Genomic DNA, 139,620 nt, shown 5'->3' with positions numbered 1-139,620 from the left:
ATGACAACACTAGGATCATATTCTTTCTGTCATGAAGGCAATGTAAACTCCTTGCCGCTTCACGCTTCTTTCCTAATCTGTAGGGAAAGGATACAGCCTAATGCTCTGTCTCAGAGATACCCCACACGCAACTGTCACTTGGTAACCATCAGAGTATCTTTTGGCTCATGTCTGGAGATGGAAGGTGGGTTTGGAAAGCACCTACAAGGTTTTGAGCTCCATTCCACAGTCACTGGCTGCTGTCAAGATGGTTTTTGTCTTCTGTTATCATCACTCCTTCAGTGGACAGTTGAAGCTGTCCACTCTTTCACTGAAAATGAACACCTATTAAATGGGACTGTTACTAATTATTCCTCTTGCAGGCACTGCAGCATTCATGACTGCAAATGCTTAACACCAGCTGTACTTTCAGCAAACCCTCTGAATGAGTGGCACTTAAATGTTATCCCTAGTGTAACTTGGCTGACTTGGCTGGGCTGTAGTTGCTCTTCTCACAAACGCTGATTCTATCTGCACAAGTACAACAAAACCCAGAAAGCGTTCACGTTTCTAACAAATACATTTGTTATGTGATTTTTCTCACCAGGTCCTCAGATGCCCGTGCTTGTGCTCTTCGGAAAAGCTCGAGGTCATACTCACTCGTCAAGTTTTCAAGCAGAGGTTCCCTAGTATTGCCATAGGTTTGTCTGTGCTCCTAGAACAATAAAATAATAGGAGGTTTTGCTGCCATGGTGCTGCTAAACTGTTGGATTTTGCAGCTTTTTTAGCTGAGAATGCTGCAGGATGACTGGGAAAGCCAAACTCCTGTTTAGTGGTCTCATTCCAGACAGGAGGGAATGAAAGAATAAAGTCATTGCTTTTACCATGTATTTTTCTTTTTGTTCCTTGCTTAGCCCCGAGTTCCTCTTCTTCCTGAGCTCAGCTACTTTCTCTTTGTAACGCAGCTGTCTCTCTGTTGGTGCCTGAAAGAAAGCAGAGGTGGAAACCTTCACTAGGTTTCATCCACTTTAAAGTTTTCTTTACCTTCCCGCCCTATAGGACCTCTGTCCTGGCTTTCATTTTATGATGTTTGCTGCCTCTGAACCAAATCCCGTGCTAATAAGAGGGCACTGCAGGTACAACATCAGCATGTAAAATAGGAAATTTTTCTTTATACCACAGCTTGCCTTTGCCAGTGTACCTCAGTCCCACAAGACAGGGTGCACTCCTTATGTGCTGCTTAATCATAGGGAAAAGCTCAAGCTGACTCATTAAGTCATCTTGACTCAAGTCCAAGATGCAGGAACTGAAAAATTTAATTCCCCTGGTTTTATTCTTTTCTGTTTAGTCAGAGCAAAATTGTAGTTTACAGTGCTGCAGGAATTCTCTTGTCCTACATATTAAAGCACGCAGAAAAGGTCATCCTGAGAACAGCTCCAGCCTCCTTTGTAAATACTACTGGCCAATGCCACCTCTCTGCTCTTGCTAGGTGCTCCAGTCTCACGTTTGAGGAATACAATGAATTGCCCTTGCTGAAACAAATCGGAGATGACTAATGGGCGTGCCAGGACTCACTGCAACAGCTTATCTGAAGTGAAGAAGGAAGATCAAGTTAAAATCATTGCTGCTGGAAATGACAAGCTGAAGTTTTCCCACTGAAAACTGAGCAGCCACTCTATTAAGTGCAGATTGCCTACCTGGTGTCTGGTGGCGTGCCTGTTGTTGTCATCCTGCCGATGGGCCAGCATTCTCTCCTCAATCTGTTTATCCCGACTCTGGGCTCGCACCTGGAAGCCAAAACTCATGCTGCAGCAAAGTACTATCAAAGGCTTCATCTTTTCCTTCTCTTGTTTTGGTGAGTTTTCTGAACTGTAATTCACAGATGATTTGACGCACAAATGCTACTGTCTTACAGCTAAAGACATCAGCTGAAATATGTTAACTCTATCTTCTGTTCATAAATGATAGGTCTTGGCATTTTGTTCAAAAAAATTGGTAAGGAAGATAAAACAAAAAGACTTATTTACCTTGCACTCATCTGCTGAGAGATTATGATATAGTGGGCATCCTGATATGGAGAAGTGTCGCTCATGTTTTCCAGTTAGGTGTCCTGCAGAGGATCAGAAAAAAACACCACCTTTTAAAAAATATGATCATAAAGATGTTTAAAAAGCACTCAAGATGGGCAGATCCCTCATATGACCTTCTCAAGGAGCATGCTCAGTTTACCAGTGTGACAGAAGGAGCACGCTTCGTGGTTCATGGCAGAAGCTTTAAGAACAAAGAAGGAAAACCTTTTCCACACTAACTCAAAAGCTGCAGTCCATGCAAGCAGCCACACATATCTGAGGTCTGCAAAAATTTGTTTCTGAAAACCTGCTTCTGGCAGAGACTGGCACCCTACCTGCAAGACTCTGCATTCTCCTCCCACACCTGTGCCCATACTCCTAACTTGTTCTTCACCCTAGCATCCCCCAAACACTCCTAGCCAGAAAACACCTCCAGAAAGAATATACCTACAAATATGCTTCATATCCCTTCTTTGTACCTACTTCTCAGTAATATTCCTGATCATAATTAAGTGCATATTGTTAGGATGCATAAACTCAGCTGAGTGGGACTTTGAATATCACAGCAGGAAGGCAAAACCCAACAGATTAATCCTGGAGCTGAAATTACCTAAAGAGTTACAACCAGGAGTGGGACATTTCATGTTGAAATTGTAGCTTTCATGGAAGCGGCGGCGCTTAGGGCGGTGAGACAGGTCACTTCCAGAATCCTTCATGGACATGTCCTTGGCAATGCTCTCATCATGGGATACATTTGGACTGGAGATATCAATATCAGACTCTGAGGAAGGGGCATTCCCGGTGGGGGTACGAGGTGGAGACTCATCGTGATCCGCTGCATTTTTAGTGTCTAAATAAGGATCAAGATGTTACAAATTTGTCTGAAATAAAGCTTTCAAAAAAAATATGTAAAGCAACTCCGGACAGCTGTCTCAAACGCTCTGTCCTCAGGATATTATACTGTGCCCTCAGAGAATGGAGTCACACACTCTTTCCAACAGCATTTTGCAAACTTTCAACGCCTCACTGCACCCTATGTACCTCTGTCAGAAAAGTCAACCACTTGCTCAGTCTCTGACCCAGATGAGCGAGTCTGCCGGAGTGGGTATTTCTTTGGAGTCACAGGAGTAGGCTGCTGTTGGCTGCGGGTTACCCTCCTTGTAGAATAGACAGGCTCTTCTGCTCCAAACGATGGTGGATTACGAACTGGGCTGGAATCTAATTCCATAGAAACACCATAATTACACCCACAATAAGCACTGTAAGTCAAAAGAGTCACCTCGCACGTGCTCTGAAGTCTGTAATACCAACATCTGATAGCTGGTATCAACATAGAGTTCTGTCCTACCGCTCATGGCTGCACATCATCACAAAGACATGCTCCATTCTTCTGAGCTTAAATCTTTTGACACTTTTACCAACACTCAGGAATCTGGAATTAGATCAGCTTTCTATGGACTTAACTAGTAATTACAAACCAGCTTCCATTTGGAAAGCTAAAGAACCATTAGTTCTGATAGTTAGGTTATCAGTGTTTAGATAACCCTTGGGAATAGCAAGATTGCTTCTGGTGTGGAGCTATATTTGGAGCCCTGTGTGTCGTTTTGTGATCCTATGCTGCTCATAGACTATAAAACAATTATTTTGCATTAAAATAATGCTTTCATAATCCTAAAATCTCACAGACATCCCATACACACCCAACCACGTTTCCTCTTGTTTTTAAGACCTAATCACCAGATGATCATGTACATATATTTCTTACTTGCAATATAATTTTTTGCAAAACAAGATTCTTTATCAAAACGTATACATCAAGCAATGGAAAGAAGTTACTGTCATTTCCTCCCCTTGATGCCAGATGGCAGCTTATTAACAAACAGCCAAGAATGACTGCACTTACACTAAAAATGAGGAGGCGGACACATTCAATGTTTCCTCTTACAATACTGATGCCAAAGCATACAAAATAACTGGCAATATGTTGATTACATTTATTGCAGAGTAGGGTCAGCACCAGCAAGTCATGAAAATACATCTTCCCTTGTAGTACAGAAAACCCCAAAAACCAGAAAACCAACTTTCACCTCTAAACACCCTCTCTCTAGCTTGGCTCCAGTACCAATAGAACTGTCTAGACGGAAAGTAAATTTTTAGAGTTCTCAGAAAAATCAGGCAAAGCTGGCAGCAGAATCATGGTGTTTTGATTCCTACTTTCTTTAACAAATAGATGTTTTTACTTTTTGAACTGAGGATACTTGAGTTCTGACTTCCACCACCAGTGTAATCTTTAGACTATATTAACTCATTTGTGCAATATGCACATATAAAGACTGCTTTTTGCTGTGCTTCATTAATAGCAAATGAAAAACGTTAAATATTTTTATTTAGGTATAAACTCCACTCATTTAAGTTCTAAAGGTCAGGAATATGGAGTACATTGAGCCTGTTTTGCTTAAGAGGCTGCTTTTCTTTCCTTTGTTTAAGAAAATAAAGCATTTACCTTGAGAGCTTTGACTGAGTCTGGCTGAGGAACGGGTCACACGGGCAGATCGTCGTGATGTGCCATCACTTTCAGAGCTGTCTGTATGCTCAGGATCAGTCGAAAAATCAGAGTCTTCTGTTCCATCTGAGCTACTGCCTGCGTTCCTCTGTGACACCACAGACCCAGACATTAGCAAAGGAGCATTTAAACTTGCATATTTTATTTATACTATTAAAACCCCCCACTATTTTATACTAGATAGATAAATTCAAGCTGACACAATGACACATGCAAGCTAATAAATGTCAAGTGTATTTACTCTGGAGAAGATATTTTAGCTCAATAAATATGCAGTGTCAGACAGTGCCTTCTATAATAACAAGTTTCTGCAAACTGATCCACTAAGGAAGATAACTGTAGCACTGGATTTTATTTAAAGCAAAAGGTAAATCAAGTTTAGGGCTAGTTTGGACAATGCTATGAACTGACCGTTCTCGGATCACCCTGCCAAGCCAACAACACTCCTGCACTACCTGCCTGTTCACAACAGCAGAGCACCAGGCACCGCGGGAGCAGCTGGTGGAGCAAACAGATGGGCTCCAGCAACGGCCACACTGGCTCATCACCACTCAGCAACGCAGGGCAGAGAAAAGCAGGGCACTCAGCAAAGAGGCTGCGCTAGAACAGGCCGCGAATGCAGCCGCGTTCACCTTGTCCTGGCCCACCAGCGCGGCCCCCTGCACCACGCAGCGGCCTGCCCTGAGGGAAGCAGGCCCCGGGAGCTGGCGGGCAGCCACCAGGCCTCTCAAGATCCCTCCCCCGCACGACAGCCCTGACCCGACAGCCGGAGTGTGGAGGCGCCCACAGGTGTCGGCCAGAGCGGCCGGAGCCATGGGGCGCGGGCGGAGGCACCCCGCGGCCGCCGGCCCCGAGGGGAAGGCGCCGAGGCCGGCGCGCGCCTGAGGGGAGGGGCTGGGGCTCTGCCGAGGCCCCGCGCGCACGGGTGGCGCGAGGGCGGCCCCCGCGCCGCTTTGTTTTGCACCCAGCGGAGACTCGCCGGTCCCGACCAATCACAGCGTGCATGGGAGGAGCCGAAAGGGAGAACCCGCCAATGATAGCTTAAGACAGCAACAAAGCGCGGCCGCCGAGCGTGACTGACGGCAGCCGCCAGCCTATCACTGCAAGCTTCCCGCCTAGTGAAACATCAACCGGGGAGGGGAGGGGAGGGGAGGGGTGGGGGGGGTGGGCGGAGTGGGATGGGGGAAGGGAGAGGGGGAGAAGCAAAGCACGCGCGGGGAGGATACCGTTGGGGGCGTAGATCGGCAGCCCCGGAAGCCAATCAGCGGCCAGCCAGGAAAGGCAGTCCGACCAATACGTGAACAGCTCTCCAACTGCCTGCCCAGTCGGGAAAACCAAGAGGCGGGCCGAGCTGCAGGCGCGGGGGAGGGGAAACGGTAACCGTTGGGGGCGATGAGTGACGAGCAAGATGGCCAATTAGCGCCCAGCATGCCCGTGTGGCAGCCACTCAGGAAGCGAGCGAGGCGGGCGCAGTGGGCTGAAGGCCGCTATTTTCCCCCCGGTTTTGTGCCCATGAGAGGTAGCGGAGGGGGTGGAAAACGGGGGAGAGCTACGGCCTGAGCTTCGCCAGTCCCCTGCCCGGTGCCTCCCCAGTCCCTCAGCCACGCTCACCTTCCTGCGCGGCATCCTGGGCGGGGGCAGTGAGGTTGGTTGGTCCCCGGCGCCCCCGGCCCGCGAAGCGGCAGTCGCCGCCGTGTTAGCGCTGGCGGGCTCCGTGGTGACAGCCGTGTCTCCCGTCTTGCGGCACCTCTGCTCCGGCGGCGCCAGCCTGCTGCCGCCAGTCCCAGTTCCCTGCTCGGTCCCTCACACTTCCGCCGGGACACGGCCCACACCCCCCGTCACGTGACCCCGAGCCAGTCCCATGCCAGCGGGGGCTGCCATCTTGGATTCTGACGAGTGTCCCGGCGGTGCCGCCGCTGACAGTGAAGCTACCGGCGGCCATCTTGGGTTCGGGCTGAGGGCTTTTAGCGGGGGCTGGGGCGGCGGCGGCCATCTTGGGTTTCGGCGCGAAGTCAGCGGGCTCCCGGGGACCGGAGCGGCTGTGTTCCCCAGGGAGCCATGTTGGGTTCGGGCAGCCTGAGCCCTCCCGCTGGGGCCATTTTGGGGCCGGGCAGAGGCGCGCCGCCGGGTCCATGGAGTGATTGGGTGGAGGAAGGCGGTGAGTCCCCGTTGCTCTTGAGGCGGAGGCGGGGAGCGCCGCGCCTCCGGCTCCCGGCCCCCCTTCTGCTAAGGGGGGTGCTGCCGCCTGCTCTGTGCGCGGCCAGCTGGAGGGAGAGGCCGTTCCCGAGCCCTGGCGCCGCGCTGGGGCGGGCCGCCGCGGGGGCCTAGCAGGCCTGGGCGGGCCTCGCAGGGCTGCGCTGCAGCGGGCTCCTGGTCGGAGAGGCTGTTGTCGTTAGTTCATTTTTCCGCTCTCAAAATATCGTCGCGGGGCGTGTGTGTTTTGGGTGAAGCTTTTCCTGTGTATTTCTGTCACGGGCGAATATCAGCTGGTCGTGTCTCTTCCCTGAGCTGCTGAGGCGGCTCTGGCTGGCCGGGGCAGTGCGGGCCGGGGGCTGCCGGGTGTGGTACCCCCCCGGGGTCTGCCGTGCCCCCCTCCCTCCAGCCACCCACCCCCGGGGGTCTTCCCTGCCCCCCTCCCCCGAGTCTGATATGACCTGCCCGGTAGCTGGTTAAACATCATATATCAAAACGTTAATGTGATAAAGCAGTCTATGAGCACCAGTGTATTGCTTTATAAAAAGATCTGAGGAGATCAAACACAATGATTTCTTTTCAAACTACTGTTATCTTTAGGGATTATTACATTCTCAGGGCCTGATCCTATAATCCTCATGAGTGTATGTCATCCTTAGTCATACAAGTAATACCACTTTTCTTATTCCAAATTGTTATTGCTTCTAGGTGTATCCAATCTCCTGTGAAATATTGAAAGGCAAACGTTCTGAAGAAGTTGAGATGAAATACCTCTGTTTTTGCCAAAGCACAGAGGAATGGGAAGCAGTGTGTGTGGTATGTGAAGTGGGAGTGTATGCATTGGTTGCAAATAAGTGTATGTTTGATCTAAAAATAGTACATATTAAGCCCATGAAAACTATGGATGCATGATCAAGTCAGTAAGTTTCGTTATTTCAGTGAGCCAATTTGGAAACCTACTGAAAGGCAGCTGCAGGAGAAAACAATGCTGCACAAATGCATGAGTTTTTCCTACTTCATAAGAAAAAGAAAAGTCTGCCTGGAATTTTGTAGAATTTCAAATTGCAGTTAAGCCCAAATGTATTGCTAGGCTAACGAATGTTATGCTCTCAAGTTATTAGCATAACATGAAATGTTTAACTTAAGATAAATCTGGGATGAACTAAAGCATCGCCTCAAATGGCAAGAAGAATGGGAACAAAGAAAAGTAGTGCAGTATTCCCTAATGGAAAGAAAAGGGAGGAGTTAGTCCAAACACTTTGTAGTTGCTCATCTCCCATGTATTTTCCGTGAGACAAAGCTCAGTCCTCACAAGAGTGAATGATTCTAATGCTGCAAACTGATGAAGGGCTTTAATGGAAACATGGGACAGTTACGAGCAATAAAAAAGATTTCAAAGAGCTTGTAGATTGCAACTTCATCTTGTATTTTTTCTTGCATTAAATGGAATCTGCTTGTGGTAGAAAAATGACAATTAGCTTCAAGATGGGTTGTAACAACACGTTCGGGCCTTGAAAATGTCTGAATTCAAGTGCAGATTTGCTTGAATAAAAAAGACTAAAGAATACAGGAACTGTGAAAAGTTACGCACTTACTACATCCCATTGAAATAGTTGCCTGTTGGTGGTAGGTAAAGGATTCTCTATCAAAAACTCCGTGTTATGAGAGCTATAGTGCTTAATTGTATCAGGTAAAGAGAGTATTAATTAGAGATTCTAGGTGTTACTGAAGCTTATGTCTGAAATAGGTTGTTAATGTTGATGCATGTTAGCAGCACTTACCACCACCAACAGGATGTTGGTAGGAAACCAGAGCAAACAGAAGTGGGTGGTGTTTAATAACTTTCCTAGAGGTGGCAGAACTTGAACAGAAGCCAGGAATCCAGTTCCCCGTGCAGTTTTATAGTCTTCTGATAATTAAAACGGTAATGTGAAGTGTAATTCATCTGTTCAGTTTGAACACTGAATTGATGTAATTCTAGAGTATCCATTGTGTGTGGAGGAAGGGGGCAATGACAAGGGAAGATGGGCTTGTATTTGCTAAAACTGTCTCATGCTCTCATATAAGAGCAAAAACCAGATCATGTTATGACCACAGCACAGGTTGCAAGAACTTTTCTGTATGTGTGTATATACCACTAGAACAGACTGCAAGGATTTAACTTGCTGCTGCTACGCTGCAGTTCAAAATCCAGCCCAATCTTAGACTTATAGCAGAAATAAAAACCTGTTTTTTCATTAACTTGTACAGTCCTTCACATACAGCCCTTGGCCATGGCCAGTGCTTGGTACTGAAGAAGCTCCAGCCCTGGTGTTCATTGGAGCTGAAACTGCAGCTCTGTTCTAGGGAAAAACACAAAAGGGAGGTGAAAGTGGAGGCCTGCGTATGCTGGCAGGTGCTTTCCGTATTGGCATCGCCACTAGATGTCAGTGCATGAAACAGCTGTTTCAACCTGAGCAAGCTCCCGAAATTGAGAATTGGCGTGGAAAGAGAGGGAGTGATTTCTTCAGGGTGCAAAACTGGTGTAGGATCTCCACTGGGTTAAGCTCTCTTTAATAAGTTTCTTAAGACAGACTTGCAGTTTAACTCTTGTCAGTATTTTCTAAGTAGGAAATGAGGAATTTCCTGATACTACATTAGAAGAAAGTTTAGCAAATGCCCGATGACTTGAAATGTCACGTTAAATCACACAACAGTGATGTTTGTTTTTGAAATCCTCGGTTATTTAATATATATATATAGGTTGCAGATTGCCACTGATGTCAGCAGAGTTAGCTGCCTGAAATCTCTTGGCCCTGAAGATCTCACTAAATCTATTGAAATCTCTCTAGGCCTTTAGCCTCACTAAATGTCTTTGGAGCCTGGGCTTAGGTACATTCACTGTTGTATTAAAAAAAAAAAAAGTATCTCTTGCTGAATCTTAGAAAATACAGGCAATTAAAAGGGAATTTTCATTAAATCCAATCTCCATAAACAGGTGCAAGCATCAGTAGGTTGAAATTAGGTTTAAAACTATAATCTGCCTTGGTTCCCACTAGTTCTGGAGACAGTGGTATTAAGTGAGCTGCCTGCAGGATCTGTAATATAGCTATCACTTATATTAGTGATAATATAAAGTGGGCTTGCTTATGTAGGAATTGTGTTGAAGCAGAAAAAATGCTTGTAAAGTACTTCAAAGCATTCAATTTAATTACTTTGTGTGTTACTTGGTATAATGCATTCCTACAGAGTTGCTTTACCTACTTAAGTGTGTTTTAAAGCAAGTGAGAGAAATGCTATGTAATGAAAATATACCGTAAAAATATCTGAAGTACTATACTTGAATAAATCTTATTTGCTTTTAGGTGTCTTCTCAGTCCGTATCATCTCAGTCTAGTCTTGGGGACTAGAGTTACAGAAAGACTAGGATAATGATAAAGTGGTGCAAATATCCAGGGCACTGTTACACTGATAGGAAGATCCAGGACTGCTGCTGCTCTTACTTTCATACTTTCAGAAGGTGAGTAGAGGTGGCTTCCCTCTTGGGTTTGGGTTCCAGCTATATATTTTAAAATGTTTGAGTTTTAGATGTTGTAAGTCTGGGCAACAGAGCTGCATCAGAGAACTTCTTGACTTCTAACCCAATTTGATGTGTCTTAAAGACCTTTTTGGGAGTGGGTCGCCATCTGTCACAAGGGCACTTTTACTATAGAATAACTGAGGGCTAGCTGCTGTTTGCTGCCTGTATTTTTGGACTGGGCCTGAGCAACCTGATCTGCATCAGCCTGGCTTTGAGCAGGGGTTGGAGCCTAAATTATTCTGTCACTAGCTGAGAAGCTTGAACTTGGTTCTTGATAAAGTATAGTCAGCCATGTGTAAACTGGTTAAGTGTGGGTATGTATATACAAATTGTAGAAGGTACAAGGCACAGAATGTGATGTGGTAGAAAATCTGCTGTGGAACTTGGTCTAACAACAAGCTTGGCCCTAGGTATTTTTGCATCTTTACTTCTGTTTACAGCTGAAGATGCCAGCTCTCTAGTGGGCTTTGGTATGCTTCAGAAACAAACTCAACAGTAACGAATGTACTCAACTGAGACAATCATAGTGTTGAAGCAGGTATAGCCTGTGGGATTTATTAGCAGATTGGCATAGTATTTTTTACTTTTGCATTAAAAAAAATAATATTCATCAGCTGTTGCATATCAGGAGGCCTTCAGTTTGAAAAGGATTTGTTTGCATACAGTTCAGCAGGCAGGTTGGGTGTGGTGGTGTCTGTTTTGGTTTTTTGTTTTTTAAAGCCTGAAGCTGGTTTAGATCTGAATGGATGCTGACTTGTATAAATAGTCACAGACACCCCTGTATGGAGAACTGTGGCCATGTACTATGCATTGATCTGAAGGTCTTGCAGAACACATCTAGCTGTAGATGGACAAGGGTGTTTCAGTAAACTTGAACGGAATCCATGCTCGCGCTCTTTCCCTGGGGCTCTGGCACACAGACATCTGAGCGGAGCCTGTGTTTTCTGGCATTGGGAACAAGGTCAGTCCCATTTGGCCTACATTTTTTTTTTTTAAATTGTAATGGAAAAAAGACCTAGTCTGACTTTTGCTGAAAGCAGAAGTTTTTCACTTAGTTACAGCTGAATATAGCCACACTTCCTGGTTCCCTCCCCTCCTCCCTCCCTCCCTTGGGTCTCATAGTATAATCTAATTATTAAATAGTTGCAATAAAAAAGTACATTTTGCCCTGGTAGAACTAAAGCCTATTGATAGACCAGATATTTTTATGCCATCCCTGTGCTGTTCCTGCTAAAATGGCTTATTTTTTGGGTTCTCTTGTCTGCTTTTGGATTTGTGATCTGCTCCTTTAATACATTCCTTCCAGTCTAGGCAGTGCTCTCCAACTGCCTGGCAGTGATCTTAATGCCTTGCCTCCTAATCAATCAAGTCCACTGTATACTTCCTTGAAGGAAAACTCTGTTCATGTTGTTTAGCCCAATGACACAGACTTTTGCAGGTTTAAGAAACATTTGTCACAAAAGGTGACACTGACGTGGGAAGTGAAGGTGAAACTTTATCCTGTTTGGCATTTCTGAGCCCATCCTCTGGGCAGTTCTTTTTCATAAAACTGACTGTGGTGCTGTGGGCAACTAGCCATAGACTTTGTAGCTTAGTTTCCAGCTGGCATTGGATATCTTGATTGGGGATATAAAAAACAAGTTATATGTGAGTATAGTAGGGACAGAATTTGTCTTTGCTTGCTCCACTAATTAAAGAGTGGTCCCTAATCATCATAGTCTGTGCCCCAGGTAATTGCCTGCAGTAGTGGAGATAGAGGGATGATTTAGGATGTGCCTGCTATTTAGATTCAAAGTGAAAATAGGAAGCAGGTAACAAACCAAGTGGCACCCCAGACTAAAGGGTGGAGTATACTTGGAGGCTCAGCCAAAGGTCAAGAAAGTAAGCAGTCTTAAGATAAGGAGCAAGAGAAAATTGTACTAAGACAGGGTGGAAGTAAAAACCAGAGCTAGGCAAAATGATTTTGATCAGCCTACTACCAGTTTGGTACACTGAATGACACCATTGCTGGGATGGTCTGGCTTACTCTGATATCAGACGTGCATCAATTTGGCAGCTTCTCTGTTTAGGCAGGTTTATCTTTCTATTAGTTTCTTAGGATACTGATTAGCTCTGTGCTTTAACACTGAAGGAGCCAAAACAGAGTGCAAACTGACAATCCAGAACGGATGGAGAATGGGAGGATATATCTGGAGGAAGCATATCGCAACGTGGAAGCAGTAGCTTTTACACCAGTTTGTAACATGTGATATGATCACTGTCCTGTATAGCTCTAATTAGGAAAAAACATATTGTCCTGAAGAAAATTTTCAGATAAGTAAAGATTGGGGTGAGTAATGTTATTGCTTTCTGGGGTCTTGTGTCCTGTTAGAAGTGCACTGCTGCAAAATGGCTGTTCCTAGGATAAGGTTTATGTGCCAGCTGGAACTGCTGATTTCCTTTGAAACTCCTGTTTTTGTAATTATTCATGGCAAAGAAAAAAGTTTCTTCCCATATGAACTTCTGGCTTGCTGAGCTCTGAGGTGAGCCAAGTAGGTTATTTTCTTCAGTGTCTGCATTTTTTCCTAATTACATTGTGCCAGTTGTTACCACAGCTTTATTTACCATTGCTACCAAATTTGTAAGTTCCATGTACTGGAAAAGTTCAGCAGCGCTTCTTGGGGATCATGTCTTGGAACTGCCTTGTATCTATGAGGGAATAACATTCTTGTGCCAAATACAGCCCTTTATGTAAACTTTTTTCTGTATCACACTTTTAACAGTTTCTAATCTAATTTGGTTTCAGGAAATGGAAGGGTACAGCTGTGTGACTGGGCTGCCACGCTTTGCCAGACAGTAGCTGATTGGTGAACTAGAGCTCTAATTGCTGACGCTCTTCTGTGCAAACAGGCAAAGCTGTGGTTTCTCAGTCCTGAAATGTAAAGCTTCCTTTAAGGCACATTGTCCTAAGCATGCTGTTATTCCTTAATGGGAAATGTTTTACACCTGATGCAGGCTGGTTTATTCTGGGAAATCTTACAAGGTGACTAGATGCTGGCTAACTCCTGAAGCCAAGTGGTTAGGCCTGGGAGGAGAAACGAGATCATCTCTTAGGATGTGGGATGTGCCAGCACAGATCACAAGTCCTTGTGTCCCCTAGATGTGTTATGTCTTCTTGCAGGCAACTTTTGTGTGTCACTTTGAACAGTCAAGTGCCAGCTTCTGTGTAAATGCACAGCCTGGCACAAAGCAGGGGATAGCCCTGAACACCATCAGCACTAATGGTGGTATAAAATAAAATGGGAGATCATGTACCCAACCTTCTGCAAGTGTATGATGAAAAGATCCCAAAGCAGGTAATAAACTTCATCCCTGTTGCATCTGTTTTCCAGCAGGAGAAGCTACAGGGTCACAGCAGTGAGGTGATCAGATGGCTTTTATAGTGGGTAGAAGGAACCCAGGCAGCCGTGGAGGATGTTGCAGCAGCAGGTATGAGATACACTCTGTTATAGCTGTAGTTTTGAGTCCCTTGCCTGTTTGGTACTTGATTGACTTGCTCTCCTTGGTCTGCTTGTATTAATTTGCATGCTCTATTACCATGTTGGCAGTGCTGGACATCAGTGATTACTTTCAAGTGTACTCTTTCTTTCTGTTATATTGATGATTCATACTATTAGGAGCCTTTCCATGACTTGGTTAAAATGATCCATTTCATAATGTCTCCTTACTCTTAGCAGGGTTTGTGCTGTGTTCCCAAAACTCCCACTGTTTGCACTGCAAGCATGACCAGACTGTGAAATAGCTTGGCTGGTCTGGTGAATAATCTGTTAGTCTCTTTTAATAAACTGCAGTTTTATTTATCTTGCTGCTCTTTAGAGCTTTTCATCTCAAAACATTTGAGTGCAGAAACTGTCCAGTAGTGAAGTGCAGCCATCTCTCCTGGGGATAAGAGTGGGAGGCAGACAGGCAGGCATTTTACTCCACAGTTCAGAGTGAGAGGAATTTTGTTCAAGGACAATGAGGGAAAGCTTAGCTTGTATGCTGAATGACCCTTTGATCTTCCACGTTCATGCTCAGCTGATCAGGACTTTAAATCTAAGCTCTGTCTCCCTCCTACCCATAGCAAACAGCCAGAAATATAATCGCATTTGGGACTTGAGCGCTGGACCAGAATGACAAGACTGCAGTGGCAACTCTTCAGCCTGACATGTTTCCTATTTCCTGTCACTTCATCAAGTGACATAAAGCTAAAGAACGGTGGGCAGCAGTTCTGGGATGTGTAGTAGGGGGTACTCGGAGGAGTCTCATGGGGAAGGGAAGGCCTGGCCTGTTACACAGAGATACTCTTCTGCATGCTGCTGGTAAATACTGAGGAACTGGACAGTGCTATTAAGTGTTAAAAGGTGACTTTCTGGAACACGTTGAATAGGTCTGTCCATAGCCATGAGATGCATTTGATAATTCTGAAGCTTTGTGGTGTTTGCTAATGAAGCTTTGTGGTGTTTGCTAATCGTAATGAAATGGCTGGCTTTCTGAGGCTCTGAAAACTGAGAATAGTTAACTGGTGGTGTGGTAGGTCAGGTCTCCTTCTGTGCAAGGAGAGAAGGCTACAGAAGCTGCTGTGGCAGAGGCAATGGAAACAAGCAGGCAGAGTATGATAAGAAGTTGGATCCTTGACCTGCAGCCCTCAAGCAGTTGTAAAAGATTGTGTTACTTCTGCTACTATGCAGCACAGAATTAGGAACCTTAATTACGGGGAGATGACCGCATTGCGTAGGCTGGAGTATAGCCTGTGGGAATGTAGGAACTTTAATTTTATAACACTTACTCTGTGGTGTGTGTCTTTGGGGAAGGATACAGAAAGTCCCATTTTTGTTGCAAATAAACTTGGCTGGCTGATAATGTGCAACTCATCTGAGCTAGAATGGCTGTAGCCCATTTGATAGGGAACAGCTGGTGCTTTCTTGCCTCTTCCTACATATTAAAGCAAAATGTGGGGTTTTTTAAGCCTTGAGCGAAGCCTTTGGTGAAAACAAAACTTGGGCTTGAGATAGAGTGGCACTTAGCCTAGTTGTGCCAAACCACTTTGTGGCTTGTTTGGTTTTTTTTATTCAGTATTCCTTGCTGCATTTGTAGCATGAGATACGGTGGGAACTATCAAAGGCACAGCTGTGTGACCTCCTTTATGCTAAAACAGAACAGCACAGAGGAGTGAGCATTTTTAATTTGTCCAGCTGTGGGTATTGGGTTCAAATTGCAGTGCCTTAAAAAGACAGTGTGGCAGAGAAACTGAAAGGTGAATTTGAATTTCTAGGTTGGAAGGACTGACTGAAGGGTTGCTAGAAAAGTCGAGCTACCAGTCTGTCAGTGGAAGAAGAATATGTTCAAAACTCCTCTATGTAGCATTTCGAACTATTTTTCATTGCAATTTTATATTCTTCTGAACAGCTGCACGTTGGTAGTTCCCTCTCTGTTCCTATACATTTGATTTTCTATTTCTTTGCTAATAGTTACTACGGACCTTGGGAAAGAAATATTTTTAGGAAGAGTGTCTTTGACTTGAAGAAATGTCTGTATACAGAGTAGGCAGCAAGGTTTCAAAGATCAGCTAGGTGTAGTTTTACCTTGTTGCTGCAGCGGGAGCTGGGATAGGAAGAACTGTTAGGAGAACACCACTTGTTTGTTGAGTTTCAAACTTAATTTTAGGTTGTAAGATTGAGCAAACTGAGAAATACTTGATCTGTCTTCTGAGGAATGCTGTTAACTCTCAGAAATGCTCCCTGACACTGCTGCTGTTCTGGAATGTTCCCCTACCTTAGGACAGGCCTGAGCAGAGGTCATTGTGCCTCCCTGTGTGACTGACCTTATCAGAGATTGTGCAGCACTTTTTGCTAGAAGAGATAGGGATGATTAGTTTGATGGGTGGCATTTTGGTTTTTTACTAAGATCTAATAACCAAAGCTGTGGTTTCTGTTGCATCTTTGCTTCCATCAGGAGGTACGTTCTGTCACTGCAGTATCGTAATATATGCCACCTCTTACCCACCCCACCCCCTGGTTTTTCTAGAAGCAAGAAGATGGCACTGTCTAGTTTACCATCTGTTGCCTGATTACATGCAAACAGAAACAGCCGGCCTTGTGAGTGGAGAGATACAGGAAGAGGATGGGGAGTGCTGCTTTGCTGTGATAGCCACTGGGGAGACCAACGGTCTGCTGCAGTCACAGCCTCTCCTCTCCAGAGAGGTTGGCACGAAGCCTGGGCTACTTTGCTACCTCATGCCTTTCCCCCCTGTTCTTAGCTAGCTGTGCCATGGCTTCCCAGGCTCCTGGGTTAGCTAGATCAGCCCCACCTTTTCCACTTGGACAGGTGCTTCCTTTCTCTAAACCCACATAACTGCATCCATCTGGAGGTAGAATGTAGGCCTGGACCCCTAGCAGGTAGAGTCTGCTTGTAGGTTTAGTAGAGGTATGGTGAACGGAAAGGGTGAAACATAATGACCTTGATTTGAGGACTAGTTAGACTAAAAACATGTTTTAGGGAACTAGAACAAGGGAAAAAAAGCATGTTGTGATACCTTGTCAAGAAATCAGATAACACTATGTAATTATAAGGTTTAAATAGAAGACAGGACCAGAAATGATACTTGAGGAACAGAAAAGAACCCCCAACCTCAACATTTTGATTTGTCTTTTTCCAGCTGCTTTTTTTTTTTTTTTACAAAAAACCCTCTTAATTCAGCCAGAGTGGGGTTGCAGTGAGATCGCTTGAATTTCAGATGGCGGAGGGGTACACACAATTGGAAGTTCACCCCGCAGTAAAACTTGTATTAGAATTTTCCACAGCAGGTTTTTTTAGTTGAAAGGCAAACGCCCGCTGCGATGTTCACTGTGCTCAGCGCAGAGCTCAGGAAAATGGCAGGGGGGAAACCCCATCCAGCTGATGAAAGCCTCCGCTCCCTTGGAGCGGCGGGAGGGCCGTGGGTGGGGGGCCGGGAGCTTAGTGCTAGAAGCCTGCACTATGATCTTGACTATGTTTAAGCTTTCTGCTTCTTCCTGCATTTCTCCTTCTCCGCTGCACGCAGCGTAGCCCCCGCCGCCCTGGGACCTGCAGCGGCCCGGGGCCGCGCCTCCCTCCCAAGGTGAAAGAGAAACCAGGCCCGCCCACGTGACCCGCCAGAGGCAGAGGGCGAACGCTCTGATTAGCCTTCGCGGGGAAGGGGCGGGGCGTTGGAAGAGGCTTAGGATTGGCTCCTCCGTGGTAGGGCGGGCTTTACACCGCTGTCCCCTGTTCCGATTGGTCCTGCCGCCGCCGTTTGCAGGGGGAGAGGGCAGGGCGTGAGTATCTCTTCCCTGTTTGATTGGCTCTGGCGGAGGGTTGACGCCTATTAAAGGTGACTGCATTTCTGATTGGCTGCTGTTACAGCTCGTGCATGGGAGGAGCTTGCAGGGAGCGCTCATTGGCTTTGGTTGGAGGGGGCGGGTCGGTTGGCTACGGACAGCCAGTGATCGCTGGCTTCCGCCCGCCGGCGCCGCCCCCGCAGCGTTGATAAGAGTTGCTGGCGGCGGACTGGCGTCAGTGCTGCGGGAGGGCGGGCGGGATGGCAGGTGCGCCCTACTGCCGCGGCGGAGTGGGGGGGCTCCAGCCGCTCCGCGCCACCGTCCCCTTCCAGCTCCAGCAGCGCCGCGGAGACGGGGGCCGGGCAGGTAACGGTGGGTGGAAGCGGGCACCTCCCGTGCGCAGGCGGGGCGGCGGGGAAGCCTAGTGTCCCCGGCCCGGGGTGGGGCTCTGAAGCGGTACCGAGAGCCGCTCCGCCGGTTCTCAGCGGCACCTCCCGGGCGCGCGCAGCGGCTAGTCCCTGTGCGAACCGCTCTGCAGCGCGCCCCCGCGGGGGAGCGCCTCTGTGCCCCGGGCCCCGGCAGCTGAGACGAAGCCGTGCTCGGCCCTTGCAGGAGGGGGTTCCGGGGCTGTGCGCGCCAGCACCTCCCGTCCGGCATTGGTGAATGCCGCCGTGTGCTGGGGAAGGTCCTGATCGGTGCTGCGTGGGTGGAAGTGAAAAAACCGAGCGAACCGCGGACAGGGGAAAAGAAACCGGGGCGGGCGGGGGGGGTGGGGCGCGACACAAGGCAGAAGAGACAGTGAGCGAAGGGGAGTGGCGGGCCGCGTCCCCGAACAGCCGAGGTGGCTCGGGCGCTCCCGCGGGCTGCGGTCGCACACGGAGGGGCAGCTCTGACCCCGGCCCCAGCGTCGGTGCAGGCAGGACGTGCCGCTGCTTGCGGGCTGCCGGGGCAGGGATCTGCCTGTTCGGAGGTGGTTTCGCAAAAAACTCGAGTCCTGTATTTTATGCATCTGATCTGGCTTGATAAAGAAGTAATAATTTGATTTGTGCTGATGGCAATTTGTCCCTAATTGCACCACTGAGATTTTTTCTGACCGCTTCAGGAATGCTTATTTAAATACAACTTTCTGGAGACATAGTAACTGTCTTTGGCTTTTCTTTATGTACGTATTACTTTTGGCTGTTCACGGGACTGCTTTTGAATGTTGGGCTCTTGGCCGTTCACTATCTCAAGAAGCGTTAAAATAGCAGTGAAACACTTTTTGGGTTAGGTTTGAATTAAACGGACTTCTGGAACAGAGAGAAATATTTGTCAAGCTTTGGGCCAGCTGATCCTCGTGGCATCTGTTCAAAGCGCTGGTCTCTTGGTTAATACAGGAGCGATTTAATCGGCTTTGCAGAGGACAGTGCTGCAGCCCATCCTATAGTGAGAATCAGTGTCCTTTCCTGAAGTCTCCTGCGTTTCACTGCTTGAGACTTAACGGTCATTCCTGCCACTGGCAGGGTTGGTATTGATCAGAGAAGCTATTAAAAAGCTTTTTTGCTTAATTTACACGTGAAACAAGTTAATGGAATAAATTCTTCGGAGTGCTAGTCTTGCCTTCCCTCTCAGTGGTATGCTGAAATTGAGGTGAAGTCGCTGTTAATAGGGCAATTACTCAGTAGCTTCAGCTGTTAGTAAGAAAATAAAGCAAATCTGAAAGAAGGGAGAGCTAGGCTGCCTGTGATCTCTTAGTTCTGTTAGGGCTCTGTACTGTACCTGCTCCAAAGTGTGGTGAATACCATGCAGCTTTCTGAGGGCAAAACGGCTGGAGCTCCATTGACATGAACCAGGATTGCTGGCCTTCATTTCTTCCTGGCTCTGTAGCTCACTGTACCGGCTTTAGGAGCTTGAGTTTTTCCTCTTGATCATAGTCATTTCATCTACACAGTTTTGGAAGTTTGAAATTTTCATTGCTTTCTGCCTCCTTGCTCTTTGTATGCTTCAGTTTGCTGCCTGCATGTGTGGGAGCTGTAGCAGTAAACTGGCAGGGTTTAACCAAAAGCTGATACCCTGGTGATTCATAATCTAACACTTTTGCTCCTACCTTTTTGGGGCTCAGCGTGGAAATCTGCTGCTTTGTCAAATCTTCCTCATTTGACTCTGCAGACTTACTGAATCACTCGAGCTGCATGGTGGTTAGCTGCTGCGGATCTCTGTGGTTCTTGCTGGAAGAAGAGGTGTGGAGTGATCTGGGGTCTGATCCTGCAGCTGCTCAGATAATAGAGGGATCCCATTGAGATGAGGAGCAGCTGCTGAGTCTTTCAAAGGGCTTCTGTTAAAAGGAAGAGCTAGAGCTGTGGGATGCCAGGAAGGAGGTCTAAGAATATTTTAAAAGGACTTGCTATTTAGAAATCCAGGATGTTGGGAGTTGTAGTGATGGATCTGATCTATGTCATTGGGGTCAGTGTGTTGTTTTTTTTAAATTGCTTATCTCTTCAGTGATGTGGCTTTTGGTGGTGAAGCAGGTAGTGTATTAGTGTGTGATCCTCTTCAGGTGCAGGCTGGACCCATCCTTGTTGCATCTGTTTCTGCCAGCTTAGGTGGCTCAGAGGGGTCTACTGGGGTTAGTCAGAGCTCTGCAGGTGCTGTGATACTGGCAAGGTTATGTGTTGTCTGGGGTGGAGTGAGCTCTGTAGAGACTTTGAAGTTTAAATCTGTTAACGGCAATGCTTGTGCTGTTTGTGGCCTCAGTTGTTTCCTCCAAAGCCCACACAGAACCATGTGCTGGTGGGAGAGTTTCAACGTTTGCATCCAGCCTTCCTGAGACCTGTGCCTTCACACTTGTGAATGCACTGCCCAGTAACCCCAGTTAATTTTCTTAAGCAAGACACTGAGAAGTCTTTGTCTTCTCCCTTGCCCCCCCCCCCCCTCCAGTATGACACTAGTGAAAAAAAAAGGATTATTTAAATTGCAGCCCAAATTTTAATTTGCGGACCCATTGGTGAACATAGAATTTCGTGAATGTGAGCAGGTAAGAAGTTGTAGTCATCTAAATTGGTTCATGCACAGAGTGGGAGAAGATGGAATATAGTGGAAAAGCAAAATCATGTCACACATTGCTAGTCAAGCAGACTCCTTCAGTGCATTCCTTATGTAAATGCGTAGGGATAAGATGGGATGGATAGCTGATCCGGGAGTTACCTTACCAACTGCTTTTCTGAATGGTGTTGGAGTAGATTTCTTGGGAGGTGAAAGGGTGTACCTGTGTACCAGTGACAGTGTGGTGTAAGAGGATCAGCAGTGAGGTGCAGAGATGCAAGTCCTCACCTGTAGACCTAAATGCTTGATTTGGGGGTTTCATGAATGGCTTTGACAAAGCCTCTGTCTTGCACTTCATGTATTTCCCACCAACTCTCTGTGAAACCAAAGCTTTAATCATAGCCTCTCTTCACCAGATTTCAATAAATTCACAAGTTTTCCCACCACCACCCCTACAACCCCAGAATTATGTGGTGCCTTTTAGCTTTTCAGGAAGTTACTGTTGGCTGAGCTGACTCATCTAGATGGGATTTTGTTGCTTGCCTGCTGAACTTGCCTGTTTTTGAGATGTCCAGTTGTTTTTGCTCTGTGGATCCTGCTAGAGAGACTGAGTGGACTGCCAAATATCTTCATTTGGTGTCTGAATTAAACCCGTGCCTGGTGCATATTACAGAGGCAGATGAGTGGGACACTATTCATTGGCATTACTGAGTGTATGTTTAGCGAAATGAAAGCGTTTCTTTAGGAATAAAAATATCTGTTTACCACTTGAAAGTGCTGTGGGATTGCTGCCTCCATGGGAGTGATGCAGCAGAGCTGTTACCAGTAGCATCCTCTGCTTCCTCCCTTTGCTACAGGCATCATGTAAGGAGTGTGGGGTCTCCTCCCCTCCTCAGTCTTTTTAGCTGAATATCTTAAGTGCTTCAGGCCTCACTGTGTTCACTTTAGCAGTTGGTATCTGATGGAGTGTTGTGTCCTGGGGGATGGGGTATAAAGGCTTTCCTTGCTGAAACTGTCCAGATGTTTGTGGTGTCTGCTCTTGAGTTTTCTTTCATGCTGTTTAACACCTGTAGTTTTCCAGGGGGTGCTTAAGCAAGTGAACAAAGGACACAGATTCATAATGTTTATATCCTGCACCCAACTCAAAAGTGAAGGAGCTCATCTTAGAGAAGCAGTATCTCAGAAGTAGCAGCTCAGTTGGTATTGACTCTTCAAGCAGGAATGTAGAGTACTGTCACAGGAAAATTGTGCTGCTGCACTGTGCAAATAGCTGCTTTGACAGGCTTTGCATTTCCAGATTTTGGGATTCATCACTATTAAGTAATTCTGCCTTTGTCTCTGGAGTTTTGCTGTTGGTAAGCAGGCTCATGGAATTAAAGGGTTAAGCACAGGTAAGGGGGAAAAAGTACTCATGTAGGGACTGGTTGAGGGATGGGGAAATCTTGACGATGTCCTGCTGCAGCACTAGCCAGGAAGAATCCTGCCTCTGTCCTATGGAATCAAATCAGTCTTTGTGCAGAACACAGCTGAATACAATACATGGCTCAGGTTTGGAGGTGAAGTATTGCAGGTGGCTTTGTTTAATGTAGAACAAGTTTCCTGCACAGTAATTGGAGCCCACTCATGGTATTGCAGTCCTTAGCTGATACAGATCATACTTTCAGTCTAAACTTGCTGCTCCCAGTTTGTTAGCCTCTGGATACGGGTGTGGGAAAGGGGAAACAAAGGACACATCTATAACTAATCTTGACTGGTGTTGACATTCAGTGGGTGAAACAAGTTTTTCTCTGCTTTAAAATGCTGGAGATGACATTTAAAACCAAATTTGCAGGGGGAAGGGATAGGACTATGCAGTCAGTTTGATCTGTCCCTTCTAAAGCAGAATGCTCCAGAGGAACTAGGAAGCTCTCAGGTCATTTACCCTGGATGGATTTTTATTTGTGAACCTTTCTTTCAGCTGGGGCTTATCTAGCACAATTGCATGGGCTGTAGCAAAGTTTTCAACATTTGTTGGGTGAGTAGAGAACTGGAGGAACCTGGATACCTATTTGTGCAGAGAAGTGGTTCTGTTCCAGGTGTGGTAATCATTTTTACTGTCAGACTACATGGTGCAAAAGAAAAAACAAGTAGTTGGCCTGACCCTGTGAGAGAAATAATGTCGAGCACCAAAGTGCAATGAGTTCTCTTTATGCAAAAACTCGGATGTTGAAATGCTGCATAAATGGCAGCATTGACTACACTGAGCTGATCTTGGCACTTCCTTCACTGCTCCTGCAGTTTTAAGATGACAATGCTGATTTGGTGGGATACACAGTTGTAAGAAAGATCTCCAGGAAAGACCCATAACATTCCCTCTTGGTGTTTATATTAATCAGGCCTTTTTGCATTAAAAATTAAGCTTGTGCTGCCATTCAAACCACCTGATAATGCAGGGTTGACTGTACAGGAAATGAGGAAAATTTCAAAGAAAGTTGTGTGGTTAGCCTATCCTTTGAAAATAATGGGAGGTAATTGTTACCATGCTTGTCTGGAACCTGCTGCATGACTCTGGGCAAGCTGCTTCTCTTCCCAGTGCCTCAGTTTCTTATAGCTTGTGTGCCATCCGTTCAGGAACAGGAATTACAGAGTTCATACAGTTCCTGGCATGCTTGAGCCTGAGGCTACTGTGTACAACAGCTGTATGTGTAATGCTGTTGTGCTTATGCTGTTTAGGCTAGCTGTGATGCTGAGCTAATACTGGCTTTGGTGTCCTGCTTCCCAGTTAGAAAAGGCATGGGAGGGTCATTGGAAGGTGTATCAGATGTGATTTACTTTTCTTTTTTCCTTGCTGAAAAGTTGCTTCAGTAGCTTCATGTTGGGCCCTCCAGGCAGATGGCTTAACTGCAGCTAGCCATAGAGATGACTGTGAGTAGGGAGGAGGGCTTGTTATAATGTGTTGATGTGATTTATGTTGTCATGCATACAAAGGACAGGAAACCTTCTTTTTCCCTTGTTTTCTACCTTGTCTATAACAGTAGAAATGTCAAAGACGTCTTACTTTGTTTTCATTTTACTTTATTTTGTCTCTACTGGAAGATTTCCAAGGGCTTGAGAATCAAAGGTTTCTCATCCTCGGATTGAGGGCCCTGCCCCTTGCAGTGATCTTGATTTCTAGATGCTTATCAGGAGTTGATTTAAATAGAGTTAACAAAAAAGGTTAAAAGCCCAAACCCACAGCTCTGTCTTCATTGCTTGGGTTTCACTCTTCTGATATGGATGACACGGATCATTCAGGTAGCTCCTTAGTCATCTGTATTCTCCAGGATCAGAGTGAATAAGTCCTAAAGGACTAACGTTTGAACAAGTTTTTGCTTGCTCCTAAACCACTCTTTATGAGGCTGCCTGCCTATCTGTCTTCTTGTAGCTCTTACTTAAATTTCAAGAGTGTAAAGCCGGTCCAGAGGCACTCCCAGCGAGATGGGCTCGCTTGAAGATCCCACCAAAGTAGTTCCTTGCATCTGGCTAGATTTAGTAAAATGTGCACTTCAACCAAAGACTTTGAGGATGTTGAAATTTTTCAGGTTGTTTTATCATTTGCAAAACAAACTTTGTAAAAATTAAGTTAAAGATGAAGAGTTCCGCTCTTCTCCTCCATCAACTGGGTGTTCGTTCAGCTTCAGGCCTTGAGCTGTGTTGGAGGGACTCACTGTTTAACAGTGTCTGTGTCCAAAAAAAAAAAAAGACAGGTTGAACTGCTAGTGTCCCCTGTTAATTTCCTTCAATGATATCTGCAGATGCTGTGTCCTTTGGGCAGCTCTCTCCAGCTGTACTCTCTTAACGCAGCTTGTAACCAGGGGAGTGATTTACAAAGCTTGGAATTTCTTCCCTTGTGCTCCCGGGCCAGTTGTGAAGCCCCGGAGGCCGGTTCAGTGAAGCCTGCAGGGCAAGTCATTGCTGGGTTGTATCAGATGGGAATCCAGCTCCCCAGCCTGGTGCAGGATCCTCTTTGCCCCTGGGTTTTTTGTTTTCTGATGCACCCAGCTCGGTGGGTTGCTCTTTTCTGTGCGGGCCAAGCACTGAAGCAGAGAAAGATTCTCGTGGGTTTCTTAGAGGGCTGTGCTTTGGGAACAGCAGGTACTTTCTTGGGTGTCTTGGGCTGTGTGTACAGTTTGAGCAAGAGTCATGAGGGGCAGTGTGGTTTAACCACAGCTTCTGCCTCGCAGCGGAAGGTGCAATGGATTTCAGTGCTCTGAGGGTTTTGCATTTCTGCATTAATGTTTACTGAAATGAGCAAAGAGGTATGAAATCCCATCCTGGCATGGGTGTGAATTTCCCTTCAGTTATAAATCTTCTCTAAAAGCAAAAAGATTATAATTTCAAAATATTGGGGGGGAGGGGCAGGGGGTGGGGAAGAGATATATAGAATACTTCCTTTGCAGAGACTTGAGGTGAAAAGAGTTGGTCCAGAAATTACTGCTGTGGACGTGTTAACTCTTCAGGAGCAGCTGAGGGTTGTGTGTATCATTATCTCTTAATCTGCCCATAAATTCCAGCGTCCTTCTCCTCTGAAGCCCCTTAGCGTTCACATTGTTCTTTTTTTTCCTACCCATACATACAAATTGTGTTTGGTTTTCTTCTTTTTCTATTGTATTCTTCTTCCCCATCACATTGCTACTGCACACAACTTTCCTTTCTTGCTTTTGGGATAAAGTGAGATTTTTCTTTTCGTGGTATGCAGAGTGTGTCCGGCCTTCAGAGGCTGCTTGTGGTCATCCTGCCGCTGCCTGTCTTGTACTGGAGATCTTCTGTGCGTCCCTGCTTGGCTTCATTTTTTGTGGGGTTTCTGTGGAGGTGCCTTGCTTGTCTTTTGGTACCTTGAGTAAGCACGTTCTGGCAGGCTTCTCTGGATTTCCTACTCTGTCTTTGGTTAAAGCTTGAGATCTTCCCCATGTCTCTTCCACTTTAAAAGGTCTGTCCGTAGCTGTCTTTGTGGGGAAGAGATTCTTTTTGTCTCCAGTTTCTGTGAACTTTCATCCCAGCCCCTCTCCAGCTCTTTGATTTTTGCCTTCATTCCTGTCTTGGTAGCTAGCTCTGACCGTGCCGTGAATTCCTGTAAAATGTTTCTATTTTCTGGCACGTTTGCAGATTTCTGTAGTGTATGAAGCACAGGATTTCAAATTTCACAACAAACAAGTAAAACCGCCTGTTCACCTTCTTTTAGGCTTTCTGGGATTCGCAGAGCAAAAGAATTTATTCCTTGCATAATCCTGCATTGCTTTCAGATTGTGGGGTAGATAAAGCACTCCTGGAGAAGACCTTATGCAGAAGCAGCACATGAGGAAGTACCCAGGCTGACTGCAATGGTTGCAAACGTGGTTTCTTGAATCTTCACGTTTCTTCTGAATGAAGAGAGAGTGCAGTAAAGGCACAATGCTGGGAAAAGGCAGTTCTTTCCCTGTAAGGGTTTTTAGTCTTTGCTATGTTAAAGATTGGGACTGTTCCAAAATCACTGATTCTGTCTCATTTCTTTAATGCAGCAGTCAGGACATGTGGTTTCCTTTACCTGGTCCACCTGGAAAAAAAACAATTAAATAAAAACTGAGGATATATTTCTGAAGTTTGCTCGCTGCTGAGAAATTTTTGACCTATTTGCAACAACCTGTCAGGTAACTTGATTCAACATGATGAAACTGCAGAGAAAATGAAATGAGATTTAAATCGTTATGATGTTGAAGCTTTAGTTTTGTTCTTTATTTCACTAATGCTTCTGCTGTTTGTCACTGCACTGGAAATGTCCAGTTAAAGTAGTTTTGGTCCTCAGAGGAGGTAAGTTGCCTGATCAAATGCTATCTTGCAGAGTGAGGTCAGATGAAGTGCAGTTCCCTGAATGCTTATAGATCACTGTTCTTAACATCCTCTGGAAGTCCTGTATATGTCTCTTGTCCAGTTACATTTTAAAACAAGAAGAACAGAAGGATAAACACTGGATTTCTTGCTGTGTACCAGCCTTACCTCCTGCTCTGTGTCCCTTCTGCTTGTGCTACCTGAACTGTGTCCGAGTAACTGTTGTGCATAAAATTGGTTTATATAGAGATCTTGCAGCTAGATTGTCTAGGATGATGTTAAAGATCAAGGACGCAGAGCTGGGGTGCAGCTGGGGACACTGGTACATATCCAGCAGCCTGGTTTGGTGTGTGTATTTTGTCTGAAAGAGGTGGTTCTGTGTCACAGGGTCCTGCTGTGTCTTGAAATGCTCATGGGAAATTCATTGCAGGCATTTCTGTTATCTTGCTGCCCCCTCAGATCAGGAGCATCATCTGAATAAGATGATGTGTTGTAAAGAGCATTACAAGATTTAGATGGGGGAAGCAGATACAGAGCTTAAATAGTTAGGATTAATTCCTGTTACAGTGGGGTGGAAGATACTTGCATAACTTAGTGACAGAGTTTCTTAGGCTTCATCTCAGCTAAAACTCTCCCTGAGAAATTCTGTCTTGAAAGCCTATAACTCTTGCTTGAGCCAGTAAACTGAAAACTGCATCCAAAACCATTAGACAGACCTTGATACTAAAAAATGCAGGGAAAGCTTCCCTGCATGGCAAAACCTGAGAGAGCCCCTTGTTGCACAGTTAACATGAAAGCTGATTATATTTAAATATGGACTGTTACTTTATACTTCATCACCTTAAGACAGGCCTTTGCAGGGACGTCCTCTAAAAATGTCAGGGTCTGAACAGCATGTCCTTAAATTCTTCTGATACTAAAGGGTCAGTTTCTCCAGGGTGAAATCTGGAGAGAGAAGGAAGAAAATTTTACAACTCTAAAGTAGTAATTGGAACTTTATTTTTGCCTGCCATTGTGTTTTGATTCAGCCATAAGTATTCTGCATTGAAAATTGACCCTGGAAATTTTTAAAAGTTTACTGAAGACTTTTATTTTCTCTTTTTAGATGCAGAGGTTGGCTGGCTGAGGGAGACTCTTTAGGAAGCTCTGAGCTGACTGATGTCGATGCAGTTGGGAAAGCTAGGGACACTGCAAATCTAGAACTCCACTACTGAAAACTTTCTACTTCTAAATGCATGCATTGCAGCAGTCTCTAACTTGTGGCTGTGTGAGAGCTTCGTGCAGCAGTTGGAGGCAGCCAAATGGCTCCTGCAGATATGGTGACAGTTCTGTTATCTGCAGCAGTGTTACTGTCGCATGAAAAGTAAAAGCACCACAACCTGACACTTCTCAGCTGTGGAGCTGGCTCGGACCAGCTCCAGTGCTTGTGGCCAGGTGGCAGCTGCACAGGCTGGGTGCGGAGGGATGATAATAGCACGGAGCTGTAAACAGGACGCTCCACCCTGCCTCAGCGCCTCTCACGCACCCTCCTCCTTGTGCCTGAAACAACGGGCCATGCACACAGCTTCTGCTCTGTAAGGAGGGGCAGCCTGCCTCCAGCAGCACCCTGCCCTGCATCTCGCAGCTGCCTGCTGCCCTGCTGGTTCCTGCTGCTGTTTAAAGCAAACTGAATTGTTCAGCATCAGAGTTGTACTTCATGAAAAGCAGTGACTGTTCTTGCTGTTCATGCATTAATAGCTTTAGATGTTTGTCAGCTGCTGTGCGCAGTCGGTGCAGTTGTGACCATAGGAGGCCTCCTCTGCCCTCGGTTGTGCCTGTTCTCGAAGTCCTTCCAAGCTGGCTTTGACTCTGCTGAAGGTTTGGAGCACAAGAGTGGCTCTGGTCACTCTGGATGCGGTAGTTATGTCAAAGGGGTCCTCTGGGAGAGCTTGGTGGGGGGTGTGTGCTGTCAAAACAGCACGGGAGAGAGGCTACCCTGTTGCAACATCATTTGGTTCTTCTGCCAGCAGCCTCGTTTGGCAGAGCAGCATGAGAGGAGGAGACAGCTGAAGCCATACGTAATGGAGATGCAAGTAACGTAGCCTCTGTGGGGAAATGAGTACTGAAGAGGAAGCTGCGAGTACTGATGAGTTTCTAAATTAGTGTAGCTGTCTCACTGTTAAGTGTTGGGAGCAGGGAGTGTGCCTAGAAACGCCAGCTGGACCCAGCACAATAAGTCTTTAATCCACTGTGGACCTTATGAGGTGGCTGTTGTGCAAGGACTAATGCTTCTCTTGCCCTCCCACACGGCTTTTTGTTCCTACCCTTTTCTTGCCTAGAACTCTAGTTCACTGCTCAAATGGTGGTTTAGCTGATAAAAAGATGTATGTAACAGGCCATGTCCCTGGAACAGTCTGAGCCGCAGCACCTTTGTATACAGAGGTATTTGGCAAACGCAACAAAGTGCTTAATGGTTCTAATGCTGGTTTTAGTGTGGTTAACTCGCTACCTGCCTGCTATACCCTCGTTTTGGGGAGGAAGGAGAGAATGTCTGTACACAAGGCACCTGGAGCAGAGAGCTATGCATGGCCTTAATATCTTGCCAGGAGGCCACAGGGCTGGTGCTAATGTGCGTGGTAATTTGCATGTCTAATAAAAATGAAATGCAAACAAACTTCCCTGCTGGCTTGAGCTCTCCTCTTTCTTGCTACCTTTTTGGTTCTGGTGATAACACCTTTTTTCCAGCTGCAAGGGTGACAACAGGGCTGCAGAAGAGGGCAACTGTGCTGTCTGCCCATGGGCCATGTGTTGATCATCTCGAGTTTGGAGCTGGCCTGGATGCGATGAAGGAGATGGGAGGATGCTGCAAAGCGCGCGCTGTGTGTCTCGCTGTAGCCTGCCGATCTGTGCGCTTGGCTCTCCGTCCTCTCTGCTGTTGGCTTGCAATGGGATTGCACTGGTGTGCTGACACACAATCTCAAGCTAGTTATATTTAAAAACCTCTGCGACTAGTATTTCTAGCTACCGTTACAAAAGTAATGTCTGAACAAGGTAATGTGGTCATCTCCTGGAAGCTGGGCAGACCCAGAGCTTCTGAATTTGAGCTTGGGCACTGCCAGCGCTGGGTTATGACAGGGAATGGGTTGTGCATCTTCCTTTCTGGTCTTGCTGATTGAAGGCACACACTAATGCCCCAAGTAGTTTTGCTGGAGGATCCAGAACTTTGCAGATGTTCTCTTGGCCTCCTTGAAACTGGAAGCGAGCAAAATAGCATGCTTCCTTGGGGGAAACTGAGGCATGCGGGGTCTTGGGTCTTACCACAGCTAAGAGCATTGGGCACTCCAGCTAGTAAGAAATGTGGCCTTATAGACCGTGTTGAGGTGGGTTTTTTCTACAGTGTTCATGCTAAAGCAACATGAACACACAGAGGATTTCACTTGGTTGTGTGGGAGCTACCTCAACTTTGACTGGAATGTCTAATCAATGATTTGAAGCAGTCACTTAAGGACTGCAATAAAAACCTCTGCTTTTTTTCTAGGAGCAATCTCTTGGTGATAAGCAAAATAAATGGACTTCTCCGGGCTGTATGTGCTAGTTCCCTTCTTGTGATCTCTGTAATGGACGTGGGCTTGTTAATTATGATAGCCGTTGCTGAATCTTGGCTTTGGAATAACTGCCTTTTCTTTTCCCTCTTGTCTAGCTAGCGTTCCCTGTGCTGCTGCTGTGGAGAAGACCTGCCGTCCTCGGCAGCCCCGTGTGCGGCGCACCTCTTCATTAGACACCATCGTGGGCTCGTACCTATTGGGTCAGTGGCCGAGGGACACTGAAGGAGCTTCCACTTTGTGCATGAGTGACAAAGCTACCCAGGTATAACATCCTGCAGACTGCCTGTGAAGCCCCTGGGCCAGGAGAGGGTTGCAGAACTGAAATGAGCTGTGTAAATGGGGGGTGAATAGGGAAGGCATTAAACTTCCATCTGTCCAGCTGCAACTTTCTAGGAAGGCTTTTCTTCCCCTTTTGCTTCTCAACTTTGATGGTTTCCACTTCAGCGCAGAGTTAGAATTTCCTTGGCCTTGCTTGGAGGCAGATGGCCTCTGGCTTTCTTATCCAGTACTGGCTTAATGCTGATTTTTTTTTTATTTTTTTTTTTTCTGGCTTGCAGTCCTGGGCCAAGTTCTTATGTAACACTCGCAGGCTGCGTGCCACATGCTGGTGAGAAGTCAAGGGTGCTCCCATGGAAGGGCTCACTAGCACGAATGGTGCAGCGCTCTACTGTAGAATGGAAAAGCTCCAGACCTCGAGGAACTCTTAGCAATCTGTAAATATTACTGTATGGCAGCAAATAGGGCTTGCCTATCTGCAGAGGTAAAAGTATTTAGGATAAGAGCATCTGTTTGCTTAACAGGTTGGTTTAGCACATTCAGTCTCTGTTAACTTGCTGTTTGATCTTTGCTATTCAGCAATTTATTACTGGGCTGTTTGCAGGAAATTCTCAATTGGATTCCAGCTTCCGTTGTCCTCTTCCAAAGTATTCTTGCCTGATTCTGTTTCAGTTCTAGTGGCCAGGAGTGCTGCTGAGGGCAGAAGATGTGCTGGAAAGGAAGGGAAAGAATTTATCTAAGTTTATGTGTGTCAGGGAAGCACACTCTTCCTTTCTGTCTCCATCAGCAATGGTTGGAACACTTAACCCCAGTGTTTTGGGGCTAATTAGTTTTTCTTGCATGTAGCCCTCTTGGAGAAAGGGTTGGAGAACAGGGGCACCTCCTTCTTCCCAGAATGGAAGATACCAGGATTAATTGGACTCTGCTGAGCATGGAGATCAGTGTGGAGCTGATCTCTGCAGTGAATAGGCGAGGTGTGTCCTTGCAGTCTTTCATCGATTACCTTCAAGTGTCTTGCAAATGCTAATTTTCACTGCTGTGCTTGTTTCATAGGCCTGTTGCAAGGCATCTCCACCATTTCACACACAACTGTGTCAAGTGATTTGTCTGTTGAAAGCTGGGAATAAAGTCCTTGGTTTTAGACTGCCATGTGTATTAACAACATGTTCTCATCGTAACCTCCAGGACTTTGCTGCTCCTTCCATGTTTTCAGGCTTAATAGTTACCAAATTAAGGACTTTCTCTGCTAGCCAGTACATGTTTAGTTCCCTCCTTATTCAGCTACTAATCAGCTGTTCCGCAGAGCTCTGTAGATTTGCTATCATAAGGTGGTTAAGTGAGAGATACAACTGCAGGTGCTCAGCGTGGGGGTGAGGATGGCAGCACTATACATGATTGGAGCTTGCGGCTTTATCTTGCTGTGCAAAGCGTGGTTTTTTCTCTCATTTTTCTGAGGAAGCGGTTTTGCCACAGTTAGTACAAAAGGTTCTGTAATTTCCTTCTGCCTTGACAATCTGCCTGTGAGAGGTGGGACGTGTATGTGCTCTTCGTTTTCAAGCCTTCCGATTGCAAACAGCATCTCTTCTTCCTTTTTAGGCCCCAATTTTTTTGTGAGCACTGGTGCAGTGCATGGGGTAGCACAGCAATAGGCTGCAATAAGTGGCTTTTCAAACAGGGCTCAGGAGACTCCCAGTGACTTGAGAACTTCTTGTAAAGCAAGACTGTTCTTAGCAGCGGGACTTCAGCTTCCCACGGACTCGCTTCTTGTCATAATGCAGGATACAGTTGTGGTCTTGTTTGTTAGACCTTTGCCTCTTCTCCTTAGCTTTCTTACCGAGATATAAAATGACACAGTGTTTTGGGATAATGGCCAAATAATGATGTTTGAGTTGTTTAGGAGAGAATGTTTGATGCAGGAGATGAGATCAGATGTGCCATGTGCTGAAACTGCAACGTTGGTCTTCACCATAGGATTTCCTGTTGTGTTGGTCTGTGCCTTTGCTCCCTCTGGCGTGGTTTGGGGGAGCACAGGGGTGGCTGTGACCAAGTACTCTGAGCTTAGCAGGACCCCAGAGCAATGGTTCAGGCTGAACGGGTTCCCTCTCTCAAACCAAACTGAACACACAAAATTTGGTTGAAAAGAACTGCGTGGTGATGTCTGCTGCTTACAGGCATTGCAAAATGGAGACCTGGGCAGCAAATGGTTTTAGCTGTGGGGAGCGCAGTGTGCTCTGCTTACAGGGGAGTATCTAAGGAGGAGTTTCGTTCAGAGCCTGTTATGTCAGGAGAGGTTTGGACTTTTGCCTAGAGACCACCTGTATCCCTTCACAGAAGGGAAATCTGGTACCTATCCCGGTAACTTGCCTTGTTCCTTTAGTTTAAATAGATTTTAAAACCTGTTTTGAGAGAAGAAGCTTCTGTCATCCCCATGACTCAACAGGGTTGTTTAAAACAGCTGCTCTTCTTGCAGTAGCCTCTGGGGAGATCAGTTAAGCTGCTTGGAGAGGAACTGTTCTCAGGCCCTTGCACCTTCTGGCAGCCTGTTGTTGAGGATGGAGGAGGGAAGTATCATCCAAAGCCTCCCACAGAAATGGCAGGCGGCAGTGACACAGGGTGAGCGTTTTGAGAGGCACTGAAGTGTAATGTTGGGGAAAAAACGATGGCTGGTCTTGAGAATGATGTGCCTTGGGACCGTTAGGATCCTGGAGTCTCTGCCGAGGGGGCCGAGTTCAGTGAAAGGAAGTTCCCACCCTTTTCTGATCAGTTTAACAGCCCTTTCTGACTTCCATTGATGTTCAGAATGTAGCTGTTGCTTGGAAAACAGCTGTGTAGCGTGGGGCTGGGGCAGGTTTTCTGTGTGAAGAGTCAGCTGAGAGCTGCCAGCCCTGCAGATGGAAGGATGTGAGCTGGAGAGGCCGCTGGGTTCTTCCAGTGCTCCGGCAGCAGCAGGCAGTCTGCAGGCCAAACTTGGGTTTTGGTTGCGCCTTTGAACTTCGATACGGGAGCCTGAGGTCTCAGAAGCACGTTGTGTGTTCTCACAGTTGGGTGAGGCTCTTCCTCTTGGTACAATGAGTGCCTAAAACCCTGCGTCACTGCTGCTCAGATGAGAGCCTGTGCAGGCAGTACAGGGGGCGGCTGCAGTTGTTCCTCTGGGGTAATGGGTTGGTGCCCTTTATCTCACCAGGTACTTGTGGTGATTAAGCCACTGACTTGTGGGCAAGACTCTTGCCACATAGGTCTGTGAGGTCTGGTCTCCTGGTAGGTGCAAATCTGGCCAAAATGGCTTTGTTTTGGCAAATACAAAAAGATGGCTATCTGTTAAGGCACACTAGTGCTAGTGAGTGTTGCGTTAATGGGGGGAGACTGGAACAGGACCATGAACGGAGGGTAGTTGATCACTTACTCTTTGGACTCTACCACCAGTCTCTAAACCAGTAAATGTGATTATTCTCAGCCATGTTTCTCATCACTTCAGACTCCAGTGTCCTGGCATGACGCGGAAGTGGGGAAGGCCAGCTGCAGTGCTCACAAGCGTTCTGCTTCTTGGGGTAGCGCAGATCACCGCAGAGAGGTAAAATAGACCGCTTCTGATACTTGAGCAAGATCTGTGTTAGTTGCTGTTGTACAGGAGGCTCCTGCTTGCACGGGAGGGGAGTGGGAGGACAGGGTAACAACTGAAGATGCAACTTCAGCCCTCATTCTCATGCCTAACGCTCTGCGATTCAGCTAAAGACTGATCTTGTTGGCTCCCTGTAGCTATTGTAAAGGAGCTCCACTGAAGCTCAGTGCATTGCTGGTGGTGGTGTGGCATACGTAGGTTCCAGCAGGGCCTGGTTCCTAGCTGCAGGTGGAAACTAACCCAGATCCACTAGAGGAAAGGCACTGGCCACGTTGCAGCAAGAAGGTTTGTGACAAGGCCCTGTGAGCGCTTCTGGCCCATCCTTCTGGAGAGGTGGCCAGAGCTGCTGCTTGTGTGATTGAAACAGTCTCTATTTTGGCACTTCCCTGTGGGCTGGAAGAGAGGGGGAGGAGAGAGACAAGACATGATCCTTTTTTGGTAGAGGTGTATTGCCCTGTCTGTAGCTGAAACTTTGTTTGCTAGATTGCCAAACTGAAGCAACAGCTCCAGCGAACAAAGCTAAATGGCAGAAGTGGCAAAGAAAAGGAGAAGAGCTCCCCGCTTCAGGGGGACCATGCTGTCTTTGGATCGCTCAGGGTATGTTCACGTCTCTCCTGCTCTGCTGTCACTGTGTGTCCTACTGAGGTGGAGAGCAGGTGCCCAAGCCACCTGGGTTGTTTTTTTCCCCTCAGACTTCTGCTCTCATGCCTGAGAAGGGAGATGGGTTTATTGGGTTTTTTTCTCTCCTCCCACCTCTTCAGCATGTCCCTGTGCTTTGATCTACAGTTAGTGGATTTATGTGACTCTGCTGTCAGTCTTCTCCTGTCAGCCTCCTGAAAGACTTTGGCTGAGCCCTGGAGAGCTGTGGGAACAGGATGTAACTGCTGAATTTGTGCAGATATAACTCTCTTAACTTCTTTGATTCTGGATTGTGACAGGACACTCCTTCAGGCTTCCTTTCTTCATGTCCCATTTTGAGGTTCAGCCCCTGCTTGCATAGGAGCCTGGAAGGGCTAAACCAGGAACTGGAGGAAGCATTTGTGAAGGAACAGGGAGACGAAGAGCTTTTGCGGGTAAGTGAAGGTCACAAGATTGCCCTGAATCTTCTGGTTGGTCTTGGAAATGCTTTCCTCTAAAGACACTGCCTGTATCTGTTTCTTGGCCGTGGGGACGGCCTCTGTGTCTAGTTTTAGTTTGTTCTAGGCATGTAACAGTCTAAATTGGGTCAAGTGGCTGCTGGCTTCCCTCCTTAGAACTTGCTGGTGCTATGAGAGATCAGCCAGTAGTAATCTGAGGATAGATGACACCTCACTGGCAGCTTTAAGACACTTTGATTGGCATCCAGAGGCGGCTTTGTGCTGTGGAGATGTGGGAAAAGTGATGCCAGTTGGCTTAGAACTGAAGTGCGTTCCAGGGTATAGAAGGACTGATGTCCTGGTGTCGGAGGGCTGCCTCACTCCCCGAAGTGGAGGCTCAGCCTGTACCTGGATCCAGCACCCCAGGCAGCTGCTGTCTGCAGGTGCAACTGCTGCTAAACCTCTTCACTTCTGGCAGGCATTTCTTGCTCCTCTGAGACTTGGCTTCCTCCCTAGATATTGGATGTCCCAGATGGCCACAGGGCACCAGCGCCTGCCCAGAGAGGTTCTCAAGATGCATCCCTCACCTTGGAGCCTGGCAGTGACAGCTGTAGCAGCCTCTCTCTTTCTCCTTCTCCTTCTGTGCCTCTCCGCCTTTCTCCCCACACCCCGGTGAGACTAGCAGTGGGAGAGCTGTCCTCTGCAGCAGATGAGGTGCAGCCAGATCCAAAGGAGAAAGGTAAGTGCTGACATTCAAGGGGCTGGGAGTTCCAGGGGGACAAAGGAAGCCAGTGCTACGAAAACCTCAGTGCAGTGGCTCCTCCCTGCCTGTGTGCCAGGTTGGAAGCTGCAGCTGAGATGGGAGAGAGGGTCTCTGCCAGTTTGGCTCAACTGTAGTGGACTTCTAAAGCTCCAGTAGTTACCCACCTTCCAGGTGGGTGATTTCCAGTGCTGGATGGAGGGTGTGAGCTGGGAACTACAGAGATACAATGCCATGGACTTGGAGTGTTGTAGCCTGTAGCCCCAGGGTCTAGAAGGAAGGTGTTCTGTGTTGAGTACTTACTGTTGCTGGATTCTTTTAAAAATTTCTCAATCTGCTTTTCCTTCCCTACTAGAAGAGGGCAGCCCTTCACCAGTCCTAGCCTTTGCTGCTTCTCCTCGACCCAACCACAGCTACATGTTTAAACGGGAACCTCCTGAGGGATGTGAGAAAGTCCGGGCCTTTGAAGAAGCTTCGTAAGTATGAGGAGTTGTTGGCAGAAGAGAACTCATGTGAGGGTGGTCCTATGGGGAGGATGTTAGGGTGGGGGCAGCTGAGGCTTCTGTTGCTGCAATTGCCACCCCTACCCTGTTCGAAAAGTAGGGAGCAGCCCCTAGGATGAGACTCCCACAAAAATGTGGCTGCTCAGGTCCTGGTGAGAGGGGCTGAAAGCTGGAGTGCTAACCCTCAGACATGCTCAGAAAGATCTTGTGATTCCTTGTGCCTCCCAGGCAGTAGGTTTTTCTTAGCCAGCAGAGGCTCTTGAGGAGAAGAGGTGGTTCTCTTGTAAATAAGTGTGCTTTCAAAACAAAAACAGGCACCTCGTGCTGCTTTGTGCCTGAAGCATGATCCAGGTCGCAGAGGTAGTACAGCTTTCAGTCAGGCTCTTGGAAGAGTGCAAAACTTTGAGAGACAGGGTCTGGAGAGGATCCAGCAGGGGCTGTGAGGATGATGAGGGGGCTGGAGCATCTTCCTTAGAGGAAGGGCTGAGAGAGCTGGGGCTGTTCAGCCTGGAGCAGGCGGAGGGGGGATCTTACGATGCCTACAGATATCTGGAGGGTGGGTGTCAGGAGGACGGGGCCAGGCTCTTCTCAGCGGTGCCCGGCGCCAGGACAAGGGGCCACGGGCACCAGCTGCAGCGCGGGAAGTTCCACCTGAACATGAGGGAGACCTTGTCTGCCCTGAGGGTGAGGGGGCGCTGGGACAGGCTGCCCAGAGCGGCTGCGGGGTCCCCGTCTCTGGGGACACCCAGACCCGCCGGGCGGCTCCGTGCAGCCTGCTGGGGGAGAGCCTGCTCTAGCAGGGGCTGGGCCGGGCGACCCCCGGAGCTCCCCTCCCAGCCCCACCAGTCTGTGGTGCTGTGAACTCCCTGTGGCTGTTTGGTGCCCTTGGGCGTGTCACTTACTCATCACGTCTGCTCTCTCCTTCAGCTCCCCCAGCCCTGATCAGCCTTTCCAGCCTTCCTGCCCAGATAAGAACAAAGTGCACTTCAACCCCACTGGTTCTGCCTTCTGCCCTGTGAGCCTGGTGAAGCCCCTCTTCCCAAATGTGGGCTTCCTCTTCAGGGGTTTTCCAGCTTCTTCCAGCCCTGGCACAGGCACATTTACATCCTGTCAGGCCACACCCCCCACCCCATTCCTTGGGGTGCGGAAGGACGCTGCAGTAGAAGGCTTCAGCGAGGTGTCCCAGTCTCCTTCACTGAACTATGACCACTGGAAGCATGGCCAGGCAGAGGAGAGCGTCGTCTTCCACAGCTCTCTGGTGGTGTGAAGCCTTTGGGAAAGCTAGCCATAGCCAGCACCAGCAGCTATGGCTCATCAGTGTGTCTCTGCTAGCCTGCGGAGACTAGTGCCTTGAAGGTGGGATGTGACAGCCAAGAGGCAGCCCTGGGACTGCGAACAGCAGGCTGCCTCTGAGGATGATAGAAGCTGTGAAGTCCAGCGTGCCACGGGACTACTCACTGCTGGAGGGGCTTGTTTCTCTGAGCCTCCCCTGTGAAAGCACTTTCCTGTGTTGAATTGTCTTTGTTTCCTGTGTGATTGTTTTGCTGGTGGAGAGCGGCCGGGCGCTGCTGCAGGGAGCAGAGGCAAACTCCTGTGCAGTGGCTCTGTGAGTGAGGCTGAGCTGGGAGAATGCAGGTGGGGCTCCCTCAGGACCCCTCACCCCGTAGCCTGCAGGGGCCTGTAGGACCACTGCCCCTGGATGTACTGGGGCAGGAAACGGTGTGGATCTGCACCAGTAGGACTGCTCATCTCCCTCTGAGCACAGAGAGGGCTGAAGAGCAGCAGATCCCTGACCGTGCCTCCCTGAGCACCTTTACCCCTCAAAGCAAGCCTGCAGCTTGGGGAACGCTGTGTTTTGGGGAGCACAGGTGACTGCATGCAGCTCCCACAGATCCGTGCACTGGAAAGCCTGTGTGACTGAGGGTGAGGGAGCTGCCTGCCTGGTTTCCCTGTGCCTGCGGACAGGGTTACAGGTGCCTTGGCTGTGCTGCAGGGAAGTGAAAACGGGCATTGCCCAAAGGTCCCTGCTGGGAGGGGGGTTGTTGCTGCTGTAGAGAAACTACCTGCTGCTTTCCAGCCCAGGCAGCCTGGCTGAGTGGGGATGGGTGCAGGGGGCTCTGGGACCCCTCTGCCTCACTGGGGGTGGCTGTATGGAAGCACTGCGCACCCCGCAGCGCTCTCCCAGCCTGTTTGTTGCCTTAGAAGGTGATGCAGTAACATGGGAACATTGGTTGTGAAGCCTCCTGACAAAATATTTGGTTTTGTGTTCTGTTGCAACGGCTCTGGGTTGTATTGAAGAAGCTGATTTTCTTGTATCTGATGTAGAAACTCTATTTTCTTCCAAAGACACTATTTTTGCAGCTGTTTGAAGTTTATATTTTATGTATGTATTGCAAAGCCTATAGGAGGAATGTTAGCTTTGGAGTTCTTGTCCTGTGTTTTAAAGGGGTTTTCTTTGCCGATGCTGGTCTTGCCAGTTCAAAGGAAGCAAAATAAATATTTCGAGCATCCAAAATGCTTCGTTGGCATTTAATACGTTGAGTCTATACTGGAGTCTGGGAGGAGTTTAGCAGGTGTTGGAGCTGCAGTACCAGCAGCTTTGAGGCCGTGCCCGGGGGGGGGGGCTCACGGGGGCCGGGGCAGTGAGTGTTTAACCGCTGCCCCCTCCACTCCAGCCCGTTCAGGCCGCGGAAAAGAGCACGGCCAGCTGCGGAGGAACGCCTGGAGCTGCGAACCGCCGCCTCCTCCGCCCCAGGCGCGGCCCGCGGCAGCTCCCGGGGACGGCGGGTGGCGGGGGAGCCCCTGCGCCCCGCCACGAGGCGTTGGGCGGGCGGGCGGTAGGACCTGCGCGGTGGGCCGTGGCCGAGGGGGGGGCGGGGGCAACGCCGTCCGGTGCGCACGCGCACGCCCTGCCCGAGTCGCTCAGGCGACGGCGGGAACGCCAACCAGGGACCGCCCGCTAGCTCCGCCCCCGCCAGCGCAGCCAATCCTCGCGCTCCACATCGTGATGCGCCACCGCCAGGGCCGCGCGCAGCGAAGGGCCCCGGCGCGGGGCTGCCCCGGGCGCTGCCTGCCCCCAGCGGTGCCCCGCGGCTCCGAGCGCGGCTCAGCCGCGGTGGGGGCGGCCCTGCGGGAGCCCGAGAGGCCTCGGCGCGCCGCGCTCTGTCGGAGCCGCCCGCTTCCCCGCGCCGCCCGCCCGCCTCCGCCCCGCGGTGGGCCCGGCAGTGCGGCGGGCGGGCGCGGCCGGGGCCGGGTGGGCCCTGGGCAGCGGGCGGGCGCAGGCCGGGCGTATGAGGCAGCCCGCTCCGCCGCCGGCCGCGCTGCGGGATGTGGTGCTGGACGTGGCCCCGGCGCTGAGCGGCCGCGCCGCCGCCATGGGAGCGAGCGCCAACGGCACCGCGCTGCCCGAGCGCCTCCGCCTGCCCGTCTGCTTTCTGGGCGTCTTCGCCTGCTACTTCTACTACGGCATCTTGCAGGAGAGCATGTGAGCGCCGGGCCGGGGGAAGGGGCCCCGGGGGCGGCCTCCCTCACCGCGGGCCTCGGCGCGGCCACGGCCCAGGAGCCTTCCCCAGGGACGGTCCCGCCCAGGGTCCCGCCGTGTCCCGGGGAGGGGAGGGTCCCGCCCGGGGTCCCACCGTGCCACGGGGCGGCTGCTCCAGGCCGGGCCCAAGCACGGCCTCACCATGTCCCGCTCTTGCAGCACGCGGGGCCGGTACGGGGAAGGCGCGAAGCAGGAGAAGTTCAAGTATGCCCTGACCCTGGTGTTCATCCAGTGCGTGATCAACGCCGCCTTCGCCAAGCTCCGTAAGTCGGGTCTGGGGTGCTGCCGGCTGGGCCTGGGCACGCAGCGGCTCTGTGGCTTGGGAAGCCCGGCCGCGCATTGCCGGTGAGGGACTTTTCCCTTTGGAGGGCACAGTTGCCACTGCTCTTACTGCGGAGCGCCGGTGTGCGTTGTCCCTCGCATCTCTGGTGACCTTCTTAAGGCACTTCATGGCTGTGGCGGCTGTTCACAGCCCTCCTGATGTTCTTTCTTGTTTTCCTTCCAGTGATCCGTTTCTTTGATGCTGTCAAAGCAGATCGCACTCGGAGCTGGCTGTATGCCACGTGCTCACTCTCGTACCTGGGCGCAATGGTTTCCAGCAACTCGGCTCTGCAGTTCGTCAGCTACCCGACTCAGGTGGCACAGGGCAGGCGCTGCGAGGGCGAGGGGTAGCCAGTACTGATGTACAGCTTAGCGCTCTGTGCTGCTCTGACACTCAGAGTACCCCAAAAACGGGCACTGTGGTGACCAAGCTAATGCTGTGGAAGAGCCAGCTGGTGAAATGATGTGGAGGAAAACTGATTTTTGACACTTATTTTTCCCTAATTGCTTTTGTGGAGCTGTATCACCATGTTTTGGTTGGCACTGGGTTCTTGGAGAGGGGATAAGAGACTTCAGACTGCTTGGGAAAGGGAATAGCAATCCCTAGAAATTATGGGAATTTGCTAATTGGGAGCTGGTACTAATTTTAGAGGGCTTGAAATGATCTCTGAAACCCTCACAGTTAATTTAGCAGTTCCCTGTGGTGGGATTTTTTGTCTTCTCTTTTTTTAAGTGTCTGATATGTTTTGTTGGTGGGGTGCGTCAGGGTGTCTGATCCCACGTGGCCACCCTTGTGTTGTCACGACAGCTCTGTTTGCAGGCAGGTGATGGCATGCAGATGGCTAATACAGGCTTTCTTTTATAGGTCCTAGGCAAATCTTGTAAGCCCATTCCAGGTAAGCAAATTTCACGTTTCTTCGTGTCTGTTTGTGTGGCTTTCTTGTGTCCTCAGCTAGCACCTCTGTGGTGAAAACTCCTTCTGTGCCTCTCTCCCCTTCTGTCTGCTCTGCCACAGGAACAGCAGGTGGCATTTTATCTGCATGTTGTTCTGTTGGGCCAAGTTAAATTTGGAGAGGGTTTTCGGAGTGGTTTGTGATGTTGTTTCTTTACAGTCATGCTTTTAGGAGTGACTTTGCTGCGGAAGAAGTATCCACCGGCCAAGTATCTCTGCGTCCTCTTGATAGTTGCAGGCGTGGCCCTGTTTATGTACAAACCTAAAAAGGGTGCTGGGAGCGATGACCATGTCTTTGGCTATGGAGAGCTCCTGCTGGTGAGTACTGCCAACGTGCAGGTGACCCCAGCAGGGGTGAGGAGGAACAGGCCTGTTACAGCACAGATAAGGCTGTGTCCTTTGTACCTCAAGCGCAGCCTAAAGCTGATGTGGAAATGGTTCCCCAGGCGGACACCTGGGTTTGAGGGTGCTCTTGGAAGCTGTGATATGACATCAGTGCATGAGTACATGCATACCCCGCTTAGCCTGGAATGCTGACGTAATGGTCACATAATTGCTGCTTAGTAGGTGATTGAAATGTAAAACCCCCATAGATTCTCCCCATAGAGAAGACATAAAGAGCAAAGGTTTTCTTTGCTGTCTCTTATCTCTTATTAGCTGCTGTCACTGACCTTGGATGGGCTGACAGGTGTATCTCAGGACCACATGAGAGCTCACTACCAGACGGGTTCCAATCACATGATGTTGAATATTAATCTGTGGTCCACCTTGTTCCTGGGAGCTGGTAAGGAACATCCTGCAAAACCCACAGCCACTGCGCCCAGAGACTGCCCTGGGACACCCTATGCGTCAGGCTCCAAAAATGGGCCTAGAATGCTTTTTGCAAATAACTATGTTTTGGTTTGGGGTTTTTTTGTTTGTGTATATAGAAAGTCATGGTTGCTCAGTGTAGCTTGTCTCGTGCTCGCTAGAGGACGCTACTTCCCGCAGAGTGTAGCTGCCCAAGGCTTGCTCATTCCGGAGAGTTCTCCCTGCCGGCTTGCTCTGTGCTCCAGCCCTAACCGCCTGGGTTTCTACCCGATGGTGCTTTTGCACTGGCTGAGAAGCAAACTCAGTGTGGCTTTCTGCGCCGGTTAGGGAGTAGCGCCCTGGCAGTGTTCAAGGCCAGGCTGGATGGGGCTTTGGGCACCCTGCTCTAGTGGAAGGTGTCCCTGCCCATGGCAGGGGGCTGGGAACTAGATGATCTTTAAGGTCCCTTCCAACCCAAACCATTCTGAGATTCTATGACTATTTTGTCACAGTTGGATCTGTAGTCATCGATTGCTTCTTTTGTTAATTAACTAGGGAAGTGATCCCTGGTTCTCCTGTTCTCTTTATTTTCCACTGTGTGGAGTTTAGTCTTTGCTTTTGGTAGCTCCTCTTGGGTTATGAGCATCAACTGGAATTATACTGTGTAGGCAATGGCTGCTCAGGCTGCCTCTGGGCTTGTAATTCACACTTTTCATCTGGATCTTTCTTCCAGGGATACTGTTCACTGGAGAGCTCTGGGAGTTCTTGAGTTTTACGGAACGCTACCCCAGCATAATTTACAACATCCTGCTGTTTGGCCTGACAAGTGCACTGGGTCAGGTAAATACACCTCCAGTGTTCTGCAGCCTTCACAGGGATGTGTTTGCCCAGCTGGGAAACAGCAAAGTCAGGCTGTCTTGCTTTCAGTTGCTTTGCTTGGTGCTTGAGTGCTGTACAGGCTACCTTCAGAGTAAAAGTGGTTTCCATTTATATGCAAATAATTGGAATTTGAAATAAGGCTCTTTCAGCTCTGGCTCAATGGCTTTTCATCTGAAAATATGATCCGTGTTGTACTTTTTCTAGTCTGAGTGACAAAAAAACATCTATTTGTTTTCTACAGAGTTTTATTTTCATGACTGTGGTATACTTCGGACCTCTGACTTGTTCCATCATCACCACAACCCGCAAGTTCTTCACCATTTTAGCATCCGTCGTTCTATTTGCCAATCCCATCAGTACAATGCAGTGGGTGGGGACAGTCCTGGTGTTCTTGGGTAAGTCTGGGAAGCAAACGCCCGAGATCTTTCCCCTATTAAATAGGGATGATGCGTAGTGAGGGGAGAGCTAACAGAATATGCTGGTCAAAAAAAGTCTAGTTGTATTAGAACACTCTTGATGGACGGAAGTGTCAATAGCATTACCAGTGCAGGAAAAGAAAAACAGGACTCCTAGCTTTGATCTGTCTTATTTTTTCCCCACACTGGGTAAGTCGCTGCCTCTGAGCGACCATTAGTAGACTGGTGCTATTAAGCTGATTTTTCTGATTTTTCACTAAGTTCCATGCGTTACGTTTGTTTGAAGAATGTGAAACAATTTTCTATGCACATGGGTTATTTTATTCTCTTCCCAGGCCTTGGACTCGATGCCAAATTTGGAAAGGGAGTAAAGAAGACATCGCATTGAGGGAATGGCTGATCTCTGCAGTTGGAATGAACTTTTAATTTATTGTCTTGTACCTCAAAATCTGTTATGAAACTGGACTCAGGATAGGTAATCAGAAGGAGACTGTTTGGATTTTTTTGTTTTAGTTTTTTTTAATTCTAAGTTGTCTTAAAATTGTAATACTTTAGTTTTAACTGCAGTTAAGCTTTTTTTGTGTGTTTTTCTGTAATCAAAGCTGCATTACTAGATCCTAGCAGCAGGATGAAATTCTTGCCTTAACAGGAAAAAGAACTCTTCATATCTTTATTAAAGGGACAATGGCCACTTTTCCAGAACTTTAATTTCAGTGTCATTGGTTGATCTTGGAGAGAAACAGACAGCACACCCCTCTCCAAGGAGAGGGCTAGTCTTAGAATTATGTTAGTTCTTTGGTGTGGCCTGGAAAGATCCCCGGATTAAAGGCCTGTGTTGAAGACAATATTCTTTTCTGATTGATTGTATGTTTTTTCCATAACTGAGTTGGCAGAGTAGCCAGTTGGATGTTCTTCTATTAAGATAATATGTGTAAACATTGAGATGTGGTATATCCTTCAGCCGAGCCCTGCTAAAACACCAGCAACACTTGGCATATGTAAAAGTTTACAGGAAACCTGTTTAACTAGTGGGGCCCAAATTAATTCTTTTCATCCCCTCTGCTGATGAAGGAACAGGACCCTCTGTTGCTAAAACCATGCCAAGGTTGTGTGACAACAGCTTCTAGATGTTGAAAGGGCCCTTGTTAATTAACCACCATCACGGTGAGCTTTCAAACATCCACTCCTGAGCACAGGCTAGCTCCCCAGTGTTGTATGGGGAGGAGTTACTATCATAATGATGCCTTCAGAGCTGGAGAGCAAAATTCTCCAAAGAGCAAACTTTACACATGAAAGCATGTTTCTACCAGCTGTCACTTGGTCTCCATCTGTTCTGTGGCTTTGGCCTTTTGCCCCTCCAGATGGGGTCTTGGATCTCTTTCCTGAGTGGCTGTTTTAAGTCTCTCTCCGCCCTTCCCTGACCGGCCCCCCCGACCCCCCTCCCCATTCCATCTACTGCTTCCCCCACCCCTCCAGTATTTCTGACAGATTTTTTGGCCTCAAATTTGGTTTTCATTTGATCTGTCTTACTATCCTGTAGTTCTACTCAAACAACACGTTTCTTGCAAAATTAAACCCAAAGCTATTGAAGGGTTTTACTGTCACCTTCACCTCTTTGCTAATTTCCATCATCTTAAAGGTCAAGTGGTAAGTAGCAAACAAACACATTCTCAGTGGTAGAGAATCCTGAAGTAAAAGCTTCTGTGACTTAAATCCATGAATGCTGCCTGATGAACACCATGTGCTGGCATCTGCTACTGTGCAGAGATTCTGACATCCCTGGAGACAGTTATGCTTCCCAGTATCTCTAAGGTAATGAATGCTATTTCCATTTTATAAAAGGGAGCAGAGAAATTGCGTGACTTGTTCATGAAACACTGTGGCAGAGATATGAATTAATTACCTTCTGTGTGATTTAATCATAAAACTATCTTTGTGTTTGTAGGACTTGCACTTCTCTGTCTTTTAGCACTACCTTACATTTAACCAGTTGTCAAACTCGGCAACTAAAAGCAGCAAAAGAGATTCTAGGTGAGCTCTCAATTCTGTTAGGTTTTTTTGCAGACCTGTTTCCCCTTCTATGAAATTAGTAATCTAATGTAGGAATAGACCCAGCTCCCCCATTACTGTGCAAATACAAACACCTGAAAAATGCATTATAAATCACTTGTTCCCTCAGCCATTCACTTCCTTGTGATAATCTTGGAATTTCTGTTCAAACATGTTGCCCATTAAGAATATTTGAGTAATTTATGTTACAAACCTCTACTCTTGTTCTAGAGTATGTGCTACAAATCAAAGGGAAATCACTCTTATTTTGATTCCACAGATGCAGGATTGCTTATTAGCAATAATTCTATGCTGACGAAAGCTCTTGAGAAAGTATATGATCAGAAATTGGGGGAGTGAGATAGCAGCAGTCTTTCTCCAGTTGCTGTCAGGCTGTTATCGGTGATCTTTTTATTTACAGCACCTCAAGCCAAATTGCCTCTTCTGTGTACAGAGACTGCTCTTCCTGAATTCTTCTCCCGCTTTGGCCCCCACTCTTAAGTGTAGCTCTAGGAGGGACTATGTCTGTAAAAAAACCCAAAAACCAAAAACAAACAAAAAACCCCCAACCCAACCCAAACAAGCAACAACAACAAAAAAACAACAACCAAAACCCAAAGACTTTGTTAATTTTTTTATTAACCATTGAGAAGAAGCCAACATAGTTTCAAGGGAGCTGTTGCTCAAAGCCACAGGTCTGTCCCCTTCCCCACACTGTAGCAGCTAAGATAACCAGCTGAATGAAGCTGGGAGGTTCCTAGGGTCTGTTTTTTAAGCCAAGATCTCTCTCTACCAATATCTTCAACTTGTCTGTATTCAGAGCACAGATGTAAAGATCAGTCTGCCAAGAAGGAAGAAAATAAGGGAGATTTTCTCTCTCCTGATTACTGCAGACTCCCTTGACCCACTTTAACTTTAAAGCCCATTCCTGGTATTGCTCCAGCTTGGTTCTTGCTGCACCTCTGACTCCTAGTCAATAAGAATTTCTGAAAATGATGACAGCTCTTGTACCTACCTTGAGCCTGAATCCTTTGGATTTCCTTGGACAGCTTGCTGTCTTCTCTCTAGACCTCACATACTGCAAGATCCCAGAGAAGGCTACGAAAACAATTCAGGAAGCTATTTTCAAATCAGCACTGACTTTTGTTCTTGGACAGTTTTAACAACACTACCACAAAACAGGTCCCCAGCTTCGAGTTGCCAGGATTGCTGCAATACCTCTCCCCAGTGACAGACTAGTTACCACATTTTGAGAAGCCTGCCTGGTGCTTCTTAGTGTATGTTCCTGCTTGAGTTCAGCTGTCTCTTTAAATAAAGACAGGTAAACTCCAAAGGAACTGGGTTAGGCTCCAATCAAGTTTTCATCCTTGTGTTACTTTTTCCTATTAAATGGTAGCTCCTCTTCAAGGCACCTTTTGCAGAAGAATTTATTATGTTTAATAGCTTTTTGGTTATGTTTGGTTTTTGGCTTTTTTTTTTTTTTTTTTTTTTTTTATAAACAGCACAACATTTTCAGAGGCAATGCTTGAACTTCGGTGAAATGTCATAAAAGGCTTTCTGTCTTCAAGCCAGAGATAGTAATGTACAAAGTGTTGATGGAACATAACTCTTTAAGTTTATCTAGATCCTGCATAACGTCTAGCGTATGGCTGTGCAAAGAAATCTAACTACTGCCGGCAAGCTAGATTTTGCTTATTCAAAGAAGGAAGCATTCTGTGGTAGCATGTGCACCCATAAGGAGCAGTTTCAAGGAATTGAAGCACAGTTCCCAGGTTCTCTACCAACAGTCTAGGCTTCACCAGTTCTGCTACGACTCAAGTTTATCTCTTTAATTTTTCTAGACATTCTCCACTTTAGTAGAAGGGCACAAACCTAGTTTAAAAAAAAAAAACACCAAAACACTGCCTTGTTCTTTTTAGTCCTTGTGTGCTTGATCTGTCTTTATTTCCCCAGCTGTAAGCAAGGAATAGTTTTGCGATAATGATGTTTTGCAAAACGAAGAGTTTTTGTAAAATTTTACCCTTTATAGCCAAGATGGTGGGTGCTTTGAACGCTCACTGCATAATGTGTTGAGTTTGGGCTGAGTTGCCAAGGTGTTACTAAAGAGAGTGCTTGTGGTTTACTCCTTCCTTAGCAGATGTGACTGGTCTTTCTTTGAGTAGAAGAGGAAGAGAAGTCAGTTGAATAGGAGATTAATGTATTAAGTGCCTTAGACAAAGCCCTGCAAGTACAAAACATGAAGGTCAGATTCCATCTTCTACTTTTTGTTGGCTCCGGAGTCCCAGCCCCAAGTCCTTTTTTGACTCAGCCAGTTACCAGCAGGGGGAACTCTTATTGCAATCATTTTCAAGAAATGCAAGGAGAATACCTATAAAAAAGCAGTTCCTCTTTAATTAGTGATATAACTGTACTTTGAGAGTCTTTGTGCTTACAGTAAAAACATAACATGGAAATCAAGGTCTTCCTCCATTTTTATTCTGCTTAATTCTTTTTGACCATCAGAAGAGACTACATTGAAGCTAAGTCGTTAGAAGCTTTAAGTCAATCACCACCTCTTCTGCAGAATGGCCTTCGTTACAAAGAGCATGAGTATAGATCGGTATGGGCACACCTGCATGTCCTCTTGTCCTCATGTAACACAAACAGCTGCCTTCCTGCACAGCCAGTACTCACTGGCATCGCAGTAGAGGTTTTTGAAAACATTCCTGCCAGGAGTCTCCTAGGAACCCCGTCAGTTCTTGGTGGTTCCAGGGAGATGGGAAGAGTCAGGTATGTACTGAGAATAAACAGCAGATTACATTGCTACAGTGTTTCTGCCTGTTGTGCCTCCAGGAGGAACTTGATGTATCAGCCAAGAAAGGTAAAGTTTTATTTCATAGCTAACTGAGACATGGCATCCACAGGGGGAAAACTTGGCAGCTGTATTGCTTTTCCTTTCATCTTCCTTGTTTTTACGAGCTGCTTCTGCAACTCCGTCAGCAGATGTTTAAAAAACCCCAAATGTTTAGAGAGCACATAGAATAAGGTAGATGATACTGTACATGCCTATATTTTGTAGAGGTGGATATAATTGTATAACACTGATAACTTTTTGGTCACAGGATAGTGAAGACTCATGCTCAAATTACAACAGTTTAACGGACAAGGAAGCTATTGTAACTGCTTTGAAATCAATGACTTGCCAATCTTGGAGATACCACTTCAAATGCAGCCTAACAACCATTCAAGAACAACTAGGATTTATGCTGTGCCACTCAGTTAAGAGTTGGTGATTGTGTGAGCTTATCCTGCAGGACTCCACACAGTCTTGCAAGGGAAATGAGAATTCCTGTCAGATTTCATGGACTGAAAAGCGCGTGAAAATCAAAATAGCACCCATCAGGGAAAATACATGCTAGATTTAGAGTCCCACTTTAGCATGTAGTAAGTTTATGCTGACTAGTAATAGGAAGAAGTTTTTAAGGCCAGTAGGGATGGGGTATACATTTCAAATATATACTCATAATAAACAGTTTCATACTTAAGATTTACAGTTCATAACTAATAGAATTTCAGCAACAGTGAGCCAGGGATGCATCTAAAGAACAGGAAAAACAATAATTGCCACAGACAGAAACAGGGACAGCTGGATGGCACACTGGAATAAGTAATATAAGGTTTAAACTATTTTAAGAAAAAATTAAAGTTAAGGCTTCAGAATTAAATTAGCAAAAATGGTTGTAGGGCTTTTTTTACTTTCTCTTGCTATGCTTTTCTGCAGTGATTGCAATGTCACTTTCATTCTTTTTGTATATTTATGCACACAGAGGATCCTGAATGCTTGTAATACCACCTTCATCATCACGGTTCAGTTGCTTTGGTTAAGCTCACAGCCTGCTTCTGAAGTTTTTATGAGTAATTAACCTGTTGTAAAGAAAAAATCTGTTCAGAAGACAGCATGGTTTTCATACACAGTACTTGCTGAAATACGGATTCATTCAGTGGAAGTATTTTGCTAGCAGAATATAAGAAAAGACTGCCAGAGTCAGGGATGGTGGTGTGTTGTTTGCTGGAAGTAGGTTCAGGTCCTTTACAGGGTCTTCAGTTACTCCAAGAGCAGCCCAGATGTGCAGCACTGGGCATTCCTGAGAGCTGTTCTACTGGCACAGACCAGATACTGAAGAATCCATTTAAAGTTAAAACCCAGCCAGGTCAGTTATGGAAACCTTCCATCACTTGCGATGAAGAGTAAGTCTTCTGTATGACTGAAACTTGAAAATGGGAATAAAGTGAAATATTTTAAAAGGTATACATAATTTCTGGGACAGCAAGGAAAGATTTCCATAATAGTCCTTGTACATAGTTATTTGCTTTTCTGCAGGTGGGACTAGCACCCACACTTCTTAATCAGTTGTTCTAATTTCTCCTTTCTAACAGCCAGTGTTGTAAGACAACGCTAAGGAATCTTGCAGCGGCCCTGGAACATGAATAGAGGACAGACTCGGCCCATCTGTAATGGCCTCTGCCCACTGACAGCACAGAACTGTCATCCAAAGGACTATTTCCCACTTAACATTAAACAATAACATCTCAGCCTTCTCCAGTACACTCAAACAGTAGCGATCATTGTCTTCAGTTTCTGTGGTAATGGAAAAAACAGACAGCTGAGGTTTATCCTCTGGAAGCATAATTGCTTGGCATTCATTAGCTAAACTTCTAAAAATCACTTCTCAGAACAATGCAAGCTGCTTTCCAGGCAAAGGCTGCCTCTCTTATTCCTTGTCAGCATTGAGGAGCTGAGTCTGCTTTCAAGACAGATGTGCAGCCCGCTCTGATTTAGTTTATTCTCAGAATTGTACTGTCACTTTCTCCCAGGGTCTTGAGAGATCTTATTCAGTGAACATGATAGGCTATAATTTGTTAATTAGACAGTGAATGTGGCGGGAAAAACAAAATCCTTGCCTCAGGATTAAGAAACACCATCAGTATGGATTGGGAGATTCTGCCCCTGCCTTAGGACTTGTGTGGCAGTCCCATAACCTAGTGTTTCAATGATTACCAAGGTTGTTTTTATTTTTGCATGAACAGCTAGACCAGATCTGTAAAAAGGAAGTGTTCACAGCCACGCCTGGAGAGATGTAAAACTCTGATGTGAACGCACCAAGCACAACTGAATTACCAACTTGTCTAGATAACAAGTGCAGTTTTGACAGAAGCTTTACTTTCTGTGGTTTGACAAATTCTAAGAGGTCTTTTTGTTTTGTTTTGTTTCCCTTCTATATTGCATGAAGCATATTATCACTTAAAGTTAAGATAGCTTCATTAATATTTCTAAGCAGCAAGACACCATTACCTGATAATTGAGGAAATGCCCAGGAAGAAATTAATTATTTTTGCAGTCAGTAAATATTTTAGAAAGTGTGAATTACATAAATCTTGGGAACCCATACAGAATGTAGCATGTCATTTCATTATCTGTAAACTTACCTAGTCACAGAAGGGGACAGCACAGTCCAGTAAAAACAGCAGATCCATAAATGCTGGAATTAGCAACCCGTGTTTTGATAGAACATGGTAGAATGCAATGATCACTGAGGTCCCTACTTCTTTTTTTTTTAACTTGCTCAAAAAGCAATGCTGAAATAGAAGATATTGAGGGATGGGGTAGGAAGATAGGAACATCAAACAACATAAACTTTGTCTCCTTAGGAAATCAGGTTAAAGACAATGTGATTAGACAATTAAAGACTACAGCATGCAGATATCTACAACAGAACCAAAATATTGCATGGGCAACCTTACTTCTGGCTGGTCTTCATGGCTTCTGAATGCTTGTTTTGAAATCACTGTTCTAAAAGACAGTTTTCTATGCAATAACTGAGTGTATCTTCAAATTAAATTAAACATCTGAATATTCATTACTGCCATTTTGGTTGCAGTAATGTAATGCCATAATAGGCATTACAGGACATTGGTAATGAGAAGGCAAAACCAAAGAACTGATTAGCTCCACATTAAGCTCCTCAGTTCTGTAAAATGTTCTAGAGTAGCAGTATTTCAGTCATGATACTTGCTAGAATTTGTGCAATAAAGTGCATACTGACAGCTAGTATCCATCTTACTGTATTGAAAGCACAAATTTAGCGAGCTCTCCTCTCTTCTACCAGCATTAGAAAATAGAACAAGACTAAACTGTCATCTAGTTATGAATCCCGATGCTGAATAACTGAAAAATGCTTGTCTGTGGATACCTTAAAAATCCTGCCTTTCCCTTAACTTGTTACCACTGAGGTACAGACTGCAAATGCACTTTTACATTCTCCCTTTACTACATCACTTCTCATTGCTCCGTACTTTTATCTTACTGAATTAACTTCCTCTTTTTAAAAAAAATAATTATTTTTTTCAGCTGTTTGAGCCTGTTATGCTCATTCATATTTTCATGCTCTGTTACACAGAGTGAATTCTATCCTGGATTTTCCAAGTCTTTTGTCCAGTTATCTCTCTGTACCTGTAGAAGGGGAAAACAGCAGTGACAAAAACCTTTAGACTGTTGCAGTCCATTCCCACTTCTCCACTAAGGAAGACTGCTGTGATAACATTGAACATTAATTCCTGTTTGTGGAGAGAGGCTGGTTTGAATAAATCAGAGGACTTTTGACAACGTTCTGAGCTCCTCCACTCTGCAGGTGCTAGCAGAGTTAACAGCATCTTGGAGAAAGGAAAATAATTTCACAGACCATTAGGGCTGTTGGGAAGCAGCAGGATCAGGTTTTAATGAATACAGGATCAAAAGCATCTTAAAGCAAACCAGCACTGAAAACAAGAGCAGGCTCATCAGGGAAGACAGGAGATGCTTCTAACGAGAAAGAAAGCACCAACTCAAAGACATGAGGGAGTCACTTTCTCACAATAATGCATTTTAAAGTATAATTTCCTCTTCTAAAAAATTAGCTTTGATACTTTTCCAATACATGTAAAAATAGCACTATGAACAGATTCCCTGCAATTAAAATCTCCAAGTTAGAGTTTTTCCAAAGGAGGTCAAGATTTTTTTTAAGTAATGTTTGTTTTCTCACGAATATAAGTAGTTTTAATCACAGCAACCATGACTAAGTTACCAATTTTGAAGTCAGGAAAGCAAATTCAGACAAGAAATATGCAAAGCAGTAAGCTCAGACCTGAGAATGGTTTGTACATGAAAAAGGAGACTATGCCACCACTACCAGCAGGCACTTTCTCATAGAAGTGCCAACCGCTATTGTTTTGTAGCGAATATAACACTGTCTGTATGTGGTGCCTGTGCTACAGCAAATTTATCCTTTCATGCTCCAAGGGACATAGGTGCTACTGGATCCAAATGCAACAAAGGTAGGAACTAACTGCTTATGTGCTCAGGCAATGACAATTTTGAGCACACGCGTAACCAGAAACTGGCAACATTTAAGTGAACGTTCAGGACAGAAAGGGCAGTACGTGAAAGATTTAGGTACCTGTAATATTATACATCTGTTGAAAATTATTTGTTTTCAGTCGTAGTTCTTAATTTGGGTACCTAAAACCCATCTAATTCCTACATTCTTGTGGATTTCTGCTTCAAAACCAGAAGCAACCAGTTCCCCTATTATTTTTTTTTAATATATATAAGCTGCTTAACTTCTATACACTTTAAAAGTTTTAAAAGATGGGTAATATTTAACTTACCCTCCTACTCCATGCAATGCTGAAGATTATTTATAGTGAAGGAAAAGTGGGGATACTGGACTCAGTGTCTAGCTCAGTACTTGCTATTCTGTTGCAAATTACATTTTGAGGAAGAAGGTTGCAAAAGAAAGAGCTCGCCAGTTTCCCTTCCCTGGAGGATGCTCAGACTTACGTGGTTCAAAGAAGTCAGTATCTCAGAAGCTTTTCCTTTCATCACAAACCGTATCAGCACTTACTGTCCTCTAGTGTGCTCCACTAGTGCTAAACCTTAGACTGCTTTGACAAGATAAATAATAATGTAGGCTTTGTACTGGGCTAGGTGAGAGCATGACATTTCAAGAGGATGGAGATACCCTAGCAGAAGTCAGACTCCAAAGATAAACTATTAGATACTAGATTTTTAATTGGCTGTTACACAAATAGTACTATTCCACAATGAAACCATGAAAGCTTGTAGTATCAAGATTCTTTTAATGTCTTAAATTTTAAAACAAAAACCCTAACCATATCCTCAAACCCAGCAACAATCCCATTACTGTTTGTGAACATACCTTTTGCATTACATATGGAAAATGAGATAAAGATGTCTCGCTGGTATGAGGAGAGGTGAATCAAGCAACTTGTGCTATTTGTGTGACTATTGCCTACATAAAAGCTTCATTAAGTCTCCCCAGTGACTGGAGATGGGTTTTGTTTAGAATGGGTTTGTTTGCTTTTGTAACAAGCTAGCAAATACAGGAAATAATTTAAAAAGTGTTTTCATACTCCCCTGATCATCAGGAGCCTATATGAGATTTTAATTAGTGCTGCATTTTCAATAACCCTGTATCCATATGTGTTGCAGATTCTTTCCTGGATAAAAGGGAGATAATTAGGAGAATCCTGTTTTTCAGTCTCTCACTAAAGGGATAGCTGATACATTTAATCATGATGTAGAAATTCTGGCAGCTTTCTCTGAGTTCAGCCTCTCTCTAATTACATTTCTAGATTTTTAGTAAATTGAAAGGGAAACGTAGACGTAGGAACAAAATAATTAAAACCAAAGAGGAAGTGAATATTAAAAATCAGGAGCTATTTAAAATTCTTGCACATAACTCTTTCATGGACATCAGTTTAATCAGCTTCACATAAAAATAAAACTTAAATATACACAAAAGAAACACCTTCAAACCTATATGTACATTAGCATTTACTGATGATTCTCATGCAGAAAAATACACCTGTCTTGTATCATTCAGATGATACTGAAAATTATACCCAAAGTGAATGCATTTAAGAATTTGGTTACTCTTACATGCACCCTAGTGTCAAAACACACACACACACACACACACACACATACCCCTGCATATCCCCATGCACATTTTCAAGGTTCAAGCAGTACCTGCACCTAGGAATTGTAATTTTGTTAAAGACAGAAGGTAGGGTCTGCGAGGAGTGACAGTATTTCACTTCTATCTGCCACTAAGGAGGACAGAATTGACCTTAAGTAACTTTTACATATGGAGGTGAGGTAAAATTTGATCATTTTCACACATACCCTATTTAATCTTCCACTTCCTGGGAACAAGAGAATTTTGATTAGGAGAATGTCATAAACCGCAAGAAAGGTTGACCTTCCTACCACTAACTGACATATAGCCAGTGTTGAATTAAAGGAGACATTTCTGTTTGTTCTGTCTAGAAACATCTTGCAATTTGTCTGCAGCCTAAGCGAGGGGAAGGAGGAATCTGTTTTCTCTTAAAACTGGTGCTGTGATTTCCTTTTGTACTTCAACTGTAAAGAGGATAAATACATCAGTAAATAATCCACAGCTTATTTGGGGAATATAAACCCCAGACTAATGGAAAGGGTATGAAAGTAAGTTTCTAGGAGAAATGCATAGCCAGAATAGGAATGCTAACACCAATTCTGTACATCACAAGAGGCAGTTTTATGGCATTTCTTCATTGCAATGCAGCATTACCTGCTGGTTTGTCACCATGGGCAGCAGTTTGTGAAATGACAGAATGAAGCAGGGTTCAAGAATTAGTTATGACTTGGATGAGATACGTGCCAGGAAAACCCAGGACACCACAGAAAACATTTGCGATGAAACGGGCAATATTCTCTGAGTCAGTAGTGGACAACTGTGGCTGCCAAGCATACAGGACCAATTGTGCTATAAGAAGCAGCATTTTTCATCTAAGAGAATGAGATATGAGGTAAAAAGAGTTTGTATCTTTCATTTAAGTGTAACTGTGATATGTATTATGTAACCTGACTGATTTGGTTATTGTGGTGCTTTGCATGTAATTGTGTTAATTCACTATTAACTGGCAGGAAAGAAAGGCTAGCCGAGGATAAGCTTCTCCACAAACATTTAAGTATTTAAAGGCTGTGAACAATGACTATTTTGCTTTCCCTGTTTGCAAACCATTACAAATTAGAAGACCCATACATAGACAGGATCTTACGATGATAGTATAAATACATCGGGATGTTATCTGGTCCAACCTGCTCAAAGCAGGGTCACCTATGAGATCTGAGAAGGTTGCTCAGGACTTTATTTAATCAGACCTTTAAAACCCTGAGAAAACAGAGACCACATAGTCTATCTGGGCAACCTGTCCAAACGCTCATCTATGGCCATATCTAGATATCTTGTATCTAGTCTAAATCTCTTCAGGTTTCCTTTTGTGTCTCATCCTCCTGCCATGTACCACTATGAAGTGCCTGGCTCCATTTGCTTGATAACCCCCTTGTAAAAGGTGGGCCTTGTAAGTCTGTAAGGCCTCCCTTAACTTTTTGATCTAGATCCCTGAATGACAGACATGTTGCTTTATAATCCTTTTCTCAAAACATTAAAATAACCACTATGCTTTGAGGAAAAACTCACCAGCCATCTTCAAACTTGCGAAGAAATTATCATTGTGGACAGTGCAGGGAGCCACTCTTCACAAGCACAGATGACCCACCACACAGCCTGAAGTGAGAGAATAGGGAAGAATTGTTTGTATTTTCCACCATAACGCTAAGCCCAACCCTCAAAGGAACCAGGAGGAAAGATGAAAACAGGCCACACCACCACAGCAAGCGAAACATACACTCTCATCTCCCCCAACACTTCCTCCTTGAGTAAAGGAATTTGAAACAAAAGCCGACACCAGCTCGCAGAAGAGCTGTCAACCCTCACGCAACACCAGGAGAAGAGGCCTGCCAGGCAGAAGGAGCAGAGAAGCACGGCACCACCTCAGGCAGCCGCTCCTCACAATGCTGTGAGGCGAAGCACAGATGACGCGCACCACCTCCCTCGACGCCCTTCCCGCGTTCACGCCCCACCCCGCCTCTCGGCGCATGCGCAGCGCCTCCGCGTGCCGCTGAGGGGCGGGCGCTGCGGGGGGGCCGGATGTGTCAGTGTAGGGTGGTATGAGGAGACCGAAAGGGGACAGCAGGCAGCGGTTCCCTTCTCAGGTGAGGTGGGAGGGGCCGTGCGGGGGAGAGAAGCAAAAAGGAATTGGGCGAGGACTGGAAGCCTCCGCAGGGATGGGGGGAAGGTAGTCTCCTCGTCCCCCGCCACCGCTTGCCTCTCTGATGTGTATGTGGGGCAGCTCTCCTGTGTCCCTGCGGCGGCCCTGCCGCACGACTGGGAAGTGAGAGACCCGCGCGGGCCTGCGTCCCCCTCCTCTGCTGGCTGTTCTAAGTGGCACTGCGACAGGAGTAGCTCTGCCAAATAGCGAGCGCTTGAACTTGAGGGGACCCCAAGGCACACGGCGCATGTTCCGCCGTGCTGCCAGGCGGTGAGCCACCCGGGGGAGGGGCGGGCGGGCGGGGCCGAGCGCGCATGCGCAAGAGGGGGGGGCGGGGAGGGCGTGTTTGGCTGCGCAGGCGCGGGAGCGGGAAGGGCGCCGCGGCCGCAGGCGCGGAGGGGAGCGGGGGGCGGGAGGCCGAGGCCGGTGCGAGGGGTACGCGCCTGCGCGGTGGCCGGGAGCGGGGCGCGGGGGGGAGCGCGGTGCGGCCGGGGCGCCTGCGCGGCCGGGGGGGAGCGCTGGGAACGGCCATATCCTGCCCGTTCGTCAGCGCGGCGCCTGCGCAGAGCGCTGCTGCGGGGACTTGCGGAATAAGCGGAATAACGAGCCTCTGCATCTGCTTGGGGGGACTCGGAGGAGGAAGACATGCTGCTCGATAGTGAGCTCCAGCTGCTGGTGTTCGCCTAGAGGGGCTGGCTGCGGAACGGGGGCCAGAGTCCGGGGGCGCTATCCCCACCCGCCGCACCTGCCTGGGCCAGGGCTTCTCGGGCGCTCAGCCTGTCTCGGAGCGGGGCTTCCACCGGCCGTAGGAGTCACTCGCGGGGCCCGGAGGTAAGAGCTGTGGGGAAGGGGGCAGGCGCTGGGGGAGGGCTCGGTGGCTCGGCTGGGGAGGAGGGCGCGAGTGAGGGAGCGGGGCCTGGGGAGGGGAGAGGTCCGGCAGGGGAAAGTTCGGGGGAGGCCTGCTTAAGGGATTCCCGGAGCTCCTCAGGCAGGGGCAGAGGTTCAGTGGGGTGCCAGGAACTGAGTAAGGAAACGTGAGTGGGAGAAAGGAAATAAAGGCTGGAGTGGAAAACCTGGGGTGACTAACAGCATAACCAAGTAAGGGATGGCCGGTTGTAGTTTTCACCGCTGAGGACTGAGAGGCACGTTTCTCGTGAATTAGAGGCGTCTGGGATCGGTGCTGGTATTTCTTCACTGTGTCTCAGGCCTGTGGTGGTGTTTAAAGGAAATGGTGCATCATCATGCAGTATGGAAAGGCAAAAGAATTCTCTTTCGCAGTTAAATGTGTCACTGATTCAATTTAATAGCTGAGTGCTAGTGCTTGCTACAAGCATTATCTTGATTAATGATTATAAAGGTATTATAAAGGTAAAATACTATTTCTGTAGTGTGCCAGATGCCTGTGCAATGGAATTGTCTTTCCCTTGATGTTTTTTAGAGGAGAGGAAGATATGGAATGTAATGTTATTTGTTGTCATTTTTCTGTAACTCAGATTTATTAAATGTGTTTACGTTTGTGATTGTAGAGCATCATTGTGACATAATGAAAAGGAATACTTTTTTGTGATTTCTTTTTTTTTTCCTCTTTCTTTGCCTTTAGAGTTCTAAGTGTTTATGTCTGGGGGTGGCTTGATGTGAAGCCCTATAAAAGTCTGAAGAATGACACTATTATTTATGCTTTATAAAACAGAACTCTTTGGTTATAAATCCCCCTACATTAGTTAAGTAAAACATACCACTGGCTTCTTTTTCAGTGATATTTTCTAACCAAATGCCCAGAATTACTTGGTTTCATTATGTCACTTGTTTCGTTGTGCCCTGAAGAAAAGACAGATTTTTATTTTCTTAATGGCATTTTGTCATGGATGGGTATCGAGATCGAGACAAAATAATAGCAGAAGTACATTGCAAGCTCTTGTCCTGTCACCATATCAGGAGAGGACAGTAATACAGGAGAGGACTGTACCTACCATAAGATCATAGAAACTACTATCAAATTTGATACCCTGATTTACTTGAGTGTAGTTACCCCTATTATAAAACGAATTGCATTTCCTCCCCCAAACCTCCTGGGTTTGCCCATAGATACAGATCAGGGAGGGAGTTAAAATGTAAGGGGTTTTGGTTTCACGTACGGTCTCCGTGAACATTGCCAACATTGCCATCGCTGATTGCACAGATGACAGTGGAGTGCTCAAAAAAATACTATTTCCTGTGTAATTGATCTTACAATTTGCTGATGTTTTAACATGGAGAAGGTACCAGGACTGGCAATAGTATTAGGTTGATTAGACCTGATAAATGTTGAAGACCATTCCATTCATCAGAGTCTTCTCTCAGTTAGTTTCCACTGAGCCAGCTTGACCTGTGCGTGGGGAGGTTTAGGGTTAATCTCTGAATCTCTGAACTGCAGCTGAGCCTCTAGATGGTCCTAGTGTGAGGTATGTACTGTGAACCGAGTTTGATGCCCTGTGTGATTTTTCTAGATACCATTCTAGTTTACAGAAGAGGGACTTAACAGCATTATTCTTGACACACCCTTCTATTCAGCATTTTACTCTTGGGGCTTTGCCATTCCACTGCCTGGCTCACAGTGGACCTGTAAACTTGAAACATCTGCTTCATTTCTTCCTGGACATTATTTCTGCAGAATTGGGCATAAAGCTTGTACAATCAGGAGCTATTGCGGTGTTATTGATTGCATGCATAGTTTCACACTTGGAAATACCCACTGTAATGTTGTAAAATTCCTTCTCCCAGCATTGGCTTGATTTTCTGCACGACTGGAGTATTATGTAAGATCTTGCTTTATTGCTCCAACCTCTGACTGTTGGTGTTTCCTACTCAGCACAGAGAGGAAATACTACTGAAATGTGTTTTTTTTAAAAAAAAAAGCAAACAAGCTCGTTTTATTGGGAGAATTGCTTCTTGATTCTCAGTTGATAAGCTGCTACTGCATTGTCTTGTGCTTTGTACTTGAGAGACCTCTTAAATAAAGCATGTGTCCCAAGTTCTAGAAACACATGATGGTATGGGAAACTAGCACGAGATGAAAGTATTTGTACCCTTGAGGAGGCAAATAAGCTGTTGTTTTTCTGAAACTATATCTGTAAATGTATTAGAATTTCTTTTCTTGATTTCACATTAAGTGTCCCTTTACTGAACTCTCTAGCAGTTTTTGGAAGGAAGGATTTGAGTGATTCTGGAAGTCTCTTCCTCTTTGCTGGTGTACGTAGCTGCGAATTCAAGAAAATAGGTAACACGCATGAAATGTAATTTTGTGGGGGTTTTGCTTCATTTTTTTTCTCCACATTTTTAGGACTGAAAAGATGCAGAACCACTGACTGTGTAGCAAATGCCTGGAAAAGACTTGAGAGTTCATTTTTATACAGTGAGTAAATTCTTTGTCTACAGGCAGAAGTTGCACCATTGCAATCTGTGAAGTGTACCTGGCTTTACAACTCCATGGATTTTTAGACATCTGTAGAGTTTATAAAGTCAGGACCACTGGAGGGATTAAATACTCCCAACGCTAAATTCATGACCAGAAGATAGTGTTTTGGCCATTGGTATAGCAGATAGTGGTGACTTTAGATACACTGATTAGAGAAAATAGTATTAAAATTTTCATATTGAGATCTTGGTTCAGCTTTTCTTAGCCTGCACTGTAGGTCTTACTCGGGTTCTGTTGTATGACAGTGGACTTTAAAAATGGCTTTTGCTAGAAATACAGCATGTATGTTGTGCATTTTAAATTGGGTCTGATGTAATAGTTGGGCTGTGCATGATATACAGTAACATTTAATGCTTTTAAAAAATTGATCCAACTTCTGATAACAGAAGTAATTTCCTAGCAAAAAGGGGATGCCCTTGCACACACCTTTAAGAGACTTAAATACAGAAAAATTCAGACTATTCATTTGATAATATGCTATTTTTTAAGCATTTAAAATATTTAGGAATCTCATAAGTTCAGTAGTATTGTTTCTGAAAATACATTGGAAGGTTTAGAACTCTGAACACTGAAATTTATTACATATTCAGAAACATTTCATGTTGCATCATGTGTAAAATTAGGGTATATAGTTGGACACCAGGATTCTTAAATTGCTGACTAACAGTTTAAGGTACTCTGAATGACTACCTTTTCTCTGGAGTTAATGTGCCACCCTTTGAGTTAATGGAGGTACAGTTGTAACACTTTTGTATGTGTGACATCAGAAATGGCAGTGACATCTATACAGCATCAATCTGAAAAGACTGATGTGATGTTCTGAAAATGGAAACATCTTCTGATGTCAAACAGAACTTAAAGAATTACACATTTTTAACTATGAATATGCAGAAATGGTACTTGTAGAGGTTCACAGGATGATTTGTGGGACTAAAAGAGCAATTTGTAGTTCAGGTTTTTTTTCCTCCTTTCCATGAAGTCTTAAGTCCTCATATTTACCAAGAAACAGCTATCTCCAAAATGAGTATAACGTGAGTATCTGTTAGGGCTGTGACAAGAACTGATATTTAAGCAAAATTGCATGAGTGGAGAAGATGGTCTAGAAAAACTTACTGACCTTGGAGCCAAACAAGAAGTAGAAGCTTGCTTGCAGAACTTGATCAGATGAAGAAGTCAGTTAACTTAATGATATGTGTATTTTTAAAAGTGTGGCTTTAGTTACTGTTCTGGCCACGTTCTTTGCTCATTGCTACAGAAATTCGTTCAACAGATCATAAATCAGATCGTAATTGTATATAGAAACTTTTCTCTAATAGCAGTGGTTTGCTACTGGGAGGCATCCCACGATTTATTTCTTCTAGATTTTAAAGCTAGTGAGGTCTCACTTATCTTTTCTTAAAAATAAATATTTTTCAGGGGTTTTTTTGTATTTAAAACGGTGAATTTGCTCTTGTATCTGAAAGAGAAGTTCAAATGACAGCCCTGCTTTTAGAGGCATGCTTACAGCAGTGAGACTGGAGAGCAGGTGGAGACAAACACGAAGTCATCTGGAGCTGCTGTATAGCAATGCAGAGAAGCTGCCTGGCTGCCTCCCAAGTGTTGCTGCATAAAGAGGCTAGAACAGACGCTGACTGCATCAATGGAAAAGTTTTCAGTTAACATGGCTAGAATCATGCCTACAGGTTAACTATGTTGACTGTTAAAGAATGTTGTGTATCCCCTCTATCCCCCACAAGAAGCTATTATCTTGTGGTGAAGACATCATGCAGTACCTTCTTCAGATGCACAGAAGGCAGATTGTTGTAGGCTGGGTATCTTGACCTTATACATCTGCCTTCATAATTTCAAAATCATATTAAGTGACACCACTGTATGGGTGCCTTCATTTCCTCAGCTGCTTTTTTGTAGAGGTGTGCAGCCTCAACAAGTTGTGCTTAAAACCCACATGTATCAGTTTGATGAATTTCTTAGAAGCACTTGTGGACACTAAATGAAATTCAGAGAACAGTATTTCACTACTGCATTTGAGAGAAAGTGTTTTTTTAAGATGTCCTGTTAGCTTGTGCTTTTGTTCATACTTCTTCCTAGAGAGAAGTACAGCGTGTCAGTGCAGGCGTTTGAGTCCAGAAGTTTTGAAAATTGCCATCACATGTAGTGTTCTGCCTTACAGACCTCTGCTTGCTAATGACTGTCGTTTAAATTTTACATAATTTTAATCAGGGATTGCAAGCACAAGTGTTACAGCAAATTATATTCAGCTGTATCATGGAAATGTTCTAAAGTCCTGGTGCTTTTTTGGCAGTAATTTATAACTTGTGTGATTTAGAGTTGGTTCTTGGCTAGCAGGTAATTGATACTTCTCTTTAGATTAATATTGCTTATTGAGTTTTACTATTGATGGGGAAAATAATAGGAAGACCCTTAAAAGTGTTTTTATAAGAACAGAAGGGTTTAACAGGAAGAAATCAAAAGTGACAAGAACTGGTTTCTTCTTTGAGGCTGAACACTTTATGGAGATGGCTTCTTGGTGTAAAAAGGGAAATAAATGTAGGTATGTTCTGGGAATTTATTTTCACATACTTTTACATTTACCTCTTTTTCAAAGATGCAATAAATGGCTTATGCCAATAACAGCTCAGAATGCGTAATTAAAAGCAAATCGGCTCCCTGTGTCCAAGATACTTCCTTTGAATTTTTTTTCACTTAGAAGTTACAACATTAATGCTGAAAGTAGTGAAAAGAATTCACCTTGCTGCCCTGATTCCAAAGTGTCACTAATATAAACAGACATAGAATAATGCCTCTGGCCCAGTCTTTCTCCTGTTGACTAAAAACGTACTAAATATGTAATGTCTAAGATACCAGATTTTTCTTTGCTCTTATTCTTATTAATTCAATAATGTTAGTCTTGAATGGTTACAATATTCAAATATGGGTGTAGATGAATGCCATAATTTTTATTTTCAATGGGATTTATGGTAAGATGTAATATTTTTGTGTTAATGTAAGATTATTAAAATTATGCTAGGAAAACCATCACACCTTTTTGAAGTCAGTGTGATCTGTTCTGTAGAAAACACGGCTAATGATTTTTGAGGAAAATATAGAAGGGTTGGAAGTGGAAGTTGGTTGGAATTTGATTCCCCTCTCCTTCCTGTCCTTACTCTTTTTCATGTTGATGTCTGATAAGGTCAGAGAGAAGACTGAACAAAGTAACTTTGAAAATTAAGGACTCTTCCTGCCTGTAAAAACAAGTGTCTGAGAAGCGTTACCTGGTAAGATAGGCTGCAAAGAAGAGTCTTTTTCGAGTGCTTGTAGTTGCTATTTATTATCTGTTAGAAATAAGTGCTGGAGTGAGCTTGCTGTTGGAACGAAACAAGCAGTTGATTCTTACAATGCTTTTCCAAAAACCTGGGTGTGCATGCTGATTCTGAGGGTGCTTTTATTGGGTAATTGCATGATCTTTACATTTAGCAGGTTAAAATAATTCTCATAACCATTTTAAAGTCATGCTGCAATTGCAAGGAGGTGAAAGAATCCAGTAGTTTGGTGTCTCATTTTGGCGATGCTTTGTAATCTCTAAATAGATTATTTGAAAACTTAATTTCCAAAATCATAATGGCAGAAACTGTACTTCAGCTCAAGTTGGTTTTGATAAGCTCGTAGAAATATTAATGCAAGATGGCAACTGGAAAATGTTATGTGAGGACTACCAGATGTTTGTATTACCGGAATGTTGATATAAATAAAAGGCTCCAGAGGGGATTATAGTCTTGGTGATTTGCTAGAGATCAGATCTGCAATCCCATTTGAGTGCTTTAGCAGTGTTTGGTACTGGGTCTCACCGCAGTAGATTGAAAAATGCAGTCCTGCTTAATTTTCAGTTTTGGCTTGTTCGCTGATTAGATGTTGTACCACTTAGGCATTTTCTTCCAGTTATTTTCAACTCCCCAGGAATCTGTTGGGATTTTAGAGGTGTGAGGTATTTCTAGCAGTGGGTTGCTTTTGCAAGAGAAGAACAGTCTACACAGGGGAGAAAACCCCCTGCTGTTGCCAGCCTGTTTTCAGAGTGAGAGCCTTCCCCAGAATGTTAGGAAGTTTTCGTGGCTTTATCTTTTTTATTGGGAAGATGAGTTACATGCTATGAATGTTTTACTTTTTTAAAAAATTGTTAAAATGGCAACTGAGTTACTTGCAAGTGACAGGTAACAATTTACAAGTAGAAACTGAAGCTGTAAAATACTTTTTATGATTTGCCTGTGAGGGAGAATCTGTCTTCAATAAGAAACCTGATCTTATTTCAGAAAAGGGTTTTGTTATTGCCTGTGAACTCTTTTTATTTTAGAAGTCTGCTCAAGCTGATTGTTTCTGTAAAACCTTAGCTAGTGTGTTTGAATTGCATTTTTGCTTGAGAGGAGAGAAATGAGCAGGAACGGATTGGCAGGAGGGAAGAGAAAAGCGGTGAAAAGGAGAATTTGGAGAAAAGGAAAATAAGAGGTTTATTTACTTTTAACGTGCTTATGATCTTAATTAAAAAATTATGAGGAAGATTAACTTCTGAGGAAAAACAGTTTTGAAGATTTAAGCTTTAAGCATCTTGGGATGTAGCTCGAGGATTAAAGATGGAAGTAGAAAGAGTAGAAGGCAAATATCTGGTGAAAATAGGAGTGGTGACTTAAATGCAGCAGTAACTCTAAAATAAAAAAGTTTTATTTGCTTTTAAGGATTTGATTACATTTTATATTGACTGCTGTGGGTGTAATTCTAATATACTTTGGGTAATTTGTAGTTAGGGTTGGATGTGATTGGAGGGGATGCAGTTTTCTGCATCTGTTCAAACACCAACATGAAGCAGTCTTAGAAGAATGTCAAAAATATGACTTGACTTAATGACTGAAGAGCAGAAATTTTCAGTGGAGGATTTGTTTATAAAAGCAGAAGGTTATTTAGAGAACTCTTGGCTGCTTCTTACCACCAACTTCCTCTCTCTTCCCTCAGTTTAGTTTTAGCTGTTTGCTGTTTTATCTGGCGATATTTGGGGAGGAGAGGGAAGGGATGGTAGGTGGTCTACAGCTAAAGAATGATGGTTGTTTCTTTTCTTACAAAATCCATGTAAAACTTGTAATTCTCCCTACAGTACTGATGTTTCACTGACAATTGTCCCATCCTTTAACAGTTTCTTACAAATTACAATTGTTATAGGTGACCAAGCCCTTCCCTTCCCCCCCCCCCCCCCCCCCCCCATTTTACAATTGGAGAATTTGTTTAAGGGGAAAAAAATTAAAAACATAGTGGAAAAGAAACAGTTTTTGAATACTTGTCAAAGTGGCATTTTGGTTACTGAATTCTAGTGGGCTGCCGATATTCAGTGCATTTTGAGATAACTATCTCTCTTACTGTGTTCAAAATGATTTTTCTGAGTAACTCATCTTTTTTTCCATGATCTGGCATCTCAAAAAATAAATAAATCTGGATGTTACAACTTGATAATGAGTTTTCTGAAATAAACTGAATTAAGATCTATGTGTCTGCCTTAATTAAAATCTTTTTATGCAGTGTCCACAGGGCCCTGTTATGACCTCAGGAATTTGGCCTTCCATCGAAGTTCCTGAGTGCTACTGATGGTATAATGGGGACAAGTTACAAACTTGAGTTAGGATTGATGTATAGTGCCTTGGGATCAAGAGAAAAGCACAGGACTCTCAACATGTGACAGAGATCATTTGCACTCTATTTTGAGGGGGAGCCAGGTTCTTTCTATTTTTTCTGTCTCCCAAATGAGTTGTTGTAGGTCCTTTAGCCTGGTATGCATCTTTCACTGGATGCCAGTTCATTCCTTTTATCTTTATGCTGTGATTGTGTTGATTTTTCCAGTTTATTATCTTACTACTGAAGATTGTAAATAAAAACCCATGTCTCACTTTGAGTTTAGCAGGTTTTGTGGCGCTCAACAGGGTACAGGTTAAGTAACATCTTTTTTTGTTTTTTAATTGTAAAGTACAAAAGGTAGAGGAAGGTGTAATGCACATGCTCCTGGTTTTTAGAAAGTGTTCAAGCTTAATTCACTAACCATTTTTTGGCATGAATTATTCTTTCTTCTAATTCGGGCACAGTTAAGTCTGTATATATACCATTCATGTTACTCCCCTGTAGTTTGTTTTTTCCAAGCAGTGATTGGCTTCTTGTTGTAGAACTGTTCACACTTCTTTGTTCCTGAAAGATAAGCCTCTTGCTTTTGGAAACCAGTCTTCCTTTCAAGATGTAGCTCTCTGTTATAGGTCACTTTCATCTTTCCGAAGTGTGTATTTCTAATCTGAAGTCTAATTTTATTGGTACAGGTTATTTGCTACGTTGCAACTTAGTGTAACCTCTGGAATTCACTGTGGCTGACTTTCAGCCTGCATTTGTAGCTAGACAAAATTTCCTACCACACAGGAGACATTGCAGTCAGTATCACTTAGCCTGTGCTCATGACTGCCATGTGAATGCTTTGCCCAGCATTGCTTTCCTCTGGTATGATGCTGTGTTTAGTATACACGTTCAAATCTGAAAACTTAAGCATTTTATTCATCTGCTAGTTAAACAGCATTGCATCCCATTTTGCTCTTTCTGTTAAGTTGGCTTTTTTTCCCCTTCTTTTTCTTTCTTTACAGCAGTGAATTCAGACCTTCCATTGCCCTTTCCAGGGTTTTGAAGAATGTAGGAAGATACTGGTCTTTTCCTGTGCTTCCATATCTCATGCCCTTGTTTTATTGCTCCAATTATCTTCATCCTGCTCCTTCTCTCTGGGCTGTTCTTGGATAGTCTTTGATACGTTGCTGGTTCAAGAAACAACCACCCCATATTTCGAAACACTTTGTAAAAGGAGTATATTTTTAATAGGCTTCTGTAAGTTATCTTTTGCTGAATAAAACTTACTGCAAATGAATGTACTTGGAAATTTCCAGTGTAAAGTACTGGTTTCTTAAAAGGGAGTTGGTTTATCTTGAGTAGAAATTGGCAGGCTATTTAGCAAAAGTCTAGTAATTTTGAGGCCTCTTCTAGAATTGAGTTAATGTTCCCCACCTCTCTTGGGTCAAGTCTTTGCTGCTCACAGAATATTTTTTGATGATTCCTACAGTAGATGAAGTTTTGAGCTGAGAAGTCTTGGTACAGCAGTTAAGTCAGGAGGTAATTATGAGGACAGAGTAGTAAGGGAACATTTCCTGTGCTTCAAAAAGGTCTGATCTGGCTCAGGTTCTTAGACAAAATGTTCTCATCTGGCAGTGGTTGTGAATGAGGTGAGAATTATTCTTTTTCTTAACTGTAATCTTAGCTATGTCCAGAGACAAGGGCTGTTTGTTATTTATATCGAAGGAAGTGAGAAGCTCACAGGTTGTGTGGGCTAACAGGGGTCTGTAAGATAATATTTTATATTTTGTTTCCTGTGACTTGATATTTATGCTTTTACCTTCAAGTGTGTCCAGGCTTCTCCTGACCAGAGAGAATTTTGATGCCCAAACTATTTACAAAATGTTTTCCTAAAACCTCTGCCTGTGGCACTTTTTAATTCACTCCTAGTTCAGAGATGCCAGCACTGTTAGTGAAGTGTGAAGTGGTGAAGTATTAAGTGTTTATGAACAAATAAACAGCAGGGGTGCCCTGCCAATTTCAGAACTTTACCTTAAGTCAGCTGTGGTTCCTTTTTAAATGCATTTAATACTGGCCCACGCCAGAAGAGCAATTCGGCGTTTGAAGGTGGAACATGGCATGCTTCTAAGCATAAATTTCAGTGACCTTTTATGTGCTTCCCCTGGTGGTGTGCTTGATAAGCAAGGCAAGTGGCAGGTTTTTCCTTACTGGCAATTTTTGCAAAAGACAGTGATCGGTATTACCCGTTTATTCCCATTATGACTTGCTACAGTAGTAAAAGTACCAGTGATGTCACTTGATGACAAGTATTTGACAATTGACTGTTGTATTGAGCTACGTAGGAGTATGTTGGAGTTTAACATCACTTTTTAACTGTATTTAACTGCCTCACAAAGCATCTGTAGAAAGCTTTGACATACCAGACTGAAAGTATGTTCCAAATAGTAGAAAATCTTTAAAATCTAGAAACTTTGAGCCATTTTAAAAGCATAACAAATGACGCGCTATTATGCAGCAATTCTATTAGCACGTTGTCATAACTTTTATTACCACCTGCCTGTCCAGGCCATCTGGGAGGAAAGGATGGAAGATATAAAAGAGACAGGACCATTTAATATCCTCCGAGTAACTGTCAATCTCAAGCTCATGCATTTGTCTTGTCTTTAGACCACAGAAGCTTTCTAAAACTTGTTTGCATATGTAAGATAGAGGTAGTGTTTAGGTGCATCTTAAAACCTTGTTGAAATACAGAAAGTAGTTGCTAACGTTTCAATTTTTGCATCACATGATTATTTTTCTTCCCCATGTATATGGTTGATGGCTACAGCCCTCTGAAGTTTGCTCCTTGGAGGCCAGTGAAAAATAGAGGAATTTAGGATTGACTTCTGCCCTCCATTCAGGAAACCCTTCGATTTTTGTAGGCTGTTCCAACAGGCTTCATGAATGTGCCATTGTAACATAAAAAGCTGTTGTTTTTCTCCTCTTTGCCTCCTCGTTAATCCCTCATTTTCATGCCATAAAGGGAGGTGTTACCACTAAATTTACCCATTTGTCTTTAAGGAGCACCCTCTGGAGTCTTTTAACTGTGTAATTACCTTTAGTGTTAAACCACTTCTCTAATGTGTGTGTGTAAGAGATACTGAATTGCTTCAGTTTACCTGGAAGTAGAGGTCGTCTTACATAAAACTGTTTATTGTTGATCCATACCTTATGTGGAAATCTGTTCCTTAGGCAAACTGTTCTGGAACTGTTATGTGTAATTTTGAAGCCAGGCAAGGAGAGCAGCTTTGTGGCCTCACAGGCACTGGGAGGATGCTGATCAGACACTGCTGCTGCTGACTTTCCAGCCATTCCTCACATGTTGCTACAGGGTGTCTTGGCCGTGCCCAAAATCCCTCGTAGGAGCAGGACTGCGTAGTTTGTTGTGGCTTGAGGTTGAATTCACATCTCCATTTTGGCCATGTATGTAAGGAGATGGATGGAAGGCCATAGTATTATCATTTCAGAGAACTCAAAAGTTATTTTAAGCCAAGCTAATTTTATGTATTTTCTTCATCCCTTTAATGGTTCTTAACTAAAAGTTGCATTGTTTCTCACTCTGCATAAGGAACTATCTTAAAAGAGATAGGAACACTTTTGCAAGTACTTTGAGTAAAAAGGTGTTAGTTAAAAACTATAATCACTGAAACTAAGTAGTTTTAACAACAAACCACAAAAAAAATCAATTTCATGTCCCAATCGTGTTTTGTTTATTCATTGTGCTTTCTTCTGGTCAAACCTTTTCATTGGGGTTAGCATCTTGTTGCTTAGTGAGCAGACAGGTTGCTGTCAGTGAGATGAGCTTCAGACAGAAACTTCATCCTTTCCCTGGTTGCTTATTCTCCTCTCACCAGTTTGTGTCCCAGTTGTTTTGCCTGTGCTATAAAACAGATCACTGGAATAATGTAGATTAAAAATGGCTGTGAATGTAACAATGCAGCAGCCTGGGTGGAGTTGAGCAGTGCTTCTCTGAACCCCGAGGGGAAGGAAAGAGCTTGGTTCTCTCCTGACCGTAGACTGAAACCAGCAAAAAGGCGATTTTTCACCCAGCCATGGAGAGGAGGAAGTGTGCTTGTGTTGGAATTTCAGGTTATATCTGTGCCCCAAAGATGTGTGACTGGAGACAGTCAAAGATGTGTGACTGGAGACAGTCAAGTGATGATGTTCTTGGGAGGCAAGACTGAATGTTGCCCATGGAAGGGCGATTAGCTCAGTATTCAAAGTACTGTCTGCTAATTTTGGCTTAATTTGAATGACATGGAGTGGAACAATTGAACTTCTTTGAAGGAATTGTGGTAATTTTAAGTTTAATGTAGTAAAACCTGCAGCAAGTACCTGAAGTGCATGTTGATGTCCCTTTTTGAAATGCTGATTTTAAAATCAGCATCTTAAAACATTCTTTTTTCTCCTCATTCCACCTACACAGCACAAACTGTGAATGCAAGAAGTTTGTAAAGCAGTTTGATCTGAGAGCACTTGGTTTTAGGTTCATGCTAGTTGCCTGCAGTGGAGATCTTAAGAGTTAGTTGTTTGCCCCTGAGCTTTGCTCCAGGAAATAAATTTCCATCGAGATAAGCGTGCATCTCTGCAGGGTTAGATGCTTATTTCTTAGCTCCTGATAGCCAGTATCTCTTTTTCAGTGTTTACTTGGCCTCACTGGTGCTTTTTTAAAGAAAATTAAACCTGAAAAAAAAACCCACTGTTGTTTTACGGTTACCTAATACCGGTGTACCGGTATTTCCAGGTACTGTCTGAAGGTGCATACAGCTCCAAACCGAAGTGCACAAGCCGTAGGCTGGAGTGGAGGCTGATGCGAGCCTTGCTGGGAAGAGGTCTTGTCTGCAGCTGGAGCCTGCATTCAAATCCAGACCTACCCTGCAACTGCACTTGAAGGCTCCAAATTATATCGATAGCAGTTTGGGAGGAATTATGTGCCTATATGTTGATGTGTTTATTGTGAACATTCTCCTGTTGTTTCGAGGTGTGGGATTTTTAGGTATATATTCTCTGTGCTTTCCACCATTTCCTTTCAACAACTAATGACTCAGCCTTCCTCAAGAGGTGAGCCTGTGCTTTACTTCCACCCAACCCCCACCCCCCACCCCCCCCCCACCCCCCCCCCCGCAACAAACCTCATTATCAGCCTTTGTATTTATAGCAATTCATGCTGCAAGATAACGATTTTATGTCTTTTACTCACCCTTTTTTTATCCTTCTGAGGACAAAACAGCAATGGAGTTCTTGTGGTTCACTGTCCTGTGCAGTTCGGAGGAAGGCAGATAAATACCACCTGTGAAACAGAAAGTGTTTAGCAGGAGGCTAAACTGTAAGGCATGTGTGATGCTTTTATATGTCAGAGTTACAAATCCTAGTTTCCAGTTCATCTTGGAAGATATTTTGTGTATCTGCCTTGGGGATCAGGACTCAGAAGTCAGAGATGGGTTAATTATTTTGTTTTAAAACCTCCCTTCTGATAACTAAGTGCCTGTTTTATCAGTTGTGTCTGTGTAGTCATTCAGACGTGTTGCAGTGGTTTTAACCCTGTATGTTCTCTGCAAATTACAGTTTGACTTGGCACTTACGCTAGTGAAGTTCTCACCTTCTATAAAGGCAGTGAGAATTTCATCTGGCCTGAGGGATTCAGTTTGAAGTAGAGAAATCATTACCAACACCTTCCCTAATATAAGTCTTTAGGAGAAGGTTTAAGCTATAGGGAATTATTCTGTTGATGTTACTGGGAGTCATTCTGAATCTAGGATTTTCTTTTGCTGTTGAGTTAGGGTTGTGTGTTGCTACTTGTAGCTTTTTCACATTAAGAACTGCATTTGTTAAATCTAATCTCTGAATAGTCTGAGAATCTCAAAATTAAAAATAGGGAGTAAGTAGTGGGTTGAAATGGTGGCCTCAGGGTAAAGTAGTAAATCCCAAATCAAGTGGGGAGTCTCCTGTTTGAGTCTTGGACTCCTTGAAGGAGATCATATGCTAGGCTTATTCCCACAAGGAGCTGCATGTTGAAAGAATGAGTGGAGGTTGTGTATCTCCTCTTCAGAAAACACGGTTGCACTTTGTGTAACAACATATTTTGAAGGTGCATGGGGAGAGAGAGAAAGCATGATGGCTTTAACTTGTGTCCCATGAGACTTAACAGCACTCCTGACATTTTTTTCTCTTATGTTCTTAGTTTTGGGTTTTTTTTATCTTTTTGGGACTGACAGGGTGAAGATTATATATTTCTTCTGCTGAGTTGTGAAATTCTGTTTAATCTTCAAACTGGCGATGTCAAGGGTGCCGAGTCCTCCTCCTCCGGCAGAAATGTCGAGTGGACCTGTAGCAGAGAGCTGGTGCTACACTCAGGTAAGGCTACACTGTGCTGAGATTTTCTTGAGATAACACAGTTAGAACCTGTGGTAAGAAATTTATTCAAAACAAGTTTAAAGTCTGGGGTTTCAGACAATGTCATGCTTGCTACAGTGAGTGTTCACAAAGGCAACAGTCAAATGTTGCTTTCTGCCGTTGGAGGAACTTTGGAGGAGGCAACTGGGGAAGTTGGAGTGTTCCAGCTGTCACTGCCAGCCATTTCCAGACTCTGTTGTCTTATGCTTGGGGGTTATTTGTCACGTAAAACACTCAGTAAAACTTCCAGGTTTTTGAGTTTTGCCTTTAAGATGGCTGGTATGAATGAGCATGAATGACCCTAAACCAGATTATTATCCTCTGTTTTAAGATCAAGGTGGTGAAGTTTTCCTACATGTGGACCATAAACAACTTTAGCTTCTGCCGAGAAGAAATGGGTGAGGTCATCAAAAGCTCAACATTTTCATCTGGAGCCAATGATAAGCTCAAATGGTAAGAAATAGAGCAGAGAGGTTCACCCTGTTTGTACAACTGTGTGAAAGAATTTGGGGTTCTATAACAGAGGAAATCTCTAAAAAACCTACTTGTACTGCACACAAGTTCTTGCTTCCTTGCATGTACAGCATATGCACTGGGAGAGCTATTGCTTCAGCACAATTGTTGGGCACACAAAACAAATGTTGAGGATCTGGCTGTTTGCAGTGTTTCTCTGATAATGGAAACATCTGGAGTAATAGAAGCCATCACTGGAAGGGAGACTACTTCCTGCCTTGAAGCAGAGATGTGCTGTGGAGGATTATTAATGTCTTAAGCTTGGGGGTTTTTTGACTGATGTTTACCTTAACTGGCTGAGTATACTTAGCCAGCATATTCAAGCGCTATTTCAGCCTCCCAGTTTCAGTCCCTAATACTCCATGTTGTTAAAAAGATAATTTTTGCCTGCACTCTAAATCCTGCAATTTAAGACTATTGCTACTGTATTACTTTCCTCTTTATGACAGCTTTTTGTGAATTTGAAGACTTAACACAGAGGTGATCAAATTAATGATGTCCTGTAACTCCTTCTACCCAGGAGTTCCTGCTTCTTAAAGATGACAATATTTTTGCCCTTTTCCTTTCCTTTGAAACCTTTATCTCCCCTGAGTTCTCATGTAATAGCCAGTAACTCAGAGTGGACTTTGGTAGAATGTGTATCTTCTGTGAGTTGTCTGACCTGGTAGATCCATGGACACCTGGTCCTCGTTTTATTCCTTGTTGCTGATATTGTTTTAGCATATTTTTTTTCCAAACCTCCTTAGGACAGAATGCAGCAAATCAGCCACTAAATTTAGTGTGTGCATATGTGATACAACTTGTGTTCCCTTCCTTTGGGTGGCAGACGCGTGCTTTCCTTGGAGTGCTTTTTGTGATTAAATTACCTACCTTTATAACCTTTGCTAGTCAGATCTCATTCTAATGTCTAGATCTTTCTGATCTTTGGTGGTAGTGTTGTGTGTTTCAGCTGTTAGTCATTTGGCCTAGTTTTTGCTGTCAAGTTTCAGGTCATGGAAGTGCTTACGAGTTAGCCTGTTCCTGCACTTACTACCTTTTCTTCACACAGGAGTAGTTTTCTCTTGCCCTAGTATTAAACGTTTTTGAGAAACTACCAGCTTTCCAGAAATCAGTTTTTCTCTTCAGTTGCTTCCTGTGGAGTTTTACCTACTATTTCTCTGGATTTGTTGCACTGCCTCAAATCCATTGCCTCCATTCTACTATTTCTTTCACTTTCCTTTTGTGAAAGTTGTCATTGAAGGTGCTCTACAGTAATTTAAACCATGCACACACACACATATACCCTCTTTTCCCCTGTATTTTTTTGAAGTGGTTTGCTTGTGGTTAGTGCCTGTGTATTATGACCTGGCTTGAAGGCGTAGCATAAGGCTGACTGTAACATACAGTTCTACTCTATTTACCTATCTATTATTTCCTTGTGGTTCAGTGGCTGTTAAACAAACTTGTTGTACATTTTATTGTGAAAATCCTACAATGCCCTTTCTTTGAAAGCTGTGAATGACCTGCCAAAAACTGTTCCTGACATCTCATTCAGATGCCTGCTTCTACAGGTGTTTACGTGTGAACCCTAAAGGCTTGGATGAAGAAAGTAAAGATTATCTATCCCTTTATCTGTTGCTGGTGAGCTGTCCAAAAAGTGAAGTTCGAGCAAAGTTCAAATTCTCCATCCTGAATGCTAAAGGAGAAGAAACAAAAGCAATGGGTGTGTAAAAACGGTGTAAAAACTCTTTCTGTCTGATGGGGTCAGTTGTTTGTCTATTGCCGTTTGATCAAGCGAGTCACTTGGCTGGTATTTGAAGCACAACATCTTTCTTTCAGAGAGCCAGCGAGCATATCGATTTGTACAAGGCAAGGACTGGGGGTTCAAAAAATTTATTAGAAGAGACTTTCTTTTGGATGAGGCCAATGGACTTCTTCCAGATGACAAACTCACTCTCTTCTGCGAGGTAAGTCTTCCTGTACAACTGAAAGAATAGCAGTTCCATTAGCCTCAGGTAGATGTGACCTTGTCTTTTGTCCTTTCTTTTAAGGAGTCAGAGGTGTCAGGAAAAGTACTGGATGTTTATATGGCACTTAAATTTTTATTTGTGTGTGTGCGTGCACACACCTGTGTGGCTGATGGCTTTTTCTGTGTGATTCATCACGTTTCACTTCCATTTATTTTTTATTACTTTGTATTTGTCTTTTACCTGTGATGATGATAGGAATTAAGCATGTTTGATTATCTTTTCCCTTCTGGTTTAGTGTTCACATCCATCTGTTTGTACTCCTTAATTTGAAACTCACTTGGGATAATAACCAACACTAGTTCTGTAGTGGAAACTGGCCTGCCTGTTACTTGTCTACTGAATAAAGAAGTGTTTTCTTTATTTTCCTAGGTGTGTCTATATAGCCAACAAAAAGAAAAAATTAAACATTTAAGAGAAAGGAATTTTACAGTAACCGCAATTTTCTGTTCATTGTGTTTTTCTACAGCTGCTTACAAAATTATTTCACTAAGAGGAATTTCAGACAAAGAGGCAGACAGTTATTTCTAAAACTAGATACTTAAGTTCAGAAACCTTAATGAGTGAATTCAAACTCTCTTAATTTAGTGTCTTCAGAGCTTCTGCAGTCTTACTTCCATTGTCTTCTTTTAACTGTAAAATACATCCTATAGCTGTGACTTTTGCCGGAAGGACAGGTAGGATGAGTTGTCCTCTCTTTGGATCTCCTGCAGTGTTTTATGGGAGTCTTTTTTTCTTTTGCTGTGTTTTCTTTCAGGAGTAAAAGAAATGCTTCAGTCAAAATTGTTTGACTGCTGGGGTTTTGGGTTTTTTGTTTTGTTTTGGGTTTGCGTTGGTGGGGTGGTTTTTTTCAGTTTTGTTTGGCCATCATAAGCATGCACATTTAACAGATATCTCCTAAAGCATGTGTATTCAGTCAGTAACAGACATTGTCATGGAGGGAGCCCTTCCTTTAACGATTGTAGTAATATGGGAGGAGAAGAGGGCAGTTATCTTGGATAACATCTCTGTAGGTCTGGTAGGTAGTTTCCTTCATGATAGAAGAGCCAGAAAACTTAAAATCGTGGAGCAAAACTCAAAAATTAATGTCTGAGAAGGGAATTCGTGAGGTCCAGTGCAGATAAACCTGAGATCCACCAGTAGTCTTGGCAACTAGTACTACATCAAGTCACTCCACTCTTTACTGAATTACTCCCTTCAAAAGCTTCAGCTCAGTGTTTTTGTTTGTTCTGAATGAAGAAAAAAACTTGCTGGCTTCACCTGGCCTTGACAGCTGTTCTCCCAGTTTGTTCTACCAGTGTAGCATGTAAGAAATCTTAAGCTTAGTAGTATCAGAGGGGAATGTTTTGTTGTCTGGAAACAGTCTGGTGAGAACTTTCAACAGTTTGGTTTGGGGTTCCCCCACCACCACCTTTTTTTTCCTTTCTTTTTTCTTTCTTTTTTCCTTTTTCTTCCCTGAGCTTATAAGTCTCTTGGTGTGTAACCCGGTGTGCCATATCTCTCCTAATGCTTCCCTACTGGCCACAGGTGCCAAGTGATGCTTCTCACATCTGTACTTTCAGCAAGCATGTTTTATGTGTAGAAACTCTCTAAGGCATTAGCAATACTGGATGTTGAGATGCTTTATGTTGGAGTTTTCTGTAGACCTGAAGGTTGCTGAATGTCTCTGCTGCACCTTCTCATTGCTTTAATAAAATCAAAAGGAAAAAGCCTTTTGCTCTCTGCTCATGTCTGATGCTGAACATGGATAATGTCTTGCTGAAAATGCCATTAAGGCAGAGAATGATGTTCCTTGTCAAGCATTTCCTATGTGACTTCATATAGTTGTCGGTTTGGGGATTTTTCAACCTCAGTTTTGCAGGCTGTTCATATCCCAGCTGCATTACTTTTTGCTGTTTAAATTATATTCCAACATCATAGGCAAATATCATTCCACTAAATCTCTAAGAAGAATGGTTTTACCAAAGTTATGGCAATAGCTCTCTTCTGAGCCAGGCAGTGTTGGTTCCCTTGCTAAGATGTTGACTTTACCTATTTTGACCTCTAAGGCTGGTCACCACTCAGTATCTACAAGTCTAAACTTATGTAAAAAGTCATGTGATAGATTTTTGTGTCAGTAACATGACTTCCTTTCATATATGAAGAGGATTTGTTGATTGAGACACAGTTTGGAAGTCTTTTTTGGCTGGTCTGTAATCAGTGTTGGATTCCAGCAAGGGATCTACATCTTAGAATTCAATTTTAATGAATCTGAGTTTTCATCTATCCTTGAGTCGGTGTTGCTGATCTACATGTCACAGGGCAAAAAGTTGATATAACTGTCAAATTAATGACAAAGAATATTAGCTTCCTCATATTTGCTCTGGCTAATCGTTAGTGCCCTTTGTCAAGCAGCATCTGGTATTTGAGTTCGAGTGTTGTATAGTTTGTACAAGATGTGGCTGCCATCAGAAACCCACTGGAGGTTTCTCAAGAGTTTGGGGTATGTGCTGTCAGCATGTTTTTCCCTTAGAAGATGCTTCTGTCATCTCATTTCATAATACACTACTTTGACGTAACTGTGAAGCTTCCTTTGCTGCCCATTGTTCTTTGGCCATTGCTTATTAGTAGAACGGAAATTTAACTTGGACTTGACAGCAGATCCAGGAAGGAGTTTCATCTATGTTTTCCTGTCAATCAGCTTCTTCCTTTATGCTTTGTTTTAGTGGGGTGGTGTTAGTTACTCTGATCTTTCCTAATTGGAGTCTGCTGTAGAAGGCTGTGATTTACTGCATGTTTAACGTAAGGGTTTGGTGCTGAATAGTCTTTTAACTGTTCCCTTTGTGTAGATTATTCATCAGCTGGTATGGCTACCTGTGGTCCCTAACCATGTCTGCTTTAGAGCAGGTGATAAGGAATCTCTCTGCCTTTCCCAAATCCTCCTAATTACTTGACAAAAAGCTGCTTTTTAAAACTTACTGTTTAGTTTGGGCTTTTTTATTTTATTTTGTAATGTGATTGAAGTGTTGAACTACTAATAAATTTAGAAGCAGAAGCAGCAAGATATTTGAGGGGTCAGACACTGCCTTTGCATACATGTATGGATGGGATGCAGTGCTTGGTTATAGAAGCTCTGCATATACTTCATTTTCATTTGTACTGCTGTCTGTATTGCATTATTGATTGGGGAGGGTTTCAGAGCGTTGATAGAAGGGAAGAACTAGGTCAGATATGGTGTCTGTAAAAGCAGAAAAAGAAGGTTCCACTTCCTTAAGAAAGCATCTAATAAAGTTATGATTAAATTGCATAGAGGTGCTGTTAATGTGGGATTGAGAAGAAAATCTACTGGTGTGATTTAGGACTTGGGATGGGCACTAAGGCAGGGTAGAAAGGATGCTTTAAAAATGGAGGTATTTTTAATCATACAGTGATTCTGCAGTGATTCTGCTTGGGAGGTGTGGGTTTTGCTTTGCATTTCCCTTCACCTGCCCTGGAAACAAAAACTTCCTGTAGGGAGTTTAGTTTTTCCAGTGCATGTTTGAGTTTTTGGGTTGTTTGCTCTCACTTCCCCTCCAGGTGAGCGTGGTACAGGACTCTGTCAATATCTCTGGCCAGAACACTATGAACATGGTGAAGGTACCAGAGTGCCGCTTGGCAGATGAGTTGGGAGGACTCTGGGAGAATTCACGCTTCACGGACTGCTGCCTGTGTGTTGCGGGCCAGGAGTTCCAGGCTCACAAAGCCATACTGGCAGGTTGGTATTGAGCTGGATGGGCCTTAGTAGGATAGGAGACAACAGCCTCATGGCAGGTGGATTTATTTTGAGCTACTTTGTCTTTAAAGGAGGCTTCTGCAGCTCTTTTAACTGCAGAGTTGTAGTGCAAGATTGTTTTGTGAACTGTTACAGGTAGAGAAGAAATACCTACTTAGTTTTTAATTGCCTGTGTCCTCCTATGGCAAGGATGGTAGGAGAATTTTTTTGTGGCTGTAGTGTACTAGAATGTATTCCTAAAGTATTTGTAAGCAGAAGTTAGCACGTTTCCGGAGGAACACTTTCTTGTAAAGAAACATACCTTACCACCCATGTCCTTTCAACCAAGGCTGAAGAGTACGTAATAAATTCTCCCATACCCAGTTTGAAGCTATGTCAGCCACAATGTCACAACCTGTACTTCTTTACTAGTTGTACCCAATTTGCCCTGTCTGCTATAGGAGAATTTTTCCTGCATTAAGTATCTGGACAGGTGTTGTGTTGGCAGGCTACACTTAGCTCCTCCTGAAGAGTAAAAGAGCATCTCTAACTGTGTTTTATTTTCCTCGCTGCCGTAGCACGTTCCCCAGTTTTCAGCGCCATGTTTGAGCATGAGATGGAGGAGAGTAAAAAGGTAAGTTCCTGAAGGAAGAACAACTTCTCCAGCTAGGTGCATAGCTCTCTAGTCAACTCTTAGCATCACGGGTCAGATAACTTTCTTAGGTAGTCTTTGTGACTATTGTCACCTTTTAACTGTTTTTCTCACACTAGTTGCAGGTCTCTGCTTCAGCTGTCCTGAAGGGAGGAAGAAAGGGATCAAGGAGGCAATTGTTACCTTTGTTACTCTTGGGGAAGGAGACTGGGGTAGGATAGGGACAAGTAGAGAATGTGAAATTCAACTTAGAATTCTTCCTACTCCGTCCACATCTTTTTCTTGGGGTTGTTTTTTTGTTGGGGTTTTTTTTTGCAAATAGTACACATTCTAAATAGTTTGTCTCTGTAGCAAATTTCTGAATATTGAAAGAACTTGGGTAGAAGGAAGCCTCTTATCTTCTTGTCAGGATCTTAATTAGCTTCATTTTTCTGATAACAGAATCGGGTTGAAATCAATGATGTGGAGCCCGAAGTTTTTAAGGAAATGATGTGCTTTATTTACACGGGGAAGGCACCAAATCTTGACAAAATGGCCGATGACTTGCTGGCAGCTGCTGACAAGGTACAGTTGGGATTTATGGGTGTTCAGAGAACCAGGACTGACATGCACCTTGCTTTACACAGTGTTCGTTGGAGATTGCTGCAGTAAGCTTTTCATGTGATCATTGTGGTTGGGCAGTTTCTTTGAATTGGTTGTAACTTACAGGTAAATCTGGATGTGGTATAAAATACTTACAAGACAGGATATACATACAAGATAGCTATAGCTGTATAGATACATGTGTTAACATACAACAATCAGGAATTTCTGTCTCTACTGCTCATTTTTAAGCATTTTAAAATTTCAGAGAACATCAGAATAAGAGCTGGGGGTGAAAAGAAAATTTCAAGGTGGACCTGGCGATATTTTTTCAGTGTGATTATTACCAAATCTCAAAAGTAGTGTTCTGTCTTGGCAAACAGGGCGTGCTTCTCCTCCCGATCTGGCTGGTATCAGCAGCTTCAAGAGATGCTCTAAAGTGATGGATAGACAAGAGTGGCAAGGTCCTGTTGTTTATTTTCTTTTTGCAGTGGCAGTCCCTGCTGTTTATGGAGAGAAGGGGTTCACTGGAGGAAGCCCTGTTGCCTAACCCATCTGTGGCTTTGCAGGGTCCTTGCCAGGGAGGTGTCGGGGATGGTCTAACTGGAAGGCTGCTGGAAGTCTCCATGTAGCAGGCGCAGCGCTGTGGCCTTGCCCGCCAGCCAGCCTCTGCCTCCTTCCTTTTGCAGCACCAAGGACAGAAGAGAGTGCTCTGCTGGTTAGCGAGCCATATTAACCAGTGAAAATTCTTAATATATAACCAAAATTTTATTTCCTTTTTCTTTTTTCTCTTAAAAGTGAATTTAGTGCTGGTGAAAGATGCCAGTTTGACAGCACTGGAGACTAAAGTCCTGAATTTATCCATCGAACAGGTTCAGCACGGGTAGAAGCAGTGCAAGAGTCTCCACACTGCCCTGCCAATGTGCCTCAACTCTGACCTGGAGGGACCACCTCTAGGGGTGAGAGCGTAGTTCAGTCTCCATGCTTCTTCAGTCCTTGGATTCTCTTGTGGGTGCCAGTTAGGGTGGTGGATTTTAAGATGTGGATGCATGTAACCTTGTTCCACGCAACCACCACACGGCCATCAAATTCCCTGTCACTGGCGGACCTGGGCTTCATCAAAAATGCTGATTTTAGAGGTGAAATGCTCCATATGCCATTATTAGGCCACTGCAACTAGAATTAAAATGGGAAATAATGCAAGGAGATTCTTGGCCTGATTATAATCATTGCCACATATTGATTGAGAGCTCACATCCCATCTTTAACTGAGACAAGTGTAAGTAAGAAGCAGTACATTAAGGACAGAGTAGGCTTTAACTTTGAGTTTCCTGGCTTTTAATGTAGAGTTTTTTTCCTTTTAAACTCATTGTGTGTCTCTTAAAAGCAGAAATAAAAAATCTTTCATGAAAGCACATAAAACATCTAATATTTACTCAAGAGACTGAAATGGCTTCTTGTGAGTTCCTCCTGTCTCTTGGGGAAAATATGTAATTAGACCAAAACCAAAACAAAGCACGTCTTCTCAACCCAGGAGATACTATTTCAGCCTCTTGGGTAAGTATGCTGTTAGGTTGGGTGTTTGGGTTTTTATTTTAAGTGTAATTAAGAAAGGGGGGAAGGGGAAATCTTGGTACCTGAGAGACCGGAATGGCTACTTTTGCCCAACTATGGAATTAGAAATGGAGCTATTTGTAGTGAAAATCAAAATAAAAATTATACATCCATGGAGGAGAATATTCAATTTACAAAAGGAGAAATTTTAGCTTGAAATGCAGCAAACAAGGCTTACTGACAGACAATAATAAAAACTAATGGATTGCCCCTCATTTGAAACTGTTTTATTTATTGATACAGATGAAGGAAGTGAATGATTTGCCTTCTCAGATGTTCTGGTGGGAGAAAACTGTCTTGGTTATGAGTGCTATGCCTCAATTGAAATAAGTATTATCACAACCTTAAGTGAAAATTTTTTTCAATAATCTGAAATTATTCATTCAAATTAAACATAATGGGATGAAAATCTCAATCAGACTATAAAATCTATAGTAATAGTGCTTATCCTATGGCAAGTGCTCCCATCGTCATGCAAATGAGCTTGTTACCAGCTCTCTGTTCAGGTTGACAGAGCGAGCAGTGCTTACAAATCCAGTATCTTCCAAATGCAGCCTCACATACTCAGGAACTTGTACATCATGTCATCTCTTAAGTTGTCCAAAAAAGCCTTATAAACAGTATGAAAGATACTCTCAAATGCAGTTATCTGTCAGATTAAACAAACAAAAAAACCCAAAATACTTTATTTTTTAGAAATATCACTGAATTTGAAGTCGTAACATGAAGAAGACTTAACTCTGTTTAGTCTTTAGGACAGTTTATGTAGTGCTAGTATTACTACTCCTGTAAGAACTGCATTAGAATTGACTGCTTTCCTACTCCCTGTGAATTGTAATCATGGGATCTAGAATATTCAGAACTACTCATTTTGTCTCACCCAGAGAACTGCAAACCCCATAATCACATCACACGTACCAAGATTTTCAGAAGTACCTCAGTTCCCAGCAATGATGATCTAGAAGACTGGGCTTTGGGGTTTGGATTTCATTTCATTCACTGATAGTGAGTGGCTTACAGTTTCTGAGAACTGACCTTTTTGAAGTCTGCCTGAGACCACTGTGGTGCTTTTGAAAATCTTGCCGGTGTATCCATATTTCAATACTGTCTCAAGTGCTGCAGGAAGTAGAGTGTGAAATTTATGAGACAGCACTCTTCTTCTAAGCATACTGCAAATTTCTTAGAATTTCGCAAACCATTGACATGGCCCAACCCTGTGGATCTAAAAAACGTTGAGGCAAATGCACAATTGAATGGTAGAAGCTCTTAGACTGAGAATGTGACATTAGAATAGAGCTTTTGCCAGGTCATTACAGACATACTGTGATGTTTCATTTCCAGCTGGATAGCCGCAAGAAATCGGGGGCATTTGTTTAACATTCTAGTATTAAACTAGTAGCATTTACTTGAGCAAGGTTGGTGTTAATGTACAGGTCATTAATGGCAAAGAAATTGAGTGAAAACTGCCTAAACATTGCTGGAACACCTATGGAGCATTCGCTGTTAGGTCTTCCCACTGAACCCAGGTAATACTGTCATGTAGCAATAGAGTGAGAATAAAGATTTGGCTTCAGCATTCTGTGCCTTGAAGTAACTGAGGTAGTAAGTATTCCAGGTGACCTGAAATTCTCATTTCAAAGCATGAGCACAGCACCAGTAAACCTGTAACACAAGAAGGCCAGGATGAGAGTTATGGTGGGTATATTTCCTCTCCATTGCTTTCCTCAGGGTGGGTACATCGTGAGTCTCCTTTTTTTTTTTTTTTTTCCCTCCGCTTTTTTTGCTGTTTACTACTTTGAGTACAGTTCAGATGCATATAGCAAAGCAAAGAAGTCTGTTCAGCGTAATAGAGTAGTTTGTTACTGAACAGTGAAGGAGCACAAGTAAGGCTTCACATCAGGCATGATTAGGTGTTTTCTTCTTTGTAACTGTACTTTGGCTTGTATTTTGCAGTATGCTCTAGAACGTCTGAAGGTGATGTGTGAGGATGCACTGTGCAGTAACCTGTCTGTGGAAAATGCAGCAGAGATCCTCATTCTAGCTGACCTACATAGTGCTGATCAACTAAAAACTCAAGCAGTGGACTTCATTAACTAGTGAGTTTATTTTGTTCCAGGATGCAGCAAGTCTAGGGGAAGGCATTATTAGCAATAGGGTTCTCTGCCCTTTTTGTATTGATTTAAGATACTTCTGTGCTGAGTAGTCAGGGTAGATGAGCATTGTGTTCCTGCTGTCCTCCACCAGGGATCATGTATGTCTTGAGCTTTTCATCCTTAAGATGAAGGACTGCCCAGCATACAGTTGTGCCAGCAGAGCCAAAGCTTGCTGTCTTTGCAGAAGATGCCTAACATACATCCAGGGTGGTCCTAAGACAGTACACTAAAAATGTTGTGCTTCTTGAGCATGTGGAAAGAATCTATTTAGTTAATGCTTTTTATCTCCAGTTGGTAACTTCAGATGTTCTTTCTTTATTTCTAGTCATGCTTCTGACGTCATGGAGACATCAGGCTGGAAGTCTATGGTAGTGTCGCATCCCCATTTGGTGGCTGAGGCATATCGCTCATTGGCTTCTGCACAGTGTCCCTTTCTGGGACCTCCACGTAAACGACTGAAGCAATCCTAAAGTTCTGTCTGTCACACCACCCCATGTTTTTCTGGAAGCAGCATCAGCTGTTGCTGCTGTAACCTTGACCACCAGGTAGACAGCGAAATCTGTGGAGCTTTTACTCTGTTGTTGGGGGGAAGAGACTGCTTCGTGACACCCAGACTTTTTAAAACAGCACCAAGTAACTTGGGGAGAGGGGGGAGGGTGGGCCTGGGGCTCTGGGGCTGTTCAACCTAATGAATCCCTGTCGCTGCATCGTCTGTGTGTTCCCTTCGACTTGGCTGAGTCAATTAAGTACAGGGTTCGGTTTAGGCACCAACCCAAGTCGGAACAACCCAGTAGTGGTACTGGGGAAGACAACATCTCTGCGTCTGGCAGCACAGAACAAATCGTCAGATGCCTGGAGCAAGAGGACATTTTAGTGTTGGAGGGTTAAAAAGAATTTCCAGTGAGGTTCTGGAGAGGAAGTACCTGATGGGAGCTCCAGTAGTATTTATGTCAAAAAAAGAGAATTTAAGTCCTTCCAGCTGAGCTAAAAACTGGACGTTTGTGTAACTCCTTATTGCCATCCAGCAACAAGAAGATCAGTTTCTCTGTTAGTAGCACTTGTATGTTAATTGAAAAGAAAAAAAAAAAAAAAAAGAAAAAAACCCCTACCTTTTATAACATGACAGGTTGAAGTGAAAGGGGACAGCGTAAGGTTGTGTGTTCTGGAGGGTGTGAATAGACTGAAGGCAGCCTTTGGCAAGTCTGTATTGGTTTTGAGAGGACTAGAAAATCCTTGATCTGGAGCGTGCTGTCTGACAAGAACAACGGTTACTGTTTTTAGATATTGTGGGAAATGTTTTTGGCATTTTTCCCTGCTTTATTTCCATCCTCCCCCTTTTTAAAAAAAAAAAGAGAAATTTTATTGTTCATGAACGCTGCGTTAAAAGTTCCTGTCCTGAGTTGCTAAATGACTCTTAACTGTTTGTACCTGACTTGCCGACTGTATAGGAGCCAGTCCTGTTCCTTTCTATTAGTCACTCTTCTTACAGGGAAGAAGTTTCAAAATAGCTGGTAACTTTTTTCTTTTTGAAAATATAAATAATTACTATTTTGTACTGTGTGGTATCTGTTGTCTTTTTTGTTGTTTCATCTTTAAGACTTGCCAGTTTAAAACTGGCTCCCAAAAGGTTCAGTTTCGGTCTCCTGCCATGTACTGGTAGCGACATGCTGTTTCTGGAACTCGGATGGGATTGATTAAGGAATGCTGCAAACATAATTGTGATGCACACCTGTGTTATTTCTCATAGCAGTTATTGCCAAAACGCAAGAGAGCATTGGCTTTAATAATAGCAGCGTGAAGCTGACCCGTGGTCCTTCCTTTTTCACCTGTACCTGTTTAGATGTCGGAGGGGAGAATAGTGTAATCGCCATCTGTTTTATGTGACATTAAGGTGCAGTGCAGGATGTCTGGGCAGGATAGACACCATCCATTTATGTCATCATTAGCCCCAAATCTCCAGGGAGTTTAGATTGAAATACACAGCACCAGGGCATCAGCAAATTGATCTGACCTTAAGATGGTCAGGTAGGGCATGTAATGGATTATAGAGACTAACTCTGTTTTGTCTAGAAAATAGATTAGGTATCAGTTGTCTCTGATTGTTCATTCTGTTATCATACTTTTCTCTCACAGCTTCTTGTCCCTTGTGTGAAGGAGAATTCCATTTATATGCTCATGTGTTTAATCTGGCTGCTGTCTATTTTTATCCAATGGTGACTCATGAGCGGGTCCCTGCCCCTTTTTGTGTTCCTCCACTGAGGCTCTCATCATAAACCCACAACTGTCTGTATAGTAAAGCCTTCCTTTTACGTGGTTCACAAATTCCTATATTACATCTATTGCTTGAATGCCACTAATTCCTTTTATATTGGATTTAACGTGTGTTTCCTTTTAGGTAAGCAAAGCATTTAGTCATAATGAGATTCTCCCCACTACTCTGTCAGGACTCAAACCCAGCATTTCTAGCTTATAATTGCATGCAGACATGAAAAGTTCATTGCCAGGTAATTGCAGAAGTTGTCTGTGTGGCACAGAGATGTCTAATTATGCTGCAGTAATCACATTGTTTACTGAAATATTCAAGCCTGAACGAGACCTTTTATCCTTGTCATGTTAGAGTGACCAGCTGTTCAAGGAGTGGCGCTGGCTCAGCCCTGCCCTGGGCAGCAGACATGCCCAGGAGAAAGGAAACGGGTGTTCACATCACCTGTCCTCGGCCTTTTTTGGGGGGGAGTTATTTACAGGGAAGCAGTACAGAATTGGCAGCCTTCTTCCCTGGAGGACAGGGAGATACCTGCAGGAAAATAATCTGTTCTGGGACTTGTCTGTCCCAACACTTCCTGCAGAGCCAGGTGCAGTTGCAGAACACACTGTCACGGAAGGTCTGAAATGAGATCTGCAAAGGAGGCGACTTGTTCAGATTGTTCAAGTTGCAGGTGAATTAATGATTTATTTGTCAACTTCACTTTTGTTGTTGTTGTTTGTTTTTTTTTTTTGTTGTTGTAAATGATACAGCTGAAGCCATCTGGTTATAACAACATCAGAGCTAGAGCATACTGTTCATAAACCTCCCACTGACATCCTCCCCTCCCCAGATCTGAAACGTAATTCAAGTTAACTCACAATCTGTGGCATGTGTTGTTACTGCAGAGATGTCCATGCCAGTTGAACAGTTGGAGGTTTGAATTCCGCAAGGAGATGGCATATTTATCAAAACAATATTTCAGAGAGATGTTTTTACCAGGTTTTCTGAACTGCAATGTAGCTACCACTGGTCTAGCTTCAGAATTTAGGTTGGAACCTGGACTCAGGATTTTCATTCAGTCTCTTTCACCTCCTCAAGGGTGTTACGGAGACATTTCATCCCGATGTACAGTCTTTCATGTGCTTCCTTCTCCCTATTACCTCCTTGCTCCTGCTTCCTCTACTCGCTTTTGTGCTGACCTGCGAGGGTTGCAGCCTTCATCTGGGTGTGGGGAGGAGAGACGGGAATGAGAAGTATCTCAATGAATCTCCTGACCTCTTTAGCAGCGGTAGGATGTACATATGCCCTATGCCTAGAAGCAGTCAGCTCTCTCTGAGGATCCAAACACCAAATATTTTTTACTGGCCAAAAGATTTCTTTCTGGCTGCCCCTTGGGCTTTGTTATTACAGACTCAGAATCTGTTGAGGTATTTTTCTTACTGTGTGAGTTTTTCCAGATGAAGGGAAACAGCTTGTCTGCTTATAAGCAGAACAAACAGCAGAGTGGGGAGAGCTGCTGTGCTTTGAAACTCTCTCTGGCTTTGTTCTGGTTCACAGACTGCTGTTAAGGACACAATACCAGCTCTCCTTTTTTTTTTCTTTTTTTTTTTTTTCCCCCACCCCTTCCTTCAAGGAGCCAAAAATATTTATTTGTTATAGATAGATAGATATACTTCATTTCAGGTTTCTCAATTTCTGTGCAATTTATTTTGCAAAAGGCTTTGCTTAAAATAATTACCTTGTTCAGTTGGTTTGGGCCATGCAGTTTTTCCTTCTCTCATGACTGCCATTTAACTTGTGTTGCAGAATTACTTAACTCATTTATTTCTAAAGACTGTTTTTGGTTAATCTAATATGAAGACATTTAATTGTAGAGGGTGGTTGGTTTGATTTTTTTTTCTGACCTGCTGCTCACTTGGATCTCTGGCTGCAATTCCAGACACATGCTGCAGCAAATTTTGCCTTGGCAATTCCAGTTTCTTGTGTGTGTTATAGTTAAAGTTAACTTTGAAATTGCTGCTGGTGGTGCTGGTTGGGTGAGCAGCAAGAGGGGCAGGAGAGTGCCAGTTTGAACTGCACAGGAAGGCAATGGGCAGAAGAAACTGGGAGACAGCCCAGGGAAAAAAAAGAGGTGACAGCCCATGAAATAGTTGGGGAAATAAATTGCAGTGACCTAGAAGGCGTTTGGAAAATACGTATGATAAATAAGGCAGGAGCAGTTCAGTAGGAAGTGGCCTTTTAACCCAGCTGAAAGTTGTTGTGCAGAGCACAGGCAAGAAAATTCAGCTGTGTGTTGGGTTGGTTGGGTTTGGGTTTTGCATCTTGCCTCTACTTGATACATTAGATTTTTGTCTCTAAGACTGAATTATTAAAATCACTTGAGGAAATGTGTTAATTGATGGGGTAAATTGGGAAGGGATGGAGAGAGAATTGCAGTTATTCCATCAGATTATGAAAAACCACAGGCGTGAGAGGTACAAAATGTAGGGTTCCTCTTTGAATAATTGAAAAGCATAAATGGCCAAGAAAAAATAAAAAGTAGTTAACAGAGATGGTGTATGATAAACTGGATGGGAATTGGAACACTTCCCCCAGCCCTCCAGAAGAGAAATGATGTCCTGCGTTGCTCTGGAGTACTTTTCTCTAATCCAAATGCAGGTATGTTACTTTAAGCACTGCCATCGGGAAACCGAGCTGGGATTGAAGAGAAAATTGTTGACTCTTGCCATTGGGGAGCAGCGTTGAGGATGAGAACTCCTCAGATGTTTATACCGAGCTGGTAATGAAGGTTTCTGAGCCTTGAAATAGCCAGAGGTTGCACATCTAGGAGTAATGGAATGAAAATGAACAAATTAAAACCATTTTCAAACTGTCGTTCCACTTCTTCTGTAAGGTTCCTGGCAGACACAGAGGTTATCCCTGAGCATTTTGAGTCATTTCAAACCTCCTAGAGAATGCACTTTGTCAAACGGGGATCTGGTTGTGACACGGCAGGGAGGTGGGTGCTGGTCCTTGATATTTAATAGCGTGGCATCCCAGAGAGTTCCCTCCTCACCTGGACGTCTGCAAACCTGCTCCTCACTGCCACGTCTAATGTGAGAGCTGGAGTGTGTTTTGTCTGCTTTTTTATCTTCACATGGTAAGATGAAGCAGCATGAGTGTCAGCTCTTAAGAATGATCCATCTCATTGCTGGGGTGGATTATTTTTTCCAGGTCATGCCTGTTTATTTCAATGTTACCATAGGACTAAAGGTTTTGAATGCCCTTTTTTATTTTGTGTTGGGAGGAGAGTTTCCCGCTGTTGATTCCGATTGTTGCTGCATTGCAGTTTGTCTGTGCTTCCTTTCTTTCCCACTAACTTTTTTCACTCCTCTAGGCAGGTGGCATTGGCAAAATTATTGCTTATTATTGATTTTTGCCAAACAACAAAACACTCCACAAAAATAGCTAAACAGGATGTTGAGTTTTTCAGTCTGTGGCCAGGATACAGCTCGCAGCCAGCTCCAGTGGTTGTTGGAGGCTTGTCAGGGGTTTCACCCTCGTCGCAAGGACAACTGGCCAGTGCTTTTTGTGGACCGCGATGAGAGTGCTGGCAGACTGGAAATTTTCTCTTTATATTGTCTATGGACATTGGCTTGTATCCTGCATGCTGTACGGCAAGGAGACTGCAAAGTCGGGCAGTATAATTATCATGGCTTGCTGTCCTGGTGTGCTTAATTGAAATAACGGTGTTCTGTAATGGTGCATTCATCCAGCAGCAGCCTCAAAGTTAGTCTGTCTTAAGACAGAATAGACTAAAATAGAACACTTTCAGTTGGAAGTAACCCACAATGATCATCTAGTCCAGATGCCTATATACCTGTGCAGCTGAGATAATAGGAGTATTTCGTTGTGTGCTCGCTCCTACATATGTGGGTTGCCAGGAAATTGGTTCACGTGCTGTATGTGCCCTTGGTGATGGGCTCTGCTGAGGGACAGGCAGTAACTCCTTCACTTGCCGTCACTGCTTGCGACTGTAAAACATTTAGATATAAATGAGCAGGAGATACTCTGATGGGTTGTAATAATTTCTCTCTCTAGAGCATATGAAATTAAAATGCCTTTTCTTTATTCTCCTCTGCCCAGTGTGATGTCAATGCTAAGTCAGATTCTCCTGAATTAAAAAAAAAGACACAATAAAAAATAAACCACCTTGCAGATTTGATTTCTGATGTGATGTGCCAGATGGTAAAACCTGAATTAGGTAGCAGGCATTGCTTAGCTGGAGCCTGTAAACAAAATTGAACTCCAAAATACTCTTTAATGAGCTAGATTTATTTCTAGGTGCTGAAATCTCAAAAGGCAAGGGAAAAATAGAGACATTTTGCACACGGTATATGTTTAAATAAGCTTTTTCCTTCCTTTCAGCACCACAGCAATAACTCCATCCCATTCCAGGGCTGCTGGGACTTCTAAAATGCGTAATTCTGTGAGGTTATAATTATTCTGGGTGCTTTAGCATGGCATGGAGCTGGGCTGTAGGATGTAAGTGGTGGTTTTGTTATATTGATGAGTGGTTTGATTTTAAATCTTGCCTGTATATTCTTTGAGGGCGTGGTTCTTCAAAATTAAATCTAACAGATGCCTTTTACCTAATCCCCGTGAGCCAGTGCCGCTCTCCTTCAGCGCTTCTCTGCCGGCTGTGATGATACAGAGTGATTGATGGGTACAGGTAGATACTTGCAGTGTCAGTTCAGCAGCTGCTGATGGGCAGCGTCATGGGAATGAAACAGTGTGGATGTAAAAGCCGCAACTGTTGTGACTGGTGGTTCCATCTGTGTTTCCCCTCCTGCCCCCAGCACTGGCACCTTGTGCTGCTCAGCACCGTGCTCTTTGCCTGCAGTGCGTGGTGAGGAACTTCCCAGGGTTTTGATGTAAGCAGACTTTTCCTGTTGGTGAACAGTCACCGCATGCTTAAAATATGTGTTACTACCTTCCCCTAATATTTTAAACCTCTGGCTATGGATTGGTGTTACATAAAACGTGTCTGGGTGTATGCTTCTGTAAAACGGTAATGTAAAGGGGGGAGAGAATGGGCTTTAGAAGTGGTGGGAGGAGAGCTTGATGTGTCAGAAAATAGGTAGGCTGTGTTTAAGTATAGATAACGCATACAATACTTTATTTTTCAGAGCTCTGTAGCTGTTTTAAAAAAAAAAAACACAGAACACAACAAACCAGCCCGAAACTTCAGCATCTTACCAGAAATGCTTTTCTTTAATACACAGTGGCCTATTAAAGACAGAGGTCTCAGAGCACAGTCAGTTTTGACGCTCACAGGTCCCACCGTTGGCATCATCTCTGCTGAAAGCTTTGCCTAGACAGGGTCTTCGTGTTTATTCCCCATTTGTTAGCATGTGAGATTTGGGGACGCTTGCATTGCTGCTCCCTCTGCTCATGCTGTTCTTGGCAGTGGATGGATGGCTAGAGAGCTGCCAAGAAAAAATGGGGCCAGTACCTTGTTTTCAAAGTTTATTAGATGTTGCAAGCATGCTGTAATGTCACATCTTGTGGTCAAAGAGTTTTAAGCAACTTTAAGTGCTGCTTCCAGCTGTTTTCCAAGCTTCATTCCCAAAATAGAAATTAAAAAATCATGAGAATGCCAAGCCCACCCTTTTGTTCATAAAAACATAAATGGGAAGCTGTGTCTTCAGAGACCTGCTTATGCTCTTTTGGTGCTTTGGGGGTGAAATAGCCCTCTTCCAACTAGAGGAAGAGGGATGTTTTTCCAAAATTCATTCCATCCCTGGACACAAACAACCCTGTGTAATAGAAACAGACCTCAAAATGAGAAGTTTAGCTGTGGGGAGATTTCTTCCATCAGCACCTATTAACCACAAGTTTGTCCTTGTCTCAGATTAGCCATAGAGAAAGACTCAATAATAATCCAACTGATTTATTTATGTAGGGCTTTTCTTAGAGAATAATTTTTAAAGGGACCAGAAGAAATAATCTGGCACACCCTAGTGTCCCAAGGCAACACTATTTTTAAATCAGGTTCAGCCCTCTGCTGGCCTTTAACTGGCAGGTTTATAAACTGTAAAGTAAAAATGCGTGGATCTTCTTCAGGTTGCTTGCTGTAGCTTGAGATGCCAGGAGGGCATGGGTTCACATACAGGCTTCCTGTTTTCCAGCTGATTTACTTGTGTGTGTTGCCACTTCAGAGCTCGCTTTATTTTCAACACATAAGGGAAGAAATGATGCACAATTTCCAAAACTAGATAAAATTCAGACAGTTTTCGGAGTGAGGAAGAGGAGTAGTAGAAAGAAACCACTGAACAATGTTTACTGCTTATCATTGATAAATATATGATAGGATTGATGGCTGCCTAGAAAAACTTTCACTTGTGTCCATTTTTTTAAGTCCTACTATAATAGGTAATTAAAGTATACTAATTGAATTAAGATCCCATCTGTCTGAGTTCAGCAAGCCAACAAGTCCCTTAATTAAGATATGTTTGCTATAACAGGCTGCAAACACAGAGCTGGCCACCAATGGTGTAAGCAAATATCTGTCTTCCCATGACAAAGTGCCAGAGCATCCAGTGGGCTGAGGAGATCAAAATAAAATCTGCAAGGCAGGCAGCACTTGTTTGTGGCATGACAATAAATGTGAGAATAGTTACGCTTCCTCTGATAGCTGAGAAAAATGCCAATTTGAGCTGGGTGCAAACGTTTTTAGGCATTTTGAGGTAGACAGCAATAATAGTAACTAAAAGGCTCTGGGTTATTTCAGCATCCTGATCACCATCTCAGTGGGACGATGTCTAGTATTGGAGGCAAGAAGAGAGAACATCGTAGTTAAAATCAGTGTCTTCAGACTGCAATTTCAAAAGGTTTATAAAGCACCAGTGTATCCTCGAACCTACTGTGTCGATTTGCAGACACAGTAGGTTCCTGGGCTGCTCCACCATGGACTGTCTGCACTTCTTTATTTAACCGTCAGTCCCACATGCATGTGTAGAGTCCACTGAGGAATCTCCTTTTAGATGCCTTATCCTTTACTGGTTTTGTTGTTGGGATTGTAGTTTTCTGAACAAGACATAAAATTCAGGCACAGGGGCTCTTAAAACTAAGGGTTTCCTTCTAGTCTGGGCTGCTGTGTCCATAGCACTGGCCTCTGAGCAGGACCCTTCCCAGGAGATGGTTTCAGCCAAGGAACCTGCTGAAATTCTCTTTCAGTTTATAATTGTCTTTCTACATTTCCTCCAGTAGTACCTTCAGCCTAATGAAACTGTGTTGGGATGCTTTAAAATCCTGGAGGGAAAATGTGCACATGAATGGAGGTGCCTCTGTGCACAGCTGGGGGACGAGCCTGTGTCAGCAGGGCAGGAGAGCAAGTACCCAGCGTGTGTGGTTCAGATAGAGACATGGCACAGCAGTGGGGAGAGGAGGCAGGTGACTGAAGGGTGACAATGGTGACCAAGCCAGCTGCATCCCACCCGTGGCAACTTGTTCCTGAGGATTTGTCCTTTTCCCCCTGATCTGTTTTGGAGCCAGAAAACTGGATTTTCTGCTGCTTGTGAAGGAATTGTCCTTGATGGAGGGTTTGGGAGGTAGCGTGTGTTCGTGTTGAGCGTGTGGGGAACTTTCAGGAGGAGCATATGCTGTTGGGGATCACCCCATTGTCTTCCCAATGCACTGCAGGGGACCAGGGCAGGTGGGAGGCCATCGGTATTTCAAGAAGGATTGGCAGAAGTGGGGGGAGCAGGAGAGCTGCTGGTCCAGGATAAGTCCTACAGACATGTGCTGAAGATGGCAGGTGTGCATCCTTGATGGCACAATGCTTTGAGTAGACCACAGAAGATATTATTTTTTTTTTCCCCCCCCCTTATGGGAGAATTTCCCAATGAGGAGGTTAGATGAAAGCAGACGCTTCGTGATGCAGTTTGAAAGCAGAGAGACATCTGCCACAGATCAGAAAAGCCTGGCAGGTGGAAAACTCACCAGCCCTCCCTTCTTCCTGCCTTTATCCTGTACGAGGCGCATCTCTGTTCCCCGTGTGTCGCAGCCACTATGCTGACATGGGCTCTGTGCCACTCGGCAAAGAGCAGCAGCACCAGAAACCAGAGCTCTGCTGTCCCAGAGCGTGGTGGTGGGGCAACACACCAACCTCCCCTCCCTCAGTCCTGGCTGGTTTGTACCTTCCCCCTAAAATACCACACAAAGCTACAGGAGCCAGGAGGATTCTGCAGCTTGAGAGAACATGAGTGAAAACTGAATTATTTAGCATATTTTTTAGTGCAAGCAGGTGTGGGGTTTGAAGCGGTTTGAGTTGGGAATTCTCTGCAGAGGAGTTAGGGTCTGGTGGGATTTGAGAGGGCTGGACAAGTTTTCCATTCCTGTCCTCCTCTGGCTGCCTCTTGACAGCCTTCCCTTTTTTTTTTTTTTTTTTTTAAGATCTGAATTCTTATTCTCTTTCCTGTGCTTTCCGTCCCCTGTAACTTCCCCCTCACCCTTTATTTTGCTGCTTCACCTGCTGAGTCGCTTGTGGATGCTGCTGTAAAGATCTATTGAGCGCTGACAGCGTGCTTGACGCTGCACACCGGTGTGCAGGGCGATGTGGCCCCTCGTCCCCGGGGACCTGGCCATCTCCTGCAGACACTGCTGTGCATTCAGCCCCTTGCGAGCAGCCAGGTGCCAGTTCAGCTGGAAATGGCTTTAAGGAGGCGAGGGCTGGCTTTGGAGGGGGTTTCATTAGGGGCTGGGGAAGGGGGGGTGTTGCTTTGTGCCTGTATGAGTTTTGGTGTGTTTATTTTATTTTATCATTTTTAGAAGGGGGGGGGGGGGTTTGCAAAGCTGTGCAAGCACTGAAGCAGCGTGCCCTTCATACTAAAGGGTGAGGGCAGGGATGGTCACACAGAGGTATCTCAGGCAGCTCCACTGTGAAGCCCATCCAAGTGGATTTGCATCAACGTTCCCCTAAAATCTCTTCCCCCCTCACCTGCTTTGTTCAGGCATTTGGGACTGTCTGTCTCTGAGCATCAGACAGACACTGTTCTCCATGATCTGCTCAACTCCATCTTGCCCAGATTTTTCCTGCAGCCTTTGGTGGTGGTTAGTCCCCACCGCCACTCACAGGGAGGGCTCCCATGTGCACCAGCTCAGGGGCTGTGACACCAACTGGCCCGACATTGCCTGTCCCTGGGGAACAGGGAAGGGCACTTTGAGCAACAAGCTAATTCAATGCTGCCTCTGTGCACACACGGAGCCGAGAGCTGTGATTGCAGCCACACTCGCACCCTAATGCTCTTGGATAATTTTGTGCAGCCCAAGTAAGCCTGAATTACCCATACAGCACTTAAATGGGAATCGTCCTATTTTTTAAAAAAATTGCTATTATATTCAACTCTTCTTTCTCTGTTTGCAATGTAACAAGACACAAGAGGAAACTCTCACCACTATCTCGATGGTAACAGCTATCCTCCAGCATGGCAAACAGCAAAGCATGCCATGAGCAGGTCACCCTGGGGGGCTGGAGGAGAAGGGGTTACTGCATCACACCTCCCTCCTACTCTTGGGGCAGAAGCCTTTAGGAAACAAGACATTTGGGTAGCAGATGGATGCTCTGGTAGGTCTGGAAACCTCTCAGGCAAAAGTAGATCCTTCCTTCCCACCAGGAGGTTCAGGCCTGATTCTGCACAGCGGCGTGTATGAGCTGAGCTCCCCTAAGGGAACAGATTGCCCTATTCCTCTGGCACTTGGCTGGATGCCGTCCTGCCACCAGCGCACTGAGCAGCGAAGCAGACCTGTTGCTTAATCCTCGAGCCCATCCCTCCAAGCAAAGGGGTCTTTGATGCTCCCAGGTAGGTGAGGGTTTTGGGGGGATGCCAAGGGTGCTGTTCTTGCCCACCCACTCAGCGTGGCTCCCTCTCGGGCAGGAAGCAGCCACTGATGGGCGAGCAGTTGCTGTGATGTGACATTACACGTTACATTGCAGCTTTCTCTGGGAGAGCAGTGCACTCTGCCATTAATTGGAGGGAAAACAATCAGAGACCTGCTGCTTTTGGAGTTTGTTGAAAGCACAGGAAGATGGGGAAATGTTGGTGTTTATGAAATGGCAGCTGGTGCTGAGCTCTGGCAGGGGAGCGGGAGGAGGAGGAGGAGGGAAGCGGTTGTATTTGGGTTCTGGATCTAATTGGCAAAACTGTAATAATTCTTAGATCAAATACACGATGCATTCAGCCCACTTGCATTTTTAGTCTACTGCGTGTAATAACAAGTCATAACACTGGGGATTTCATGAATAATCATTTCTGCTTGCCTCCCCTTTCAGTGGAGGATTTCCAGAGTGCTTCATGATCATGCAGTCTCACTCCATGCCCAGAAGGCAAATGAATTTTATCTTTATAAAGAGAGATAAGGCAGACTAGACAAAGGCCTGGAATAACTTGCTTAAGTTTATCAGAAAAGCTAATAGCATGACCAGGATTTATGCCCAGGAATTAAGATGCTCAAACCGCTTGGAGAAGGAGATGTCTGTCCTCAGCACAGCTTGCGTTGGCACCACAAAATGCGGTCTGCAAAAAGGAGAAACTCTTCCCTTAGCAAAGGAAAGATGACACAGACTGTTGGTGAAGAGACTTTGAGAGGACTTGAAAGGTGCATCGGCTCCCTAGGGAGGGGGGGCTGGAGCAGCATCCTCGCTGCCCTGGCTCTGCCACTGGGCCCATCCTGAGGAGCCGGGCAAGCGCTGTGCTCTGTGGTCAGCATGATGCTGGCCTGGCACCAGCCATAACAAAATCAGACCCCAAGTTACTTTTATGCACCCAGAAGAGCAGGAGAACCAGCAACGTTAATGCATCCAGGGGCCACCTATGGCTATTGAAATAGGGGATTGCAAGCATAAAAGCTTGGCTGACTCACTAGACCTCATTAAAATCTAATAATCTCTGTAAAGATGCAGTGTTGCCCACACGCGGCAGCCCTAGCCCATCTGAACTAAAGTTCAGCAAAGCTCTGTTAGCCATTTGATAGTTTGGGCATGAAACCGTAAAATGTGTACGTTTGTGTTGTGAAAGCACTTAGGTCTCGGGGTGCCCTCCACAATGCTCAACCTCAGCAGTTTGGTTTGGGAGCAAAAGGGTCAGGTTTGTCCCAGGAAGGGATGTTCCAGAAGCTGCAACGTCACCAGCAACACGGGGAGCTGTGCTGGAGACTTGGGGGATTGCAAAAAGCAGGAACAACAAAAGTGTAAATGCTTTGAGCTTCCCCTGCCCTCCAAGCAACATGTCACACGCTCACCGGGCTGCAGGAACTCCAGTATTACCAACCTGGAAGCTTCATAAAAGAAAACCTGAGATGGACTGTAAAATGAGCTAGATGTACAAATCATGAAATTTAACACAAATCGAGGTTAATATTTGTGTTTTGACATCTAAGCCTCCAGAAATCCCATTTTCTTGGGGTTTTCTGTGATTAAGCCAGCTGTTTGTTTTTCTGGAAGCTGAAGTTCTTGATTAACCAAGCGACTGCAATAGCCACTAGTCTGGGAACTCCTCCAAATATGCCAAATTCTGGTGAAAACCTCAATAGTTGGCATCTCCCCAATGTTGATGCCTTTAAAGAAGTTCTCATGTCAAGTAGGGCTTTTGTGACAAAAACATTTTGTTGCTCGTTAGTTTGTCCACAGGCTTTTAATGAGCAAACTTCCTTCTTGTTTGAGATCTTGGCATCCGGCTGGAACCTGCTAAAAATGTTTATGTTTGGAAAATACCTGACTGACCCCAAGTTGAGGAAAATTGATGCCTTGAAGTTATTGTAGTGGTGAGAAGGAGCCGGTTGTGCTATCATTGCATTAAATCATACCTTCCTGTGAGATCTGTTCTTTCCAAAATCCTGGAGTAATGCATTAGCACGTTTTGGAGGTGATAGCTGGCTGGGAGCATCTTACTTGAATCTGAGGCTATGGGTGTTTTTTTGGATATGGTAAATAGGAAATGATAGAAAGGCAAGGTCTGATTGACTGGAAGATTACAAACCAAGAAGTAGTCCTGGTAACCTACAGAGAGATGGATTTATTTTAGGTTGATTAGTCCTAATTATTTTTTATGATATAGGGCAAAATTAATAAAGGAACACTTGGAATGCACAAAGTTGAGAAAATTATCTTAATGGGAGAATTATTCAAATGTTAACCAGCATTTTAAGGAATCATAGAATCATTTAGGTTAGGAAAGACCTTTAAGATCATCAGGTCCAACGACAAACCTAATGCTGCCAAGATGACCACTAAACCAGATGTCTCATCACTTCAGTCCTTAAAACTGGAGGAGGCAGAAGCAATGGGAGCCACTGCCCTGGAATGGAGAGCCCGGTCAGGGCTGGGGGGGTGTTGGGGTGTTGTGTTCCTGCAGTGAGTCCATGGGCTCCTGATTATTTTTTTTTTTTTTTTTTTCTGATTCATCTAATCCCAGTGCTGGGGAGCCCAGATGGACTGGTCCTCACCAGCTCTGACTGCAATTAATGGCTGGGGGCTGCTGATTGACTTTGGTGGGAGGGTGGAGCAGGCTGTTCTGGGAAGCCGGTTTCTAAATGTGCAGAAGCACAGGTTAGCTTGGCTGGGAGACTCATGAAATTTAAATTAGGAGGATTTTGTGGGGAAGAGTAAAAAGTATTACCAAACTAGAGAGAACTAATTACTGGAGATGGAGAACATTCACTGTGTAGTTGTAGATGACAGCAATAAGTAGGTCCCATCAGGGCTTTTCCTGCTTTGGAGACAAAGGAATCGGCTGTCCACTGAGTTATCAAAGATGATAAGGGCCTGCATTTTATAAATGGAGATAGGCTTTAATTGCAAAAATGCCTGTGAATACTTCTGTGGCACTTTGCTGAACTCTGGTGTCATGGAGGATTTTTGAAGTCTCCTTTCCACAGTCATTACATGCTGCTTCATTTGTAATGAAATTTGCAACTCATGGAACTTCATTTGGATAAATTACACACACACACACACACCCCGCCCTTCCCCCCAGTCTCTTTTATGTCCATCTACTAATGGGGAAAGAAATTAAACCTTGGTTCCTTGTGTAACCCTGCAGCAGAGGCAGTTGCAGAGCTTTGAGAAGCAGAAAAAACTCCGTGGCCAATCTCCGCCGTGCCACACAGCCTGAGCAGCACCCCACAAAGCAAATAATCATAAGCTATAAGTGAGTGCATTCAGGTACACCTTGACTTGGTCTGTAATGAGGGAAATTTTACCAAGCGAGTTGGTGCAAAGGGTCTCCTTTCCATCTCATTGTAGCAAGGGGTGAGTGGGGAGCTAAGGGCAGGTGGATTTAGGGTGTGGGGTTTTTTTTTTCTCTTGGGTAGTTTGCCCTTCAGCTCAGCGAAATCCTTCTTTTCTGAGCATGGGTTGTGACTCTGCTAGCAGGAATCCTCTTCTCCCAAGCCCGAATAATGGCCTGTCCTGGTCTCCTAGTAACTGCAGCTGCCACATCACTTTTGACAATGGTGCATCCTTTGTAGCCTGGTTCTCTGCTCCCGCTGTCTGCTCTGTTTCTTCAAATGGCAATTGTCTGAAATTTCTCCAAATGAGCAACTTTTGTGTGTGTGGTGGTGATGTTTGTTTAGCCTGTTCTGGCAGAAAAGGGTTTAACCTGTCTTTTTGTGTTCCTTCCTTAAAGCAACTGTGAACCCTTGGGGAATATACTTTTGTGAGATAGCTCATGGTAGGGGTTTTTTTTTCCCCCCACCCCAATACTGAATATTGCTCCTGTTATTTTCTGAAACCGTGCTCTCAAAGCATTTTAAACTTTCTGTTCTCATTGATTATTGCACTAAAAGGCTTTCTTTCCTCAATGTATTTTGGAACCAGCCTCTGCCTAGATGTAAAAGTGCATATAATGAAACTTTGCCAGCAGCCAGCAAACCTCTCTCAAAGCTGTAGAGAAGGAATTTGACTTGTGAAGGCTTGAAGCATAAAACCTGCTCTAGTGATAATAGCTGCCTTGTAACTCTGCTAGGGTGTAGTGGGATTTTTGGAGCTGGCCTGGTGCTCTGGATATGGGGAGTTTGGGGGGTAAAGGAAGCGGGGGGGGCACCTGCTTTTTTTGGCCTTCTTTGTAGGAGGGAATGTATCCACATATGTGGAAACCTGAGTTTGGATGTATGGGGAAGGGAAGGCAGTTGGGAATACCCATCAGTGGTGCAGAATGAACCCGTGCATGAGCAATAGTAACGAGGTGTCTGGGTGAAAGCCCAGCTGGACGCAGCGCCAGAAGGGGTGAAGATGGGGTGAGTTCAGCTGCATCTGAACGAAGCTGAATTTGGGTGTGGGTCATCGCAACGCCCCGTGCCTCATTCCCAACCCCACCAGTGTATTTTCCTTCTCCCCCGAGAAGACTGAGATTGCTCTCAGTAAAAACACTTGACCTGCCTCGGTGCCACTGTGAAAACTTTATTCTCTCTCTCAAGGACATTGTTGTTGTGGTTTTTGGGGTTTTTTCCCTTCAAAGTAAATTAAATGCTACAGTCAGAGCTCCACTTCACACACACATACGCAGGTGGGTGCACACCTTTGCACCAAAGAACGGCAACGCTTGGAGCTGAATGTGGCTGGGCAAGGGTGGGAGCAGGTGCTGGGGAGCCAGCAGTGATACGGAGCATGGATGTGATGAGAAGAAGGGGAAACGCATGAATCACAGCGTGTCAGGGGAAACACATGAATCATATATTGTGTCAGCAGATTTGACAGATTCCACCAGGATTTCTCTACCTGTGGATCCACAGTTTCAAGTCCCTGCAACCTCCCTGTGCCGTGGTGCCTGGTGTGAGCCGTGGTGGGGTGACACCCTGGGAGGGTCCCTCCTGCCCACCCTGGCTCCCCATTTCCATCCAGGCAGCCCTTTGCACCCCAGCATAGGAAAACTCAGCTCCAGCTCCTGCCACTGCAGAACTCAGACGTGGGGGAGATGATGTGGCTGCCCATCTTGCAGCTATGGAGGGCATCAGGTGCCTTTCTCCTCCCCAAGGTCTTCCCCTGGCTCCAGGCTGTGTAAGCCTGCTTGTGGAGCCCTCTTTGCCTGGTCACCAACCTTTTATAGGACCATGTGGCCTAGATCCAGGCAAATCCATTATTGCATTGAGAAACACAAGTCCTGATTGTGGGTTTATGTCCTATTTTCTGTATCCTAAATTCAGACTCTGCCTTCACGTACCAGTCTCTAAAGACCACAGATCCAGGCCAGGTTTAGCAATGCTGGTACCCCATAGCCTAAGATTCCTCTTCTTGACATTGGAGCTTTTGGGGAAAATGGAAAATCCTCCTCTTCCTTCCTTGCTTCTGGTTTCTAGGGACTGCTGCGCTCCTGCCCCCACTTACAAAACTGTCCCTGTCCCTCCCCCCCGCCCCCCCTTGCCCCTACTCATCACCGGGGCATCCTGCCATGGGCAGAGCACATCATCCTGACGGGTAGTAGGGTACATCACTATGATAGTTGTAGTCGGGACACACTTTCTGCACCAGCCTGTAGTCTATGCTGTAGAAGGTGATGTAGATGCAGATGACTTTGAAGGGCTTTGAGCAGACCCAGGAGACATGACTTTGGGTATGCTCGTGGTAGCAGGTCTTAGATGGGTCATAAGTGCAGAGTGTGGTCTTCTTGGCACGATCCACTTTCTCGTACTCCACACGGCAGTTGAAGATTTTGGATTCTTTGGCCTCTATGAAGATCTGTTGCTCCAGGTCAAACTCGACTGCCTTGGTGGGAGGGACGAGGCTGACGGAGATGTTCCCTTGCCCGGTAGAGTTGTGTCGGAAGAAGACGTTGACTGTGCCATTGCCGTGATCAACCACCTTTCCAGTGATCAAGAGGTTCAACTTCACTGTCTTGATATTAGAATAGAAATCTCCCCAACCAAAAATTTTTTTAAGCTTGCCTGAGGCTGGCCCCAAGTCCCTCTGTCCTCTGGGGTGTGGTGCATGGTTCCGCTCAGACAAGTTATCCAGGATATCCCATAATTCTCGTGAACTGCTCACCAGCTCCAGGAGGGTCATGTTCTGCAGTAAGGTTGGAGTTAACAGGGATTTTGAAGAGAGCAGCCCTCTCGCCTTCTGCACTTGAGCGCTCTCCTGGGTGTTGGATTCATGTTGCTCTGCACCTTTCCCTGGTTCTTGGCCACGGATCACCTGGACATAGCAATGGTGGAGAGTGAGAGATGGGTGATGGGTGCCTGCAACCCTTGCCCAGGTTTGTTCTTCAGGGTCGCCCCGCTCCTCCAGACATGACCTAGACATCTTCTTTCCTGTCCTTGCATTCCTTGTTTCCCCATTCTCTTGCCTTTACCTCTCTGTAGCCCAGATTTCCCTTCTGGCAGCAATTTTGCCCTGCTTTCATTCTCTCGTGGTTGCTGGGGGAATAGGTGAAAGGAGTCGGCACGGGTGCGTTTTGCCCATTGCTGGTGCAGCCTGGCATTGGCACCTTTCTCATGGTAGGGCACTTGCGCCTGGGGGATCTCTGCGGATGCTGAGGAGAGGGTGCTACGGGGGAGGATGCATGGCTGCGACCAGGGTGCCCACCTTGTGGCCCTTGCACCGACCTCACTGCTGACAGCATGTCTCATGGACCCTTCTTCTGACCTCCAAACTGCCATGGTCTGGGGAGACACGGTGCTGGGAGCAGTGGGGCCAGCATGAGGGACAGCTAAAGCGCAGAGGTGAGTTCTCACCCCAGGCAGACGCCCTTTGCCTCCAACAGTCATGCACAGGCTCCTCTGCAAACTCTGCTCCTGCCAGCACCGGGGCTCTGTCCGCAACCAGCCATGGACCCCAACATAAACACACACGGAGTCTGGGGGGCTGCTGGGGCGGGGGCTGCCTTGCTGCCAGGCTGTGGATGCAGCGGGCTGGGAGGGTGCCCGGGCAGGAGGTGGATGCTGCAGCCCCCTTGCCCCCCCGGTGCCGGGCTGTGGAGCAAACCTCCCGGTGCCACCTGGGGTGCGCGGGGCCACCCGGCAGAGCAGGAGATGGGGAAGCCGAGTTCCAGGCCGGCCTGCGGGGCTCTGCCCCAGGCCAGGGGTGCAAGCAGCTGCCCCCAGCAGCGGTACTGCTGTGCGGGGGACGGGATGGGGATGGGGACGGGGACAACACACAGTACAGATTTTTTAGAGCGATCAGGAAGTACCCTTACCTGCAAGCCCACCCTGCCCACTGCACGCCCACTATCTGCTGCAAAATAACAGAAGTTTTGGGATGCTTGTTTTTTTTCAGGGGATGGGGTGGGGGGGTGGGGAGGTGAAAAAATTGATTTGGGAAATGTTACTGCCTGTCACCCCCCACCCCATCCCCTGCAGCCCCCCACCCCTTCCCCTTCCCCAGCGCTCACCAGCAGAGAGATGCTCCCCTGGATGAAGAGGACGATGCAGCTCTGAGGGAGATGCATTTTCCAGACGGTGCCGCCCGCCTTCACCGGATCTCAAATTTAGAGAGGGTTTGGGTGGGTTTTAATTTTTTTTTCCTCTCTTCTTTCCCTCCTTTTTAAGCGAGGGACGTCAGCGTGGGGAAGGGGGTGTCCCCCTTTATCAGCCGGTTCCTAGGGCCCCCCCCGGCCCATGGTGGCTCCGGCAGCTCCCACCCCGCTCTGCCGGACCGGGAGGCGGCTTCACCTGCTGCCTGCTCCGCTGCCTGCTCTGCTGCCTGCTCCTCGCTGCCTTGTTGGAGACTCAGAGAAACTCCGCTCCATCCCCTCCTCGCTCCCTCCCCTGCCAGGTGCTGGGAGCAGAGCGGCACCTCTGAGCGTAACCCTTTGCTGCCTGCAACCCAGGCAAGGCAACCCGGCGGCTGGGGGGTTTCCCCCGGGATGTTGGGGGTCCCCAGGGGATGATGGGGTTCCCTAGGGGATGATGGGGGTCCCTGGGGCCGGATGGGGTCCCTGGGGAGGATGGGGGTCCCCAGGGCTCAGGGAGCTCTGGCAGGGTGTGTGTATTCCCTGGAAGGCTGGGGAGCCGTTCTGCAAAAGGCTCCTCATCGCTCCGCAGAGGGGAGCATCCCAGGCTGCTGGTGGTGAACTGGCAGGAGGGGAGCGAACTGGGGTGGGGGAACAACTTGGGGGACACACGGGGGGTCATTGGCTTTGCCCTTAGAGATTGTCTTTATCTCGCACCAGGGGAACAGCCAGGACTGTGGCATCACCCTTTGCCCGCGGCTCCGCTCTTCCCACCCTGTTCCCTACAGTCCAGCCCTCCGAGAAAGGAAGAAGGCTTCTTCTCCTCCGAGTCCCCGCTGGGAGACTGCAGGACCCAGCTGCGGGCATGGCCAAGGCGGGCACCGCCGGGGGCAGAGTGGCTGTGCCCTTTGGGAGGTGATAGACAAGGCCAGGGGGGTCTCCCGAGGGAAACTCTTGGGGCCTGGGTCTGTTGGGGAGGTTTCATTTTTGTTCCTCTAATACTGGCTGCTGCAGCGATGCTTCCTCCCCCATTGCATGGCTACGTGGCTGTGCAGTCTTCTTTCCCTCCCCACCCTTAAAATTATTTAAAATAGAACTGTAATATTTCCAGGGTCTTTTGATTTTGGGGGATGGGGGGGTGGCCCCTTCGACCCACCTGCAAAGGATGTGAAGCTTTTTCCTCCTCCCTGGAGAGTCCTGCATCTCCTTAGCAAAAGGCACAGACTGGGTAGGAAGTTTATGTTGAATTTATTTGTGATTCATGGACCTGCACCTGTAAGTCTGGGCAATAGCGTTTTCCCCTTCCCTCTGCATGGCAGGAGTGGGATGTGGCGAATCTTACCTGTGCCGGGGCACTGCTACTCTGCAACCTGGGAAATCATACAAGGAACAAAGAAATGCAGATCCTGTTCCCCCCAGCCAGGCGGTTTGATTTCTGGATTATCCCAGCAGTAAAGGCATGGCAGGCAGCATTGTGTTTAAAAAGGAAACAGAAGCCACTGGTTTGCTGTTACAGAAAGACAGATTTGTGTGTGGTGGGCTTTGTCCCACTGAAGGCAGCAGTTGTCCTTTTTCCATCTTTCAGCAGGAGAAGTTGCAGTACTGAAATGTAACTTGCCAGGGACAGGACTAGAATTAACCCATGTATTTTTTCACCCCCTAGGAGACAGTTCCTCTTCTTTAAATCACTTTGCCTTCCTCTTTCTTTTTTGTATTCCCTCTTTCCTAAGGCTTTGGAAAGCCAGTTCTTGCAGTGATGCTGAAGATGGAACAAATGACAGGGAAAGAGCATGTTGTGACATGCAGGATGCTTTTGCTGAATGCCCTGCTAGCACTCCCATCTGCACAGCAAACTGGTCCAGCTTTTGGCTGCAATTGCTGTGCTGGGATCTGGACAGGGAGGTTTTGGGGAGGAAAGGGAGGTGGGTGACAAATCGGTGTGGTGGCTGCTGCCCACTGCCTGCATCTAAGGTGCCTGCCTGCAGTGCTGCCTTGTCACCTCCTGGGTTTGTTGGAAATCTGAGTCAGGATGGAAATACCATCTCAGACAGATGCCATGGGAGTTACCTGGGGGTTTAATCACTTTTTATTTGCTGTTGAGTGACTTGCTTGGTGTTGATGGCACTTGCTTCCCTGGAGTGGTGACATTTTGGGGCACAGGAAGGCAAGACACCTCCTTAACGGAGGGTGAGGAACCCAGGGAGCCCGGTTCCCCTGGTCAACCTATGCCAAAGGGAGCAAAAGAGTGACAAATCCCTCAGAAAGAGCTTCCTGGTAGCCAGGGCTGTTAAGCTCCAGAATATTCATCCAGGAGTGGTACTGGAAGGACCCTGGGGCCTCCTAAAACCAGAAGGAACACAGCATTGGAGAATATATGGCAGCACTAATGCTGTCCTGGCCCCAGCGGCATGCTGGATACCTTTAATAGGCTGCATGTCTCTAACTACTGTGATTTCGATAAAAGATCTTCATAAAACTTCCAAATGCCTGTGCCATCACTGGCTTTTCAATCACTCCAAGCATTGCATCTCCTGCACAGCCTTCCCAGAGCCGTCTGTGTTCCATGTGCTCTGGTCCATGCCACCTCCCCCACCATGCTGGATGCATGCCACCTATTCCCTCAGTGGTTCTGGGTGGCAAAATACTTTTGGCGAGCAGATCTGTGGCTCCAATTTGCCTCCCCGCAACTCGGTGAGGCTGAGCTGAGGTCAGCGCAGCTCAGGACAAGGAGGAAGAACAAGGGATAAAAATGATTTAATGTGACTTTCTGGGTTTCCTGGTGTTTGGAGGGAGCTGGGGACTGGAGCAGCATAAAGGACTGATTTAGGAGCTGTTCTAGTTCGTCTTGTGCTGCGATGGCTCCCTCCGGAGCTACTTAAATAGTCCATGCATGGTGAGCATGGGGCTGCTGCTTCCACCTTCCCTGGGCAGTGGTGGGGATGTCACCCCCATTTCAGCCTGGGGACATGTCCCAGCCCGTGTGGTGCATCTGAGAGGACTGTTGAGTAAAAGTGGGCTCCTGCATGTCCCGTGCAGAAACGGGACCTCAGTGGTGGAAATAAAACAATCCAGGGAAGTCCAGGCCAGCATTTAGGGACAGGTTTCCTTTTAAACACCGGTGAATATAATCCCGGTGCTGTAAAATTAGATGGGATTGGGGTGGGAGAAGGTAATGGAAAGGCTGGGTGTTGCTTTCCACACAGCTAAAGAAAACTTTTGTCCCTGCTGCTTTTTGCCCGGAAGGGTCCCAGGTCAGGATGGTGGCAGGGTTGGAGGGGGCATCCTGGCCTCTCACCAGGTGGCTGCTGAGGATGGGGTGAGCTGGTGTCGAGGTCTGGGCCCTGGCTTTGCTCAGCTCGTTTGCTCCAAAGTTGCAGCTCCAGCTGGTGGGTGCCAAGGTGGGGTTTGCAAGTTTATTCTGCTGAGTTTTGCAATAATGGAAGGTTCAGTGATCAAAATTGCTCCTTCCTTGTTGTCCTGTGTGGGCTTCTCCCCCTGGGTGAGACACACTCCTGGGATGCAGTTACAGTGGAGTGATGGGGCTCTTGCAGCTGCCTTTCTTTGTGCAGCACCTAGCACTAAGGCCTGGCCACCCCAGCTAGGGCTCCAGGGGCTGCTGCAAAAATACACTCTCAAATTGTGCATATTTCCAAAATCAAACATTACCCACGAGTTTCTGGTGCTTTGGGAAAACTCTTTTTTCCCCAGGTCCAGGGGATCCAGCTCTCTGGGAGGGATGTTCTTGCCACTGCAGCAAGCAGGAGATGGTTGCAGGGGGGGAGGAGGATGCAGCCTCTTGTACCTCGCCCGATGCACATCCCGCAAGGGGAAAGCAATCCAGGCTGCAGGAAAGCACCTGGGATATTATTTTTTTTTAGGTGTCATTTATCTGAAAGCTGAATGGAAAGAAGCCTTGGCCGTGCTACCAGGCCCTTTCTCCCCTGTGCTGCGCAGCCCAGCGCCGCATTTCTTTTCCTGGGTTTCTATTGCCCTCTAGTGGGATCCTGTGCTGGCAAGATGGGCTCAGCCTAGGGGTGCTGAGCTCTGCCGAGAAATCACAGGATGCTGAGCACCAGGAGGGAGTGAAACGGGGAGGGGAGAGGCTCTACCAAGCACCTCCCATTTACCAAAGCAGCTTTCTATTAAGGGATATTATTTTTGGAAGCATTTTTTTTCCGTGCAGCATTACCAACATCTGCAGAATTAGGGATAGAAGGAGATAAGACAAAAAAAGGCCAGGAAGGGGAATATATTTTAAGCAGAAAGGTTGCAGTGACCTGAAATGCAGGGGTGTGATGCTGGGGGATATGCTGGCTGTCGGCAGCATCACTAGCGGTAATAGCAAGGATAAGGGTTTTGCAGTTATCTGTGGCAGGGTGCTGCTGGGCATCTTCCTCCGGTAACATGCTGCAAACACCCACGTACACAGAGGCAGCTTAGCTACATGGGACACGTGCTGTGAGGTCCTGGTGGCTTTTGCAGGCTGCCAGGCATGTGTCTCTAAGGTCCATTGCTAAAGGGAACAGGGCTTGGAACGGAGGAGGAGAGATGCAGCATGACAGAACTGCCCAATGGGTCTGACGCCCCTGTAAACCCACAGTGCGACTCCTGCAGAGCTGGAGCAGCTGCATGTTAAGCAGCACTGTCAAGGCTGTGAGTGCCAAAGACCAAAAAAAAACCCAGCCCTGAGTGTGAAGATGCTCTGGGAGAGACAGCAAAGATCAGGAGGTCAGGGAGACTGGCTTACGCAGAGACTTAAAAGAAGCAAGGGAGCATAGCGAGAGTGGGAATCCAAGCCTTCAGATGCCTGACAGCTGTAAGGGGAGGCAGATAATTAATTCAGGTGTTGATTAAGAGAGATATACAGCCTGAGAGGCTGTGTATTCCCTGATGTAGCCTTTTCCTCTTCCAGTTACTCCGGGAAAGAGGCTGCCATCCTTGTTTTTGTTTCGCAGCCCAACACCCCAAGGTTATTTGGCCACAGCAGTGAGATTTCGGCTGAGCTCCACTGAGCCATGGCTCAATGTTCTGTCTCCTGCCTCTCCTCCAGGAGCGGCTGGATGTGTTCTGCCTTCCTCGGCTGGGCTGATGTGGAGGGGTGTGCTCCCATCGCGCAGGGAGCAGCTGGATGCCGTCAGCACCCAGAAATACAAGAAATGTGGTTAATTCATACTTAGCTCTCACAGGCCCTTTCATTAGCAGGTACCAAAACGTTTCTCCAGGCTGGTAAATACAGCTATTCCAGACTGATTTGATTTTAGGGGCCAAGGAGCAAAGCTAGGAGGAGAGGACAGGTTCTTGGGTGCCCATCACCTGCATCTCTCTCCATATGCAAGACAAGCAGATTTCCAGCCCCCAGAGTATCACTGTATGTGTGCATGCATCTGCTGGCATTCACATATGTAATACAGCTCTGTTTTTTTAATAAATGATTATGAAGGGGATGTTCATGCTCTGGGTTCCAGTGCTGTCCTGGGGAAACTTCTCCTAAATTCCTTGCCTTGTTGGAATTCAGCTGCCAGGTGGGAGGTTTGGAGGTGACAGCCCTATCCCCTGGCTATGCTCGGCCCTTCTCTGGATCCAGCTGAACCCTCCCAGCCAGGTAGGACCCATCTTGCTGGGGATTGGGAACTGGGTACCTCCAAAGAGCAGTTTGGTTTTGTCTTTGGAACACGTTAGGCTCCTTTGTTGGATACTAAAATGCAAAATAATGTTGCTCCTGGGAAAACTTTCTCTAAATCTCATTTCTTGTGCTGCCTCAGCTCTCTGCCCTGTTCCCAGCCCTGCACACATGTCTTTCCCCTTCCTTTTCCAGTAATGAAGAATAATAATTTCTAAAAGGTAACACCTCATCGCAGCACATTTGCCATGTGCCAAGACCTCTTGGCCAAGGCTGTAGGAGTCCGTTTGGATTTGTAAGCAGGAAAACAAATTAAAAGGTTCCTCCCCATTTCCTTTTTCTCTTGCAGACACCTGCAGGCAATGGGGTTTTCCTAAAGAGCTGGGGGAGGTGGTTTGGCAAGGCATTGCCTAAAAATAGAGAAAACCTGGGGGGTTAGGCGAAACTGGAGCCCAGTATCTTGTGGTGAGGATGCGACTGGGGATTCACTGAGGCATCTGGGGGTGATGTGATGCAGGGTACACCCGGGTGGGGAGCTGGAAGATGGGCTGGGGAAGGACTGGGGGTGAATTCTGCCTTTGCGAAAGGCCGCGCGAGAGGCAGAGGAGGCGGCGAGCCCTTCTGCCGTGCGACTGCAGAGGGTAGCAGGGAGCCGCTCTGGGCACCGCCTGGGCTCGGGGTGCACCCGCTGCTGCTGGGGCTGCGAGCGCAGCGCACCCCACAACCTGCTGGCCTGGGAGCAGACGATGCTGCCCAAACCCACCTCCCATGTCAGGTGTTATTTATGGCCCAGATCGCACGTGAAAACTGAATAACTTAGGAAACTTTTAAAACACGGTTCTGCAAGCGGATATCATGATTATCCCAGGAAAGCTGGGGACCTGGCAAGGGTGAGTGTGCCCTGTTTTGCTGTGCTACAGAGGGGTTTGATAATTTTTTTTCATCTCCATCTCCTTGAGGTTTCTCTGTGTTGTTTCATTTGATTTTCTCAGGCCAAATGAGGGAGTAAAGAAATTTCTTGCTTCTGCTCTGGAGGGTCTGCAAAGGGGGTCCTGTTGGTCCGGGGTGCTGGGAGAGGGCCGTTACAGCTGGCTGCCCCAGGGGTGCTCAGCTCCAGCCTGAGAGGCCCAGCAGGTCCCCCCCTGGCTGGGGACTGGTGGCTCTGGTTTCCCTTCCCACCCTCTGAGGCTGAATATAATTTCATAAAAATAACCAAAGAGGCAACTGGAGTCTCTCTGGGAGAAGAAATAATCCTGGGGAAAACAAAGCCGTGCCAAAGGAGTGTTTGTGAAGAGATAAGGGTTGGAGCCATGATCAGCCCTTCCCTGCATTTTGGGTGTAGGGTGTAGGATTTTTCTCAAAGCAAGGCTTTAATTTTTACCTTCAAATCCTCCCATAGGACAGCAGAGCATGTGCAGGCAGCCAATACAACAGCACCTCAAAAACACAAACATCAGGGTAAAAAAAGTCATTTATCCTGCCTGTTCAGGCAATGCAGGGCGTTCTGCTGGATGAATCGCTGGTGGAGGTGATGGTGAGATGATGCATCTCACAGCATCTCCTTCCTTTGGAGCAGGACAGAGATTAACAGCTCATTTCTGCTGGGCTCAGCAAACGGCAATGCCACCGGCTTTCCAGGGCAGATCTGAAATGATAAATTGGAGATGAAAAAGGTTCATGTCCCAGTAACATTTACAGTAACATAAATATGGGTCAAGTCCCATATTTACATTGTGATCCTATCACTGTGAAAAGGCAATATAAATGCAGTACAATCTATTGGCACAAAAACTGCATGGCTTGCAGCTGTCAGGGTTTCTTGACTGGCTCTTGGAGTGGGGCAGTGCTGAATGAAATTAAAATGATCAGTAAAAATGCTGTGATGCCTCTGGCTGGGACTGAGTTGTTTGCCTGCTTTTGAAAGGATAGGGGAAAAAAAGATATCTGCATGCAAAATGCCATCTGTGCTATTTTAGTCTGGACACGGAAGAGGCTGAAATCTTTACAGTTTGCTGCTCAAGCTGGAAGGAGAGGAAAAACCTCTTAGCAGCAAATCTCAGAGGCTCAAAGCTCTGCTTCGGTCCCGAAAGAGCAACTGTCTGCAGCTCTGCTGCATTAGGATGGGCTGCTTTTCCCCCGCCTTGCATGTCAACTGATATTTAAGTCATAGCTGCTGGAGTCAAGGGATATATGCTGGGATCTCACCTCACATTTTAAATGTGCTGTGAACACCTGACATTTGCAGAGAGAGGTTTGGAAAGACGACCAGTGTGTATCTAACAGCAGAGGAAGGAGATGCCCCTACCAGGCCCCTTGAATTATCACAGCTTTCCTAGAAAAACCTTAATTTCTCAGGCACATTTTAGAGGAAGATGGTTGAACTTCTCAAATGCCTCTTCTTGAAAACTCGGTTTCCTCCCTTAGCTAATCTCTAGATAAGAGTTGCTTTAGACAAACCTTCCACCCCTGGCCCCGTCCCCCTCTGCATCTTCCTGTGCCTGTGTTGGGTGTTCAAGTCTCTGAGCTTCCCTGGGCTGGCTGCGGAGGGGAGATAAGCCTTGTCTTGGAGGCATGTAATAATACTCATGATTAATATTTATTAATTCTAGAGTGGGCTGGACAGGTGGTGGGTTTTTTTCCCCATGGAAAATTTTGCCTTATTGTCATAAAAAAATGGGATAAGGAAGCAGGGAGGGTGTTTTGGGATAAGAACTGGTGAAAAAGCGGGGGAAGGGGATTATTTTTCTTTTCTGAAGATTTGGAGAAGGGGGGAAAACAGCTCCTTTTTTTTTTTCTCTCTCCTTCTTTTTTTCTTTTTTCTTTTCCTGGCAATATTTAAGCTGCTCTCTGAGCAGCCCAGCAGGCAACCCTCCAGCACTGGCCCCATTTTCCACGCTGCCCATGACTGTTTCTCACAGAGCTTCTCACCTGCCGTCTGGGCCATAAACCCCCAGGAATTTTCCAGCCTCACCTCAGAACAGTTCTTCCCCACCTTGCTGAGACTCTCCATGCTCTTGGCCAGGGACGAACCTGCCGGGCTGGGGTAGGATGGGGAGCCTGGCATGCCACAGGACTCCCAGCCTGGCCACTGGCTCTGGGGCTGTAGCTTCGTCTCATGTCACAGCAGGTAAAAAATGCAGGTGAGGGGCCCTTTTGCTGATGTTTTACATCTGCCCAAGAGGTCCAAGGATGGCGAGGTAATTTCTTCTAGGAGACTGTCAGAGGCAGCTCCTCTAAAGGGCACTAGTGCCCTAAACCTGACCTGATTATTTTTTTCAGCTGCATTGGCTGATCTAAGAGAGACCTGCCTCTGAGTCCTCTGAATGGGCGATATCCCACCCGGGGCTATATGCTCTGCCGGCATCACCAGGGCACTGCATGTAGTGGGGATGCCCACCCCGCTCCTGCTCAGCATCGATCATGCTCTGCCCAGGTGCTCCTTGATACTCCCAATGACTTTGCTAACCTGATGATGTGGAAATACATTTTTGTGGTGCATGGTAGCTGCTGACAGTCCTGGAGGGTGGTTGGGCAATCTCGCAGGCTTGGCTAATGACACCCCTACCCCAAAATTTCCTTGTAATGATTAAAAATGTAAATTTTTGGCAACCCATGCAGAGGGGAGGGTGGCGAAGGGCCAGCAGGAGAGGCAGAGGACAGGTATTCAGTGATGTGTTTCCAGTGCTCGCACTCTGTCAGTAGCCTGGGTTGGGTCCAAGCCAGGGGTGGCTGGTGCTGGCCAAGTGCAGCATCCCCTGTCCTGGCAGGCTCAGAGCAGAGCTGTTTTCTGTCCTGGGGATCCAGTCACCCACAGAAACATGCCTGGCAGAGGTGTCTTGAGCTTGTTTTGGGTGGAGGTGGGGGGATTGTTGAGGGTATTTGGCCACTGGGCTGAGGAGCACGTGGGCTGGAGGGAATGTGCAGGAGGAGGACAAATGGGGCAGGTGCTCAGTGCTTTTAAAAAAGGAGGTGAGCACGCATTGCATTGCATGTGTGTTTCTGAGTGACATCTCTGTGTGCTGTGGGGCTGGAGCAGCATCAGCCCTGGTCCTGCCCTCACCTCTGCATTTGGGGGCTCCCCATGGGGTGATGTGCAGCTGAGACCCTGCGCTTTCCTGGGGATGGCTTTGCCTTTTCAGCCCCTTCTTTCTGTAGTAGCACTGGCCTTCATCCCTAATCCATCTCAGTGGTGATGGAAAAACTGACCTGAGCCTTTCCAGCCCGGTCCCCTTTGCCATTGCTGAGCCTTCAGCTGTGACCTGGCACTGGGGGGCTCCTGGGGGGCTCAGCCCAGAGCACAAAGTGCTTTCAGTTCAGACACAGGGTCCTGCAGGCTGTCCTCGTGAGACATGCAGGCTGAGAGCAGCCAGATAGGTTTGGACGTGCGTGCTCAACGCAGATCCACGTGCTGGGACACAGCCCGGGGTTGCTCTTGGCTTCTTCCCCAAAATAAGGCACTGTCTGGAACCCCAAGTGAAAATACTGTAGCGATTGTGTTTGCCCCATTGCCTCCCAGTTCCTCTCACCCCCTGACCCTCCAGCTGCCTTATCACCACTGAAAAGCAACAAATCCAGCCAAAAAGCTGCAAATTTCCTCCTTGACACCTGCACTTCCAGCCCAGCTTTGTCCCCAAGGAGGGGACAGGGCCACACAGGTGGAGTCCTGGCTCTGGGGGGGTGGGGCAGGGGGGACGGGGGGGGGGCGGGGATGGACACGTGCTGGGTGGGGCTGTGATTGATGAGTGACTTTGCCCTCCAGGGCCACAGCATCACAGCTTTGCTTGTACAAGAGCTTTGGGGGAATTTCTGCCTTTCTTTAGGCTCTGCTTGTCACTTCACTGGGCTTCAAGCCCTCCTGCTCTGCTTGAGAAGTCTGGCAGGTCAGTGGGGGGAAAGCAACTTTTTGCACGCAAAGAGGCTGCAACACTGGTCCCAGCATTGCTTTTTTGGTGTGATAGCTCCCATTTTACCCCCAAAACAACCCATTTGCTCTCTTCAAACCCTTTTCCTGTGGCCAAACCAAGTGCTTGCTGTCACAGGCGGAGGCAGAGCACAGCGTGTTGTGCAAGCCTGTGTTGACAAGCTCAGACTCCCCAGGGAATAACCCAGATGGATTTGCTCTTGGAAAACCGTACTTCAGATAATGATGCAGCTTTCCTAATTACTCCAGTGGCTGGATCCCAGACAGCATAGAGCAGCTTGAGGATCAGGGCCAGTTTAAAGCAGCTGAGGCTCTGGGTCCATTGATGCTGTAATTTACAGAACGAAGTGGCGAGCAGGCTCTGTCCGATTGCCTCGAGGTCTAGCAGCAGCAAAGGAAGCGATTCATGGCAGCTAGGGAGGGAGGAGGATTTATTAGATCAGAAAGTCTCCCAGTGAATGCAAGATTGTTTTTTTCCTCCTAATTAACTGAAGCCAAGGATGAGCCTCAATGGGTGTTGCAGGATGCTTGCTTAAGGATGACATCCCAGGCTAGCCAGAGCCTTGGGAGAAGCACCCAAAACTGGAACACATAAAGGTCATGGGGATTATTGGTGCCGTTGTGGGTGGGTTATGGTCCTCTCCAGGCTGAGGGAGACCACAGCCTGATCCTCCTTCCTGCTGGTGGAGGAGTCACATGTGTCCTTCACCTGTAGGTGAGTGGCTGGGGGTCAGGGCACAGCTCCCCACCAGGGATCTTTGGATAAAGTCCCACAACCTTTTACCAAAAGCTGTGGTCAGAAACTGTGCCTCTCTGGCTGGCAGAGCTGTGCACCCTGGGGAGAGGGAGCACTGGGTTTCCTTCCTCTGCCAGTGCCTGTTTATGCATTTTATCCAATTACTGCTTAATGCAAAATGCATAAGGAGTCCTTGGAGCAGGGACAGAAACCCATGGCTCAGCTTTGCTGTCCTCATCGGCAAAGCCGACCCTTTAGGACAATTTCCAGCCTCATTTGAATGACTTCATGGGAAGATTTCTCTGTCTTTTTTTAAGTTCCAACCAGCTGGTGGTTAATTTTTGTCTGATTTAGGAACAAAACCCATGTCAGGATGCTGAATTTGCTTCACTTAAGCATCCCACCGCTGTGTCTCAGCTCAGCTTTTGCTGCTGGATTAAAAGCTTTTGCACCAGGGAATTGGGGCTGCTTTCAAGAGGTCTTGAGCTGGCCCACCTCAAACACCGAAAATCACGGGGCGGGGAGGCCCTTTGAAAGCATAAACCACCACCAGCATCGTGGCTTCACAGCTAACCTGGCAGGGTCCGCATTGCCAGCTGTTGCTTGACCTGAGACAGGAAAGGAACAGCTTGTTCAACCAAGCCGTGTTGTGGCTTTTGAGGTTTTAGCAAGTTAAAGCAACAAATTGTCCATTTAAGTGAAACCTACACTGCAGTTTGGTTCCCAGGGGAGCCCCAGATCCAGAGCCAAAATCTGAGAGAGCAGCACGAGAAAAATCAATCATTATTATAGGAAATCAAGCAAACTCCAAAGCTCCCTTTCCCTTCTTCCCTTGGCAAATCTTTTTTGGCTTAGATTTTCCCATTCTTATTTCTAAAGTCGACAAAGAGATAGGGATGGGGATGCATTTCCCTGCCCCACAGCCAGGTTTTACCCCAAAGGAGAGGCTGAACTAGGACCTAAAATCTCTCTTGTATTTTAATAGAGATGCACCCTGAGAGATGATTCACTACAGAACCTTCGCAAGCCCAGCAAAGAATTTTTCCAACCTAATTGGATTTGCTTTCCTTATTTCTGCAGCTTGTGTACTCCTTATTTTGTTATTTATAGAAAACATCTGTCTGAGTGTCAGCCAGCCCTCAGGTGGGAAACTGGGGCTTGGTGATTTCTTTGCTCTACATGACCAGGGTGAAACACCAGCTCTGCCAAAAGAAATAGCTGTGACCTCACTAGGTCCTTTTGGGAGAATAATGGCCAGTTCCATGATGAGCTGTCTGCAGGAGTCTTCTTGCACCTAATGCTGGTAGGAAGGCAGGGTAAAAACCACAAGTGCATGAAAAAAATGGGTAAATCCTGGCTGAAAAAAAGCCTTCCAGGGAGGCAGGAGCTTCCTCCACCCGAACCCTGTTAAATGGGAAGGGAAAAGCCAGGGATTTTTTTTCCAGGTAAGAGGCAGACCCGCAGGATGAGAAAGTGCCATAATGCTTAGCCAGTTATTACAGCTGTGATTAACCCAGGTAATTAATCTCAGGGACTGAACACAGTAGAGGTCAATGTTTTCAAAGCTGGTTGGGAGATGTGACGATGTAATTGCTTAGGAGATATTAATTCTCCCCATCCACCCTCTGCACCCACTTCTGCTCATCTTTTATGGTTTGGGGAAGCTTTTCCCTGTCTTCTACTTTCAGGAAGCTGAGGCTGAAGGCGTGTGTGCTGGCGATGGCAGCAGTGGAGACAAACGCTGCCTCTCCCATTCCATGCCCAACGGGGCTGGGGCCGGCACATGAGATGGGGGTCCAGGGCCAGCTGTGTGCAGCTGAGGGGATGACCCAGCTGCAAATCCCTGGATGCAAAATTGCTTCACTGAGTTGGAAAGGAGAGGGAACCGAGCCAGGGTGGTGGATTAATTGGGTAAGATCATGCAGTCAGTTTATGGCAGCTGGAAATCAGATGCATCCTCCCCAGTGCTCTGTTAACCCCAAAGCATCCCTCTTCCACCTTGGGCACCTTTCTGAAAGCTTTGCCTATATGTAATGGCAAGTAGGTAAGGACCGAGCTCCTGAACACCTTTTATCTTGGTGCTTTGGGATCACAAGAAACACTGTGTCAAAAAAAGTGATGTGCAATTTTATTTAGAGTCTTGGTGGCTTTTATTTGTGATAACGTGAAGAGGTACTTCATTCTCAGGCTGCGGAGACCCATGGTGCTGACACAACACACGATGCCGTCTGGATGGTTTTATTTGTATCATGAGGTACTGCTGGCAAAAGGAGCCTTGGTTTGTGAATAGAGGGTTGGCTACTGATAGCAAAGTGATTTACAGTGAGGCTTAGGCCAGCCAGCTCCAGGAGTGCTTTTATGTGACGGCCTAATGGTTATTAATTTGTCTGGAATTTACTGTAATGCTATTAATCCAGATAGGCTTGTTGGGTATTTAATGCAAATATTTTAAGTGCTTCTGTGGGACTTTTTTCCCTGGAATGGCATGTTTAGCTTCACAGCCCACTTATGAGTAGGAGCTCCTGTTTTAATGGAAATTTCAATGAATTTCCCTCCCTCCCCTGCTGCAGTGGGTGTAACTCAGCCATGCTCTTCCCCATCCCCTCAAGCAGGGCTCCCCAGGCTTGTTCGGCATCTCTATCCTCTCTGCCCTGAGGTTTCAGATTCCTTTTCTCTTTTCCAGCTCTGAACATCTTTCATCTCCTCTTCTTTGTGAGAACCACCAAACTGCCCGAGTCCCCGGCTAGCTGCCTCACGCTGGCTCTGCTTAACCTGCTCCTGTGGGTCAGCCCTTTCATTGCTCCCTCGCTTTGATTCCTGGCTTTACGTTGCTGGCTGGCAAACCATGTGTTTCTGTTTAGGTGGCCTGACAGATTGAGGTTTCCAGCTTTCTTGGTGGGAAACACGTCTCCAAAAGCCTGGAAATGTGTGAAGGTTGCAATCCGATTCCGGCTGCGTTCCTTGCTCCCCCTTCTCTGTCCCTGCAGGGAGAGCACAGCTGATGCCAAAGGCGGGGGGTGGGGGTGGGGGGGTGGAGGGCGGGGCGGGAAGGAGAAAAAAAAATCCAAACCTCCCAGGGAAACTGGAAATATATGTAGGACTTTATCCAAAGATCGATTAAATATATCACAGGCTGGGACTGTGAGAGCAGCAGGTTCCTTTGGAGGGATCAGCTCCCAAGTCCACAGCTGGAGCAAGTTGTCTCAGGGGGGGGTCTGGGCTACACAGCTGGCACCCCAGATGCTGGGGGCGAAGGGACTGCAATATTAGTTTAATGCTGGGGAGTGCTCATTTGCTGGGCATGAGCAACGGGCCCTGACTTAAGCCCCTTCCAAAGGGGTTTAAACCTGGAATGGGTGAGCAGAGCTGCCTCCAGGTGCCACCACCCCATTGCAGAGGGAAGAGCAGAGCATCCCTGGGGCTCACTGCTCTTTCCCTGCCATCCCCCGGGCTCGTGGCTTCCCCCCAGATGGGCAAGTGCCTCTACCCTGCTCCCAGGCAAGTGAGCTGGTGCTGATGGGAGACAAAGGACCCTTTGAAGTGCTTGGAGATGTGAGTCAAGGGCTGGCTGTGCCCCTGTGCTGAGGGGCGAGGGCCGAGGCGAGCTGCCCGCCTCAATTGATGGCTTTATCCTTTATTTTCTGTCTTTGCTCAGTCTGGAGCCCCTCAGCAGGAAACAAAGCCAGATACTTGGTGTTTTGGCCAGCTGAGGGCTGCTACCCCTCATTGCTGAGGATCATGGCCACTGCCGGCTGCTCCCCCAGACCCCTGGGTGCCCCAGTGTGTGGCGTGGGGCTTGGTGGGCATCTTGGCTTGGCTCCAGGGGACTGGCATGGCTTGTCCCCTTCGTGTGTCTGGCTGGAGCCTGGGCTTTCAGCCTCCCTTGGTTGGAGGACGACAAGCCGGTTGCCTCTTGTGACCTTCTCACTGAGCCAAATATCAGGGCTTGGCTCCCACTGTGGCTGAGCACATGCAACCATTTTCTTCCCAGACGAAAAAGCCTTTCTGGGAATGAGGGGGAGAGAGGTGCTTTCCACTCTTCCCTTCCTCAGAGCATTTGGGAATAGCTCAGTCTGGAAATACCCTCCGACATGAGTGCCCTTGCATCACCCACTCGGGCACACCGTGGGGGCATGAATCCCTCCCCATGCTTCTGCCACTGCAGCTTCACGGACACCCCTGCAGGGGACAGGGGGTGTGGGAGAAAGAAGGTTTGCCAAGTGGGATTACTGGTGTTTACAGGGTCAAACGTGATGCCCTGGGATAACAGGGGTGAGGCTCCTCTTGATATCATTTTAGAACAAAAATGTCCGGGGACAGCCCTACCTTTTTGCTGAATGGCTTCTGATGGGAGTGAGTGTTTGCCAGGAAAAGGGTGGCTGGAGAGCATGCTCATCCCCAGGTTCTGCTAACAGAGCCCAGTTTGTTCCTGACAGCCTGGCAGTGACCACTTTGGTCTCACAGCTCCTTTGGAGAGTGATGGGGGAGAGCAGGGGCAAGCACCTTGTCTGTACCCCAGGGCTGGCACCAAGCTGCTCTGTGGGATGGTGAGGACATGGGGAGTAAACCCAGGGAGATGGGAAAGGTAGAAGGGATTTCAGTTTTGGGGCAGAGGAAGGAGTGGGGCTCCTGCTCTGGCTCCGCTGGAGCGGTGCGTGTTGCAGGAGTGCTCTGGTGAGCTGGGCTGGTGTTTGGCCACCGTGCCTGGGTGGCTGCAGCTGCTCCTGGCCAGATGTTCTGAAGTTTCAGTCTGTTTGGTTCACAGCGCCTGCTCCTGCCATCAGGCTGGACCCCAAGCCCTGCTCTCTGCAGGTGGCAGATTCCCCTCCTGCCGTCACCGAGGGGGCCAAGAATAACACACATTGGCGGTGAAACGCCCTGGTTTCCCTGAAGCACCCCCCACCCCCCAAGTCTCCTGACTTGTGATGGGCTGTGGGAAAATGGGAGCCCCAGCACCTTCAGGAGATCAGGACTGGAAGGGAGAAGCAAATAACAGGGCTGGGGAAGGCATGCATGAGGCAGGGCAGCTGGAAAGATGCAGCAAGGGGGTAGGAAGTAATCAAGGATATTTACAGGATTCACATCCCTACATATTCAGCATCTCACCCATGCAGGCAGATTGTCCCCCGCCAGGGACCCAGGCATGGCGAGGTTATACACCAAGGGTTCATGCCTTTTGGTCTCCAAGAGAAAGTCAGTGTCAAAAGCAGGATCTGCAGTTCCAGGGTAGGAGAAATAGGGAAATAAATGGTGTGGTTCACATGAGTTACTGACCTTTTTGGAGGAACTGCGTGTTTACTTGGCCGTGCTTCACGCTCACAGAAGGGTCCTGGAGGAGAGGCTGAGCCTGAGCCCGATTTGAGATTAGACTGTCATCTGGGAGGCCTGGCTCTGTCCTTGGCTGTGGGGCTGCGATATTTCCCTTGGACACACATGCCAGTCGCTGTCAGAGAGCAGACTCAGGACAAAGCAGGCTGTGGGGCTGCTCAGCTGATGACTTTGCCTTGTTAATTGGATGTCTTAGGTGCACTCTGCTTCCAGAGACCCTGCAAGAGCTGCTGGTGGATCCAGTGTGAAGTCATGCCCAGAGACTGGCTAGGCATCCTGAGAGGTGTCTGGAGGTCCTGGCACTGGGTGGTCCTTGCCCAAAGCTGGGGCTGTCAGTGGAGTGGCCTCAGCCCCTGGCAGGCAGCAGCATGGGTGGCCAGAAGCACTGCCAGCACCTTCTCTGTTCCTTAGTTAGCAGCATTACCTGCACATGTGGGCATCCCTTGTGTTGGGAGAAAGATGTCATTTGTTCCTCCTGCTTATTCTTCCTTTTGAAGTCCTAATCCTCCCACTCTGACATCACAGCCGTTACTGCCACAGCTAATTGCAATGCCACGCAGGCAAGTGGAAGCAGCTCACGGGCAGAAGAGCCCAGTGAACCTCACTCGGGTGTCAAAGCACTGTCCAGCTGTCCCAGTAATGGGGGGAGCCACCAATGCCATACAGGGGCAGAATCAGTTCGGCTCAATGCCTTCCCAGTGCGAGGCCAGCAGTGCAGGGAGAGAGGTATCTCCTGGTTCTCATCATGGCAAGCTCTGGCCCAGGGCTACTTTCCCTGGGGAATTAAAACAAGGGAAAGCAGCTCCTGCAAGCACTTTCTCCCTGCAGGTGACCCTTCATTTCATGGGGTCAGAGCAGGGATCCAGAGCAGAGCTCTGCTGTTTGATTTGCTCTGCAAAGACAACCAAAAGGTGTTAAGTGCTTGTAATCCGAGTATAAACATAACCCTGCTGGTGTCCAACCACTGGCTTGTTTAATGCTTGCTGAAGTGCTTTAACAAAGCTTCTTTTGCTCAGTGCAAGCTTTTGGGATCCAGGCACCAAAAAACCTTTAACACCGTTACATTTCTCCAGGATATGAAAATGTACCAGGATGAAAATATATCAGGGTGAAAGTTCCCACCCTGATACAGGTAACGTTTGTCTTTTTTTGTTATTAACTTTTCACTCATTTAGCTATTTTCAGTCTTCTTTTGTCTCTTTTTATCCCCTGTTAGAATAAACCTCGCGTGTTTCAGGTGATGGGGGTGGGAGCAGATGCTGGATCTATGGAGGGGTTGGGGTCCCACACCCCAGCTGCTGCCTTCCCCACACAAAGGCCCTTTTTGGATGCTGTAAAACAAACAAAATAATGGAGGAAACCAAAGCCCAGAGGACCAAGAGGAAAGGGATGGGAAGGAGTCTGTGCTGGGACGATACAGATTTCTTTCTCGCATCTTCTAGTGATCTTCTGTTGGTTGGTGATAGCAAATGATCCCAAAGGGACTCTTGTCTTTCCGGGGGTTGCCATCACTGCATGGGATCCACGGTTGCTTCTGGTTGTTGTATCACTCCAGAAGGCTGAAGCAAAAGGGTACATCCCAGACACATGTGGAAGCGTAGCTCAGTGGCCTCACGCCCCTGGCAGCCGTGCAGGCAGCTTTCCTTTTGCCAGTTTCATCCCGGCGTTGTTTTGCTGTTTCCTTGTTTATCGATGGAAGCAGAGGTCTGGGTTGCTTCCTTTAATCTTTCTTACTGCTCTGCTCCCCACCAGGGGCAGGCAGATTTATTGCTGATCCTGTATTCTGGTTTTGCCTCCTAACATCTGTGTTAACTCTTCCCTCAGCCATCAGGAACAGCGTGGCTGGCCCCATGCCAGGTCTGTGGAGCTTCAGCCCAGGCAAGCGCTTCTGGACCGAGCTGGGATGTGAGCGGGTGACAGCACTGAGTATTTTGCCGTATTGCAGGGCTGGGGGGGATTCCATGTCACTGGCAGGAGAGATGTGCTCCTCCTCTGAGGACATACAGCACACATATGTTGTGCTTTACATATTAGACTTTCCCATGTTGTTGTCTCATCCATCCTATCCCCGTATTTACCTACCACCCCCCAGGCTGGGACCTCTGCTCAGAAGAAAGGCAGTAGTCATGTTAGTGAGCCACTGTCACCTCTATGAGAGTGCAGATGGACGGAGCAGAGCAGCTCAGGTTTGCTCTCCAGAAGCCAATGTAGCTGCTGGGACTCAATGCCGTGTCAGCATCTCCTCGGGGAGCTCTCGGTTATATGGGTTATATTCGATGCTACTTCTTCTGCAGGCATTAAGGTGTTTCCATGGATTTGGGAAGCTAGTCTGCTCACTAGCAAAGCCAAAGTTTCCAAATGGAAACCCTGGGCTGCTCCCCAGTGATGTTGTTTTATTGGTTTTGAAGACTTAAGCTCTTTTCTGGAAATGCTGTGGCATCTTTGAAGGTCCCTGTGAGTCCTGCTTGGGGTTATACACTCATTTTTACCAGGTTTCTCCTTCTCCTGCAGCAGAAGGAGGAAAGCTTTCTCTTTACCCTGCTCTTAGGTGACTGGTGTGATAATTCCATCTAAATTGATTTGAACCATTTTCTGTAAGTCTCTAGGGAATACATTTCCCAGATCAATGGATGCCACTAGCAGTGGCTGGAAATCCTGCTGCCCTAAGCAGGGCTAGGAATAGCGTTTTATTGAATCTGCAATGCCTCCCACTCATCCCAATTAATCCTGGTTTGAGCGAGAATCCATGTTTTTCTTGGGTGCTGCGAGCATGGATTGGATGCGAGCATGGATTGGGCATGGATCCCTGTGATCTAATGAGTAGGACGAAGATTTTGGTACACGGTGGGTGCAGGAGCTGCCATGGCCTCTCTGTCCCCATCACACAGTGGCTGGTGGCAAAACGGGACTGGTTTTTGGGCAGACACAAGGGGTGGCATGCCATGGGCGCATCAGGAGCTTGTCCATCCTTCCCCTTGACTCTCCATTTGAAGGTAAAATCCAGCAAAATCTCCTTTATGCAAAGCATTTGTTGAGCCTGGATCCAGCTCTGAGTGCAATGAAGCATTTTTTGGTACCTTTTGTGGCATTTCCAGATGTCCTACCCTAGACCCCACACCACCTCCCAGACCTTACCCCCAGGATCCCCTCTCCTTTGGCTTTGCTTGCTTCTTTTCTGGACAGTCCTATTGGCAGGTTTAGGGAGTTTCCCTCCTGTCCCTGCCCACACTACTGGGGTGTGATGGGCTGCAAACTGGCACTGAGGTTTCTCAGGGATGTTTCCTGCTACCGCCGAAGTCCCAGTTTAAATCACACAGAAACTAGAGATGATTTTGTGTGCAAAAAAATCTCATGGGGCTCCCAAGTGCATCCCTGCTGCTCTGTTCCTGTACCTGCCTGCTGCAAAACACAAGCCTTTTCTGAGTTAACTGGGTCAGGAAGAGTATCTGGGGAAATATCCCTCCTGGAAAGCAAATGAATCCCATTACATTTGCTCTCTTCAGACCCTGCTCTGCTCAATTCAAAGCTGCTCCCACCAGAGCTCAGACCCACGGCTGGAGATTTATCGGCTCTTGGATGCAGCTCTCTCCTGTTACTTGTCTTCCAGGGGCTATTTTACAGTGATTTCTTGCCTTCACCTTCTCACCAGCTCTGCAGATGGTGTTTACTAAGTGTATTTTAATGCATTCACCTTTCACCTCTTGACTAGACATGTATTGATCCAGTATAGATCCATGGGAAAGGCTGTGAAGGGGATGGGGATCTGCAGCCCACCCTGGGCTGGGGCAAGGGGATGGCAGCAGCTGGGGACAAGCCCATGGCAGGGCTCCGTGTGGAGAAGATAACTGGTTCCTACACCCCCATCCATGCAAGGAAATGGGTCCACAAGCCTGAAAATACAGATAATGGTGATGTTGCTATTGGTGGCAGAAATTTAGGAGAGGAGCTGGGTGCTTGGCTCCCACCATGGCTCTGCGGTGTCTGGCAGGACATGGCAGGGGCATTTATCCACAGAGTAATTTTTGATCCTCTTGTCAGCCCAGAGCAGGTGCCTGGTGCAAGCAAATCCTTTGGGATGCTGTGTTAGCCCAACTGCATTACATGGATGCCTTTGCTCACAGGGTGCTGCACCATCCCCTCATTTCCCAGGCATAAATTCTTGGGGAAAATGCATCCATGGAGCTGGTTTATCCAAGGTTTTCATGGGACCAGGATCAATGTGCCTGGCAGAGCTCCCAGAGGAGTTTTCTCGGTTCCTCTGTCAGTTTTTATAGGTGTTTTTGGGACAGAGTTTGTGAACTGGTGCAGAAATGCTGATGCATGGTGTAGGCAATGCATCCATTGAGGCACTGGTGCACGTGATGCTGTTGCTGCTGAGCAAGAAACATGTGCAACCATAAACCATAGCCTGGGGAAATGGGCCATGCTAATCTCGGGCCTGAAATTGGGAGCAACAGGAGGTAAGAGGTAAAAGCTGAAATGTCCCAGCTGTTCCCTGCCATGCCTTGCTAATATCACAAGGAAAAGGCATTTCTGTAGGCTTAAAGGAATTACTTCGTCTGGCCTCCTCGCTGTCTATGAGGCAAGTGGAGGGACCAGGACAGGCTCCTTCCAGCAGATTTTTGCATCCAGGTCCCCTCCAGCCCTCCCCTGTGTCTGCCTAGACTGCACAGCTGGGCTGCAGCCCCCACGACCCTTCCCACAACTCATCAGGGCTGAGGAAACCTCCTGGCTCCTTTTCTGAGCTACCTCAGCCCTTTTAGAGGCTCCCACAGCCTCAACACCGATCAAGCCTCCTTGCTGCAGGGAGCCAGTGGGGAATGTGGAGACTGAGCAGGCTGCGTATCCAAAAACTGTATGATAATCCCCCTAAAATAAATAGGCTGCAGAAACCCAGCAGCACTCGGTGGTGTCAGGAAAGCGAAATGCTGCTTCAGTGGAAACAGGACAAGCAGTCACCCCATGGGTGTCTGTGAGGGCATCTCCTAGGGAGCTGAGCTGGGGAGGGGGCTGTGGCAGCCCTGCCCATCCCTGTAGCCCCCAGCCTGCAGTGAGGGATCCCCAGGGAGCGGTCGGAGGGGGTGGAGGGAGCACAGCCCCCCCAAAAGAGCATCCACATGGGCGAGCATCTGTGAAATGAGCACGAAGCCCCCATGGGGTTGCCTGCACCCAGCCCAGAATGGGTGGCACCACTTGTCCCCAGTTCATTTTTCCCCTCTTGTTACAGATTTTCTCTCTCTGGGGTGAGCTGAAGAGGTAGAAAGTTAAACCCCGAGGCTGTCAGTGCAAAGGCAGTGTTGGAGGCTGGACTGGCTTCAAGGTCATCAGAATGTTCCCCCTCTCATTTATTTTTTCAGTAAACAGGAAGCTAGGTTTTCATTTCACCCCAAATCTTCGCAGAATGTGGCTGGGTTTATAGCAGCTTTTATTTATTTGTTTCTTCCTTTCGTTGGGAACCGGAGAGTTCGCAGCTGACGGAAAGCAGGGGAAGTGTCAGCTGCTAAAAACTGGAATTACAAATATATGCAGTGACTTTCACTGAAAACCTAAAACCTCCTCCCAAGGGGAAGCGGGGGGGGGCGGGGAGCAGGGATGGAAAAATGGGATAATGTTTCCTCCTGTCCCCACTCATGCTGGTGCTGGACTTTGTTTCAGAAGAGGTGATGATTTACCTGGGATGATCCCTGGGCCAGGGGCCTGAGGGCTGATTTATGGAGCAGTAAAACTGAACGGTCTTGTCTTCATCATTGGTTGGGGTATTTTTTCCCCTAGAAAAGCTTGTAGACTTTATCTTCCTTCTGGTAAAAATCCCAGCTGAGCAGAAAAGCCCTCCCAGCTACTTAACAGCCTCATCTGTCCCGCAAAATCCCATCCTGAACTGTGACTTCCGCAGTCCAGCACCCCACATGGAGCCAGCCAGGGCTGTGCTGCCAAAACCCACTGCCTGTCTGCATATCCCTGGGGGTCCTGTGCCTGGGATCAGGTGGTCTGGCACCCTCCTTGCAATGACCAGGTGATGGTTAACGGATCCACATCCGCCCTCCTGCCCTGACCCCGCTCACTTGCATTCCCCCAGGACTCCCTGTAGCCCTCCCTCCAGCCAGGGCTGCTGGGAGGGAGCCAGGTGTAGCCAGAGCTTAATTTGTTTTAAATCAGTGTGGGAGGTGTGGGGGAGGCAGGAAGGTGGAGGGAACATTTTCTGGGGAAAACAACCTTCTCGGTTTCTTTGGGAAGCTCTCACTGCATCCGGGGCAGGGGGGGGAGGGAGAGGTCTGCGAGTTCAATTCAGTTAGGGGTAATAAAGCTGTTTTCCTTTCCCCTCCACCCTGGGAGGTGTGGCACTGAGATGGTAATGGGTTTAATCTGCTGCTTGTTCAGGTGAGCCCTCTCCCATCCCAAATATCCAAAGAGAGTTTGTCAGTGGTGGCAGCAGGAGCAGCAAGAGCAGGACCTGGGGAAACCCCTGGAGATGCAGGCAGGTACAGTGCAAAGCAACAGGATGCTGGTATTCACGTTCCATGGTGCTTCTGCTAGCAAAGAGGGGAGGTAATCCAAAAAAATCCTGTGTAAAATCATCCACAAACCCTTCAAGTGCAGTGATGTCTTTGGGACAAGGTCCCACAGCTGGATTTTCCTGGGATAAGAGCCCAGTTCTGGGGATGGGGTTGTGTTTTGCCATTTAACATGCTAAAGCTCTTGGAGATGCTGTTTTGTGGAAGGCTGGGGATGCCAAGACCTGTCCCCTCAGGGTCTGCAGGTGGTGGCTCTGCCTGGAAAGCAGAGAGAGCTGGGGGGAGCTGTGAGTTTTAGGGCTGCTATGAAGGTGTCGGGCAGGCGGATGTTCCCAGGCTCTTCCCTGCTCTAGAGAAAAAGCAGGGCTTGCCAAAAGGCAGCTTTTGCTCATACACAAAGTCTGATGGGGCAAGTACGTGGGGTGATGTGATCAGCACCAAAAGCCCATTGGAGTGGTGGTGTCGGGCACAGACAAACTGCCAGTCGATACTCTGTCCAGCTGCGGAGCACCACAATTTGCTTTCCAGCCACTGTGTCCCCTGTGCCCCTGAGCAGCCCCATGTTTGGGGCTAAAATCATTCCCATCCACTTCCTCTTCTTACAAACTGGGGTGCTGATCCTGCTACCTGGCCAGGATGGAGTATGCTGCTGGAACACATGCCCTGCCAGGTCCTTTGAGGCACTGGCCATTTTGGGACTCAGCTAAAGTGACACCCTGAATTTCAAATGCCACGGCTCCTGCAGGCAGCTGGCATTAAGCTTTTTCAAAATAATCTTTCAGCTCAGCCAGCACCAACACTTTCCCAGCCCCAGCATCGCCCCTTTTTCGCATGCAATGGTGAGACCCCACGAGGACATGGTGCCATCACGTCCCCACATATATTAAGCAGCTGGAGATGTTTTAATTCACCGGCGTGCAAGAAAAACCATGGAATTGCCTCTTGGTGCTGAATAGAAGAGGCAGCACTGGGAACAAGCCACCATTTCCCTACTGCCTCTAGAAATCCATGAGCAGGTCTGAACTGTCATCCCTGTGGTCCGCATCGCATCCCACAGCTCTTCCGAGCAGCATTGTGCTGCCATGACCCCGCGGATAGCCAGAGCGTCTGGGGACAGGGGTCTGTGTCACTTGATCCATTATCTGAGGCAAGAGAAGCATGGCAGTGGGCATGGGGAAATCAGAGCAGAGCTCTGGCCCCCTTTGGAAAGGACTTACATCTGGAGGCAGGTTGTGTCATGTGTGTTTGGTGCACATATGTTGACCTTGCTCCTGCTTTATACTCTCGCCATCCATAGATGGGATGAGTCAGAGGGGCCAGGGAGAGATTTCTCAATTCAGATAAAAATTCTGAGGTCGGTTTTCAAGTCCCTGCTTTTGTGGCTGTGGGAGAAACACAAAACCATGTGAAACTTGTTGAGGTTTCAGCTTTATTATAAGCACGAAACTCAGACCAGATTTCTGCAGAGGCTGTTGCTGTACTTGCTGCCCTCCCTGCAGCCTGAAAGCTAGAATTAGACCTGTTTTTTCCCCTTTTCTATTTATTTACTGCAAACTCTTTGAATGCCTTCTATTTCTGGTGCTTTCGTTTAGCTAAAGAGCAAACTGAGTCACCTGATGGGTGACATATTTTCTTGATAAGACACTTTTTCCCCTTGTTCTGCTCCTCAGGGGTCCCAAGACTAGTCTGTCCTGACCAGCTTCTGGTCCACACGGAAATATTTCCTACAACCAAATGTTGCACAGCTGTTTCTCACTAGGACTTTCTTCAGAGGTGGATTATTTGTCATTCCCCAGCTTAATAATAATAATCCGTTAATGCATTTTTGTCATCCAATGAAGGAACAAAATGCTCCCATGTGTTTTTACAGCATCAGTGCTTTTCTGCATACACAGACGGTGTTCAGGCTCTCCCTGTACCCTGCCATGACTAAATACACTGAAAAACTCCCGCAGCGCCAAGTATTAAGTCTTATAACATGACAGTGTGGGTCAGAAGTGTATTAAAACCACTGACTAACAAGCATGTAAAAGAGATATAAAAGGGAAGGGAAAAGTGAACGTTTCCGACATGCTCTGATCCCCTCCCCCCTGCCCAACTTGTGCTTCCTGGGAATCTTGAGAAAATATTTGTTTTTACTTCTGCGCTGGATCAGACTCTGTCCCACAAACGGGGGAGTTTGCAGTTCCCTCAGTGCACACTTGATGTTTTGCAGCTGGCAGGCTGTGGGCAGATGTCCTCGTCCAGATCCAGATGTGCTGCATGAAGCTCTTGCCTTCCCCCCCATCCTTGGCTCCGAGGCTTTGCCAGAGCATCTCCCAGGAACATCCTGAGATCTCTGGGGAGCAAAGTCATCCTTTCAGTAGGGTGTCAGGTCTCTCATGAAAAGGAATCACTCTGCCATGGTCCTTTCTCTTCCTTAGATGGAGAGGAGTCCAAGTGCCTGGTGCCAGCTTCTGGCAGCAGAAATGGGGCATTTTTTCCCTTTTTGTTGTTTCTGCTGTTGCCAGTGCTGTGGAGCCAGGCAGGGGCTGAGGATGAGGGTTTGCCCCATGCCTTGGTGTAAGGATGCACCTACAGCTGCTGTCAGCCCCCAGATTGCAACAGCTGCAGCATCACGTAGTTATTGCCTGGTCAAAACCCCTTTGGCAGCCAGGACAGAGCACTGGAGCCGGCTGAGCATCTCTCCAGCCATCCCTGCCAGCAGCAACCGTGCTGGCCAGCAAAAGCCAGCCTCGCTCGGCCCCAGCTGCCATCCCGGCAGCTGCTGCAGTACGGGGAGAGTCCTAGCAGAGTTGTGGGTGTGAGTGGGGACAGCAGAGCTCCAGAGTAGCTGGCAGGGTTCCTCAGGGATGTTGGGTCCTTGCCGGCATCATTCTCCCAGCCAGCACTTCAGAGCCAAAACTCAGTGGTTTGTCTGCGGTTCCCAGGTCAGTGGCTTTGCCAGTGGCCAGGGGCTGGGGAGGGATTTGGAAGCCCTCCCTTGAGTTCTTGCTCTGTCAGAACATGTGGGAGCCAGTCCCACATGCTGGGGTGATGCAAATACACATGCTAAAATTTTGGGGACATGGTTGGGAGTGAGGGAGCTCCAGAGGTGACAGCGGCACCTTGGGTGGTAGCTGCTGAAGCTGTCCCTGCAACACAAAATTTCAAATGAAGGGACAAATGCACCGACATCAAAACTGCTGGGTGCTGGAGGCAGTGTGTGAATGCAGTGCAGAGCAAGCATTGATGCCAAAATTCAGGCAACTCACTGCGCTTCAAGGAAATTAAAAAGCCCTTTCTCCTGTTCTTACTTATCCAAATGCTCACAGCCTCAGCTGGCCTGGTATGCTGGAGGAATCAGTGTTTGGAGCAGGCTTGGACTTTGATTTGTTTCTTATGGCTTCCTGTCCTGATGAGAAATGAAAAGTTATTTTAGGAACATCATGAATGAAACCCAAGAGGTGACTAAAGCATCGGCAGGGTGGGCAGGAGTGGCAGGGGCAGCCAAGACACAATATTTCTCCTACCCACAGGAGAGGTACCCTGGAGGCTGTTTGCCTTTGATTCCATCTCCCCACTGCTTCTCAGTGCAATGAAGAGCAATTATCCTTTTCATAAAAGCCTCCATATTTTAGGGGACTTCCAGTAACTTCAAATAAGGGGCAGGTTTCTCTCAGGAACAAAGTAATCATTTCAGCAGGTTGTCAGGTCTCTGGTGAAAAGCACCATCTAACGCTCACTGCTGAGTGCTGGACCTCTGCTCTGTCCCCTTACCCCTGGTTTTGTTCAAAGCACACATCCCTGGGGGAAGATGCTTTCTGTGCACTAATCCCACATTACAGGACCCTGTCCCCAGCTGGGCTGAGACCAGGAGCGCTGAAACCCACCTTAAATAGAGAGATGGAGATGCCCACAGCCACACAGGGATCTGCCACATCTCCTAGTCCTCTGCCATCAAAGGGCCAGTGGGGAAAGCACAGAAACACCTGGCTTTCCAGCTCCTTCATCCCAGACAAATACTGCTTCTCCTTCTGAGAAAAAAGGCAGTGTTACTGGAGCTGAGTTTGGCCAAAGCCTGGGATGTCAGAGCGAGCAGCGCTCAGTTGGATCAATGCTCTTTATTCCTCCCCAGCCCCTGTTCTGAGCCTCCAACTGTGTTAAGAAATAAGCTTTCCCAAAAGCCAAGAAATGTTGTTATAGCTAGGGGGTGCTTTCCCTGGCAGAGCACAGGCCCTGGGCTGCTTGTGCAAGGGCTGAGCAGCACTTTTGGGCTTCTTTCTTGCAATCAGGTGCTTCCCAGGTACTGTGGGGACCACAATGGGCAGGCTCAGCTCAGGGCTCAAAGGCACCGGGTGGCATGGAGACAGCGGGAGCAGAGGAATTAACCTGTGTTTCGTCACCGAAGCAACCTCTCTGGAATGCAGCCTGGTTTCCCAGGCTGCTCTCATTGCCAGGATTGCCCAGGTTTGAGCTGCTTGGCAAAGCCACCAAGCCCATTGTGGGATGTAACATGCCAAGGGAGTTCTCATTTCATCTCCTGCTTCCAAAGGGCCAGCACGGCTTGGAAAAGCAACGAGAAAGCTGTGCAAGGACCAGGTGAAGGGGAACAGCTGTGGTTTTCCTGGAGCCAGAGCCCCCGAGGCTGCACTACCCCGTACAGGTTGAGTTGCAAAGAGGCAGAAGGCACTGCAGAAACTCTCAGATTTTGGGTGCTGAAGGGCTGAGTCTTGTCTGCCCACTGGTTCTGATCTATCTCACCAGGAGATCTGTGCAGGGCAGGGGTTATCTCTGCTCCACAGGCGGTGAGGCGGAGATGAAAGCACTGTGGCCCAGGTTGTGTCCCCATTTGGGGACACCCAGCTCCCTGCCACCAGCACCTCTGTCCATGGAGTAACTGTAGCCGGTGGTGGGGGCAGCCAGTGATGGACAAAGCAGGAAGGAGAGAGCGAGATGGGTGTAATTTGGTAACCCAACCTTTCTGCTTTTCATCCGGACAAAGGGGATGATTACAGCTGCCCAGGCTGGGATTACAGGGAGGAGGTGTGGAAAGGCTGGTGACCCACCTTGCCTCCCCTCCCCCATCATCCCCCTGCATCCTCCCCTGGGTCCAAAATGCTTCTGCTCCCCCTGGCAAAGCCCAGCAAGATCTGTAACCCCTGTTACAGGGGGGTGAATGAAACATGGACTCCCCTGGTTTTGTGCTGATGCTCTGCAGTTTTGACTCACTGGTTCCTCGAAGACAAAACTCCCAATCTCTGGATTCAGCCATTGTTACTCCCCCACATCCAGAGCCTGGTCTCTGTCCCTGGTGTTCAGAGCCAAACACTCCGTATTTTCCTAACATCCATTTTTCTCCCACATCAACATCTTCCCTCCCAACCCATCACTAGGGCTTTGCATTCACTCTACAGCAGAGGCTGAGCACAGCAGCCTAGGGGTGATGGGCCATCAGGGAATGGGGGGCTTTGGGAGGAGACGAGGATGGGTAGGAAACCTTGACAGAAGCCCTTGGACCCTCATTAAGGGTTTCTGGCACCCTTAATGATGCTCCAATCTGCTAATTGTCTGCATGTGGCCCCAGCTGAGCAAAGGCTTCCAGCTTGTGCCTCAGCCCAGACACACAGACAGGTGTGTGAATGGTGGGGGAGATCCACTGCATCCTCACACCACGGGGAAAAGAGCCTACTGAGCAAAGCAAACCCTGTGCAGCGAGACCACAGGCATCTGCCCCATCACCCTCCCCAGCAGCAGGCCAGTCTTGGCAAAGCCTAACAGCCAGTGCAGCAACTGTTTTCTCCCAGTGTGTCCCATAATCCAGCTGAAATTCCCCTGGCTGTGATTTAACCTCTTGCTACTTGTTTTGCTCCAAAAGGCATGGAGGTGATGATCCTACAACAGATTTCCATACTGCAGGGTACTCCCCAGCTCCATATACCATTCTCTCCTGGGTTAAACAGCCCTGAGACCTTCTGTCCCCCTCAAAGGTGGAGATTTTTGCCCCTTGGTTTCATATTTCCATCCTGCCCTTCTCCAGCACAGGGGAGACCCCAGGACCCATCTCAGGATCTGAGCTGCAGTCTGCCCCACCTTTGGCTGAGCAGCAGGGGAAGGGTCATACAAGCTCAGGGCTGGTGGGGGAGCCCCTCAGGGCTGGTGATGGAGCCCAGCTGGCCCCACTTGCTGCCTGGCCAGTGCAGGAGACTGGTGGGAGGACTGGAAGGGAAAGGGGAGTGGAAAGAGGTGGTACAGTCAGGGACTGCCTGCTGGAGGGGATTAAAAACTCAATCTTGAGTCAAGAGAAGGCAATCAGAATAAAATCAGCTTCTAGTGCCTGCTGGAAATTGGGGCAGGATTTATGGCTGGGGGAGAGGTGGGCTGGGGCATCCCACAGCTTCCCCTGAGGATCCTTGTGGGTGATGAAGGGGGGTTTGGTCCTCCTTGCTCCTCTCCCACTGTTGTGGAGGGTGGGGGGCCTGAGGAAGGGCCTGGGCTGGAGGTCACCCCCCCACTATGGTGACTGATGGGCTCCCTGCAGTCTCTGGGCTTTAAAGAGCTCTTTGGCATAGATGGACCAACATGAGCCCAGTAGCACCTGGAGCTGGTGGAAGGGACAGGAGGTGGGGAGGGAGGGATGGAGAAGGGCATTGGTGCTGAACTGTGCTGGATACCGCCATCTGCAGCCCACCACATCCTGTGGGAGCTGGGTTCCCAGGGCGCTGGGTGCGACTGTTGTAGGGAAGACAGGGATGCCCTAAGGCAGCACCTGTGGGTGCTGAGGGGAGGCTGGTTGGGGCTCAGAGCTGAATCCCAGGGGCTGAGGGTGGGCAAGAGCAACAAGATAAAAGACATCACCTGCTGCTTCCTTCTTGGCTCTTCTCTGACATTCACACCTTCCCTCTTAACAAGCAGGCAGCTGTGTTTGCAAGCCCAGCACCAGGTCCCCCCTCTTCCCTGCTCCCTCCCCAAATCCTGCATTTCCAAACCTTTCCTGACCCCATTCATCGCTTCTCTCTTCCTCCTCTCTCTTCCCTTCCCTTTAATTTTTCCTGCCTGTAACCTCTCAACTCAGCATTCTGGCAGCCTGCCCAGAGGTTTGTCCTCCCCATCACTGAGTGAGGCTGGAGCGTCACTGTACCCCCACACCAGCACTCCAGGGTGTCCTGTGGCTCTGCTCCCCCAGCCACGCTGCCCCCCGCACTGCAGTGGGGTGGAAATGGGGTGCCAGGCAGGAACCATCTGTAAAATGAAGAAAGTTAATCACAGAGATAATTGAAACCAGCGGCCATGGCTGGAGAGCCAGTGGGTTTTTCTGAGCCGAGGGGAGGAAGGAAGGGGGTGGGAAGCTGGGGTCGGGGTCTTTGGGGTTTTGTGTTTGTGTTTTTTAAGCCAGGGAACAAATCCATATGGTTGCAATGGGCAATTCCCAGGAACTTTTAGCCTGGGCTCAATCATAAATGTTTCAATCCTTTCACTTCAAGCGTAAAATTGAGGCTCTTTGGAAGGAAAGGGGGTGATTGGTAGCTCTTTCCTGGGTCTGTGCAGGCAGCCCTGCCTGGGAGTGGGGGAGGGGGGCAGAGGTGTGTGGCTGTGGTCGACCCCCCTGGGCAGCATCTGTGGGGGCCAAATATATTTCTCACCAAGCCCTGGAAAGCAGGACTGTGCTGCTGGCCCAGCACACATCCCCCTGGGTGCCCTTAACCTGGGCTTCCTCAGGAGAGCAGGGCTGGAGGGTGGCAGCACTCACCCCTGCTCTCCAGGCATGCTCCCAGGCATGGTAGGGGACCATGGCAGCCATGGAACTCTCCTCGCTTTTCATTCCCCTTCCAGGGCCTGGTGACTTTGTTCCTCTCCTCACTAACCTCCCCACAATCTCATTCCACTAATCCTGTTTGAACTCCCCCATCCCAGGCTGCCCCCCACATGTCCCACTGCATCTAGCACCCAGCCCAAGTGTGTCAGTACTTTAGGTTGCACCAGGTTTTAGCTCAAAAATGCCATTTTGGTGCTTCTCTGGCTTTGGGTCACTGGAATGGGCCAGGGGCAGCAAGGATGCATGTGTCCAGTGTGGTCCAGCTGCATGAGCATGATGCTGCTTCCCTCGGGACATTTTGGAAAAGTCCAGCTTGGGCTTCGGCTCGGGCTGGTGGTGGTTATTTGCCCACAGATCTGCAACTGGTTTATGCCCCTGGTTTTTTGACCTTGGCTGGTGTGTGTGTGTGTAGCCTTGAGTATTTTCCAAGGTTGAGCTGAAACATCTCTCCAGAAAGCCCTGATTATTCCAGGCTGAAAAGCAGGTCTGAAGCAATTAGAGATGGAACAAAACCCTTCCAGCTATGGAGCGGTGCAAGGGAAACGGGGGAGAAATTGTGTGGGATGGATTTGAGCTTAAAGACAGGCTGGACCTGCAGGGAGGGAAACTTTTCTCCCTGCTCAGGAGCTAAGCAAAATCCTTGCTGGCCTCACATCAGTTTTTGGGGGATTTTTTTTTCACTCTTCAAGACTGATACTAGTGAGAATTGGATTTTGTCATGAGACTGCCATGGTGGTGACCCCTCCGTGGCAGCACAGTGATGTGAAATGATGCAGAGAGCTGGAAAGATAGGGCTGTACCAAGATTCGGCTTGGGTTTTGAGGACAGGATGCAAAACCAGGTTCTTCCCCAGCATCTGTCCATGGAGCGGGGGACACAGATGTGTCCAGAAATGGGAAGGGAGACCATGCACAAGGGTCAGTGCTGGTGCACCAGAATTGTCCACTGTTTGCTGCCTTCCCACGGCTCACCTGGCACCCAGCCCGGCCTCCATGGTTGGAAAACCAGAAATCTGTATATGTGAGTATTTAATCTGGCAGTTTTGCAAAGCAGAGCACAGCCTCCGGTCCTGGCTGACAGTTGCCGGAGCTTTACATTGCAAAACTCCAGCAACCGTCATCCAGGACTGGAGCCTGCCCTCTGCTCAGTTTGGAAGAGTCTCTTTTTGCATCTAATGAAAATTTTATTCTGATTTTTTCTGTTTTGTTTCTAAAACAAAGAGATGTTCCCAACACCCAGCAGCTGGAGATAAAAAAAAAAAAAGAATAAAATATTTATTTTAAAGTGAGTAATAAACTAACCTGGGAGCTTATGTCTAAGGAGGATTTATATTCTCTGTATTTCAGATGGGGGAAATGAGTCACCAACTAACGGCCAAAGGGAGCTGATGAACTGGAATGAATTACGTGGGGTTTTTCACCTTTTGAGGGAATTGAAACCTCTTTACCAACCTTACAGTCTGGTTCTCAGCCTGGTGCAGGTCTCCCAGGAGACTGCTTGCACGCTCACCCTGGGAGCAAGGGACACTGGAAGCCTCCTGTGAAGCAGCAATGTCTTGGCTGAAGCACATCTCCAGTTTGCCTGGGAATTAAAATCTCCTTCATCTGTCCCATCCTCCCTTGGAAACAGGAGAAAGTCAGTTCTTCCAGACCTCTTGGAGGCTTTTTGCTGCTCTTGGTGATTTTGTCTTCAGTCACTTTTGGAAAGAAACCAACCTGACCACTTTCTCCCGGTCTCTGTAATTCATTCCCCGCCTTCCTTCCCCTTTTATACTCAGATGAAGGAAATAATTAAAAGACCAGGAAAATGAGCTGTTGGCAAGTTTCCTCCAAAATTGCTCAGCACTAGGATGCTGTGCAGGGCTTGAAGTCTTTTGCAGAAGCAGGGTGGACTTTCAGGGGAGCTGCTGTGATGCCTCCATCAGAAACCACTTCTGTGGCTTCACTGCTCCCTTCCCCATGCTCTGAGATGGCAGCTTGCTGTCTTTTTACCAGAACAAAAGCACTGCTCAATACCCAGGCGGCTTCTTTTCAGCTTCAGATGAAGCCAGCCTTTGCACAGGAGCCTCCAATGTCAGCAGAGTTACCAGCCAGCAGCAATTTGCATCTCAGTGAAGCTCTGAGGGAAACCGGAGTGTTTTCCCCCATTTACCCCGCAGCTCGCCTGGCTGAGGCATTACTTTGGGGTTCCCTGAGCAGTTCCACTGTATCCTTGCTCTTGTGTTGCTGGGCTGGAGATGGGTTTTCTCAGCATATTTTGGGCAACATCTCACATCTGCTGTGCCAGACCCTCCACACGGGGTCCTGCTCAGATGATTCAACAGCAGCAACAGGAATTGCACGTGCTTGGAGCAAACCACTGCCTTACCCCAACCACTGTATCCCCTCTCACATTGTCTCCTTGCTGACTCCCCCCTGCAATTCACACCCATCTGGGGCTGTTTAACCTCTCCCTGCTCCCTTCAGAAAGACCACATCCATTAAAGTAGAGCCCCATCACCACCTCCCTTGGTTTGCACCCAGCTGCAGCAAAACAGAATTACCTGGAGGAAACTCGGGGATGAAGAAGAGCAAGAACAAGAACGGCAGGACTTTCCCTCCCCTCTCCTTTTCCTTTGCTGCCTGTCCCTGCTGGTGGTGGCAGTGCTGTCCCTCCTTCTCAGGTGAGTGAGTGACATGCAATATCTCTCAGATGCATTGAATTAGGGGTGGTTTCCAGTGAGGGGGATGCAGGGGATGGTCTTGGCTCTGTCACTGCTCAGACATCCTTGTCCCATGATTACCTGTGCCAGGACACCCACATCCCACTCCCCTGTGTCCCCTACCCCATGTAGGGTGAGGGAGACACCCTGAGATGCAGGGACCTTCCCGCCTCTGCCCTGCCTTGTCAGGGCATGTTGCTTTTTTCACCCACTAGCTTGTCCCCTTGTCTTTTGGGCCAGGTTTATCCTGCCTCAGGCACAGCCCCGTTTCTGCTGGAGTTTGTAGATGCTGCAACAGCACCCACAGTTACTCGACATTCGGACCACAGTGTTCCCCCAAGCCTAGTCAACGGAGATGCGGTGATGGGTTAAACCAGCACCTTGTGATGCTGACTCAGCCCTGCCTCTCCTGGTCTGGGCTGTGGGGCTGAAAAAGCCTTAGGTGAGGAACTAAGAGCAGGCTGAAGGAGGGAGGCTGCCTCTCCTGGGGGCTTTAGTCCCACCTTGGTCCTGCTGGCCTCCTAGCAGCCCTTGAGCTCCCTGTGCTTGCACAGCACAAGGCAGCTGTGGGGCCAGCGCTGGCACACAGCCATCGCCCCCATGCTCCCAGCTTTGCTGCCGACCTGCTTCCCATTATTTGGGAATGTGGCTTTTGCCAGTATATGGGAGACAGATTTTGCCTGGGGCTGCAAAGCGGGGAGATGCGGCTGCTGATGCCGGCACTGACCCGCATGCCCTGCTTGGGGCAGGTACCGCAGAGCTTTTTGCAGGTCAAGGTTGTCTCTGGGGTCAGAGAACGAAGTCTCTCCAAATCCCCGCTCCATGTGGCTGGTTGTACCCCCAAATCCATGTTAAATTGCTGGAGGAATCTGCATGAACACTTGTTTGGCTTGCTTCTGGAGGCAGACAGATGGACGGGGAAGAAATAGAGGTGAGATTAGCGTTTGTCAGTGGCAGCTGGGTGCCGTAAGCTGTTGTTTCAGGTGCAAAGCCCTGCTGCTACTCTGGAAGCTCAGCTTTCTTTTCCCATCCTTGTCCCTCTGCAAGGGGAAGGTCCCAGCTCCCTGCAGGGGCCAGGAGTTGAATCAAAAGCATCTCAATGTGTTGTGGGATTTTAATGTGTGGGGTTTGGGTTTTTTTTCCTTTTTCTGGCTGACTGGTGAGGTTAGCTGAGACCTGGTGCTGGGGATGGTGAGTGGTTTAGCAAAGTGGTGTTTTTTTGCTGGGGGTGGCCAGACTGGGTGTGTGGATCCCACATGGATCTGTCCCTGTGTTCCTGTGCTGGTGGCTGTCCTCCTCCTCCTTCTGCCCGTCAAAGGCAGCCCCCAGCCTGGGGAGCCCCTCCAGAGCTCCTTACAGCAGATGTGAGATTAAGCAGGGTCTGCTGTCTCCTTCCCCAGGCACCCATAAAGAAGGGGAAGGAAGTTTTCCAGGGCCTTTTCCCCAGCTCTGCTCACCAGCTGATGCAAACATCAGGCTCCTTTCCAGATCTTACTGTTTTTCGGTTGGTTTGTGTTTCCCCCCCCACTAACCGTAAATCAGGTTGCTCTCCCCAAGGACCATCTAATGCAGCTGATCCCACACATGAAGACCACCTCACAAAGCTCCTTTCCTCCCTTCCCTCCCCCTCTCTGCGCCCCCCCACCCCCAGCATGGCTTCAGCTAGGGATGCAGGGAGGGTGAGGGGGGTGGCAGTGAGGATGCTCATTGCCACCCCCAGGTCCTGCCTGCCGGCTCCAGGCTCCCTTCCCAGGCATTGCAGGCAGAAACCCTTCAGCTCTCATTCACAGCCCAGCTCTGCTCCTCTTCTCCGTTCCAGCCTCTTTCCCAGGGGAGGATGGGGATTAAGAGGAAGCAGATTAAACCTAATGGATTGATTGCAATTATTTTCCTTTGTTTATTTGCAGTGCTGTGTGGTGTGGGAGCATGAAAAAAGGGAATGCTCTTTATGTGCGCGCAGTTCTGGTCCTCATTATGTTTCCTGCTAGAGCGCGACCCAGGCCAGCCAAAAATAAAACTAGCTACATATGAGCATCCTATTTCAAGCTCGTATAAACTGCGACGTGTAAATACTTTTATGCGCAAACCCACACACAATCCTGTGCAAAGCAATTCCAACACCAACCCTGCAAGGTCCCAGTTGCCCTCGCCCATGTGTCCCAAGTTCATTGGGGACACACACCATCCTAGGAGCCATCGGAAGCTCTTTGGGGCAAGTACCAACTTCTTGTTTGGGGGAAGATTTACCTGTCTCCCTGCCTGGGGTTTTCCCCCCTAATTTGGATGCCTGACTGCCATGTGAGTATTCAGCATCTGAAATGCACCCTGTATCCCTTTGCCTACCTGGAGCTGAGCCCTCCAAGACCTTCCTGGATTCATTGCAAAAACTTACCTCTGTCTAAATAAATCTCCCTGGGTCTGCGGGTTTTGTGTAGGTTCTCAGGAGGCTGATCCTGTGCTTTGGGGTGCTGAGGGCAGCATTGCTAACAGCACTGAGGTGCAGAAATAGGAGCCTTGTGCCCAAATCAGCAAATGCTTCAAAATAAGTGGACTGAGACTTTTAATGCTCTTTTACAGCAGCTGAAGTAACTCAGAGGGGCAAAAGGAGGAAGCTATGTTCTTTTTCAGGGTGTTTTTTCCCCAACATCGAAGGTCTCTCCTGGAGCACACTGGTTTTGCCCTCCCAGGAGTGTGGTGGGCAGTGCTGCCGGATGTTTAGGATGCTGCCCGGCAGGGCAGTAAGCTGCTGTACAAAACTGGGTAAGTGGTGTCAAGCTCCTGATTCCACATTCCTGGCTGAGTTCCGAGTTGAGTTTCCTCCACCAGGTAAGATCAGGCTTTACATTCCTGCTGTTTACAAGATTATAATAGGACCATGGGGAAGAAAGAAGAAAAAACCCCACCCCACCCTCGAAGGCTTTGAGGCCATCCTTCTTATCACAGACTCACAAACCTCAGTTCTTGGTGGAGGGGGAAAAAAACCAAGCAGCACGCCAACCTAGTGATGCTCTTTATTGGCATCCGATGAGTACACAAGGACAGCTACTCACCCCGCCAGCACAGTGGCCTGCCACCCCCCCACCCCCACCCC

At 46.8% G+C, this 139,620-nt stretch overlaps 5 protein-coding genes and 1 long non-coding RNA gene across 19 annotated transcripts in view; 4 read left to right on the top strand and 2 right to left on the bottom strand.

The window, feature by feature from the left end:
* KAT7 (lysine acetyltransferase 7) overlaps positions 1 to 6,437 on the bottom strand; it is a 13,693-nt gene extending 7,256 nt beyond the window's left edge. The window contains exons 1-8 of one of the 2 annotated variants that reach the window (XM_037411347.1): positions 6,223 to 6,437; positions 4,552 to 4,699; positions 3,090 to 3,266; positions 2,659 to 2,898; positions 2,007 to 2,089; positions 1,677 to 1,766; positions 864 to 962; positions 584 to 694 (exon numbers count right to left, since the gene is read on the bottom strand). In XM_037411347.1, coding sequence (XP_037267244.1) covers positions 584 to 694; positions 864 to 962; positions 1,677 to 1,766; positions 2,007 to 2,089; positions 2,659 to 2,898; positions 3,090 to 3,266; positions 4,552 to 4,699; positions 6,223 to 6,237 — 963 coding nt within the window. In that variant the 5' untranslated portion in view covers positions 6,238 to 6,437. Of the gene's footprint in view, positions 1 to 583; positions 695 to 863; positions 963 to 1,676; positions 1,767 to 2,006; positions 2,090 to 2,658; positions 2,899 to 3,089; positions 3,267 to 4,551; positions 4,739 to 6,222 lie in introns of those variants that run through there. The other variant, XM_037411346.1, reaches the window with a different exon arrangement.
* A 221-nt stretch (positions 6,438 to 6,658) lies between these two features.
* FAM117A (family with sequence similarity 117 member A) lies at positions 6,659 to 38,856 on the top strand. Of its 8 annotated transcripts, none has more exons than XM_037411351.1 (11): positions 6,659 to 6,769; positions 7,513 to 7,620; positions 10,149 to 10,303; positions 13,738 to 13,831; positions 30,207 to 30,369; positions 33,838 to 33,954; positions 34,486 to 34,599; positions 34,941 to 35,075; positions 35,595 to 35,817; positions 36,194 to 36,314; positions 37,269 to 38,856. In XM_037411351.1, exons 4-11 carry the CDS (start codon positions 13,773 to 13,775, stop codon positions 37,606 to 37,608), a joined length of 1,272 nt encoding a protein of 423 aa, XP_037267248.1. In that variant the 5' UTR covers positions 6,659 to 6,769; positions 7,513 to 7,620; positions 10,149 to 10,303; positions 13,738 to 13,772; the 3' UTR covers positions 37,609 to 38,856. The 8 variants fall into 8 exon arrangements, with proteins under 8 accessions (XP_037267248.1, XP_037267246.1, XP_037267251.1 ...); XM_037411349.1 differs by having other exon boundaries at positions 13,735 to 13,831; XM_037411354.1 differs by lacking the exon at positions 13,738 to 13,831 and having other exon boundaries at positions 30,203 to 30,369.
* A 752-nt stretch (positions 38,857 to 39,608) lies between these two features.
* On the top strand, positions 39,609 to 44,084 carry SLC35B1 (solute carrier family 35 member B1). The gene is made up of 9 exons (XM_037411604.1): positions 39,609 to 39,825; positions 40,042 to 40,145; positions 40,388 to 40,518; positions 41,069 to 41,099; positions 41,316 to 41,473; positions 41,813 to 41,939; positions 42,678 to 42,784; positions 43,065 to 43,218; positions 43,575 to 44,084. The coding sequence occupies exons 1-9, from the start codon at positions 39,632 to 39,634 to the stop codon at positions 43,625 to 43,627; spliced, it is 1,059 nt and encodes a 352-aa protein (XP_037267501.1). The 5' UTR covers positions 39,609 to 39,631; the 3' UTR covers positions 43,628 to 44,084.
* Positions 44,085 to 44,707: 623 nt separating this feature from the next.
* LOC119159082 lies at positions 44,708 to 50,223 on the top strand. Its single transcript, XR_005108023.1, has 2 exons — positions 44,708 to 48,057; positions 49,705 to 50,223. It is a non-coding gene; the product is annotated as an uncharacterized LOC119159082 (long non-coding RNA).
* A 6,077-nt stretch (positions 50,224 to 56,300) lies between these two features.
* Positions 56,301 to 84,803, top strand: LOC119159079 (speckle type BTB/POZ protein). 6 transcript variants are annotated; one of them, XM_037411601.1, is made up of 12 exons: positions 56,301 to 56,425; positions 57,118 to 57,312; positions 59,801 to 59,872; positions 71,821 to 71,959; positions 72,330 to 72,451; positions 74,062 to 74,213; positions 74,330 to 74,457; positions 78,073 to 78,250; positions 78,826 to 78,881; positions 79,341 to 79,463; positions 83,049 to 83,191; positions 83,574 to 84,037. In XM_037411601.1, exons 4-12 carry the CDS (start codon positions 71,882 to 71,884, stop codon positions 83,716 to 83,718), a joined length of 1,125 nt encoding a protein of 374 aa, XP_037267498.1. In that variant the 5' UTR covers positions 56,301 to 56,425; positions 57,118 to 57,312; positions 59,801 to 59,872; positions 71,821 to 71,881; the 3' UTR covers positions 83,719 to 84,037. The 6 variants fall into 6 exon arrangements, with proteins under 6 accessions (XP_037267498.1, XP_037267500.1, XP_037267499.1 ...); XM_037411600.1 differs by lacking the exon at positions 56,301 to 56,425 and adding an exon at positions 63,126 to 63,210 and having other exon boundaries at positions 56,981 to 57,312; XM_037411602.1 differs by lacking the exon at positions 57,118 to 57,312 and having other exon boundaries at positions 56,408 to 56,425.
* Positions 84,804 to 100,932: 16,129 nt separating this feature from the next.
* Positions 100,933 to 103,059, bottom strand: NXPH3 (neurexophilin 3). Its single transcript, XM_037411410.1, has 2 exons — positions 102,857 to 103,059; positions 100,933 to 101,661 (listed from the first exon to the last, which is right to left on the bottom strand). The coding sequence occupies exons 1-2, from the start codon at positions 102,911 to 102,913 to the stop codon at positions 100,933 to 100,935; spliced, it is 786 nt and encodes a 261-aa protein (XP_037267307.1). The 5' UTR covers positions 102,914 to 103,059.
* Between the last annotated feature and the right edge of the window lie 36,561 nt (positions 103,060 to 139,620).

Source organism: Falco rusticolus, chromosome 18, assembly GCF_015220075.1.
Source record: "Falco rusticolus isolate bFalRus1 chromosome 18, bFalRus1.pri, whole genome shotgun sequence".
Taxonomy (NCBI): domain Eukaryota; kingdom Metazoa; phylum Chordata; class Aves; order Falconiformes; family Falconidae; genus Falco; species Falco rusticolus.
This window is presented reverse-complemented; position numbering and strand designations above follow the sequence as displayed.

Bases quoted from the DNA above. Each gene is read 5' to 3' on its own strand.
- FAM117A (XM_037411348.1), top strand. From the start codon at position 17,940: ATGGCAGGTGCGCCCTACTGCCGCGGCGGAGTGGGGGGGCTCCAGCCG. The intron at 33,955-34,485 runs GTAAAATAGACC...TTTGTTTGCTAG, and splicing joins GCGCAGATCACCGCAGAGAG to ATTGCCAAACTGAAGCAACA. The intron at 35,076-35,594 runs GTAAGTGAAGGT...CTTCCTCCCTAG, and splicing joins GAGACGAAGAGCTTTTGCGG to ATATTGGATGTCCCAGATGG.
- NXPH3 (XM_037411410.1), bottom strand. From the start codon at position 102,913: ATGCATCTCCCTCAGAGCTGCATCGTCCTCTTCATCCAGGGGAGCATC. The intron at 101,662-102,856 runs GTGAGCGCTGGG...TGCTATGTCCAG, and splicing joins AGGGGAGCATCTCTCTGCTG to GTGATCCGTGGCCAAGAACC.
- LOC119159079 (XM_037411598.1), top strand. From the start codon at position 71,882: ATGTCAAGGGTGCCGAGTCCTCCTCCTCCGGCAGAAATGTCGAGTGGA. The intron at 78,251-78,825 runs GTTGGTATTGAG...TCGCTGCCGTAG, and splicing joins TCACAAAGCCATACTGGCAG to CACGTTCCCCAGTTTTCAGC. The intron at 83,192-83,573 runs GTGAGTTTATTT...CTTTATTTCTAG, and splicing joins GCAGTGGACTTCATTAACTA to TCATGCTTCTGACGTCATGG.
- SLC35B1 (XM_037411604.1), top strand. From the start codon at position 39,632: ATGAGGCAGCCCGCTCCGCCGCCGGCCGCGCTGCGGGATGTGGTGCTG. The intron at 39,826-40,041 runs GTGAGCGCCGGG...CCGCTCTTGCAG, and splicing joins GGCATCTTGCAGGAGAGCAT to CACGCGGGGCCGGTACGGGG. The intron at 43,219-43,574 runs GTAAGTCTGGGA...TTCTCTTCCCAG, and splicing joins GACAGTCCTGGTGTTCTTGG to GCCTTGGACTCGATGCCAAA.